Here is a 116,725-nt window from a genome sequence, read left to right as displayed (position 1 = left end):
GAGCAACTATACATGTACATAATTTAGGCAAGAGGCCGTGTATTTTCAGAAGATTATGCTCTACTTCTAAAAAAAAGTATGTAAAAGCCGACATTAATCCGAAACTCGTAAGTTACAGCGAACAAAAATGGATTACTTTAGTCAGCTCCACATTCGTTTTCTTTGACTGCGTTCTTCATATGTTCCCTGCATACAAAGAGGAAATCAAAAGAATAAATATTTGCTGCTTGAAGAAGCTCAGCATATGCAAAAGTTCACTTGAAATAATAACATCATGCGAAGTAAGCAGCGATTAAATAGACACTCATACCCCTTGATATATCACAAAATCTTTAGACAAGGTAGATTAAGATCTGCATTTAGCATGAATAATGGGGCCTAACTGCGACATGTCCATGCCTGTTGTTATTCCATTAGGCGCATTAAGGTATACAGCTACTCTACACATCCAATCCTCTGTTTCATCACTGTAAAACACATCCAAAGGTTCTCCACATAATGCACATGTATTTTGATCCTCGTCAGCAGGAACTGCCAAGTCTTCATCTTCTCTCTTTTCCTCAGTGGTCTCGGTTGGCAAAAAACCTGGAGCAGACTTAACTCCCAATGTCTCTGCACCTTTAAGCCACATCATCTCACTCACAAACCACATACGAGAGGGCTTCTGCTTACAGTTTTTAGACATACGGTTCTTAGTCACATGCCAATCCATGTGACTGCTGTGCTCATCTTTGGATTTGAGTCGGAGGCCACAAGTTGTGCACTATCTAGGAAAATCACCATATAAGGAACGGATTACAGATTCATGACGAACCTTGAGAATATCTGGATCAAACTCAAGGGCAATAAAATCATACAAACATAATATAATAAAAAAATTGGTGCGCAATCAAGCAAAAATGGAAGGAAAATGGGATATAAAAATTGAACTAAGGATTGATTTAGTTACCTCCGCAGGCGCAGGGGCTTGATTAGCCAATGAAATAACACCTTGGGCCACGAGTGAACTAATCAAATTAGAATATCCAACAGTTGGCTGTTGGCTAGACACATTAGGACCAGGATTCGGATGAGGTAGAATCTGGGGTAGAGCATGTGGGCCAGCTGGAGGTAAAGGTCGCATAGAGTTGTTTCCGATTCTTTGGTCTGGCATAGGAAGTGGCATAACAAGTCGTGCATTTGGCAGCGGGCCATGTCTTGGCAAAGTGGTCCTATGACTAAATTGTGACGATGTTGGATCCCAAGATGGAAAAAACTGGAATGGCGGTGTGTGTCCACTGTTTGGCGGGTTAGATGAAACCAGATCGGGTAGCTGATTTGGCAACTGATGCAGGTTTCTTTTACGGATACCATTATTCTCAACACCATGTCCGTGCACGGGAATAGGTCTATTAATTAGACCATGACTCACAGTGGTAGTATTAACATTTATTGATTCGATGGATATATAGGAGGTCGTGGAGCATGCAACTTTATGGAGGGCCTCGTTTCAAAAGTTGCTGGCAAAACTGGCGGATGGTACTCGGTATTAGAATTGAGACCAGGAGAAACCCTTGACACTGAAGAATTTGCACTGGCTGCAACAGTCGCAGGCTTTTCCGATGAGAAACCAACAGTTGGCGTTGGAATCATACCTTTCCAATCGAACTCCTCCTCTTCAGTATTCTTCCATGAAGTTTCACGGCTTTTCTCACAGCCATAGGCATCAATTAGAGCTCTTGGATTTTGACGAGGTTGTCAGTTGCTGAGATAGCTGAACTCATGAAAACATCTTTTTCACGGAAAGTGTGAGAAAACTGATGAAGAATTGGTTGGTATTTCTCTCATGGCAAGCATCTTCTTTCTTAATCAAAAACTATTCAAATTCTGAAATCATAAGAAATATAATAAGTTAAGAGAAAATTCAAACAATGTTCTTGATGTGCCATAATAAACTAATAGAGGGAAAACATGATTATCATAAATGTGCATATATAAACAGAAATCAAAAATCATCTAAATATCACAATTCAACTAAAATGGTACCACAACCTAATAGACACAAAATTGCATGATCAAAGATCAAATGTTTCAGGATCAAAAACAGAACAAAAAAAATCAAAGAAGACTAATCTAAAATACATCATTAAAGTATCGAGTATTGATTAACCATAGACCATACACAGCTAATTACATATTTTATAACTTTAAAAAAAAATAATAACAAATCAGCAACCCCTCCCTCAATTCCTCTACATTGATTGAACTCTCAAGGCTGTTAACAATTTATTCAGATTTGAAATCTTCCACTCAAAGATTTTTGGAATCATTGTCATTATTATTATTATTAGGGTTTTTCTATCATGTGCAAATTTACACATGTTAAAAAGTTTAAAATAGAAACTTTGCATTAGAACTTGTATATAACCCTTATTATTAATCAACATTCGAACAATCAAATTCATTAATTTAAATGATAAAAAAAAAACCTAGTTTATTCAGTTTAAATTAAGGTTAGTTTAGATTAAAGTTGTTATTATAATGAATTGATAACGATACACGCATTAGAAAAACGATGAATATTTCTTCAAAAAGAAAAACGATGAATTTATTAATAACTTGGAATAAAACAAAGGAAAATACTTAGGTAAAGTTCCCAAAGTACTGTTCATCCTGTTTTGAACGGGAATAGAAGAAAACTGCCAAATCCAATTTACCAACCGTTGCATAAACGACGCAGTTTAAATAAAATCATGTGAGGAACAGGATGAATTGTGTCTAAGGCACAATATGTAAGTATTTCCCTTTATATTATATATATTATAAGGTCCACAATCTTATTTTAGAGACATAATATATTGCCTATTTCTATTTCCACCCTACCATCTTCTCATGCGCCTTTCAATATTCTAAAAATACTTCCTTTTGAATTCTATAATCCGAACAATAATTTGAGTATTTTCGGATTGTATAATCAAAATATGACTAAAGCACAAATTTTTTTATTGTAATTCATACGAATACGACTAAAACACCGCCGTGATATCCCAACATAAACTGCAAAACAATTCTAGGATAGTATGTGTGAGATGAAATCATAACTGTCCTTCAATTAATTAAAATTGCAAACACATATCTTTATTAGCTAGCTAGTCACTTTGACCATTGAATACTATGAAATACTGACATAGGCATAGAAACCAAACACAATATTGATATTGACACATCGACTCTAGTAGTGAATTGAGAAAGTGAATTATTTGAACATAACTACTTTTGTCGGTGTCAGACACGGAACACACAATTGATCATTTTAATAAATGAAACACATTTATGGTAAGCCTTGATATATAGATTTAATATCCTACATGACATTTTTGTAATAGAAAAATATCACTTATAGTCGTATCCAAACAAATTAAAAATCAATTTTTAAAGTAATTTTGATTATGTTAAACAAACACAAAATAGCTTTTGGTTTTTTATAAAGAGTGTGTATGTTTCAACTTTTAAAAAAAATAGATTTTGGATTAAAAGAATGTAGAGGTTTTTGTTACAGATTTTTAAAAAAAAAATCAGAAACTATTTATGTTTGTTTAATATCATAGAAATCATTTTGTTAAGATTTGAAACACTTATACCTGAGTTTCTTGTTTTTAGAGAAAAAAATAGTTCTTGAAAAGGCTACTATGAACAACTTTTCATTTTGAGACTAGGATGCGTTTGATTTGCTAAAAAATGAAGGACATGACAAAACAACTCTAGTTGTCCAGTGTTTGATTTGTAAAACTGTTTCAGGTACAGGACAAACTGGAGGCAAGAGACAGGACAAAAACTCATATTTTTGTCCCTCACCAAACCACAACACAACTTTTTATCCCACGTACAAGTTGTCTAAAATACCAAAATAGCATTTTGTCCCTCAAAAATCGTATAAAACAAAAAATTACTCAATGCCATAAAAAATTTGTCATGTCATGTGTTGTTCTGCCTTGTGTTGTACTGTTCTATCTTGTACTGTTCTGTCCAATCCTTGCTGTTTTGCAAACCAAACACACCCTAAAAATGTTTTTTTTTTAAAATATAAAACAAACATTACAAAAATAAAAAATAAAAATATTTTTTTATTAGAAAATCAATTTTTTACAAAAAATAATCCAAACAAACGTGCCCAAAATCACTAGAAATAATCTCTAAAAGTCTGCATGTTACGTATTAAAAAAAGTACGTGATTTTGGAATTCAATAATTTATAGATAAATTTTTAAAGATTTTACAAAGAAGTAGAAAATGTTGTGTTTGTTTACCCTAATAGAAATGATGTTTTTTTTTAAACCTCAAAGTACCGCTTAGTTTGATACAAAACACTCACGTCATGGACGAAATTTGGGAAGTTGTGTGAGCAAGTTTTATATGTTGATATTCATGATGTCCACTTGACAATAGCTGATGTGATTCAAGAGAGATTGTGTTTTTCTAGTACAAATGCATTTAAAGGTCCTTTAAGTTTTTCGTTTTTTCCAAAGTGGTCCTTTAAGTTTCAAAAGTCTCAAACAAATACTTTAAGTTTCAAAAGTCTCAAACAAGTCCTTTTAGTTTTTGAATCGTTTCAAACAAGTCCTTTTAGAGAATGATGGTGATGATTCAGATGATAGCAACAAAGAGCGTTATCCACCATTTGTCATGCATAAAAAGATGACTAATTTTAAGTGGTGTTAGGAGCCAGATTTGGTACCAAAGATGAGTTCAAGGAAGCAATTACCAAACTATGGTATCTACAATAGAACTTGTTTGAAACGATTCAAAAACTAAAAAGACTTGTTTGGGACTTTTGAAACTTAAAGGACCACTTTGGAAAAAACGAAAAACTTAAAGGACCTTTATATGCATTTGACCTAACTTCTATTGGGAGCATTCTATAGTCACGTGGCTCAGACAAGGGGTGTTTAATGTGAATAATCATTTATTCTTTGTTGCTATTTGATGCATTTGGCGCGCACGAAACTCTCTTTGTATGGAGAATGATATAAATTTCTATTCTTAAACAACACTTGATTGAGGTGAAAGAATCACGTTTGTCACTTACAAATAAATTAATAGTAATAGTTATTTATATAAAAAAAAAAAAAAAAGATGGCTCAATTATCTTAAAATAAAACATAACAAAATGAGTCTAATGGATATACATCGATGGTGTAAAATAGTTTTACAATGTCGTTCGGTAAGAAACGATCATATTGTATGTATATTATCTTATAACTACTTTTAAAAATAACTATGAAATCCTCTTATACGCTGCTATGCGATTTTAGTATAAAAAGTTTGTGAAATTCACAAAGACCAATTACAACTATTGCTATCTGTCGTTTCTGTGTTTAACTAAAGCTATTCAAAAAAGTTGGTTTTGCGTGGAAAATTAAAGTAGCGGATTTAATTCAATAATAATAACAAGAGACCGGAATGTGCACATATATCATCCAGCACATTCTTTCTTTTGACAAATTTTAAACAAATTTTGTAATAATTATTGCAAGAAACTCATTTGAATATTACTAAATGAAGTGAGTTCCATTTTCTATACTACAAGATGAACGAAAATTAAAGTAAAGTGTAAATAGTCATTTTGGTGCAATCCATGAATTTATGGAAATTGTAAATAAACATAATAATCTTAGACGTATATTTACATTTACCTCTCTTTATGAACACTAACGGAAGATACAACAATTAGAGAAGACCTAAGGTAAAAGGTGATAAGTTGCTTATCAAAAAATGTGATAGTTTCAATTATACATAAAATTTCATTTTTTTTAAATTCATTCAATAATTAATATATCTAGTCTATAATAAAGAACAAATACATTAATTAGTTGTTGTATTTATATTATATATAAAGAAAATTACCATTTCAGCTCTTTTGGATCCAATCGGTTTGACTGCTTTGATGACAGGCCGGTCGGTAGGGTTGGGAATAGGCCAGGCCGGCCTATAGGGGCCTATGGCCTGGCCTGTTTAAGCCTGGCCTGGCCTGGCCTGTTTATTAAAAAGGCTAGGCTTAGGCTTTTTAAAAAGCCTATTTAAGTAAATAGGTCAGGCTTAGGCTATCAAAAAAGCCTATGAAGCCTAATAGGCCGGTCTGTTTATGCATGTTAGGCTTTATAGTGGATTTTTTAAATAGGCTTTAAAGCATTATAGTGAAATAGGCTTTTAAGGCCTTATAGTGATAGACAAGTCTTACACTCAAATAGGCTTTGAGGCCTATTAAACCTATTTAAAAGTAGATAAAATGGAATGTTTAGTGAGGCCTATTAAACCTATTTAAAAGTAGGCCTGTAAATAGGCTTTCAGGCCAGGCCAGACTTTTAAATAGGCCAAGCCAGGCCAAAAAAATAGGCCTATGAAAGGCCATAGGCCAGGCTCAGGCCTGCAAAAAATTTCGTAGGCCAGGCAAAGCCTGGCCTGGCCTGGCCTATTCCCAACCCTATCGGTCGGTTACGGACGGGTTGAATCCATTTGTCCAACCCTAATTGAGAGTGTGTAGAAATCCAATACGCATAGAAATCCAATCCAATCCAACATATAAAAAGATAAAAATGTTGACTAAAATTAAGCCAAGAAACAATAAGAATAATTTTAACTAACTCCCCTCAAAATATGCTTAGTTTAGATTTGATTGGAGTATTACTCGATATAAATCCATCACACACTTCATTAGGAATTTCGGATTCACCTCAAAACCAAATACAACCATTAGATGAAACTTAATCAACGGCTTAAATTAATGGTTTTGGTTTGAACTTAGTTTAAATCTATTTATAGTAACCCTAGTAAAGTAGTAGTAGAGCATAAAGTGATTAATCAAAGTTTTTCACTTCACGTAATAATTGTAGAAAAAGAAAACGACAACAACTCCGTTAAGGACACTCACTCACATAGACTAACAGCGTTTGTTGTAGGTTGTTCTTTTTAACTTTCTCTTTCTCAATTCCAATTCTTAAACCCTAACCCTAATTTTATCAATTGGAATTGGGTGTTTTGTATTAGGGAAATACTTACATACTGTGCCTTAGACACAATTCATCCTGTTCCTCACATAATTTTATCTAAACTGCGTCGTTTATGCAATCTAAGTTGGACAATTCAGAGAAAACAAGATAGGGTTTTTGCCTTGCCGATGAAGAAAAGAAGGGAAAAAGAGAGGCTTCTTTCGACTTCTTCTACAGCTGAGGTTAATTTCTGCATGTGTTACACTTTTGTTAGGTTTATTGCTTCTTCTGCGTTTTTTGTTTATGCGTATTTGTTTTTCTGTTTCTATTTCTGTTTTAGTGTGAATTAATTTTTCTAGGGTTTTCTAATTGTTTTGTTAAAACCAACATGCTTTAATAATTGGATGATTCACTTCAAACAACTAGGTATTTGTGATTTCTGCAGCTAATTTTTTTAAGTAAATTATAGCAGCGGTATCTAATGATCATAGGTTTTATTTATAGGAAACTAATAAAAAATATTATTAATATTTTATATTGTTGTTTTAGGTCTGCTATGATGATCTGACTTTGTGTCAGAGGTCTTCTGGTTCACAGCAGGCACTTAATAATGATGGAAACAGTTTGGTCGATAGAATCAGTGATTTACCGGATGAGTTATTGCAACACATTCTTTGTTTTCTCCCAACAAAACTCTCTTTCACTACAACAGTTCTTTCGAAACGGTGGAGCAAACTATGTTGTTCACTACCTGTTCTTTGCTTTGAAGATGAAACCACCAAAGATTATGACGCCTTCCTTCGCTTCTGTCGCATTGTTGATACTATCCTGCTCTCTCCTCGTGCAACAAATCAACCCCTCAAAATGTTTCGCCTCAAGTGTCGTTTTAAAGACCACAATCAAAAGGGTCCATTTAATGTGACAGAATGGCTAGAAGCCTCAAAACAGCGTAGTATTGAGGAAGTTCATCTCACTCTATATTACCACACCTTGAAGCCGAGTATTTTCATCTTCCAAACCCTTGTTGTTCTCAAACTTGAAAGGTTAAATGTTGGAGCGGACACTTCTTGTGTTGATCTTCCATCACTAAAAACCCTAACTTTGGAATATGTTTATTTTGAAAATTGGAATGATTATATAAATTTTCTCTATGCTTGTCCTATCCTAGAAGATTTGCATGCTCAGTATATCAATACATTTAGTTACAACGTACCAGAAGAAGGGTTTAAATCCTTGGCCTTGCCTAAATTGGTTAGAGCCAGTATTAGTGAAGTGGATGCTCAGTTTAATGGTATTGATAATGTCGAGTTTCTACGCATAAACTTTTGGTTTAAAGAGGCCTCTTTCAATGTCATTCTGATGTTTTCAAACTTAATTCATACTGAACTAGTGTTTTGTTATTTCACATTTCATAATTGGGATTGTGTAGTAGAACTTCTCCGCCATTCTCCCAATCTTCAAATTCTTTTTATTAAAAAGGTTTGTTGAGTAGTACATTTGTTTGTTTGTTTGTTCTTTTTTTCTTTTTTATAGATTTTGATAAATGTTATTTTTTATCCTTCTGACAGTGGATGGAGACCAGCTCGTCCAGGAAATGCAAATGCCCAATTTCTGTTCATGAATGTGTTTTGTCACACCTCACATCATGTACCATTTTAAACCTTGATGCCTCGGCAAATGATCTTCAATTTGCAAAATATATTTTGCAGAATGCGAGTCTTTTACAAGACATGAGAATCGGCGTTGCTATTGGCTCCTCAGATAGAATGCTTTTGAAAATAAATCATATTAGAGAAGAATTGTTCTCCACTCCAAGGATATCTCCAAAATGTAAAATTTCATTTGAATTTAAGTATGTTAACTAGAATTATCAGTGTTTTTATTTACTTTCTAGTCTAATATGCAAACTTTTAGTTTGATAGTTTGGACAACATATTCAAACTCTCTCCCTCTTCCTTTGTTTTGATTCTGTGTAGGCAAGATATTATTTAATAAACTTCATGGTGAAGATGTTTTTTCTTGAGGTTTTGATATTTTCCATAAGCATCCATTTTGAGTTGCCTTGTTCCTTCTGTTATTGTTAGTTCTTTCAGATTTTTATGTGATTCATTCTTTGTGTTTATCATTTAGTTGTGGTTTTGCTTTTTCCCTTCTATTTTTAAACATAATTGCTTCTGTTCAACTTCTCTGAAACTGTTTCTAGTGTTGGAGTTTTAGAGATGAGTTTTTTTTTAATCGGCAAATATTATTAAACGTCATCCCCGCAAGACGCAAGGTATGGACGAAACAAGATACAAATGGTGCCGTATATAGATAGTACACCATAGCCACCTAAAAACACCCCTGAAAATAAACCCACCAAAATACATCACCACCTAAAACAGACTCCAAAAAAACAAGCACCGTAAACACGGTAGTAATATGAATCAATTGCAATGTGCTGTTTCAAATTCACTAGCTTTCAAATTTAGAATTCATACAACTTGAATCTGATTATGTATTTTGTGGAACAGACAAAATGACTATTTATCCTTTAGTCAAATTAATGTTTTTTTTTTTTTTTATGAAAGAAAACTTGTTCATTTCATTAAAGAGAGAAGAATAAATACATGTAGCTTTAGCAAGATGATGAGCAACCACATTAGCTTCTCTCTTAGAGAATTCAGCATGAGTTATAAACACTAGACTCAAATATGTGACGACACTTCCTAATAACAAGACCATACTAGTATAATCATGCATGAACTACAATCTTGGAGTTTGTAGAGAAAATCACATTATCAAATCCAAGCTCTCTTGAGTCTTGACCCAATGAATCGCAGCAAGTAGCATGTTCGCTTTGCCTATGGGAACAGAAAAAAAAGGTTCTAGCCACATCGTTTTAGCTCAAACAAAAAACCCTATTTCATCTCTTATACGTTACACTATTAAAGCTTGTATAAAAGCGAAACATATACATTACACTTCATAAAATCTCGCGGAGGACGCAACTACTTTATTTTAGGATTTACCATACGCATCGATCCCAAGATATGTTTGTGATTCCATTTTACCCCAATACTCGGTTTCGTTCATACAGTGATTCAACCTTCATTCAGGTTTGATTAGGTTTCAACTGATTTGTGATTAAGGTTCTATTATGCATCAATTGATTCATGATTAAGTTTTATTGCAATAAAGATTCAAATTGATGGAATATAATGGAGAGATGTGTTGTGTGGTTCTGTTTGATGATGGAACCAAGAGTAAATAAATCTAGAGAAGAAGAAAATAATGAATGAAATTTGGGTTTTGGTTTGATGGAAAGAAGAAGGTGAGGCAGAAGAAGTTGAAGAAGAAATCTGGAAGCTGAAGGCTGGAAGTGGGTAAAGAAGAGAATAGGGAAATATTGGGATTAAGGGGTATTTTAGGAATTTCATAATTTACCATTAATTTTTTGGGCAAAGATCATTGAACAGAAAATTCTGACGTGTTTTTGTTTAAATAAATTTAAAAACTGACAAAATGTAGGGATTAAAAAGTGTGATTTTTTTAGGGATTAAAAACAAAACTTTTGAGTAATCGTGTTCCTGTATTGACTAAGTTTGTCTTGTTTTGTCAATATTGTATAGACTAGAGACTAATATAGTAAAAAACGAATTAATTAAATCTCTTTTTAAGGACAAAGTGTTAAGGATTAGTGCAACATAAACCACTGTTTTCCAAGTTGAAGATAAACTTTGAGAACTTGGAACAACAAAACAGAACATTGAGAACTTGGAACAACAAAACAATATAGCAAAAAGCAATTGAATAATTTATAGAAAAAGCCAATGACATTAAAATAAAATGTCTAGCAGAAATATTATTAGAAGGAAAAAAACATGAAATATCTGTAGTATTCTCATCCATTCATCAATGCACCATTTATATTCGGTACAGCAATTCAAACAGTAAATGCTCATGGATCCTTTGCCATGTCCCCAGTAACTACTGCTCCATCCCAGAAATAATGTAAAAGAAATGACAATTTTGAAAGCTTTTTTGGGGACAATAAAGGTAAGGAACTGAAAATTTGCAGGTTAAATGTAACCTTTTGACTGCAATAAACTATGGATGTTACACAGGAGCACCTATACATGTACATAATTTAGGCAAGAGGCCATGTATTTCAGAAGATTCTGCTCTACTTTTAAAAAAATGTAAAAGCATACATTAATCCGAAACTCATAAGTTACAGTGGACAAAAATGGACTAGTTTAGTCAGCTCCGCATTCGTTTTCTTTGACTGCCTTCTTCATAGGTACCCTGCATACAAAGAGGGAAACAAAAGAATAAATATTTGCTACTTGAAAAACATCAGCACATGAAAAAGTCCACTAGAAATCATAACATCATGCGAAGTTAGCAGCGATTAAATAGGAACGCATATTTACAATTTTTTCAACATTGAGGTGTTGTTCGAGCATAAATTACCACACCTAGTGTTGCAGTCTATTGTGAACCATGACATCCACATTTGCAAAACATGACAGAGAAGGCAGCGGAAAAAAAAAACATGGCATTGCATTTGCATTTCAGCCAAAATGTTCAATTTACGATATAAAGTTGCAAAGAAATTTAGTTCAATGTTTGTCAATGAGTTGAAGACTTTAAGTAAAAACATATAGTTGCGAAGAAATATAGTTCAATGCTGGTCAATGAGTTAAAGACTTAAAGTATAACAAAAACAAGACAAACGCATAAAAAAGTAATATGAGAACATATACCCCTTCGTCCATCACAAAATCTTCACACGGGGTAGATTCAGATCTGCATTTAGCATGAATAATGGAGCCTAACTGCGACCTGTCCATGCCTGTTGTTATTCCATTAGGCGCATTAAGGTATACAGCTCCTCTATACATCCACTCCTCCGTTTCATCACTGTAAAACTCTTCAAAAGGTTCTCCACATAATGCACATGTATTTTGGTCCTCGTCGGCCGGAACTGCCAACTCTTCATCTTCTTTCTTTTCCTCAGTGGTCTCGGTTGGCAAAAAACCTGGAGCTGATTCAGTTCCCAATGCCTCTGCACCACTAAGCCACATCGTCTCACTCACAAACCATTTACGAGAGGGCTTCTGCTTACGGTTTTTAGACATACGGTTCTTAGTCACATGCCAATCCATGTGACTGCTGTGCTCGTCTTGGGATTTGAATCGGAGGCCACAAGTTGTGCACTGTCTAGGAAGATTACCGTATAAGGCACTGATTGCAGATTCATGACGAACCTTCAGAGTATCTGGATCAAACTCAATGCCAACAAAATCCTACAAACATAATATAATTACAAAGTTGGTAAGCAAGCAAGTCAAAAATGGAAGGAAAACAGGAATTTAAAAGAAAAAGTTAAGATAGATTTAGTTACCTGTGAAGGGGCTTGATTAGTCAATGAGATTACACCTTGGGCCATGAGTGAATTAATCAAATTAGAATATCCAACAGTTGGCTGTTGGTTTGGTACAAATGGACTAGGATTGGGATGAGGTGGCATCTGGGATGGAGCATGTGGGCCAGGTGGAGGTAAAGGTCGCAAAGCTCCCCCCTGGAAATGAAAAGAGTTGTTTCCGATTCTTTGGCCTGGCAAAGGGAGTGGCATAACAGGTCGTACATTTGGCAGGGGGTTACTCATAGCAGGACCATGACCTGGCAAAGATGGCCTATAAGTAAATTGTGACGCTGCTGGATCCTGAGGTGGAAAAAACTGGAATGACGGTGTTTGTACACTGTTTGGCGGGTTAGATGAAATCAGACCAGGAAGCTGATTAGGTAGCTGATACAGGTTTCTTTTATTGATATCATTGTTCTCAACACCGTGCAACGATTGTTCATGCATAGGAAAAGGCCTATTGATTAGACCATGACTCACAATGGTACTATTGGCATTTATTGATTCGAAAGGATTCCTAACAGGATTCTTCGATGGAAATATAGGAGTTATGCTGGGAGGACGTGGAGCATGCACATTTACGGAGTGCCTTGTTTCAAAAGCTGCAGGCAAAACTGGTGGACGGTACTCAATATTTGAATTGAGACCAGGAAACACCCTTGACACTGAAGAAGTTGCATTGGCTGCAACAGTAACAGGCTTTTCTGATGAGAAACCGATAGTTGGTTGCAGGAAACCATTACTTCTACCATGGTCTACTACTGTCGGACTCATATCTTCCCAATCGAACTCCTCCTCTTCAGTATTCTGCCATGATGTTGTCATAACCTTATCCATACCATTTCTATCCAGCCGCTCAACTAACAAAGGCTTACTGCCAGAAGTTTCTTGGCTTTTGTCACTACCATAGGCATCAATTAGTGCTCTTGGATTTTGACGTGGTTGTCCGTTACTAAGGCTATATGTCATAGAAGTTTGAAATCTCTTCCGACTATCACCAGAAAACGGCTTTCGCGACCACTCACTCGACTCTTCTTCTCTACCTAATCCTTTAACTAGGCCATAATCAACAGCATGATGGGGAGATTCTCTCTCGACTGTCCTACCAGTAGAATTGTCAGCTAAATATTCATCCATATATGAGGGCATATGCCTATCAAGTCCAATTCTTGGTGGTGACGATGATCTTCCAACCCTACTTGGGACAAATTGATTAATCTTACTAGCAAGAAGACCGAAATTTGCATTTCCAGCAGTTCCTGTTGAGTCTAACCTTTCACCTGCAACCTGTGAGGATGAAACCAACACACTGTCAGAATACATCTTATAGTAGTATGCAGGAGTTATCTGTTGCTAGAGGGAACTAACAGATGCAACATAATCCAGTTTCACGTAGAACAAAGTCCTTACTGAATACAAGGAAATAGAAGTATCTAATATGTCATCTAAGACTGACTGCCTCAACAGAAATTAAAATATTTTAAGACATAAGATTCTAGAGAAAAAAAATCTGAGACACAAAGCATCTGCGCAAAATAAAGATATTTTCCACAAAAATCACATTGGCTTCTGGTTACATGCAATCAGTTTCTTTTTCTTTTTTTTCTGAATATATGCAAATTATTGATGCCAAACACATCCTTATTAAATCCGCAACTAAATGAGATGCAGTTCCATCCAAAATATTTTGTAAGGAGTACATATTTGAAGGGAAAAAAACTTACACTATCAATAACTGAAGTAGAGTGTTCTATTTGTCTTACGTATCTTGGGTTAACATGTATCCCATGAGTTGGTCGAGGAGATTCAGAAGCCCTAAGGGAATTAACGCCTGATGGTTGATTATTAACTGGTTTAGAAAATTGCAATTCCACGTCAATCTTCCGTAAGACAGAAGGAGGGAAGACTTTTGACCAGGTACCAAAGAGATGTCGCATAGCAGAATGTAAACTTGGATCAACTTGTCTGTATGCCACGCAGAAAACCTAGGCAGACAATAGAACTATAAGTTTCAATAACAGAATTAAATCATTTAAGAATTCAATCAAATTACAATAAACTCGAAATGACCTACTTCGGGTAGACGCTGCGAGAAGTATCGAACATATTCCTGGCCAACATTCTTCACAATACTGTCCAAGAGATAGAGTGAAGGTAGCTTTTGATCTGCAGACACCTGAAAAAAAATAAACAATTGGAGACGATACAAACAGCGGAGATTCGAATAATAATAGAGACGTTGATTTTACACTACAAACTATTAACTAGATAGTAAATGAAAAAATAGAAAAGAAAAAGGAATCACTCTCCAGTCTCCACACTAAACTTAGTGGCATGTCAGTGACAACATTTTGCATGATGAGTTATGTGTTCTGGACAACTATAAAATGATTTACTGCACAGTTATTTACCGAATTCTTTAACCAATTCTTACAAAGTTTCCATTTCAGAGAAGAGATTAGTGACAATTAATCTCAAAAATCAAAATTGATACGGGGTTAGGTTAAGAACCAATACTTCTGTAAGAGTCCCTGTATGATTTTTCCAACAAAGAATCAAACTTATTTCTCATTGGTACGAGCAAACTACGCCCATATAAACTTAGAAGAGGCATCAGTATCATAATTAAACAATTTTATTATTCTGCCTCTGAAATCACCAATGTTGACAAAGATAAAGCAAACTATGTACTAGTTACTTTGTATACTTTGTATGAAATGATAAAAGTGTGTGTTACGTAGTAAGAGGGTTGAAAATTGGCATTATAGGTATTCATAGAAAATGATAAGTGGTGATGAAGCTTGGGAGAGAACGCAAACTGGTAAGAATACGATAGGTTATTCTGAAATGCAAAAGTGATGAAATGAATATACACAGAATCAAGATATATAATAGATAGAATTCTATCAAATTGACCTAACTGTCAGGTAGATGACATGACACCAGCAACCCAACAATCTTCTAGCATAAGCTACTAGTAATACACAACCTTGGTTAATAGCTTGTCTAAAAACAATAACAGCAAATATACTACGCTATAAATATAGCTAAAAAATAACATATTAACATAGGCATGAAATATATATGAAGTAAGCTGGATTATCAATAGTCTAATATGTGTGATACATGACTGCAAGACTAACAATATACTTAACCTAATATTTACTCCAAGCAAGTATATGCTAATGTTCCAAAATCATTCAATTTAATCAGAAAATTGTTTAACATTCAATTGCAGCCATGTTCTTTCTCATATATTTCTACTACAAGCAACCTAAAACACAGGTAACTCAGATAACACGCACGCACGCACAAAAACTCACAGAAAAGAAAAGCTGTGAGGATTTGGAACACTGTATTCCAACTTGAGCAGGTCACCAAAAGACTTAATCATTTCAGCAAAAGCACAATAACGAATTCCCTTTTTTCAGATGAAATGCCTGCCTAAATCCTTTAAAAATTAAATATAGTATAGTATTTCCAGTGTTGTCAAATTGCCGCCATGGCAGTACGACATGGCAGATTTCGTGCAAGCCACTATCGTCCTCAATTCCTATTATATCCACCATAGGCCGTAAACCCCATTATTATTACACGAAATTATGTGCCCTGGCTTCTATAATCCACCATTGATACACTAAGTATTTCACTTTTATAGGTTCCGAAAATCGATTTTTAATTACTCAATTGTGTTAACGGTTAACTATACTTACTTGAATCTCTAAATTTTAGCATTTGTTAACAATGTTATCAATAACAAATCGCGGAAAACAGTGGTTTGTTCAAATTCCGCTATGCTACAGTGCTGCTATAGGACTAGTGCTGCTATTTGACAACACTTTAACTAAAAAGCTAATCGCAAAACGACGGTAGTTTGTTCAAATTCCGCTACACTACACCCGGTATTTGACAGCATCGTTCATTATTAGTTATAGTTATATAATAGTTATATACCATGTAATCCTTATTATTTTCAATTGCCCAGATGCTACTAATCGGTTTAACACAATCACAATTACATCAAAATCATTACTTTCAATTTCCAATTCCCAAATAAACAATTATTAATCAAATGAACAATTATTATAAATAAAAAAAAATCGCCAAAACTGTGAAACCCATCAAATGAAATGAACTAAAAATCGAAACTTTTTCCTATCGAATAGCAATAAACAAAATTCATAAAGTAAAAAACAAATAGAACAATGAAATAGACAACAATTGAATTAACAACAATGAAAACAACAATAACTCTTAATCTGAACAATGGTGTGGAATTTTACAAAAGGGGGTGTAAAAAACAAAAACCTCAACAATACGGTTGCAAATAGCAAAAGCGATTCCTTTAGCATGATTACGATGTTGTTCAGCAATGATAGTAAGATCAGTGATGATAGGTTTAACATTACACGTGAGTTCAGACAACAAAAGCTCGTAAATCTGAACAATTTCTTCTGTTGAAGGTTGCGAATTTCTCAACCTAGGATCTTCTTCACGACGTTGATTCAACAAAGCTTTGAATCGACCAACGAGGATTGATGGTGGAGGCTTTTGAACAATCTCATTGCTCATGGTGGGGTGTGAAATTGAGAAATTGGGAAAATTGAGAGAGAAATTAGGGTTAGGGTTTTGAATTTGGGGGAAAATGAAACATAAGGGTTTTGAAACGGTTTATATATGAGAAAGAGTTGTTGTTGTTTCAAAATGAATTCTTCAATTGTTCAAACGAAACGCAAAACGCAAAGAATGCATTTGATTGTGTATTTGTGAGTGATGAAGTAGATATATTTTCTTTAATATAAAAATTTAAATATTTTCTTACAAACTTTTACAAATTTCTTTTTCTTTTTTTTAAAGGTTTTGCAAAATTAAAAAAATGAAACTATTGTCATAGCATAGAATTAACATTTGTTTGTTAAATTAATATAATTAATTTTTGATAAAATGTTAACCGGTGCCCTTGGAGCACTGATTAAGGATACTAAAAAGGAAATTATACAGTAATTATTGCATTAAAAATTGTGTAATTAATCCACCAAAAATCAACATAGTTTTCTTTTTTTTGGTAATAATTCTCTTTTTTTTTTTAAGTTTAAGGGGCACCGGTTAGCATAACCCAAAAATAAAAAGTGTATGTGAGTCATTAGGATCACGAAGGATATCAAGAAATTTTCTCATTGATAACCAGAATCGAACACGGTCTTGTAAGTGAGTCAATTGTTTACCATTTAAATAAACTTTTTTTTTTGAAAGGATTTCAATAAACTTTTATTGGGTCAAAAAAAACTTATAATTAATAATATTCTTTCAGATTTAATTTGTATGCATCGTCAGTGTAAACTTATTTTACTCATATATTCAATGACGTATTGTCATATCAATTAATGAATATGAAAATACATGAATTATTATTTATATTCATTAATTGATGAAGTGGTAATGCATTGTTAAATACGTGTCTACATTTTTTTATTTTACTTTTGAATTTGGTCAAAACCAAATCTTTTGTATTTATTATTCTTCAATATTTTGTTTGAATTTGGTCAAATCTAAATCTTTAATATTTTATTTTTATTTTTGTAAATTATTCTTTAGTTTTTTTTATGAATAGAATATTTAGTTATCAAAAAAATTATATTCTTTAATACTTATGTTTTACTAATTTTCTTGTAGTCCAAAAATTTATAGTTTTTAATGTTTTGCTAATTTTCTTATCTTATCTTATAGAAAAGACTACTAGCTTTTCTATCTTTTTTGTCGGCGTCAACAATCGGAAGAAAAAAAAAACTTGTATTTTTTACACTAAAAATGAAAGAGAAGTATCATAAGTAGGCATGGCAACAAAACTTATATAAAGGGAAACTCAAACCTTAAATTATTTTACTCACACAGTCAGAGTATCAGTCTCGACACTCACTTATCATAGTTCTCTTTTTTTCTCTTTTCAAATCTCACACTTTCGGCCTCTCTCTTCTCAATCACCATAGTCATCTATCATCATCATCATCATCTCTTTGTTGGATTGTGATCGGGGCTGGAAAATATTTTATTTATATTATAAAAAAATATTATCCACTGCGGGGATGAGATGGGTCGAGGATACCCGAACCCGCGAGGATGGGGATGAGATTCGATTTCGCATCTCCGTTGGATATGGATAGGATAACAAGTAAGTATATGAGAGTAGGGTATGGGGACGTGGAAGATAAAACATGTCCCCACCCCCGCCCCATTGTCATGCCTAATCGTAAGTATAACTCAAACGCTAGTTGTAAAGATGTTTGGTATTACATAAGTGAATTTGAAATAGAATTCTTCACTTTTCAATATTTAGTATTTGTGTAAGTTTTGTCGTTAGAATCTTTAGAACAATAAAAATGAAGAAATAAGCTAAAGAGTAAATTACAACACACTATCCAGAGATACACTTGAATTACAGTTTTTTATCCTCTTTTGTTAAAATATGCATTGCTATCCCTTGAAAAGTAAATGTCTAGAACAAATTACAAATTATACTCTTTTTCTTTAAGAGATGCTTGTATGTTTATTTTTCTGTGTACCCGCGAGTTTGTTGTGCGCCTTGCATACTCTCGATGTGAATAATATTAGCCGTTTCAAAAAATAAGTAAACATGTTTTTTTGAGAGTTAAACATGCATTAAACTTTAGCCCATTTTTCTGGTAGATAAGTGAAACAATAAATAACCATGAAACTCTCATACATAAGTAGAGGGAGTTCGAACCTCAAATACAACGTCTAACTTGATACGGGGTTATGTTGAGAACCAATACTTTATAAGTCTTTATTATACTATATGACAAAAAAACCTTTGTTTTAATTAGAAGTCTTTATTATACTTTCTTTCCATGAGTTTTTATAAAATTGGAGTTAAAATGCGAACATTGGATGTTACTATGTGTACATTCCCATTCCTCTAAAAAAAAAATGCATATTTCATTCATATCTATTTTTAACTATGAAACTTAATTACCACCAAAAACTATATCTTGTCTCATTCTAATTATTTGATAATTCACCGATATTCTACCATTTTGTGTCTTTTTCCCTTTCAACTTCCCTCTGTTATCTCTATGTTTACAATTTGAATTTTCATAAAAAAAAAATGTCAATTAAAACAAATTTCCCCGTAATAGCTCAAATAACAAGACATTGTGTAAGTTACAAATCATTTCTTACTTTTAAGACATATAATCCTTGTAACTTAATGAATGGACATCTTTGTCACTTGATAATATTTTTCATCAGACACTTTTTTTGTCAGGTAGTTTAGTGGTTAGAATTCACCTTTTTTAAGGTGAATAAGTGTGATTTAAACCCTGACCTCTACATATAACAATATATTTCTCTGCCAACTGAGTTATGCCCACGTGGATTCATCATCCACTTTTTAATATTTAATAACAACTATTCTAATTTATCGGAGGAAAATATTTCCATGTTTTTATCATTAATGTCATATTTATCATTAAAAAAATTATGTTTTTTATTTCTCAATGCAACTAATATTGTTAATGTGTTTTGGCGCACAACTCGTTCTTCAAAGACTAATATTTGTTTGAAGAAGTTAAATTAGTCCACTCAAAGACTAATATGATATTAGTTGTTTTTAAAAGATTACATCAAACCAACATACAAAAAATAAGATTCTACCACTCCTTTTGTTTCCTTTCGGTGGTTAAAGGCGTGTAGGTCAACCTGTTCTTTTAGCTATCATGACTGGTGGAGACATCCTCTACTTTGCATGAGAGTTTTACAATAACTTTGTTGTTCTTCTTCTGTTTTTATTTTGGTCTATTTGCTTTTTGTTTTCTGTGGCAGCAGTGACCTGTCTTGTACAAACTTTACGTGGTTCTCTTTTGCATGCCTTGTACGAAATGAACCACTCCTTTTGATTTAATTAATTCCATTTTGGCTTGTTAAAAAAAAAGATTATTTCATTTTAAGTAAAAGAAACCTATGAAAAACTGAAAACAACAACAACACTCATATGATAAACTTCTTTATATGCATTATGTAAAACTTAAAAAATACGGTTTGAACAATTATTAAAATGAGACACGTTTGAATAAGAACAATCAGTCTCAACTTTGGTTTTTGATTTAAAACAATATTAACATTGATGGATGACTGATTTCGATGACAAGAAATTAATATTTGTAGTTTCGTTTAATTGATGTGGTTCTCTTTAAATAGGTTTATAAACCAAATTTGTTCTTTTTTTGTTTTCCAGGCAGCACCTCTATAATTCTAGGTTAACTATTTACACCTAAAACCCTCCATCTGCAATGGGTGAAGGAGGCAATTGCTTGTCTGTCTTATATTCGATAATGCATATAAATTATGAACATTTGTTTTTATGAAATTTTAATTAAAATTATGAGTATACAGAATAGATATTTCGTACTCTCAGATTGTAATAAATTATACCTATCTTTTTTAATGATGCCGACAACATAGAATTTTACGATCTTTTCTCATGAAATTTAGAGCAAACTCAATCGATCAACAAGTTGGTTTAGTTTGACTCAATCAAGATGACATCGGTAGAACTTTAAGAAACTTATGTTAAAAAATCTATAAAAAAAATAAAATTTAAACACTAGATTTTTTGTAGTATTTTTTTTTTGGTGGTCGGGATTTGAATCATGGACCTTGCATATATTATCCATTGTGCATACCAACTAAGTTAAGCTCACGATAACATTAGCTACAATGAAAAATTATATGATTAAAAAGATACATCAATGCATCATTTTTTAAGGTAAACCTCTTTATACGGTGTAAAATAAAAAATTAGTATTAGCAGATCAATAATTCACTTAATTATAGTCTCGATTCGACATTGGTTGATTTCTCATCTTAATACGACGTTGTTTGATTTTCAATCATAATGTGATGTTTGTTTGATTCATATTAACCTATCAATTTAAATTAACTAATATTGTTTCTTTTACCCAAAAAAAACACAATAATTTAAGGTTTATTAGTCTCTGGCCCAATCTATACTGGAAAACAAAACACTAATTTGTTTGACATCTTATTTTGGAAGCTCTAAGCCTGCAAAGTCATCTTATAATGTTTCCAATATTACTAATAGATCTATAGAATTTTTGGTAAGAATAGATCTAATCATCTATAGCATAATTTTCAAACATATTAAATGAAGACAACCATGTATGATCATGATTTCTAAGATTTTCTGCAGGCAAATTGGCATATTTCTTTCCATCTTAAGAATGAAAAACCAAGAAAAATATGAGACCTATTGGCAATGTCTCCTACCAAAACACATTTGAAAACGTGCTTCCAACCCATTTTTGTGAGAAATATGCCAACAAAGCAAAGGAATTTTGTCGTCACTAACATATTGGTGCATTTTTTCTTGTTACAAAAATAATGCTTACCAATAATAGAACTATTGATACAAAATGTCAACAATTATTATGTTTTGGTCAAACTAGTCATAATTTTTTTTTCTAGCAATTACAGCTATTTCTATCTCATCAATTTTGTCATTTTTAAAATATCGTTTATCTCATATGTATATTTTATAATATTAATTGCTTCTTTTTATAATACTCTTTATTATATATGGAAATAACAATGTAATATACCAGTGAGTTTGTTGGCTGGTCTTAAGAGTCGACTAAACGAGCAGCACAACTGCACAAGCAACACAAAAGAGAGATGAGACAAACTGAATTTCAAGTTCTCATATATTATATACAGGATTAATTAATAATTAATCCTCCTCATGCATTTTTTTACTTGGTGAAATTTCAATAGACTTTATTTTATTTTATTTTTATAGTAGACACTTAAAAACTTCAAGGGCTAATATATAATATCATAATCATAGTATTATAATTATTTTTATAAAAAAAGTTTAGGGGAGGACACAACCACCCTAAGTCACTCTTATAGTCTTACGTCTCCGCAACTGCATAGAGCAATATAGCAATTAAATATGACAAAAAAAAAATTAATCCGGCGAATTCAACCTAAAATTAAAGGAAAAACTTGATTTAATTGATGTAAGTGTGGGAAAGCCGAATTTAAAAAAACAGTGACAGAGTGAGTGGGGCGGGGGAAGGTTATACCCGTCCCACACCTGCCCTCACTCGACCTACTTACATTTACTATATTATCCTTATATTTATTAACTTTATTGTCTATTTTCCCTTTAAATGGTATAATATTACCCTTTAATTTTCTTAAATAAAAGTTGTGATTGATTTTAGTTAATCGGTACAATTTAATTATTAGTTTTTGATATTATGAAGAAATAAATGCGAAGATTTGTAGACACACTTTGTTTTGTTGAAAAAAATATAATTTCTAGGTTTAAGGGCGAGGCCAGGAAACCTATTCTTCGTTAGGGGGTGGATGTTCAATTATCACTCCGGATAAGGATTTTGGGTAGGTGCGTTACAAAGAGGTGGGACAAGGATGTTTAAAACTGTTTCCATCCCATTGTCATCCCTAATAAGAATGTTAAAAAATTTGAGATGAAAATTTATAGATGAACTTGGCCCAAGAAATTAATCTTCACATTTGATAGGAAGAATACCCAATTTATGTATATGAGTATACCCCAAAATTAGTCTCCAACTAATCTATTAAATTGTCAAGTCGATTCATATGTGTAACCATTTACCATGAATTAAGTCTCTATGTTTTATCAACTAACTATCAATTTTTTTTTTGGTCAAGACTAACTATCAATTTTATTCTTACGTTTATTCACGTATTATCTAATTAGTATCTAGAATACTTTTATAGTACTAGCATGAGTAAAATTTGACAGAATTAAATATCTTTTTGAAATACTCATAAAATCATAAATTTATTTGACAACATCCTACATAAAATCAGAAATTAATTCAGTTGTTTACTCATGTGTTTATTAAAAAAAAAAACTATATATCTACGCATTGGGAAAGTGCAGTACAAGTAACAAGATAAGGACCAACTTTTTTTTATGAAGAACAGATAAATACTGAGTTTACTATCGTAGTCGACCTTTCAGATATAACATGAACAGATAAAACACCACAACACCATGAATTGCTCAATTTAACTACATCATTTATGTAGTATGTATTCTTCATTTACAAAAAGAGATAGACACAATCATAGATTAGTGAGACCATTTTATAAGTAGATTTCACAAGGTGCAGAACTTGTTGGAGATTATGATATTCGTACAAAGTTTCCACAATCGTTGAACTAATTAATCTATGTCGGAGAACATATGGAACACACAATGTTTATTCTTTCCTTCTAACCGGATTTTTTTTCATACGAATGAGTCATGATCGAACACTAACAACATGCTTAAGAGACTCAAATCCATTACTACTTAGATCAATATATTGTTGGTGCAGACTTCACAAATTTATCACTTATATGTATCTCCTAAATGTACAATAAATAAATGAGATAATAAGTTGACTACCCTTCTCTCGACCTCTTAAGTTCAACAAAAAAGTTATTTTAACAACTAAAAACTTATCTCACATGTATTTTTGTACGAGTATCAGTTCAATTATATTATTTTTCTTTCTTTTAATGAAATTAACATTTATTTTTGTAGTATTTTTATACGGTTTCCCTAACGTTATCAAATTTTTGGTTTGTTTAAATATCACATTTTTTTGTAGTATTGTTAATTCAATTAAATTAATTAGTACCACACTTGGCATTCTAAATTGTCTTCTCTCTCTTCTCTCACCCTTTATTCAATAGTTTTTTCATATTTTCGTGGATCCCTTCAATTCTTTTCTCCCCCTCCTTCTCTCCTTAGAAACAAACCCTTCTCTTGTATTCTTTCATTCATTTTAGATTTTGCATTTGAAACTCAATTTCTTATGCCATTTTGATACTTCCCTATATGAAATTATAAGAAAAAAGGAAATTGAACAAAGGCTTTTGCATGTGTGATCAATAACATTCCCTATATCAAAAGAAGTTTCATAATGATGAGAAATGGATCCAAAATCAATGGCTTCTGGATTTGAAGGAATAACCATCTTCCTCATTTCAATGTTTTTATAGCTCCTTCAACGTCTTAATTCTCTTCAAAGGTACTCCTATTGTTTTATTTATTTTATCTCTGATCATGTTTACCCTTAACAATTTTCTTAATCTCCACATTAATATGACAACAAATTAATTAATCATCTTTGTATTCTTATAATCAAATACCAATCTTCAATCATTCATATTATAGACTAATATAGGAAAGGTTCCTCTTTTTTTTTTTTTTGACGGAGGAAAGGTTCCTCTTAAATCACATGCATTGAACTAATCCCTTTTATTGAATTCATAATTGTGTACAATATTTAATTATTCATTTTTTTATGACCAAAGTTTAATCATGCATATTCATATTGTGACAGGCAACAAAAGCATTAAAATTAGGATTTTTGCTTCTACATTTTGCCATTCTAATAGGCTACCATATTGAGCTTGGGTTTGTGATTCCACCATGACGATTAAAGGGATCTACAAAAGTTTTAAGTACATATCCCAAATTTTTGGTAATTTATCTATCCTTTGGTACACCTCCAATATACTATTAACTTTCCAATTTCTATTTTTTTTGACACATTTTTTTATTTATCTTTTCTATCACTAGAATATATTAAATTAAGGACAAAAATTTAAAGAAAAAATATGACATTTTTCATTAAATTTAGCAAAAATTTATATATTTATTATCTAATTTTTTAGAAATTTTATTTAATTTAGAATTTGTTGGGTGTTGTAGTTGTGAAGGAGAGGGAGATAGAAATTGGGCATCCAACAGATGTTAAGCATGTGGCTCACATTGGATGGGATGGTCCCAATGGAAATGGACCCAGTTGGGTATGTATTATTTTATTCATGTATATATTAAATTAGATAATAAATAGACTAAATATTTCATAATTTTGTTTATTCTTTTTGTTGAGTTTGCAGATGAATGGATTTAAAACGGCACCTGATTTTTCAACATCAATTGGTAGTTTGAGTGACCAAAAAGATCCTAATCAATTGACTGTCTCCACATCTGGGTTCAATCAAGGTATGCTTTATTTCTTGTAAACCAACGTTTAATCTAGATCATGTTTTTTGACTTTTTCCGCATGCAACTGTGGAGACTAATCCCTCGATTATTGTGGAACTTAAATGAACGGCAAGTTCCCCTAAGAGTTTTAACATTACTGAATGTTCAAGGCTGGATTCGAACCAAGGATCTTGGTTAAATTAGAAGAGACACATATCATCTCATCTAAACGAATTTATATAATTTTTTTTTTTAGTTTAAGAAATAACCTCTTTTAAACTCTTACATGTTTAATTTAAACTCATGGAGTAATATATTGAGTACTCTAAGCCATTAAAAATGTTTGTCCCATGATCGTAGCTCGTATGTTAATATGACGAGAAATTTGATGCGATAATAAGGATACGTATTCGAGTCTGGAATATATTTCTTCTACATATTTAGTGTAAGTGAGTTTTGTTAGACAAAAAAGACCGTTACAAGGGCTTAAACACTTGGAAACAATTTCAAAGACTAAGCATGAAAATTCTTTGATGTCATGTTTTCTTCATTCATGTGAAACGTTGTAGTCTCCCAAGCTTGAACAATATAACCTAGTAGTAAGGGAAAGTTTATTTGATTATTATTATTTTTAGAATTGTCACTTTTTTATTAGGTTATTATTGTCACTTTAATTTCAACGAGGTAAACTTGTGAGGCTTTCTAAAACAAAAGAACAGCATATAGATTCTTTGCCCCCATGGTAAGAGTTTGGCACTTCTGTCACGAGTAAACTTTCTCATTAGGAAGGGAATCTACTAGCTCATGTTTTACACTTTAATACCCTTTTTAGTGGACCAAGTAAGAGACTAAAACTTTTTTTAACCAACAAAGTGGATTTGACTATATTAAATTTAGGGGTTAGTTATTAGAAATTTAGAACCTTTTGGTTGGGGTGTTATAGTTGGATAGAATATTCCATTTTCTGAGAAATATTTTTTTTTATAGATAAACAAAATGATAATAATTATTGAAAATTCTCACACACACATAAACGAAGGAGTTTGAGTTCGAACTCTAATCACTATGTTTAACTTGAGAAAAGGTTTTTAGTACTATATAATTTTGGAGTAATGCATTAATCAATAATTTGCTTGTTTGGTGAGGAAAAAGCAATTAACGGTTAATATTATTAATTTTGGGCCTAAAACATGCAATTTACCATCGCTTATTAAATTTGGGCCTCAGAATTTTATTGCTACCTACACCACTTTATCCCATTTTTTATGTTTTCCTTCAATGTTTTCAAAGCCGGTTTGAGGGTCAAATTTGATTCAGACAGTTGAAGTCCACTGTTGAATTAGATGATTGATAAAAAATGTAAAATATTTAAAAAAGTTTTTTTTAATATTTGAACCTCATATCAATCTAGCTCTGGTTCTAAAAAAATTGATCAACACATTCTGTGTCATTAAAAGAAGTTCTCTGGTTGGTTAACTATATAGCGAGTGACTAATGAGACTTATAACTTAGTAGAATGTATCCGATTTTAATTTTGTCATTCAAGTGTTTAGCTCTTTGTTTAATTTTATTTCAAACTAGTTGAACTACTCAACTCCCGTCTCATTGCAAAAATTAATCTCACTCTAAGTTGTCTCGACTACATATCTGTTTATTGTTTGGTTTAATGTAGTAATTATAAACCTTTGATTAGATTTTGAAGATCCAGCAGGAAACCAACCAAAACCAGTCATGTACCAAGGCAATATTCCATCAGCTGGGGTTACTCATCATGTTCCTAAGAAGCCAAGAAGGAAGAAGCCAAAATCAACTTCATCTCCTAAATCTTCATCAAGACAATCAAGAGCATCAAGGTCAAAGGCTATGTATAGTGAGATAAATTCTGAGAGAGAAGAAACACCAATTGCTTAACATTAACCTAAGGCTCAATAATGTGAAATTTATGCAAGGAAAAATGGATTTTGGCATTAGTTTGGCAATGTTAATAGTAAAAACCATATGCATAGCCTCAATATTAAGGACCTAGGGAATGAAAGAAATCAAATAGAGCAAGGTGTTAAAATTTCCATGTTGTTTAGTATCATAGTTCATTTTGAGAAAAATCAAATTTGTTGCTAACAAGGTCAAGGTGGGAGAAAAACATTGAGAAGGGACACATAGAATTGCTTGTATAAGTGTGATTCAGATTTCAAAGTGAAGTTTTGAAGAAAATTCTTGAAGTCAAGAATTGGGTTCATCAACATAAGTTTTTTTTTGTTTTCCGGAAATTATTTCGACATATGTTGTTGATTCAATAAATTCAATTAGTTTTTTTAAAAAAAAAATATATATATGTATTGAAATTTTTACTTTTTGATGGAAAAATTTCAAGGTTAGACGATGGTGCCTCATTATAAAGTAGAGAAGACCTTTTGTTCAAGACTTACTTTTTTACCATTAAACCAAACTCTCAAAGATATTGAAAGAAAAATTAATTTTGTATTTTGTTTCTTCTCCACATAAGGTACTAACACATCAAGAATGTATTTTAATTAAACATTCATTTTTTAGTTCACCAAACTATATATAAAAAAATTCTTTATACCCTACCAATTAGTTTTGAAATTAATATATATTCATTATATATTTAATGTGGTTTCCGCTTTCGAAGGCGAGACTATGAGGACAAAAATTGTGTTTTGCAACTTCATAGTATGACGATTTGGTTGCCCAATATTTCAGTGAGTCTTTTACGCCTCTTAGGAGAATCAGGAGATGATGTGTTGGTTGCACAAGTCATGAGTGTTGATAGCACTATTGTTGTCAATATGTTTGAAGTTTTGCTGGTGTTTAAGTAAGTATGAACCAACAAGCAACCTTTCCTGTACTCTTTGGTCGATTTGGAAACAAAGAAAATGTTTGTATTTGGAACTATGTCACATATTTACTAACAAGATGGCAAAATGCTAGGATCAGCCACATGTAAGTAGAAGATGGAAAGAAAAAAAAAACCAAGTTACGAGTTTTATAAGTGTAATATTGACGCCTCTTTCTTGAATGCTCAAAATAGAGTAGGGCTAGGAACATGAATTCGTAATAATTAAGGTAGCTTTGTGCTGGCCAAGATGAAATGGGATTCACTATTTGTCAACGTCGTTGAAGGAGAAGCACGATGTCTTTTGTATGACATACAATCGGTTTAAGAGTTTCATAGTGAGAATAAAAATCACAGTGAAACTCTCGTTACAACCATGACAAAATGCCCATACGACCACAAAACTCCGTTACAAATGTGAAACACGATTATGAAAGCGAAAAACATAACTTCCTTCATAAGGAAAAAAATAATAGAGAATGACAGATAATGATGATCCAATCGTGTTTCATATTTCTTTGTCCCTTATTTTCAAGTTGTGCAATGTTGTGGAGTTGTAATTTTTTTTAACACTGTTGTGAAGTTCTAATTATTACATTTATTTTAACAATCTTATCCTATATGAATAAAGTGTTTAATTTAAGGAAGTTTGATTTAAGTTATTATACATTATATGATAGTATAATTTTAATAATATTTATGCAATGTTACAATTAACTTACATCGTGACAACCACAATCTATAACGCATCATCCGTAACAAAAAAAACTATGACAATTAACACAGCCACGATTGAGATTGTTATTTAAAACTTTGACCATATCTTTAGTTAGCTTTCTTATAAATGGTCCCTTAAAAAAAACTTGGGGCTCAAATAAATACTCATTTTCGTCCTCTACAAAAATAAATTGAGATATTTAAAAATGAGTTGTTTTGCTTATGTGGAACTTTTTTATCCACTATGCTGCCTACATGTCATGTGAAAAAATCAAGAGTCATTTTATTCCAAATAATTTTAAAGAGAAATTTTATTCCTTCTTGTGGTGAAAGTGACTCAAAATTGGAGAAATTGAGTTTGCTGAAGCTGTCAAAATCGGAGTCCGATTTTATGTTGTAGAATTGACACTTTCATTCGTAAAAAATCGGAGCACGATTTTGTGCAGAGTCAGAAAAACTAAACGTATTTTTGGGCCTGATTTTGTTCCAATTTATGAAGGATGCTTTTACTATAAATATAGACTTGTATCAGTGTAAACCTTAAGATAGAGGGGGCTGAAACAAGGATTTAGAAAGACAACAACAAAACTAAGGTTTGTATATAGTTTGTCTCTTTGGTAACAAACACTAGGGTTTGAGGGTTGATTCACCTTGGGAAACACTATTAGGATTGAGTCTCTTGGTTACGGGAAGAGATTGAGGCTTTGGGTAGAATTATGCGGGAGACTTATTCTTGTAACTCATTGACATCTCTTTTGTAACGTTACTCACCGTATAGTGAAACGGAGGGCTGCTCTCTCCCCCACACTAGGTCAATTTTGACCGAACTGAACTGGGTCAACAAATTCTTTTGTGTTCTCTCTTCCTTTTCTCTCGCTGTTGTTTTCTACTTTTGGTTTGTGTTTATAATTGTTTCATGCACTTTGATTTTGGTTGCCTGATTATCACTTACTCCACACATCAAATTTGTTATTGATGTGTTTTCTCATCGAATTCGCAACACTTCTATCTTATTTCAGTCTTATTTTATTTTTTAAAACAAAATGTCTTCTATAATGACAAAACATATTTTTATCTGAGAAAGGTGCATAAATTTTTGTTTGTTTATTTTCTTATTTACCATAGAAAACAACTGCTCACGATGGGATGTTTTCCTCACAATCAAAGCCTCAACAAGAGAATGTTTCAGACATATTTTCTTCTTACTGCATGTACCATCCATTTTACTGAGTATTTTATACTTTATTTTTAATGAACTTTTATGTTAGAACTTTGATTAAGTTACAGTTTATATCCATGTTAATTTATTTCTAATGTGTAACTTACTATTTTAATTTTTCAATATTTCTCTCATTGTCTTTGAACATTTACATGTAATGCATAAAAGTGTCGAAAGACAATTAACTTCCGTTTAATGAACTCATAAGAGCAATCACTGAATACCTAAAGAGCAATCATCTATCATGTGATCGATACCAAAAAAATATTTTCATTTGTGTGAGTATTTTGTGCATTGTGCATATTATAGAGACATCTTTGTTGCCTATAGAACTAACATCATGAGTTTTGAATTTTTGAATTTGAATTTATATATATATTTTTTTAAATAGAAAAGGATAATAATTATTTTTTGAGTTTTGAAAATAATAACTTAATCATCAATCATACAATGACACAAATATCCAGATTGTCATCTAGATAAGAATATAGTTATGCAACAAATCTTGTGTGTTCTTATGAGATCAATAAGATACATATTTTTTTTACGATCATTACTCGTGTCTTCTTATGAGATCAATAAAATATGTATTTTTAGCCTCTATCACCTAATATGTGTGTTCTTTTATCTATATATGCCATCCAATTCAAACGGTAATAGAATAAACAGACTAAACTCTATTATTCTTTTATCAATTTTAGTTATTTCTACTCATACTAAACTTTTCATCTATCAAACATTCAAATTATATTAAAATTATTCTTTCAACAAAAAAGTATTGATTTGTTAATTTGATTTGTCTTAGGATAAATTACATGACAAATCTCATGAAAGAATGTTCGATAACAAGAAAATATTTCATTTGTGTGAGCTAGATAGAGATGACTTTGTTGATCGATTATGTATGATATAATATCATGAGCTTTGCATTTTAAAAAATTGATTCGTTTTCTTATATATAAAAAAATAAAAACTTAATCACAAATCATGACACAAATATCCAAATTGTCATTTAGATGAAAATGTAGTTATGCATCAAAATTTGTGTGTTTGTATGAGATCAATAATATATGGCATCTAATTCAAACGGTAATATATTAAATGAACTAAATGTTAGTACTTTTTTTTAATTTTTTTAATCAATTTTAGTTATTTTTTCTTTTACCGAAATTTTCATCTCTCAAACATTTAAATTATCTCCAAATTTTAATTATGTTACTTGTATAATTTTTTTATAAACCATCTTTATAATAACTAGCGTTTAGACGGTACGATCTGTCCACTCTTCTTCTTGCGCTTATACGTATAAATTATGAACAATAGTTTTTATGAATTTTAATTAAAACTATAGGTATAGATAATAAATATTTTGTACTTTTTCCTTAAAAAAAATATTTTGTACTTTAATATTGTAACAAACTATACTTTTTTTATTTTAATAACAACAAACCATACTTTTATTTTTTAATGATACCAACAATATAAACAAATATAATTATTTATATTTGAGTTTATTTGAGTTTTTTTTAAGGTTAAATTACAGCACAAATCTCACTATTTATCGTTGGGTGCCTTCTTATAAAAGAAATAACTAAAAATTGATAATTGTGAAACCTAATTTTAAACGTTCACCATTTTTTAATCTTCTTTTTCATGACAACTAATTAGACGTTTTGCAATGTCGTCAAACAATTAAGTTTTGTATATAAAAAATTAAGTCATCAAAATTTCGTGTGCACAATCAAACAATTGAATTAAAGTGGTTAATTATTGGATGTAAATTACTAGGCTCTTTTCTCTAAGAATCAGAATTGGAAGTTAACACACAAAATATTTCGTGATCAATTCCAAAAAAATAAAAAATTAATTGTAATGCCAATGACAACAATCTCAACCCTTGAAATTTCACTAGTTGCAGCTTTAGCTACTGGTATCGACGGTACACCCACAACCTATTTATTAGGTTTGTTTTTTAAATGTGATTAATCATAGTTGAATGATCTTACAAGAAATCATTGTTGAATTTAATAATAAAAATATAACTGTTATGATTTAATTTGGTGTCATGTGAATCGTTTGTTTTCATCTAATATCGATGATTCTCTTTCTGTTTGTATCTCTAACACTAACATTTTATCATTAATTATTGCATAATTTTATTTTATTTTTAAATAATAATTAAGTGTAGTCTCCACAAAAAATTAATGAATAGTTTTATTTGTGTAAACATATGATGGTGTGAGAGATAAATCATTGAAAACTATTTAAAGGGTTAAACAAACAGTCTTCGTAAGCATAACCCAGTTGACATGAACAATGCATTGTTACATGCAGGAGTTGAAGTTCGAATTTCAGACACCCCATTTATTCACCTTAAAAGGTGAATTCCAACCACTAGACACTTCAAAAAAAGTGTGAAAAAATCAATTTTCAACTCTAGTTACATCGCTAAGTATTAATGATGTCAAATTCATTGATCAATTTCATTATTTTCCGAATATAATTTACGGGGTTATTTCAATTTTCTAGTAGTTTGTTTTTAATATGATTGTCGTTTATGATCTTGCCCCTACTATTTTAAAATCCTTGATCATTTCTTGATCTACAGTGAGTAACGTAGCATACTTGAAATGATTGATTACTAAACCATATTTTATTTGATTATAAAGAACTTAAGATATAAGCAACATCTAATCTATTTGATAGGAAGGTTGTCATTGTTATATCATATGTTGTAGGATGCTTCAATGGATTTTTTTGGTGGTTTTTATAAATAAATGAAAAATTGGTAAAAGTTTCATTAAAGGACAATAGTTGCTAGTTGCTACCTTACTTTCTTCAGATATTCAATAAAAAGGACAACTTCAGTAACTATAAAGGGTAACGTAATGTTTATAACTATAATGGGCAACATTATTTGAATATGAGAGCAACCCTTAAAAGAATTCGTGGATATATTATGTGTTTGTATGCATGGCATCATCGTACATTTATTGACTTTCAATTTGAAGCTTTGCAAATACCACGATCGTGAACATTGGGACGTGAGAATCCCACTCCTCCAACATAAGGTAAAAATCTTATGATATATGCTGGGTCCAACACAACTTTAAAAAATGGGTAAATATCCCATGTAATATTAGCGAATTCCGATTTTAGTCCCTGTAAAATAAAAGATTTAGATTTTGTCCATATAATTTCATATTCTTTCACTTTTGGTCATCTTTTCATCACGTCAACAGAATCTGCATAAATCACGTCCCTGTAATTTCATATTCCTCCCACTTTTGGTCCTTGTAATTTCATATTCCTCCACTTTTGGTCCCTCATTTTATGTTTCATGTATGCAGATTCTGCTAATATTACAGGGACAAAAAGAGATATTTACCCTTAAAAAATTGAGCTTGTGAGTTGAGTACGGTCCACACTTACACGGGTTTACAAAATCTTTAATTTAATATGAGACTCTTAAGACAACGTCTGTTACTTTTGAGTTTGATGTGTGAATATAAATGGTCATGGCGCGATAGCAAAAATTTGATAGTACGTAGATTGTCTAACATTTAGTTGGGCCTAACACAATGTCACGAAACCAACTCCCCAAGTTTGAGAAGATAACACCAACTATATTTCTACTAGAATACAAATAGTTGGTAAGGTACCAGTAAGAAAGATACCAACTCCAACTATATTTCTACTAAACAGGGCCGGCCCTAGGCATAGGCTGGCGTGCGACGACCTAGAGCCCATGCCGTTAGGGGGCTTTACAAATGTTTTTATGGAGAGGGGTGTATATGAAAATATTTGGTTTATGGGGGTTTATATAGCAAATGTTATTAAAAGGCCTGAATATTGACATGATGTAGGAATGGACCCAAGTCTATTAATGTTTTAAGCCCTTTTAGTGAGATTTGTTATATATACTCTCGTATAACACAAAGGTTTCTATACCCTCTCTATAAAATAAATTGGTTTTTCTTAATAATGTGCCAAAAAATTTATTATCGAAGAAATTAGCGATATTTTTTTGGGGTTTCCTAATAATGTCCTCACTAAAATTAAAAATATTGGTGATATTTATTATCCAAGAAATGTGGATAATTTTCATAACAAAACAAATTATTTCCTAGTTGAAAATTAGCCTACGAAATTAATCTTAATCGTGTCTTTCTAAGGTTCCAAAAAAATAAATTATATCAATATTGTAATGTCAAATTTCTTGAATTAATTGAAAGGATTGCAAAATTGAATTTGATATTGCAAGATCATGAAACCGATGTGAGACACATTCATGATCATTTCACAGGTTCTATTGTTCTCTTCTACGGTATTTTATTTTGTTTTGGTATTTATAATGTATTTGATTTATTTTCAAATGTTGGCAAAAAAAAATTATTTGGTAGTGAAAAGCGGGAAAAAAAACAAAATGAAGAGCTAATAAAATCACAACAATGAGTTAAAAAAAATTACGACATATTATATAATGAACCATTACTCATATTATATCTAAGACCCGTAAAACTCTAGGAACGGCCCTGTTACTAAATAAATACAAACACAAATCACATTTAGCAATAAACCAAAAAAAATATATATATATCCAAAAACACCAACAACTATATGGAAATGGAAAAGAAATCTGACTGAATGCAAAATATGTGAAGCAAATTTTCATTTATGAAATAAATAAATAAATAAATACAAGTTAACACATGCATATCTATGTGTTATTATTATCTTGAGTAAGGATCCCACTTAAAAATTATGTCTTGCTTCGTACCAATTTCCCATCCATCTCTATCAACCAATACTTTGAACCCTTCTATGCCATCTTTTGTGACATACTAGTCACAAAATAAAGGACACCTATTGTGACGATCCCTCTTTTGATTGTAGAAAACATTGTTTACTTCACCTCTTGTCGAAGATATATTACAAGAGAATAATGTTGTACCAAAAACATTAGGGTGAAATTCCCAACTAAAATCATCATCTTTGGATTTGCAATGAACACTAAAATCTTCACCCCCTAGATGATTGAAAATACCTACGGTACGTAGTTTTGGGATATAAACCGAAAAGTTCTACACCATTTTTGGGTGGTATAGTAGTGGTAGGAAATGTGAAAGGAATAATGACAACCAAGACAAATAGCAAGAACAAAACTTGTTTGCCACATGAAGCCATTGTTATTTTAGTGCCAATTCAGAGTACAATTCTTCAAACTTCTTCTTATCTTATACTTGACAAGTTTTTAGGTTATGTGTCATGATATTTTATTTTTCACCTATAGCATATGGCATGCAAAATTGGTGGTATGTCAAAAGGAGCTTATAATATTGTTTCATGTAAAATATGTGTATAAGAAAACTATTATTTTGAAATATTGTACAAAAGTATTCCTTCATAAGCATTTTTGGTGAACAATGAAAAAATTAGAAGATGAAAAATTATAAAGATCATGCGTATAGAAGTACAAGACAAAGACTATAATGCCTTAAAGACATGTTACATACATGATTTACTTTACAAGACTACGAGTAACTTTAAATAAACTTCTTGTTCTTCTTCATAAGAATTTATGAAGGAAAAAAATATTAAAAGACATGTTACATGATTTATCTTACAAGACTACGAGTAACCTTAAAGACATTTAACATGATTTATTTATTTTTTAATTGGTGTAACAAAAAGAAAATATATGCATTCTCCAAAATATTTTTCACGTGTTTCATAAATTGACACTAGTTTTGTCACAAACTTTTGTGCACTGTCAATGGCATCGTCCTATTAAACACAAAAGTAAAGTTGATTGTGTCTTGTCTTAAACAACAAAAGTAAAGTTGGTTGTGGTGTATTTTTAATATTGAGAAACTACATATACTAATTTTGTTTAAAAAATTGCCTCTTAAAAAAAAAAAAAATTGTTTAAAAAATTGTGTATTCAAATTCTTAAAATACAAAAATTACTCTTTTTAATGTCTAAGTTGTATTTTTAAGTTTTTTAACATGTATCTTTAAGACAGAAGTCAGTAAGACCCTTATAATGTGGACCAAAATAGGCAATATATAGAGGTGATCATGCTTTGGTAGATAGTGAAATAAGACCACATCGATGATCAATTCGATCAAATGAAGAAGAAAAAAACGAGTGTTACGATCTCTCAACTTGATCCACTTGTTCATACTAGATGTCAACCATTTTCGTTAGACACGACACACGAGATTTCCAAGTAATCTAATCATGATAGGTATCATTTATTTTTTTTAGAGGATGATAAGTAATTAAGCAGGGCTGGCCTAAGGGTAAGGCGACTCAAACCCTCGTTTTAGGCCTTCAAATTTGGAGTTAGAATAAAGGCCTTACAATAGACAAATTTGTGTATATATATACAAAAGAATAAAGGTCACATAACAAATGAATTATACAACTTTGTCATGAAGCAAAGATGGTAGACTCGAGACTTTATGGTGCTTACAGCATGGGTTCAACATTTTTCCATACAATTTCATAATACTTTAGGCCTCAAAATGTGTTGGGCCGGCATTGTAATTAAGTATCATTGATTTTGACCAAAATAGTATAATATACACATGATATACATCGACAAAGTCATGCTATAAAAAAAATTACAATTCATGCTAAATTAATAAGGCTTGAAAATTGCCAAAACACTTGGACAACGATGTAATAATAAGACTTTGTCCAAGTAAAAGGTTTAAGGATTGTCAATAATTTCATTTTTTTTTTCAAAATTCAAAGTCGATATTAACTCCCTTTAATTTAGACCTTTCATCTATTAATAGCCTAAAGTTTTGGTGGACACAATTATCCTTAAAAATACACAAAGGTTGTCCATCTTTTCCGTTGCTAAATTTAGAATCACTCTTCAAACTTTTAAGGACTGCCATTGATTCTTTAACCATTCCCAAATTTGTACTCCATAAAATGAACACAAACCAAGGATTATGCCAAGGTCCATACTTACTTGCTTTTGATTGGTATAAGCTTTACCAAGGTCTTGTGCATTAAGAGATTAAACTAATCTCAAGACCTTGGCATTTATAAGCAAAAAAGAAAAAAAAAATATAGATAAACACATACACAATATATAAAGGAAAAAAAACCAGTCTAAGGAGAAAATAAAACACAAAACATGGGCATGGAAAAAATAATGGTAGAAAGTTCTACCAAGATTGCTTTTATTCTCTTGGTTACTTTCGCCATTACTATTCCATGCCTTGAGGCTGCACATGTTTTATCTCCTGCTGAAATTGATGATTTTGTCAAAGCTCGAGCTGAAGAAGCCCATAAAGTTGCTGTTGAAACATATGTTCCAATTCCTGAAGGAGTTGCTCATGACCTTAATGTCGCCGTTCACATGTATGTATCACTATTCGTGCATGTTTGATATCACAATGGTTCTCCGTGCTTCTGGCAAACTCATGTGTTATCAAACACGTATCTTTTTCATCTTTTATTTTTCTTCTTTTCTATCTATTATTGCACCATGCTAATCACTTATCGATGATTCAAAAAATTGATGAGTATCGTTCATACGTTTTGGTATAAACATGTGTATTCTTGACTCCGGTCGTAAAGATCAATCCATGAGACATATTAGGTTATAGTTTGAACCCATTCCTAGAGAAGTTACACATGACCACAATGTCCATGTTTAATTACTCTAGTCTAAACTTATGTTAATTACACTTTGGTAAATTTACAGGTCAATGGAAGCAGAAGAAAACAACACAAGAAGGGAAATGAGGCAAAAAGGTAAAAAACATGATGGACCATGTGAAGCAACCAACCCAATTGATAGTTGTTGGAGGTGCAAAGCCGATTGGGCTGCGAATCGATTTCAATTAGCCAAGTGTAGTAAGGGCTTTGGAAGAAAGACAACTGGTGGGCTTGGAGGTCCAATCTATGTGGTCACTGATGAGTCTGATAATGACATGGTAAACCCTAAACCTGGAACCCTTAGATTTGGTGCTGTCCAAAAGGGACCATTATGGATCACTTTTGCACGTAGCATGGTCATTAGATTGAACCAAGAATTGATGGTTTCTTCTGACAAAACAATTGATGGTCGTGGAGCTAATGTTCAAATTAGGGATGGTGCTGGAATTACAATGCAATTTGTTAATAATGTTATCATTCATGGACTTCATATTCAAAATATTAAAGCTAAACCAGGTGGTTTGATTAGGGATTCTTTTGACCATACTGGACAAAGAACAAGAAGTGATGGTGATGCTATCTCTATTTATGGATCTTCCAATATTTGGATTGATCATCTTTCACTCTCTGAATGTGAGGATGGTCTTGTTGATATTATCCAAGGTTCTACTGGTATCACAATCTCAAATTGTCACATGACAAAACATAATGATGTAAGTAAAAAAATGGCTACTATTGCATGATATATTAATTAATATAAAATAAAAAAAATGAAATTTTATATGATATTTAATTTCTGCAAAATGTATATACATGGCCTACATTACTTAAAATTTATGGGTCCGTCTCTGATTGCAGGTTATGTTATTTGGAGCTAGTGATTCATACACTGGTGACAAGCTTATGCAAATAACAGTAGCATTCAACCACTTTGGACAAGGATTGATTCAAAGAATGCCAAGGTGCAGATATGGTTTTGTTCATGTTTTGAACAATGACTATACTCATTGGATAATGTATGCAATTGGTGGAAGCTCATCACCAACAATTCTTAGCCAAGGAAATCGTTTCATTGCTCCAGACAATGGTGCTGCAAAGGAAGTCACACATAGAGATTATGCTCCACCTGATGTATGGAAGAATTGGCAATGGAGTTCAGAATTGGATGTATTCATGAATGGTGCTAAATTTGTTCCATCTGGTGCACCTATTAATAGGAAACCATTCAAAAAAGCATATATGATGCAACCAAGAGATGGATCTCATGTTAGTAGACTAACAAGGAATGCTGGTGCCCTAAATTGTGTAGTAGGAAAGCCTTGTTAGAAGAAGAAAAAAATAATATATTTTTATAAATAAGTGTGAACAAAATCACATGCCTACACAAACACAAAATTATTAGAATCCTCTAGCTAGGGTTTATGTTTTGTTAAAACATTTATATTTTATAGCCTTGTTGTGTGAAAGGGATTTGAAGTCATTTCTTGGGTTTTAGATATCAATGAAATAAAGAAAAAAATTTACGATTTATTTGCAAGCTTTTTTTTTAACTCTATTAATGCTTTTTTTTATTAGTTTTATATGTTTTGTACTCATTCATGACACATACAAACAATGACTCAATGAGGCAATTACATTAGGATATCAAAACGTTCAAAAGAGAAAAAGTTAAAGACAAAATCAAGAGAAGTAAAACATAGTAGCAAAAAAGAAAAAGAAAAAAGATTCTTTCATTCAAAACGTGGGATGTGATAACGCTTTAACTCTTTTTTAGAGGAACATGAGCTTATAACATTTAATTAGATATCAAATCGGTAATACATGACACTACACTAATAAAGATATGAGAGTTAGTTAAAGATGTGATTCTCATTTTTTTACCTTCGAATAAACTCGACGTTAGAAATTTCAATAAAATTAATTACAAAAATATATACAAGACCCATCATGACATCAAATTATGTGATATCTTGTTACCTCTCTCAAAATAGTGAGTAACTTTCTTAGAATTATTTATTTTATGTGATGCATTTGGTGAGAAATTTTCTGTTGTCACTTCTCCAAATAGAATGTCCTTTTCTTTGATGCAAATTTTTTATTTTTTTTAACTATTTCGATGGAGGATTTGATCTTTGTGTTCTAAATTTTTTATAAAGGTAATTATAAGGATTTGATCTTTGGATTATGTTTTTTTTGTTCCATTGTTGTCATCTATAGAAAGAGTGGAGCTAGCTTCTTAAAAAAAAAAATTTTTTTAATGTAAGCAATGACCTAGGATAATAATTTTTGCATCGACAAGCTTTATTATCTCATTTTTTAGTATTTGTATCTCCTTGCTCAATTTTGTCTAATGGTGTAGAGAAGAATATAATTGTGATAAAATTAGAAGCAATGTGATGAAAAGGGCACAAGAGAAAATCATTCAATTTATTTTTACAAGAGAAAAACAATAGTAACATGTCTTGTATTTGTACCTTTTGCCAGATCAATATCATTTACTATTTAATTGCATGTAACATGATTCGAAGATAAATACCAATAATATTCAATATGATGTAAAACAAACAACTTAAATAAATATAACCCTTTCAAAAAAAACTAATATAATAACTTACTAACACACAACAAATGATTATTTAGAAATAATTTATATATACCGATCAACCCAAAAAAATATCTATTACACAAAAATGCATATACCAAATCAACATGCATGCAAATTATCTAGTTTTTGAACATCCATGTTGGTTTTAAGGCCACTTTTGACTTAATATATATCTTTTTAGAGAGGAATGATAGATAGACATCTTTAATGTGTACATTCATTTAACCCATTTGGGGTTGGCCTAGTGGTTGGCTTGGGATCTTGCAGTTTGCTCCTCAGAGGTCTCAGGTTCGATTCCCTCTGGTGCCAATTTCGGTGGGCTAAGTCCATACAGAGCTTGCTCTGTCTTTAAACGGGGCCCCGCAAGTGGGCGGTGGGATTGGTCCCCTCGGATTAGTCGATTCTTGGATCGGATACCGAGTTTTCAAAAAAAAAAAATGTGTACATTCGTTTGTATCACTCTAAAAAAGATTAGTTAATCAAATATATGGTCTGTGTGACCACATTTTTCTAGTTACGTGACCACTATATTTTCCAGAATTTATTTGGTTAACTAAGTGGAAAAATAGTGGTCACGTACATTTTAGTTGCGTGACCGCATTTTTCAGCATTTAAATAGTGGTCACGCAACTGAAAAAATGTGGTCACAGACACCATATATTTGGTTATTTGAAATTTTTAAGAGTAATACAAAGGGTGTACACATTAAGGGTGTCTATCAATCTTTATGGCATACAACTCCATTGGCAAAATCTTGTTTTAATATTTTATACCAAAATTCCAGTCACTTTTTTGTCAATAATGAAGTTAAAGACCGTTTCCTATAATAAAGTTATAGACTGTTTTTTGTCATTATATTCATCGTTAATCAAGTTAGTGATCAACTTTTATGCTTTAGCGACCGAAACTTTGGTCACTATTTTTTTTATAATAGTGTCCATCTTTTTTCAAAAAATTTCGGTGTTATTATAGTCACATCAATCCTTATGTAGGTCTGCCCCTATTTAAATCATATTTTCTCTATTTTAAAATGAATGAAATTTAGTAACAAAACAAATAGACTCAAAATGATGATCATTTACATTTTTCATTGTAAAATTAATTCATTTTTTTTCAATTTGACCCTCTAATTATCGAGCACACTACTTCCAAAATATTATTTTCAATTTGTATTTATGATGGTGAGAAAGACACAAATAGTAAATTTATCACTTTAATAATATTGTAATGTCATTTGACAATATCATTACTTTTTTAATTTATGTGAAAAACTTTACACAACAGTCATTTTAAAACGGAGAGAAATAATTAAACACGTAATTGTCACTCGCACACAAAAATAAGGCATGAAAATTGGCAATACATTTGGACAATAATATGGTCAAACAAAAAGTTATAATGATTAATGGTAACAATATGATCTTGTCCACATGGAAGGATTAATGATTATGATTACCTTTTCCAATGCTAAATTTAGAATCAAACCCATCAAACTTTCAAGGAATGCCATTGTTTATTTAACCATCCCTAAATTTATACTCTATCAAACAACACAAACCAAGGATTATTCTAAGGTCCAAATTAACTTGGGTTTGATTGGTATAGGGTTGCCAAATTAATCTCAAGACCTTGACATTTATAAGTATAAAAGCAAACAAAAGAATTAGATAAACACAAACAATAAATATATAAAGGGATCAACACACAAAAGATAGGCATGGGGAAAATAATGGCAGGAAGTTCTACTAAGATTGCATTTATTTTCTTGGTTACTTTCGCCATTACTATTCCATGCCTTGAGGCTGGACTTGTGCTTGATGATTTTCTCAAAGCTCAAGCTGAAGCAGCACGTAAACTTGCACTTTCTGCTTATATTCCACTTCCTCATGCACATCACTATCATGCTCATCCCCATTTTGACAGGTATGTACCACTATTTCATTATTAATTATTACATGTTTGATATTAAGGTGAATTGTCAGAATTACTGTAAACCACGGTAATGTTGAATAATCTACAGAGTGTAGTTTTAATAAATTATTGTAGTTCATTGTAATTCTGACAAAGTCACATTGATTGATCACAAATCTTAAATGCATGGTGAACTATAGACTTTTGAACTTGCATTTTGTAGAACTTTTATTTTAGGACAAACAAAGTATTATGTCGGGGAGAGTTCATAAGTGTCAAAAGTACTCATTATCACATATACCATTTAAGGCACTTGCTAACTTAATTGATAAGAAACTTAATGATAATAAGGGTCATGCTAACATGTATCATAAGGGCACAAGTTAGCATCTCCCTAATAATAACAATCCCTCAGTTCAATGTAAATCTTAAATAGTTAGATCTTGAGTATCATTTGATGTTCCATGACCTTTTTTCTAATGCATTTGTAGTGCCGAGACACCATCGGTGCAAAAACCATCGATGCAGCAACCATCGGTGCAAAAACCATCGATGCAGACACCATCGGTGCAAAAACCATTGATGCAGCAACCAGCGGTGCAAAAACCATCGATGAAGAAACCATTAGTGCAAAAACCATCGATGCAGCAACCATCGATGAAAAAACCATCGTTGCAAAAACCATCGATGCAGACACCATTAGTGCAAAAACCATTGATGCAGCAACCATCGGTGCAAAAACCATCGATGCAGAAACCGTCAGTGCAAAAACCAACGATGCAGAAACCATCAGTGCAAAAACCAGCGATGCAGAAACCATCGGTGCATAAACCATCAGTGCAAAAACCATCGATGCAGACACCATTGGTGCAAAAACCATTGATGCAAAAACCATCGGTGCAAAAACCATCGATGCATAAACCATTGGTGCAAAAACCATCGATGCATAAACCATCGATGCAAAGGAAAGCAAAGATTCCCAGAAAGCTTATTACAGGTGAATTCACTACGGAACCAGAAGTACTATAGTGCATTGAGCCAGAGATTGAAATCCAACTTACTATGAATTTTTGTAACTGACTGTACCACAAGATGGGATTATGCATAGTTAGTTATGATTTTGATGTAAGTACTTGATCCGGATATTTATATATAAATTTGTTTTGTCATATCGATGTTTATATTAACATACTTAATACTTTTCCGACATTAAACTCTGAAAGTGATCACTTGATTTAGAAAGTACTAAACATATAATTTTTATTTAAAAGACATGGAATATATATTTATAGATTCTAGTTGGAAGACATCATATTAGGTTTACAATTACACACCATTATCGAAATGTAATGTTATTTTATCGGTTATAATTAATTAAGTGAGACATCGAAAGTTAAAAGATAAAATAGATTTTTCATTATCTGCCATATATGGGAAGATATTGAACCAAGGTGGTTGCTCTTCTTTCCCCCTTTACATGCTTTAATGGCTTGATAACATTAAGAAGCAATAAAACTTTAATTTTGTATTTACATTCTGAAAAGCAAATTTCCAATGGAACACTTATTCTTAACACTTTTTTTATCAAAACTAGGAAATTATTCTTCCTCACGTTGTTCATAACCATGTCCTTCATTACTTCACTCGCAATTTACTTCTTTATTCTTCTTTCTCACCTTTGAAAAGTTTCAAAAAAATAAAAATAAAAAAGTAAAATTCAATAGGAAAGTAAATATTATATCACATTCAACTAATAGAAAATTAATTAAGTTAAAATTTTTGTGTTAACATTAGTGGCCAATGTTAACAAAATATTTATGGAAAATAGTGTATATATTTTAGAAATAATTTTGAGCTTGACTAAATCGAATTATTCCATGTTCCTGTGAGTTTAGCTCACTTGGTTAGGGATAATGCATTATGTATGTAGGGGTCGGGTCCGAACCTCGGAGTTTAGCCCACTATTTCACCTTTAAGATGAATTTCTCCCGCCGCTAAACTACTTGACCAAAAAAAAATTGAATTATTCCATTAAAACCTTAACCAAGTTCTTTTGCCACTTGCAAAAATAAAAAATTAAGCTATCATGATTCTCAAATCTACTAGGTTTTATGAACTTAAATGGTGTCAGACAGATAAATTCTCTATGGGGGTCTCCTTTGCTAAAGACATGTCAATATCTAAATCAGAATCTATATATTTTTATACCTCATGTGGACATAAATGCCCTCCATTTTATTTATTGTTTACTAATTAAATTCCATTTTGATCTTATAATTATCAGAATCTTGATATCCCCTAAAAGATTAGGTTAATCACCATACAAGAAGAAAAAAAAATGTATCCCGTCTTTCTTTCCGGTTACCATGATATAAGTTTCCACCACCGTTTACCAGTGACTAATCTTCGTCGAAGAACCTATGAGGCACACAAGATGGATCTCCCCTTCGAAGTGGATTTTTTCCATAAATTCACTCTTTAGGTGAATAAGTGAGAAGTTCGAGGTTCGAACCTCAACTCTGCATATATAATATGATGTCTTTATCAGCTGAGTTATATTCACGAGAACATGTAGTGAGTTTGATATTGCGAATTGCATATAACCAAGCAAAAGTAACTGAAAATTTTCAAATATAAAAATACAACTCACATAAATAAAAATAGGCAAAATTACACAATTAGTCCCTTAACTTTATTTTAGGTAACACTTTCGTCCTTTATCTTTTTTTTGTCACGATTTAGTCCTTTATGTTATAAAATGACAATATCTTATCATTTTTATGAGATTTTTTTCAAAGAAATTTGATTTTCTAGGCTTGTATGATGAAGATTTACGTTTGCCTATGAGTTTGATGATTTTTTTTTGATTATTTTTTTCATAAAAAAGGATAACTATGTTGTTATTTTATAACATAAAGGACTAAATCGTGACAAAAAAAAAATAAAGGACGAAAGTGTTACCTAAAATAAAGTTAAGGGACTAATTGTGTAATTTTGCTATAAAAATATCAAACCAAGTACCAAAATCAGAAGGACACTAGTATAAGAATAGAAGGAATAGTGAAAAGCCTGATAGGTCACTATGAAGAAGCATCTTCACAAACAAAATTATATTCCATCTTAATAATTATTGTACAATCCAACAAAGTAGCCTAAAAAGCATCATGCTACAAACCTTATCATGTTTGTAAAATGTCCTAAAACATTATTCAACACTTAAGACATAGCATCATCATGATTTCCTTAATTGATGTCTATCATGTAGTAACAGCCACTGTCCCATTATATGTAACTATGTTACTAGCATACATTTGTGTTAAATGGTGGAAACTTTTCACACCAGATCAATGTGCAGGCATAAACAAATTTGTAGCAAATTTTTCAGTTCCATTGTTATCATTTCAAGTGATATCTTCAAATAACATTTACAAAATGAGTCTTAAACTTATATATGCAGATTGTGTTCAAAAATTTCTTGCATTTTTAGTCTTGATTGTTATTATTAAGATTAGTGATATTAGAGGAGGTTTGAAATGGATTATAACTGGTCTTTCATTATCAACACTTCCTAATACTTTGATCCTTGGAATTCCACTCATGAAGGCTATGTATAAAGATGAATCTGATTTTCTACTACCTCAGATTATTTTCTTGCAAAGTATGATTTGGTATAATTTGCTTTTGTTTCTTCATGAGCTTGATGCTGCAATTCCTGCAAGGACTATGCCTGCTGCACAACCATCACATGAAACAGGTAAAGATTTAGACTCTGATTGGTTAAACAAATTTATTAAGTGCTTATAGTATAAGCGATTATCATATAAGTGCTTATGTATAAGCTATTTTTGTAAGAGAAGATAAAATAAAGTCAAATTATTTTCATATAAGATTTTAGTTTTTTTCATGATGCATCCTGGAAAACTTATGGAAATAAGCTGAAAACAACTTATCGACGTGTCATCAGTTGTTTTCATAAGCTATATTAAAAATCTTATGAAAATAAGTTGAAAACATTTTATGGACATATCAAAAGCTGTTTTCATAATTTTCATAAGCTCTATCAAATAGTTTCGCAAATGTTTATGCAAGTAGATAAGCTCAAATAAGTCAAAACTGATTTTGGTTTATTTAAAATTTGATTTGATGCACCCTTTCTTCATTTTTTTTTAATTATGTAAGAATATTTAACTTCTATAAATTATTCTTGTTTAGTCAACTGAATTAATCTGTGACAATCAAAGTGGGGCCAGAAGATTTTTTATTTTTTTTTATGTCATTTGTATTTTCTTGTTCATGCTTAAAGGAGATAGTGAGAGTTCTGTGGAAGTACAATCAAAAGAAGAAGATGAAGGAAGAGAAACAAGACCAGAAAGGAAAACTAGGATCTTGATTATTCTTATGAAAGTTGGGAAGAAATTGATCATGAATCCTAATACTTATGCAACTTTTATAGGCCTTATTTGGGCAAGCATACACTTCAGGTAAGCCCAATGTCACATTTGTTTAGTTCACTAGGGTTTTAAATAAAGGTCTGCAACCACAATATGCGCCGCAACATAATTTTGACATTGTCAAAACTGCAATGTGACCGCGATTACAGCCACATTTGACTATAATTTTTCCCTTATATCAAGGAATGTGACGCTACAACAACCGTTACTGTGACCTTTTTTTGAAAATTCAGTCATTCTTGGAGGCGATCATATTTCCTAATTATAAATAAGGACAATTGGATAAATATGTTTTTCAGGTGGGGAGTAGATATGCCAGATGTTGTTAATCAGTCAATAACAATATTGTCTAGTGGAGGCTTAGGTATGGCCACATTCAGCTTAGGTAAGAGAATCAATTCATCGGTCGATTTAATTAGTATACATCGTCAGTAAAGATAATTTGTACTGTCATTCAATTATAACCGACAAATTATTTGAACATATTTAACTTTAATTATAACTATTTTAAAGCGTTGCGAATCTTGAATGAAACTTTAACAGGTTTATTCATGGCATCAAACTCAAGCATCATTGCATGTGGACCAAAGATGACAATGGTGTCAATGGGACTTAAATTTCTTTTTGGTCCTGCCCTAATGGCTGTTGCCTCCATTGTGATTGGATTAAGAGATACAATGCTCAAAGTGGCAATTGTTCAAGTAATTTTTTATTATTACTTTTTAGATAATGGAATGTTATTTATACTACATATAATATTTATATATGATATGATTTTTATATGCATAGGCAGCTCTACCCCAAGGAATTGTTCCTTTTGTTTTTGCAAGAGAGTATAATGTCCATCCAGCAGTTTTAAGCACAGGGTAAGTAATGCTTTAAAGCATTTCTTTAATAATCTTTTTCTTAGAGCCTAAGATTGTATATATTTTTGTTGAATATGATTCATATTCACTGATAACTGCGAAGTCGCTCGATTGCGAAACGAAGTTAGTGGAATACTTTGTAACTTTAATAAGATTTGTATAATTGAAAAATTACATAAGTCACTCTATTCTCGTTTCAGAGATGTAGACATAATTGACTGAATTTCGTGATCAGTTGTTTATGTTTCTATGTGCGATTATTTATCTTATCTCTTTAGAACTGGATTTGTGGTTGTAACAATTGTTCTTGTTTTGGTCACAGGGTCTTACTAGGAATGCTAATTGCTTTGCCAGTGGCATTGATTTACTACCTCCTCTTATCCATTTGACACACTACGTTGAATACATACAAGGAACAATTTTGATTCCTAGTTTGAAAATCTATAACAAATTTTACAAGTAGATTACACAGATTTTGTAACTGGTTGATTCAACAGAAATAATAACACTTGTGAGTATATCAATATATACAAAGTTACACACTAATCACTTAGAAGTAAAACATAATATAGCTTGAGTCGTTGAGAATAAGAAACCTAAAACAATTACAAGGTAGATTCTTGTATTTGCAACCTTTGAAACAAACATCACTTGTGATGCAAAATAATTCCAGAATATTCATCTATTTTTATTTAATTTATTTTTATAAGTCTTGTTTTACTTTTTTATTTTAAAATATCTAGTTATAAAATTTGAGAATGTAAGGAGCGAATAGAGAAATTGCCTTATAAAATTTGCTTCAAGTCTCTAAATATATCGGACCGACTCTATTGAGTCGGATAAAACCACAATAGAATGTAAAATCTCCCTCAAGTAAAGTGTGAATGACATATTTTTTTGCGGTACACATTTTTTACACTCTTAAACACTTTTTTTTTTTTTTGTGGTAAAAAACACATTTTAAATGATTCATTTCCAAATAAGTTATTTTAGCTATCTAGTAGGGCATTTTAGGCACTATATTTTACCAAAAAAATACTTATCTGGTGAATTGTTTACTTTTCAAAAATTGTAGTGATTCATTTTTAAAATAAACCAATTTTAGAAAGTGTGTTGGAGAAGATGTCAAAAATATTATGTTCCATTGTATATGGGAATCGCATCTCATAAACCATTTTCATGTTCTGCCTTTATACTTGTTTCCTTGAAAGTGTGATATAGTGGCTCTTATCTTTGTTTGTTTGCCCTACTAAACATACCAATTATTCTTTGTTTGCCATTTCAAGTTAATAGGAATGTGAATGAAACTATAAAATCGATTGTCATTGAGTGATTTTATATTATACTCATTTTCAATTGAAATCACACCAATGATTTATAATATATGATTTAATTTGTATATATCAACAGTGTAAAACTTTTTTAATATAATTAAATTGCATCAATAGGTAGTTATAGGGATATTTTAGTAACTAATTTAAGATAAGGACGTTGTGTCTATACATGTATAAAAAATATATATTTCGTTGTGCATAAAAATTAATCATCATAAACATAAACTTTGATGCATAAAATCTAAGGGTGATGAGGTGTAGTCGGTGGCGAATTTTGACTAAAGATGTAGGGGGAGTCAAAAATTTGTAGAGCTTTCGGTTTCCACTGTGACACATATAAAATACCTAATATAGTATGCATAATATAGTATTAATAATATATCTGAGGGATCCATGGCTACCATGGCTCCCAAGAAGATCCGCATCTGGGTAGTGTCGCAATATAAGGTAGAGAATACTTTAAAATTCAAAGAACACTTTTAAAAATATTTACATTTATATGCTTTCACGAGTTTAGAATAGCTCAATCTCGTAATCTTCAAGTTTGAAACATGTCTTTTTTACAACTATATCAAACCATTCTAGTTTCTATAAACATTTAGTACATCATGACATTGCTAATTTCCTATACAATTTTTTGTCGTTGAACCAAGACTAATCTCATATATCATACACATTCATTTATGTTAACTTGTGCTCTTAAGGCATATGTTAAGCATTCTATTAATAGAAATTATATATGGAAAATTATGCTAATTTATTGCTCAAAATATTTAATATTATTTTCAATAATTTTTTACAATTAATGGAATGAAATTAATGTTTAACATGTGCCCTAAAGACACGAGTTAACATGACTATTTTAAATTTGTACCAAAAAAAAAAAAACATGAGTATTTTAAATAAGAGTGGTGATACATGTACCACCCCATGTGGCAATACACCCTTTACACCCACATAAAATTCTGACACGTGGCAATCTGGACCCCACATAAATAGAAGATAAAGTATGGTTGTGAAATGAATTTACCAAAATATCCTTAATACATGGGGTGTACAATGAGATGTATGAATAAAGGGTGTTTATGTAACATTTTCCTTTAAATAAAGGTTAGTTTTTGATAAAATACTTTGCACTTATGACGAGGTTGCAAAATCGTAGAAGTGTCGAGTCCTTTGAGCTTTTATGTGTTAAACTGCACAAAAAAAATACCTACCATCTCTGAAGCTCGGATACGAGATACGATACCGCACCGATACGTCGATACGGAAAAATTTCAAAAATCAAGATACGATACAGCTGAGATACGTTAATAAAAAAAATTATATAATTAAATGTACAATATAATTATAACCATTTTTTTTTGAAGAAGTTAAAATGAAATTATTAAAATCACAATTAATCCTAACCAGCACAAGGAATGCTAGACTTGGTGTCGTATTATAACAATTGTTTTAATATGCAAATATATTAACAAACAAAATAAATCAGTCATAGGCTCGTAACACATCAACATAAATATAAATAATATTGACGATTAAGAGAGTGGTGATTAGTCAATTACATACACAATATATACCAAAAAGAGCATCATCAGTGATATACTATATTCAAAAAGAACATTGTTAGTGTTATACTATATCGATCTAAAAAATAAGCACTATATCAAAAAAAGAACACATCAGTACTCAAGAGTTAAGTTATTTTAGTTAACATTAATCGTCTCAATCTCCTCTCCTCCATTTCCATCAACAAGATACAAACCAGCTTCCAAATCTGGTTCATCCAAAGACAACTCTACTAACTATAAAAAAAAAATAAAAACACACTTATCCGTGTGTATCGGAACAAATAGAAGTATCATTCACGTATTCGGGACGTATCGGATAATTATTTTATAAAAAAATAAAATTTAATATTTGGATACTCTCCGGATACGTATCGGGAAGTATCGGGCAGATATCGGTGCAGGATACACAAGGAATACGATACGTCATCCATTTTGAAGTATCGGGGCTTCACAGCCTACCATCTTATGTGAGTTTTTTTTCATAAAAAAAAACATATACAATACTCTACCTTAAAAAAAAGTTGAATAAATACTCTACTTTATACTCCCTCTGTTTCTAAATATAAATAAAATTAACATTTTAGGTTCGTTCAATTAATGATGTATGTGGTCCATAATATAAATCACATACATCATTAATTGAATGAACCTAAAAATTCAATTTTACTTATATTTAAAAACGGAGAGAACTTAATAAATGAAATGAAATGACAAATAAACTTTGAAACACACAACACAAAATAAGGTCGGCCCAACATGTATAAAGACTTAAAACAATTTTTATTATGTGGCATTTTACAATAAAATAATTACATTAGTTTCATGAGAATTTTTTTTTTGCTTGACTCACATTGCTCTTGGACCGGCATGACATGAATGGAGGATCGGAGTTCGAACTCCGATCACAATGTTGAACCTAATCGAATTTCAACATTTTTTTCACCAATTGAATTAAGAATTATGGACCATTTTGCTTATGTTTTTTTTTTTTTTGATGATCGGAGTTTGAACTTTAGATCTTATATATTATTTATTTGTCCCTATCAGCTGAGTTAAGTTTATGATCGCTTAGGTTTCTTTGATAAACCCAAACAACTCGTTTCCCATGCGTGCAATTTAACAACAAATCCAAATCCAATCATAGAGAAAAATATCAATCAAACGGTCACAACTTTTCCAACTTTCCCATCAAACGGTCCACATCCACTTAAAAAAAACCCAGAAAACAATAATATAAAACAAAATAATAATTTTTCCAAAAAAGGATTATATTTATACCCTTTTCTCCAAACACCGTTCACTTCAAAACCCTAATTCCTCTTCTTCTTCTTCTTCTTCTTCTTGATCTTCCAATTCTCTCTCAACAACCAACAATGTCAAAGGGTCCAGGTCTCTACTCTGACATCGGCAAAAAAGCCAGAGGTACCCTCTTTCTTACTCTCTCTCCGAATCCAATTTTAACTTCTTTTTTAATATATTTTTGAAGAAATTTGGACTAATATTGTGTTTTTTTGTTGTTATATTTCAGATCTTCTTTACAAGGATTACAACACTGACCAGAAGTTCACTCTCACTACTTATTCACCTACTGGAATTGTGAGTTTTTTTTAATTGCATTTTTTTTCTGTTCTTTGTGATTAATCTTTTTATTTTTGTTTTGATTTGTAATTTTTTGATTTGAGCTATTGGGTTTTAAGGATGATTGTTTTATTGGAAAAAATTGATCTTTTGGGTGGTGTTTAATGTATCATTGATTATTATTGTGGTAGCAATGTTGTGTTGTGGTGTTAGTTAGATTATGGGTCTGTTTGGATCGGCTTATTTTTTAGCTTGTGCAAAACAGCTTATGCAAATAAATAAGCTTTTATGTATTACTGATAAGCTTGTCAATGTAGTTTATGAAGAAAAAAAACAGCTTATGAAGATACAATTTTCATTAATGAGAGCTGAGAACTTATGAATTAACATAAAAGCTTATTTATTTGCATAAGCTATTTTGTAAGCTAAAAAAAAAGTCAATCCGAACAGGCCCAATATTCAATTTTGGTGTTAGTGATTAATCTTTTATTTTCCTTTCCAATTGTTGGATTTTTTTATCTGATTGGAGGATTTGTAGATGCATGGAAGGTTACTTGTGTTGTGATTTTTTGTGAAGTAGTATTGATTAATCGATTGTTTTCTTTTAATTTTTTTGTTGGGATTTGTTTATTGTTATTTGGGTGGTTGGGATGATTGGTGTATTGGAAGATTTGTAATTGTAGGCAGGATTTGTTATTGGGTATTTTTTATTATTATTGTGATAGCAATGTACTAGAGATTAATGAGTTGGATGGAAATATGAGTTATGATAGAACATTATGGTGTAATTTGATCCATGTAGCTGACCAGTTGTTGATAGCAATGTTGTGTTGTGGTGTGCGTGATTGTATTCAATTTGTGTGTGTTTATGGTTTGACCAGTTGGTTTGGTGATGAACTGATGATGCTTGATTGATAGAATGATTCTTATTTTCTGTTACTCTCTGTCTGATTACTGTGATAGCAATGCGGTGTTGTGGTATGAGTATTGAGATATGATATGATACTTTAGATTGAAGGTGTGTCTGCTGGTGATTGATACATGTATGTGTTTGACGCTGAGACGACGTTGACACATATTTGCATTCAATTACTTCCGTTTTCTCAAATTAACACAGGCTTTGACTCCTTTGAACCCTCTGTTTGTGGCTGTTTATGCAGGCTTTGACTGCTTCAAGTACCAAGAAAGGCGAGCTTTTTTTGGCTGATATTAACACACAGTTGAAGCACAAGAATGTCACTACTGATATCAAAGTGGACACAGATTCTAATGTAAGTTCATGATTCTTTCTTGTCTCGTAATTATTTTTATTCACTTTTCTGTTGGGTTCCTGTTTAACTTGTCATGCAAAAAAGTGTAAAACCACGGTTTATGTGGTTTTATATGTGTGCTTTATTACTATTGTTGCAAAGCGGGTTTTCGGCAGTTTTATGTTTTTGTTTGTCTTTGTTAGACTGTAGGCTTTAAAACTCTGGTTTGGTCCACTCCCTCAATTTTTATTAGTTTGCCTGAGCCATTTTAACTACTTAGTTTGAAATTTAAGCTAGAAGGTCCATATGGCAGATGAAAAATAGAATTGTTATCAATTTGCGAACATCATTTACTAATTGATGAAGGAAATTAGTATCTATTTCAAAATGAATTTGAAAGTATGTCACTGTGCAAAATTTGAATCGGAAGGCGTTAGTTACATGCAAACTGTGTTTCTACATGTTCCCTAACTTTTTTTAGGCTTGATTTAGATGCAAACAGTGGGGATAAGGGGCTATTTTAGGAATTTATTTCCATGCTTTGTGCTTCCGTGTGTATTATTTTTTATTTACAGCCAGTCTATGAAGCACAAACACTCCTCGGATTAGGCGTGTCCGGGTGTCGGACGCGTGTCGTGTTCGACACTGACACGACACCGACACCGACACTTGTAATAACACTAAATTATGTGATTTTTTTCAAATTATTAGCTGTGTCGGCGTGTCTGTGTCGTGTCGTGTCCGGTGTCCGTGTTTGTATCCGTGCTACATAGCAGCCAGTTAATAATTGGCAATGTACCCATTCTATTTGTATCTTTATTTTCTATACTTAATTGTTTAATTGTGCATATAAATTGCAGCTCTTCACAACGATCACTGTTACTGAGCCAGCTCCTGGTCTCAAGACTATTCTTAGCTTCAGGATTCCTGAACCTGAACTAAAGTCTGGAAAGGTGAGATAAGTCATTCATTTTTTATTAGATTCTTTCATCTCCAATGGAAAGCATAATCACTAATTTGATAAACAAATTACCGTATGAAACAGGCTGAAGTTCAGTACTTGCATGACTATGCTGGAATTTCTGCCAGCATTGGGTTGACAGCAAACCCAGTTGCCAACTTTTCTGGTGTTATTGGAAATAATGTAGTTGCTCTTGGTGGTGATCTTTCTTATGACACTAAAACTGGCGTGTTCACAAGGCTTAATGCTGGGCTGAACTTCACCAAAGACGATTTGATTGCTTCGTTGACTCTGTAAGTAATACTCGTCCCTTTCTAGCACAAGGTTTCTAATTGAAGTGTCACTTATTTCTATCTAATTTATGTAAGTTACGTGCACAACAGACACATGCATGTACCCTAACATTGATCACGACACTAACATTGACATGTTGACACCAATGCTATTTAAGAAAATAGAAGTTATTGAATATAAATACACAAGTCAATGTTGTGTCGGTGTTGGACAACAACACGTTGGATACTAGATGTGCATTTAATCTGAAATGTTGGTGCGTTGTGGTAACTTTGGAATTTTAAAATTAGTCTTTAGCTGATTTTTCTTACAATTACAAATGAATTGGAGATTATTGTATTTTCTAAGGCTTCAAAGCGCATTTTGTGAGCTTGAGAGGCAACATTCATTTAATAGTTTTCTGTTTCCTATTTTCTAAGTTGTCTGTTTACCTTTAGTCAACCTTGCCTAGTTAGTTGATGCATTACAGTTTTGTTGCAGTAGCTGCCTCTTTACATATAAGGGTCTGTTTGTCAGTGTTTTTTTTCAAATAAAACTTCAATTATAAAAATTATTCATCCTTTTTTACCTTGAAGGACGGATTGGCATAGATAAGTTGATACTTCTAATGTCAAAAGCTGCTTGAAATATGAAGTTGTTTTGAGTAGCTTCTCTTAAAATTATTTTCGATGATTTTTTTTTTTCAAAAGTGATTTTCATTTTGGAAAACTAACTCGAAATAACTTATTTTTTTCCTGTAGAATATCTAAAATTTAATCTCTAAGAACCTGTTTGTTACCAATTAGAAATAAGTGATTTTGTTTTATTAGTTGCATCAATAAAATTCTTTTGCTTAGTTCTGTTTCTGAACTGATTGAAATTTGTATATGGGGATATGGGATATTGTAAATGTATGCAGGAATGAAAAAGCTAATGCCCTGAATGCTTCATACTACCATGTCGTCAATCCCGTTACCAAAACAGCTGTTGGAGCTGAGGTATCACATCGATTCTCGACCAAAGAAAACACGCTCACACTTGGCACTCAGCATGCAATAGACTCATTGACCACAGCGAAGCTTCGATTCAACAACTTCGGACTAGCAAGCGGTCTCATCCAGCATGAGTGGCGTCCAAAATCATTCTTCACCATTTCTGGTGAGGTGGACACCAAGGCCATTGAGAAGAGTGCAAGAATTGGAATAGCTTTGGCTCTCAAACCTTGAGAGGAATTGAGTCAAATTTGTCGTGGTAGTCATTAGCAAAAGCAACAATTTTCTTTCAAGACTGAATTTGGTGTTTTTTGAGGTTGGTTCTATTATTGGACAAAAGTGTTCATGATGTTTTGATGATTGCATTTTAAGCGATTCAACGTTGTATAAATAAGTAACAAATTCTTTCTATAACTAAATGTTACTGTTTGATTGCTTTTTCTATTCTTTTCATACGTTGCATTTTATTGTTTTGTTATTGTTGTGCCCCATGAATATGGATCCAAGATTCAAGATGTGGCACCAGTTTGGGGCCATTATTCAATAATTTAGGATATCATTTTATTCTATAAAAAATTCTCATTATAGGTAAATTAATATGGTCATCCAGTGTCATGCAATGGTGGCTATGTCAAATGCTACTCCTCCTTTGTTGTGATATTAATGCATTTACTTGATTATGATGATTCAAATGTAGTAGATTTTTGTTGGTCAATTTTGTTTTAGATAGTCAAATGTTAGTGGGTTGGTGCTTATGTTGTTTTGTAAGGTTCAAACCCCGGTCCTCCTCGTCTAACTTAGGGCTATTTATACGCCCTAAGTTCACCAACCGAGCTACCTACTATGACGCACCATTGGTGTGTTATCATGAGACAAAACTACTCTAAAAAGGTTGTTTTCTTGGTTGTTTCCATTCTAAATATCGTTAGTTCTTTATATTATGATTATATAGTACAACTTCGAAATTAATCATTTTCATACTTTGAAGAGGCTAGTTCCATCTTTGGTTTTTTGCCCCATTGGTGGCAACAAAAGATTCGAGTCACTTTGTGTTTGCAACTGAGAATAATTGTAAATGCCAATTAAGATGTTGTTCACATTCAAATTGATTCAATCGAAAACTATAAAAACCAATTTAAGAATTGATAATGAACAACTAATTTCTATTGGACTTTGCATTTCTTTAGCATTGTCGCATATGGTGATGTAATTTAGCTTGTGTATTATGAAACATAATATAAATACATAATTATGCGTTGATGAAATCATATTTTTTTGGCTTTGAAGAGTTCAGTTAGAAAAGATTTAGAGGTCAATGAGTTGGATCCAAATATGGTTTTTAATAGAACACTATGGCGTCATTTGATCCATGTAGCCGACCCCACTTAGTGGGATAAGACTTGGTTATTGTTGTTGTTGGAGAGTTCAGTTGCAAAACTATATAACAGACTAAATGTTGAATAGTGGATAGTTGCATATTTGACCTTACGTCTCGGCATAACAAAAACAAATATTCAACTTTAGTCGTACTTACGAAATGAATTTTTTTTTTAATCTTTAGAATGAATAACTTATGAATTTAATTCATACGCATTGACAGTGTAGAGATATTTTATACTGTCAGTTAATTAAAACCATCAACTCGATAGAAAAGTTTGACTTTTATCTTAATCACTTTTAAAGTCTCGCACATAATTGATTGTGATGTGCTAATAGTGTAAACTTTTTAACACCGATGTGTGCATAAAAATTAAATTCATAACTTATATTGCCTCATAAACTATTCAGACCAATCCACAAATATCACAATCACAAGTACTTTCCACGACATGAGCACCTAAATCTCTCAACTAAGCAAAGCCATTCAATTGCAAAGAAATACAGCATTAGGAAACTACTCAGAAAAAATAACGAATATGTGTGAAGATTTCCTAGTTTCATTGAGATCACCAAGAATATCTTACTATGATTACAAAATAATTGACAAATTTAAGCAAAAATATATTATTTCTTGGTTTAAAGTGATGATCTTACACTTTATCTCTCATTTTTCATAAAATTGAGTTTAATTAATATACTTTATCGGTGTATATTATTTTACATATGCATAATGGATGTGTTGGCACACCAATTAATGAATATGACAACTCGTGTTTTCTTATTCATTAATTTACATGGCAACGCATGTCAGATCAAACTTCAAAGCCAATAGAACTAAATTAGTGTGCAGTAATTAACAAATATCAAGTAATAGACAATTAAGAATTTACACTTTCTTTTATAAAATAGGAACAATAGAAAATATTCTTGAAAAGTAATAATAATCCTCTAATAGTAGTGTATTAACAAATAAAGACTGAAAAATTGCAAATTACCACTCAGACTTTAAAACTAGAGTATTATATTCATCTCTAAAATATAAGTATAAAAATGCAAAGCATTCAAACATAAGAAGCATTACTATATAATATATGCTGTTTATAATAACTCCAATAAGCACTTATAAGTTTGCAGCATTTCCCTGAAGAAGACCATCTCTAATCTGCACAGCAATGTCCCTGACAGCACCAGGACCATGTGGAATGAACACAGATGACGATTTTGAGGATGCACCAATTTCCTTCATGGTGTCGAAGTATTGAGTCACCAACACCATGTCCATGACATCTTTAGCAGTTGTTCCGGGAACATTCTCTGAGAATGCAAGCACGCTGTCTCTCAGTCCGTCAACAATTGCTTGACGTTGGCGAGCTATACCGAGTCCTGACAGATATTTGGACTCAGCTTCTCCTTCAGCTTTCTTGATCTGCAATATCTTTTCTGCTTCAGCCTTCTCGTTCGCAGCCAACCTCATTCTTGCAGCTGTTGATTAAATCGTTGTAAACAATGATCAGAATATTAACTGCAATTACTATGGTCAATCAAAATTTACACAAAAAAATGACTAAAAAAGAACATGATGCAAGTCACAGAAGTTTGTTCCAATATAGCATTTGTTTGGATTTGCGATGAATAGTGTGAAAACTGACTTTACCTTCTGTCAAATGAGATTTTAGTTGTAAGTCTTTGTAAAAGTCTAGATGTTTAGTTAGTTTGAATCAAAGTTAATTATGTTTTCAAAGTTCGGTTTGCCTAGAGTCATGTTTGGATAAACAACTTAATCAAGCGCTTATAGTGTAAGTTTATATCATATAAGTGCTTACGAATAAACTACTTCTATAATAAAAGATAAAATAAAGTCGAACTGTTTTCATATAAGCTAGAAATTGTTTTCATAAGCCTCTGGAAAGCTTATGGAAATAAGCTGAAAATAGCAAATGGGCATGCCATAAGTTGATTTTGTAAACTCTCCAAAACAATCTCACAAGTGTTTATACCACCAGTATATAAGATCAAATAAGCAAATCCAGATGGATCCTAGAAGTGATAAAAAGCAGGTTTTATGTTATGTTGAAAAATGACATCAAACATGTTCTTTAGAGTTATAACATCTAAACACATGTAGGACCAGAAGACAGACTGTACCATGAAAGAAATTGAAAAACTGTAAATCCTAAATTGTTTTGTTCTTTTTGCCTAAAAGCTGAAATACATGCTTACAAAGTAATCATCACAGCATTGTGCAAACATGCTTATAGACACAGTCATCTATTCCATTCAAGACCAACACAAAAACAAAGTGTTGTCAATTGTGGATTGCGGAAAATATTGGTTTGTTAAAATTCCACAACACTATAACGCCACAAAAGCCGCTATTTGACAACACTTTACTGACAGTGTATCACAAAACAACAACTATTTGTTCAAATTATGCTAGAACGACTATAGCTGCTATTTGACAATGCTACCAAAATGTTTTTTTGTTGAGGAAGTAGAATATTTTACCTGCATTGATCTCGTTCATTGCTCTCTTGACATTAACATCAGGCTCAATATCAACAATGAGAGTCTGGACTATCTGATATCCGTACATTGACATCGCCTGAAACATTACAGTTGAACTAACTAGTTAATAAGGATGATTATAAACTTCAATGATCTACTTAAGAAACATTATACTTCCTCCAGTCACTATTATAAGCAAAAATCAACTTTTTAGGTTCATTTAATAAATGATGTATTTGGTCAAGAATATAGACTTGATACATCATTCATTGAATGAACCTAAAAAATTGATTTTTGCTTATAATAGTGACCGGAGGGAGTATATAAAGATGAAAACAGAGAAAAAAAATAAACACCTTCTCAAGCTCCTCTTCAACAGCCTTTGCAATATCATTCTTCTGCTCAAAGACAGCATCCAATTCCAACTTCGGCACACTGGCCCTTATAACTGAATAAATGCAGAATATCATAAGCTTTTAACGAAGCAAGCAACTAAATTATCAATTACGGTATAACGCAACAATTGTTGGTGTAAATATGTTTATGTGTGCATCCAAAATTATGTGTTAGCACATTGTTAATGAGTGTAACTTGTCATACTTAATAACGATGTGGTAACACATCAATGAATGCATGTTTAAAACAATTTTACACTGGCATTTCATATAATTTAATTTAAAAAGTGGAAATTCACTGCGCATACCATCAAAAACATATGATTGGATCTGTTCCCTTGTGTTGGTGAGCCGATAAAAGGCATCAGACGCTTTGTCAGCCACAGCACGGTATTGTACAGATGCAACCACATTCACAAAGACATTATCCTAATAAACAAGTTCACGAGAGTCAGATTCTAACAACAGGTCAAAATCAATCACATACGAAATATTCCACCACATTAAGTAAGCACAGGATGTAACAGTATGTTTTCTTCATCTTGAAGTAAAAGTAGTTTAACAGCATGCTTTCTTGAAGTGAAAACAGTTTGTTAGAGGTGAAAAAGGAAATTTCTAAAGCATAGATCCAAAGAATAAAAGCAATCAAGACAAAAGTTAAAGGTGTAGGGAAAAAAAAAGAAGGGTATCCAAAATTCAACTTCAAATTACGAATTACGTAGAACTTAAACTATTTCAATGATCAAAATAATAGCTGGTAACAAATATATCATCAATGTAATTCTTTCGGTAAGCTATAAAAATATGACAAAATTAGAGACACATTGATAAGCCTTGTTGGAAAACTGTTACTTTTGAAATCATCATTGAAAATATTTAGAACGGAATGTTCTCAAGATTTCAAACAAATTCATTAGAAAGCTTTTTAACAAAAGAACCAGAACACTTTCTTATCATACAACACCAACTGAATAATAATAGCATCACGAAGCAGAATAGGCGAAAAAATAGGAAGAATGAAACGACCTTAGTTTTCGTCTCGCATTTAACATCAAGTTGCTGAACACGAAGCGATAATCCACCAGCAATCTGGTAACCAAGACACCAAGGCAGACAATGACATCCAGGTTCCAAAACATCAGCGAATTTTCCAAAGTGCTCTTTGATAGCAACATTGGACTGATCAACTTGAACGCATCCTAATGCTTGACCCATCTTTCAATCCTGCAATGGAATATCACAACTCATTAATTAGATTATGCTTTATGATAATTTACATTTTGTGTCCACCAATCTGTTTAAACTTTTGTAATTTACATCAATGAGTATACCGATAAAACAATACCAGTGGTATAAAGATATATGTAAAGGACATGTTTGTGTAAACAACTTGATAAAGCACTTATTCAGTACAGATTCATCACATCAAAGTTTATGTCATAAATAAGCGAAAAACTGATTTTCACAAGTTTATCTTAAAAGCTTACTTAAATAAAATTAAAAGTTACTTATATGACATGCAGGTCACAATTCACAAGCTAAAAAGTTCATAAAGTACAAAAGTCTTGTATAAACTATAAGCTATGTTCATAAGCTATCTTGGATAACATATGGGAATAAGCTGAAAACAACTTATGCGCATGTCATAAGCTGTTTCGTGAGTTCTCTCAAACAATCATAAATTTTCATAAATTTTATGCCCGTAAAAAACTCAAAATAACCGATACAAACAAGCTCTAAATTAAAATTTTAATTTTCCAATGTATTCAACCTTATAGTTTATCCTCCAAATAAAGGGAAACAAATCAGAAAAGTATTTAACATTAAAATCACTCATCAAACAACATCAAAACAAAATTCAACTACCAACACCTAAAAAAACCAGTTTCAATAAACACAAACATTAAAATTTCACATATCTATGTAACCCTAACACTTCAGATTGAAGTTGCATCCGGTGTGAAAAACTGACGTAAGTGGTTACCTTCAAATACTTGTATTTTCTCAAATTATTACATGTGTTAGTGTCAGTATCGTGTTCGGTGTTTCATGTATGTATCAATTTACAAACCAAACACAAATCTATTTATTTTTATAATGAACACTTCATCTATTTTCATGAGAACTATACATAACAAAAACATCTTAAACAAAGAAACAGAAAAACAAGAATTACCAATCAAACATTCATAGCCACAAAACCACAAACAAAACAACATAAAAAACAAAAAAAGAAACACAAACTTTTAGTTTCAAAACTCACCAGAAAAACAAAAAGAAACAATTTTGAGTTGATCCCAGAAACCAAACACAAAAACAAAACAACCCCTTTTAATAAAAAACACTGAATTCAAGAAAGACAGTTGCTTCAATTTCTTAACAGCCAAACAAATAAAAATAGAGAGAGAAAATTTCACCTTTCAGTTGTAGCTAGAGAGAGAGAGAGATAAAGACTGCAACTTTGATTGAAATTGAAATTTTAATTAATTGACAAGTTGGTGTAAGCGATTAAGTGATTCCTATATATACACGAAAGAAGTAAGTATTGGAAACCCTTTCTACAAGCATTTCATTTGATATATGAAATATGAATATATTTTCGTGTGAATACCCAATTTCGTCCTTCACAATTTAGATAAATTTCGTTTGAATATTCAATTTCGTCCTTCATAATTTAGTCAGTGTACATTCTTATGCCGAAGATAAATTAGTTTGTCTGATATAATTACTAATTGACTAATTTGTCCTTTGTATAAAAATATATAATTAATTAATGATAATGTGTGCTTTAGATAAAAAAAATGTGTTTTATTTTATTGGAATTAAATTGGACCATAATTTTTTTTTGAATGATTAAATTAAATCTCTAATAGAAGAATAAAACTCAAATAGTTGATGAATTTTTGTATTTCAGATAAATTTGTGCTTATGTTATAATGAATCAGACTAATTTATCATTATTATAAAATGTGAAGAATAATTTGAATTTTATTTTTGTCAAAACTAAATTGAACCACGAAAAAATTGTGAAGACTAAATTCATCTTCACTTTTTTTATGACTTTTTTAAATAAAAAATATATCTTTTTATGAATACGATGTTTTTAACTTTTTATAGAAAAATTCCTTTAAAAAAAACTTTTTTATAGAAAAAGGGTAAAAAAAGACAACAAAATTAATTGTTATTTATCTAATTGCTTTTTAATTAGAATCTAAATATGGATTATAATTAATTTGATGAATATGGATCATAGGGGACCACGTTATTATTTAGTGCATTCGCACAACTTGACGCGTTGTTTCAAAATATCACCTTCTAGGTAGTTTCTCATATGTATATTTTTGGTAGATAGCTTCTCAAAATATTATAGATTTGTTTTTTTGCTTGATACATAAGCAAAAGATATGTCTCCATGAGCTTAACTTATTTGGTAAGGAATAATGCACAATATGTATATGGATTGAAGTTCGAACTTCGGACAGCCAATTTATTCATCTTTAAGGTGAATTTCTCTAGCCAATAGGCTACTTGACAAGGATTATCACATCTTTGGTATTGGTATACAAAAATATTGATTACGATGGCACGCGGTTAAAAATGCCGAAATTGTTAGGACAAACGTTAAAATTGGGGTTCGAACTCCGATAGCTCCACTTTGTAAGTGTGAGTTTACGATGACTTTGCTATTCCGTCTATCTAAAATAATACAAAATATTTATTATAACATTTACACATTTTGATCTCTATTATAAGCAAAAACTTACATTTTATATTCATTCAATTAATAGTGTATATGATCTTTATTATAAACCACATACAACATTTAATGAATGAATTTAAAATATTGATTTTTTTGTTTATAATATTTAAATTGATTAGCACATCTTTCCTATTTTTTTTAGGGATCTTTCTTGTTGTTATACAAAAAATTGATTGTCACTTTGTCAAAGAAAAACAATTGATTGTCACATTTATAATTTAAATATGGTTTAAATATGTCTTTAGTCCTTACACTTTTATCAGATTTTGGCATTGGTCCCTACATTTTTTTTTTTGAATTGGTCCCTGCACTTTGTGAAAATATTGGTATTGGTTCGTGCACTTTGTAAAAATATTGATATTGGTGCCACGTGGCGTGAAATGATTGGGTCACGTGGCACTCCGTTGGTTTTGTGTTTTTTTTAACAGAAAGTTAACAGAGGGACTAATACCAATATTTTTACAAAGTGTAGGGACCAATGCCAAAATCTGATGAAAGTGCAGGGACCAATGACACATTTAAACCTTTAAATATTTGAAAATTATTAATAAGTTGGTATGAGTGTGTGAAAAGAATTTTGTCAAAATAAAATATGTGAAAAGAAACATTTAAAAAAAAATGGGGCAATCAATGATCCTCTACGGTGATGTTGGTATGAATATGAGTGAAAAGAATCCTGATAAAATAAAGATGAGTGTTATTTGAACAACTAATTTGATGATAATTTATTTGACAATCATAATTTATAAAGAAAAAGTAGTATTGACACGGAAACCATAGCAATATAGAGATAAAATGAAAAATAATGTGAGTATGAGAGAGAAAGTTGTCATAAAAATTATCACCAAATGAATGTTCAAATATCATTTCTCTAAAATAAAATATGTGAAAAGAAACATTCTATAAAAAAATAATAATAATAATAAAGGGGGCAATGATTGATCCTCTATGGTTATATAGTGAAAGAAAAAAAATCAAAGGTGGTCCTTAAATTAAATACGTGTAAATTGAAAAAATTAAAAGGTATGATCGTAACAAACTTATGATTTATTATGATGTATTTACAATATTTACCTTTAATTTTTTGATTAAGGGTTGTTATTGTAATAAAATCATGATTTGCTATAATATACCCATAATGTAGGTGAAAAGAAACTTCTAAGAATTTGTTGTGTTATTTATGATATACCTCCTCCAATGCACATGAAAAGAAAATTTTAAGAATTTGCTTTGTTAGAGCCCTTTGGTTATAAACTTTTTTTAGAAAAGTTCGTTTTTAAAATAACCTATAATGTATGTGAAGAGAAACTTGCAAGAATTTGCTTAGAGCCCTTTGGTTATAACTTTTTTTTTTTAGAAAAGTTCATTTTTTAAATAAAATATGTATGCTAAAAGTTGTTTTTGACACAAATTTTAAAAAGATTTTGAAAAATAATATAAATATGGTTTCAAATTAAAAGTTGTTTTGAGTATTTTTATTTAAAAATAATAGTTTATTTTTTTATCTCTAAAAACTAATTTCTAAATTATTGAATATTAAAATATCTCTTTTTTATAATTTATATAAAAAGTCCCTCAAAACCAAATCATATCTTTATCTTGAAAGTATTTTGGTTATTATCTTTTTTAATTAGATAATTCTTTATCTTTTTAAAAAAATAATACTTTATCTTTATTTTCTTTTCTGGAATTCAACAGAGCCGAATCCAAAAGAGAAGAAGAAAAATAAGAGAAACAAATACCCACATAAACCCCCTCACTTCTGAGACATATGTCGTCATAGTACCTAAATTTTTTTCAAACCCTATTATTCAAACACCATTGGCATGTCTCAATAATCCACGATATCCCGTCGAGGCACCACCGTCTATACGTGGTCTACAATAAAGAGGTTGTGGAAATTAGATGGTTGACTCATTCTCAAGGTTGGCTTGACCCCACACTTATGAAACCAAGCCAATCTTAAGAGGAGATAACCATCTAATTTCCACAACCTCTTTACTTTTAGGAAACCTATTCCATAAGTGTGGAACAATAAATGTAGATACTTCTCCTAGTTAAAACTCGAAATTTAGTTTGTAGAAGTCTAATTTATTAATTCTTCTCTCCTTCAATTTTTTTTTTATTAATTCTTCTCTTCTCCAAACAAAAATTGTTCGCTTCCAACCAAACTTCTGAAAATACTCATGCGTGAGTTAACTCGCGCTACCTGAATTAACTCACGCTGGGTATAACACTCGCTTGAGTTAAACATGAAAATACCCCTGCGTGAGTTAACTCACGTAGGTGTTAAATATGAAAAAAACACTCCGCTTGAGTTAACTCACACTGCGTGAGTTAAGTCAAACATAATTAACACTAGCGCGAGTTAACTCACACATGTGCATTTTAAAAAGTTTGATTGAGAATGAGCAAAAGGTGTTGGAAGAAGAGCATTTTTCTTCAAGTTGGGATGCCAATGAGGAGGGAGTGTTTTCTTGTTCCCACCCCAACAACTCAAATGGTCTTTCATCTCGTTATCATTTCCCCACCACAAAGTTTTTTCTACACATTTATTTCTGTGAAACCCCCATCAACATAATAAAAAAAAAAAAAAAAAACTAGAATTCTTATTTTTAATTAATTAGTTGGTATAAAAAATTAAAATTTAACCGTAAAACAAATATAAAATGTTAAGATATTATTTAAACACTACATATAAAATAAATATCTACACGTACGGTGTGAAAAAACAAATAAATATTAACATATCTGTATATGCAAATATAAACTATATCTTTTTTGAGTACGATATTTTGTAGAAAATGGGGTAAAAAGACAAAACTTGATTCTTACTTATTCAATTAGTGTCTAATGGTTGTACCAAAAAAATAGTTTTCAAAATATGGATGAGATTCCTCCCCAAAAAAGTGGAGATAATTATTAATTCGTGAATCTCCCTTAAAAAAATAATTAATTCATGAATCTTTTTCTAGGTAGTTTTTGGTACATTTATTTTTGGTATACGTTCTCAAATATTATGAATTTATTTCATGTGTGATGGAGAAGTAAAAGGTATTAATTGATTATCACATCTCTTTTTTTTTTTTTTTTTGTCAAATAGGCTAGAGCTCACACAATTTAATTGTGGAGAAGTGGAGTATCCGGGGTTCGAACCCCAACTCCTGCATATATAATATGTAATATCCCTACCAACTGAGCTAAGCTCACGGGAATTATCACATCTTTTCTATTATTATACAAAAATAACAATAAAAAAAATGTGATTGAGTTGAAATGGTTAATAAACTTTACCAAAGAACGAATCAGGAGAACCTGAACTTGATTCTTCGGTGAAACAATATTTGACCAGATTTTACTTAATTCGGATTAAACTCCAAATTATTAGAGTCTTTCCACTATGAATTGAAAGGCTAACACTATAAAGTTTCCTCTATGTGAGATAATCTATTTGAGACGTGTGAAACAATATACATGAATATTTCTTTAAGTCAAGACTCGAACATTAGTTTGACACGTTGTGGAAGTCTGATGCAAGACCCGACCTTTGTTGGCAAATATATTTTATATATTTTTATTTATTTATTTATCATACTTATTTAATTATGAGATTAATTTATATATATTAGACATCATTTTTTGAAGGGTTATCTTAGACATCATGTGACGCTCCTAGTATATAGGATTCCTTTCAACTTTTTAACTTCATTACTTATTTTTATACCAAGCTATATTTAGGTATGAAAGGGAGTAATGTTATTACACTCCATTTATATACTATCTCAATACCCTAGTTATTACTTATTGGCTTAATTGCACTTTTGGATCCTTATCTTTTCAAAAGTTGTGGTTATGGACCCTTAACTAATTTAAATATAAAACAGCCCCTATGTTTTGATTCTTTGGCAGTTTTGGACCCCCAGTCCATTGTTGACTCGGTCAACGCTGACGTGGCACCCTAAGTGACGTGGCATGTGTCAAATTTTTTTTTTTTTGCCTTGGGGGTCCAAAACTGCCAAAGAATCAAAACATAGAGGACTGTTTTGTATTTAAATTAATTAGGGATCCATAACCGCAACTTTTGAAAAGATAGGGGTCCAAAAGTGCAATTAAGTCTTACTTATTAGTGAGAGATTTGCCATCTTTGGGTAGTTAGTTGGATGTTGAAATTATCATTAAAGGACATCTAGATTGGATCATAGGATGGTGGCCCGATTACTCTGAGGAGAGAAAGATACGATATTTGTTTCATAAATCTTAATTCCACATATAAAAATGTTGAAATTGTTAAGTAAGATATCGTGATTTAAGTTAAACTCAGACACCTCCGCTTCATATGTGTGAGTGTATGACGATTTTATCATTTCCTCTATCTAAAATAATGGTAAGATATTTTTTTTTTTGAAAGAGTGGTATGATATTTTGAAATATATAATATAGTCAAATAGTCATACTAGGAGAAAACAGCGACACGATAGAATATATAAAAAAATGAGAGACTTATTACGTGGAATTTTTAAGATTAAGAGAACATGTATCTATTGCCAATAGCTTTCTTGGAATTAATCACTAAATTGAAAAGTCTCATAGAAAAAAGGGAATAAATATAAATAATAAGAATATACAGTTGGAGTATTTTTAGATAATGTCAAAAAGACTTTGTGGCATTGAGCATGATGATACCCCACTATGTAGAAATGCATCAAGATACCATAAGCTATATCGATGCCAACGAAACATCCCTTTCTTTATCTCATTCCGGCGGAGACTTTTAAACAAAGGGAGGCCTCATCTACAAGTCTTCCAATTGGATTAAGTAAACATGATTCAAAAACAAATGGGAAGAAGATTCAACATACATTATTCAGCACTCATCTGGTGAGAGATAATTTTTTTTTGTTTTTGTCTTTCTCTTGCCTCTAGTTTGTCATGTCTTATAAACAGTTTTATAAATCAAACAATAACTGAAATTGTTGTGTCATGTCCTTCATTTTTAGCAGATCAAGCACACCATAAGAATAAAATGTGTAGAATATGTTTTAAAAATTATTGTCAGCACTCATCTAAACTTCATTTATAGTAGGCTTAATTGCACTTTTGGACTCATATCTTTCTAAAAGTTGCGGTTATGGATCTCTAACTAATTTAAATACAAAACAGCCCCCTATGTTTTGATTCTTTGGCAGTTTTGGATCCCCAGTCCATTGTTGACTCGGTCAACGCTGACGTGACACCTTAAGTGAGGTGCCACGTGTCAAATATTTTATACTACCAAATTTTTTATACTACCATTGTGGAAGCTCTTATACTACTAGTATTAATCATTTTATCAATAGTTGATGAATATAATAGAGATTAATTTTTATGCAATTTAAAGTTTTTTCATGACTATTGCAATTTTGTCTTTCTTTAAAAAAGAATTTTCCTTTTCAAAACAATTTATCCTTGTCATCCTTTCATTACTCTGTTAAACCATTTTTCCCAAAACCTGTGACTTAAGTACGAGTCTATGAACTAATCATAAAATAGTTAGTGACTTTATCTTTTAGTACGTAGGTGTAAGTTGGATTGGAAACAGTTGTATTCTTTGAGACGACGAAATTTTGATTCTCCTCTCTTATTTTTCTATATTCATTCATATACTTTATTAGAGCCATATACTTCTTTATATTGTTGTTGACATAGTAAGGAGAGCTCCACTCTCACACCGCCCATTTGCCATTATTATAGAGGTTATAACTATAAGTAGTTAAACTAGACTTTCCACCCGTGCGGTATAGTTCATAACATCACTTGCAACATATTTTAAACAGTATTTGTGGTATATTATGGACACAACTTGCCTAAAAGTGTTTATAAATTCACATGGTCTATTAAAAAACGTATTCTCTGTATATGAGTTTGCTCGTCAATTATTTGTCCGAAACGCATATCAATTGGAATGAAAGTGAAATTAATTGGATAAAAATGTTGAAGTTCATTAGGATTGATATACAGCAGCAAATTATACAGCAATAGTGAATCGAATTCATATTACCATGAAAATTGTGCATAGTGTACAAACATACTGATACACTGCCTTTGTATTCAGTCTGTTTTCAGCTTTTATATAATTCTGCAATGGAATGGCAACGTATCAGAAGTCCTTTCACACACTACTAATATAGAAGAAAACACAAAACAGTTGCATCTGCAAAAGTATGCCTTGGTAGCACGGCATATTGAACGTTAAATAAACTGCAAACAATCAAGGTTCAGTACACAAAACAGGATAATAGACATAAAAGTAAAAAGTCTAAATGTTCTAAAAATCTCTCGATATACAACATTTCAGGAAATGTGCCTCAAATTTACATAGAACTGAATGCATAAAATTAACAAACTTAGGTGACATACCATATGCATTGTCAGGTGTATATCGAGATTTGAGCTACATCAATGTCAGTTCTGCTAAATTCTAAGCAATACAAATCTGCCCACCAGCCACAACCCACAACCAATCTTGAAATGCGAATCTAAATCACAAAGAAATTGAGTGTTCAATCCCAATTGTGTTCACAATCATTCAACTTGGGACTAACCAAAGGAACTAAAGATATAATTGAAATAAAATAATAAGCAAGAAGTAAAAGGAAAATAAAATAAAAAGAGGAAAGAACTAAAGAATAAACGGGACAATGCTCTATTAAGCTTGCCTAATTAGCATACATAAACCCCCAAACCTCTTTGCAAATTTAGTGAGGAAAAAAACTGATCAAAATTGGACAGTAAATTCAAGTTATACAATAGTAGTTTCTCATCCAAATCTTCACATTTCAAACTTCAAATTTAAAACGATCTCTTGGGATAGAAAGACGCATGCTGACATAAGACACTAATCAATAACCAAATGAACATGTTATTGCGAGCACATAATAAACTAAATATAGGTTCTAAAAGTGGCTTAAATAAATCATACAAAAGGAGAGTTCCAGCCTATTGGTTGGCAATATCGCTACAAATGCAAAGTAGCACCAAGCACTATCAATCTCAAAATCATCTCACACATTCTCAACCACCAAGTCAATTTCAAAAACATCACACTCATGCTCAAGCACCAAGATAATCCTATATAGTTGTTATTATCACTAAATATAGTGTTGAAAACAATAACAATAAAAATTCAAAACATATAAAATAGGGCTCAATTCACGGGGTACAATACATTTTTTTTATAGAGGAAAGAATAAGCAAAGACTTCTTAATAAAAAAGATAAAAGCTTTCATTGAGCAATTTATTTGATTGATTGTAAGAATTTTAGGCTTGTTCTTCTACAAATATCTTATGTAATTTATATATGATCTCAATACTGTCATCAAAATTTGTATGAAACCAATATCGGTGATTATGGTCTTATTTTTGGTTCAATTGAAGAAGCCATAAGAATGTGGTCTTAGTAAACGATATTCATTGACTAATTATTCAAGTTTAGTGTAGTTTCATTTCCCATTCTTTTTTACTATAGAAGTATGTATCAGAAAAGTAAAGTGCATTAGATGTTACCAGGAACAAAGGGATGAGTTTAACACCGTATCGAGCGGCTATTACCCACGTGGCTATCTGAACAATGAAAATAATACAAACACAAAACATTTTAAACTTGACAAACCTCAGCTGTTTTAATGCTTTATAGTCTAGGAAAAAATTTAATGTTTGGTGGAAAACTGAACATATAACTTACCTCAGAAACTCCAAGAATAGATAAGAAACCACCAAATAGAGGCACAACATTAGCAAGATAATCATCAAGTGTAGCAACAGGTTTAAGTGAAGAATCCACTCATCAAAGCAACCGTTCCAAAAGTAGTAACAGCAAATGCAACTGCACTTAAGTATTGCTCATATTTGTTGACTGAAATTGGAGATCCATTTCTGCTTTTGGTTGCATCATACAAACCTGAATGTACAAAGCACGCAATTAACTGAAAGCCTTAATTGTATTTTTGTCCTTTAGCTTAAGTATTGTGTGATTTTAGTCTTCATAATCTTAATTTTTTAAATCAAATCCTCATACTTTTCAAATGAAACATATTTGTTTTAACATTAACATTTCTTACAATTGCTAATAAAAAGTAGCCCTAAATAGAGAACAAACATAAACCTTATAATCTTATATCACTCTCCATTCTAGTTGTTAGATTTCTTTACAACTACCAAAGGATTTCCACAAAAAAAAAAAAAAAAAAAACTTGATTCAATCAAAATTAGAAAACCAATAAATAACAGAGAAAATTATCAAAGAGACTGGATCTACGGCGACAGCAATTGAGATTACTTCGGCAGAGAAAGTACTTCTGAGCATGACTTGCAACCTGCGAAGGCGTTCTTGTTTTCACATAGTTCCTTGAGATTCCTCTCCAATCACCTTTGTCAACTTTCTGCAATCCAACCGAAAACAACTTGTGCTCTTCCTCCGTCCACGGAATCCTTGATCCATTCAAAGAAAATCAATAACAATAATCACTTTTCAATTTCAATCAATTCAAACGAAAGAAACAAAAAAATTCTCAAGTTAATTTCAAGTTTTAGTTAATTTATAGAATCTCTATTAAACAATAGCCAAAAACCATGTAAATATGAGACATGTAGCCATTGTTTGCTCAGAGAGAATGCAGTCAAATAGCTACTTAAAATCCTGAGGTAAGCAACCTTTAATGCTCAACCTAAGTGAAAGTAGCTGCAACTTAAGATGTAGTTATTACAATTAAAGTTTGTGTTAACTCCAATGGCAGTCTCCTCATTCTCAGCCCCTAAATGAATAAAGCACACCAAAAATTGGACATCCTTGTAAGTAATAAACCTGCTGCCTTACAAACCAGAAGCAAATTCGCAAAAAACACACAGGACAGGGGGCACACAAAAAACAGCTCTCAAAAACTCAGCACCAAACATTTTTTGGTTTTGAATCTTCATAATAGACATTGCCTGCTACAGATGAAAGATTCAACTTATATAAAGAAAAGCTTGCATACATATATATGCTTTCACACAAATTTGCAATCGCTACAAAACCAACATGAACCTGTCAAGATAAAATTCTGCAGCAATGGCATTATCGGCACCAAAAACAATTTAAATCACCGTTGGTTATTTCTGTTCATACTAACACACATTACCTGATTTATATTAAATAATGACACTAATGAAAAATAAAAACCAACATCAACCATGAAACCTGAAAATATGAAGCAAATATATTCTAAAACATTTCAATTAACACAATTTAACTCAACTCCTCACAAACCAAATCCAAATCAAAATTTAAACAGTTATGTTAAATCAAAGCCAAACTTAAATTAGTGAATGCCAATTATAACAATCATATGTACAAAGTATCGTAGGGCATCAACTCCTCCGAACTCTCTAGTACCCACTTGCTTAATAATGGTATGATGTGGGATGTTTTGTATTTGTCGTGCTTTTAATTTCACTTGACTATCAAAAATTAGCAGCAAATCATCAAAATATTCAAGTTAACAATAAAAGGCAATTGAAGATAAAAGCAAAATTCCAGGAAAGAACTCATTTTTAAGTTTCAGGAATCAATTTAGCATCCACGTTTGGAATATTATGTCTAGCAAAACAACCAAAAGCAAAATTAAAGATAAGGGTATTCTGTTCAACAGATATGTTCACATCTTCCTTACCAAGTCCAGGCATATCCAAACGAAGAAGCAAAGAATTTCACCGGATCCCAACCACGTCGAACTCCACCGGATCCAATTCCACGGGAAGCAGAAAGGAATGGATTGTCCATTAATTGATCCACCATGTTAACATCTAAAAACACAACAATTCAGTATTTATTTAGTATTAGTTAATCAAAACAATTAAATAAAATAGTGAAAGTGAGTAAAGAGTGATAACAACCACCTGAGAGGAAATCGTCGCGGCCAGTGCAAGAGAAAGAGCGATAAGCGTGACGACGATCGGCAACATTGGACTTATCAGAGTGTTCGTCGTACTGGCGCATGGCGTTGGTGTTGAATGAACGGGAAGCGGAAGAGGCAACGGGACAGAGAGACCTAGAGAGGAGGCCGGAGGAGAAACGCGTGTTTTTTTTAGAGAAAGAAACGCGTGTGTTGTGTAGTGTGCATAGTAATTGTGATGAATTTCCAAGGATTCAAATTTCAAATTTGAACTGATTGTTGTGATGTGTGCAAGTCAACATATAAGATCAATGGCTGATATAATAGTGGCACCCAAAGATAGAGATCCAACGGCCAGAATGATTTGGAGCCAAAAAATTAGGATTAGGGTTTGACAAATAGGATTTTAAACTTGACAAACCTCAGCTGTTTTAATGCTTTATAGTCTAGGAAAAAATTTAATGTTTGGTGGAAAACTGAACATATAACTTACTTCAGAAACTCCAAGAATAGATAAGAAACCACCAAATAGAGGCACAACATTAGCAAGATAATCATCAAGTGTAGCAACAGGTTTAAGGAAGAATCCACTCATCAAAGCAACCGTTCCAAAAGTAGTAACAGCAAATGCAACTGCACTTAAGTATTGCTCATATTTGTTGACTGAAATTGGAGATCCATTTCTGCTTTTGGTTGCATCATACAAACCTGAATTAAAACAAAGATAATGAACTCATCTCTCATGTGTAACACCCAAGTGACACAAAGGAGTAAATCAAAATGACTGGTAGAAATTTACAGAGAATTAATGAGATGAAAACAATTCACAACCAAGAAGAGTGTATCAAAATAAACCTGATCGCTTGATGCTCAATTTAGTCTGATAATCATGTAGTTTCACAAAACATTACTCAGCGCCATCTTAAGAGAAAATTCACAAATGAACTTGAGGCTTCATGCTATGAAAAAATGTTATTAATTATGTCGTATGCCTCTTCCATGATATCACTATAAAAAAGAAGACAGATAATGGAAAGGAGGACGAAGGGAGGATATAAGAGAAGTGCGAGACAATGGATAATGGTGAAAATTCATAAAGTGTAACTCGAGGTAAAAGTGATCTGGTACAAAATTGATGATTAGAGCATCATAAACAAAAAACAGAATTTGCTTAGTTATGTCCCTTACCATGTTCAATTTATACTCTAGTTAACACTAGCAAGCAGGTCATACAATCAATAGATAACTTTCAAAGCATAAAATACATATACATATAAATAGAACAATGACCAGTTGTGTACCAAGTCTAGTGGCTATGATAATTTTGACCACAACTTTCACAACACATTAAACATTCCATTAATAAGCAAGAAGCAGGCTTGACTTATGCACTAAGTAGAAACAATAGACTCTGCACACTTGGTTAAGCAAAGAGATATATTCCATTAATAGTAAGAAAATGGCTGGTTTTGTCCAAAAGCTGAATGGACAGTCTATCATCATCATGTTCCACACAAGCATTTCACAATCCACCTACATTTGCAATGGCCGGGAAAAAATACAAAGAACCAATCCAAGCAGAAAGCACAAAGGATGTATAACCAAGTAGAAATCACCTTGAAGCCGGTGCACTCAGAAAAATCCACTTAGGAGAACGGATTTATTCTTATGCACATCATCAGGACAATAAGTGACCACCCTAAATAATGTCCAAAACAGATTACAGATGGCAGACTTGCTCCAAATTATTATCAAATTCATCCTTGGTATTACTCACCTGCAACTTCGAAAATGAAATTGGGTATTTAATCATGAAAATAGTTTCCAGGGTCTATCAAGTATTGTCATCAATCAACTTTACAAAACAAAAAACTGAACGGACTAATTGAGGATAAGTGTTATCTACAGAAGTGTATGCTTACAATAAATTGAATCTCATATCCAGACATTTTACACTTTCCGGAAGTGCAAGTGAATAAATGTCAATATAATGATATGTTATATGAAATAGTGTCAGGCCTGTGCTTTTAAGACCTCTTAATCTGCAGACCTATCCCAAATCAACAGGTAACAATATTCTAAAGAATTTCCAATAGCATATATTAGAAAGCACTAAATGAAATTCAAAAGATGTAGAGTATGATAGCAACAGCAAATATTCCATCAGTAAACAAGTTATTAATAATCTGGTCTGAAAAACTTTAGGCATAAACATAAAACATTACAAAGGAAAAGGAGCAAAAAAAAAAGTGATCATCATCTCAGGAACACCAATCTCGAGCATTCTGGAACATGCGCAACCAAGGACTTGGCCCCTTCTTATCAACATTCCACAACTTTGGATACCAAGGAAACTGCCACATTAAGAAGCAACGCTCTGGATGAGGCATCATTGCAAGATGTCTTCCGTCGGGAGAACAAATAGCTGCTACTCCTAAAGGAGAGCCATTCACATTGAAAGGATATGTCTCTGTTGGATTACCAGCATCATCACAATATCTTACAGGAGCTAAATCTGAATGAACAACACGTTCCAACACACCTTCGTCCGGGAAATAAGCTCTTCCCTCACCATGAGCAGTCCATATCCCCATTGTACTACCAGCCATACCTTTGAACATCATAGCCGGTGAGTCCTTTATTGTCACATTTGTAAAGCGGCATTCAAATCTTCCGGACTCGTTGTGAATGAACCTAGGCTGCGATAGGTCGCCGCCGGCACCATGCACACCGCCAACTTGAGGTCCTGGTACCCATCCCAACAAAGCCATGAGTTGACAACCATTGCATACACCTAGACTGAAAGTGTCGGGACGCTTGTAAAACTCTTGAAACTGCTTTAAAACAGACTCATTAAATCTTATGGAAGCGGACCAACCCTTTGCAGAGTCAAGCACATCGGCATAGCTAAACCCACCAACAAACACAATTCCACGGAACTCTTGCAAAGAGACCACACCATTAAGAAGATCTGACATAGTAACATCCCACGGTTCAAAACCGGCAGCATAAAACGCTGCAGCCATTTCTCTGTCTCCGTTGCTCCCTTCTTCTCTTATCACGGCTACTTTAGGTTTTAAAGCAGCAGACATGTACTTATCATCAGTGAAGGAAGGAGTGTATGTCAGTTCCCATGAGGGCTCGTAACGATGTTTAAGCCCTTCTCTCTCCATATCCACACAAGAAGCCAATCTTTGGAATTTTTCCAGCTGAAAACTAGTATCTTCCCACATGTCTCTAAGAATACTAGTTTTTTCTTCCAAACAAGTCACCCCATCAACCTTAACTTCAATTGATGGAGTGATAGTAACTTGACCGATGATCTCAGCCAAAACTCCCGCACTGTTCAATTTCTCCATCACATTAGTCAAATTTTTCTTGCTTACCTCAAGAACTAACCCAAGCTCTTCTGCATATAGTGTTTGGAAAAGGCTCTTGCCTTGTGAATTCAAGTCCAAAACAAATCCACGATTACCAGCAAATGCCATCTCTAACGCACAAACTAGTAGCCCACCATCACTGATATCATGACCGGCAGAGATCAGTTCGTCAGTAAGAAGCTCTTGAACACCTTCAAAGACCTTTTTAAGGTAAGGTATATCATCAACATCAGGACACTCATCTCCAACTTGGTCAAATGCTTGTGCAAGAGCAGATCCACCTAATCGACGCTTACCCTTTGACAAATCAATATGAAGCAAAACACCATCGTCTTCAAGTTTTAAATCTGGAGTCACGGTTTTTGTAATATCAGGACAAGTAACATAAACACTAATTACAAGATTTCCAGGAGCTCTGACAACTTCGCTTCCGGAATGGGCAGCCATAGAAAGACTGTCTTTTCCTCCATCAATAGCAATACCAAGTTCAATCATTGCTTCCGACAAAGATATGGCAGCATCATACATGGCAGCCCCTTCCCCATCAAGCTTGGCAGCATACATCCAATTTCCACTCGCCTTGACATCAGAAAGTGAAGTCACCTTTGCCCATACAAGATTGGTGAGTGCTTCTCCAACGGCTAACCGAGCCATCGCCGTTGGGTCTAACAGGCCTTTGATGGGTTGTTCCCCAATGGCACATGCACCTCCAGTCACGTCGGTAAAAGTCTGAGCGGTAACAGCAACATCAGCAAGGGGAATTTGCAAAGGGCCAACAGTTTGCTGCTGTGCCACTAAACCGGTAACACACCTATCAACTTTTGTTGTTAAGAAGCGTTTTGAACAGACAGATGGTAAACTCAATACCCTCTTCAGAGAATCCATTACTGTAATCCCGGGGGCAATATCAAGTGGCTCCCGCTCATAAACAATTCGATTAAATTCAAAAGATTTCTGCGGCATGTCACCGAGGACCTTCTTAAGTTCAAGATCCACAGCAGGGGGAGGTGGAGGAAGTCCATTTGAGAGACACTTCTGAGTTGCTAAACTATCAACTAACACAACTCGTCCATCACCACTAATAGTTCCAATCACAGCCATTGAAACTCTTTCCCTTTTACAAATTGATTTTAGGAGCTCATGACTTTCTGGCTTCACCAAGATCGCATCTTGCTCCTGATACTCTGCACCCCAAATCTCTAGAACAGACATTGTATGATCACCAACCACAATTGCTCTGACATCTATCTCAGCACCCTTTGGATATATAATTTCCTTCACAACATTGCAGTTCCCACCAGCACCTTGATCATGAATGCTAACAATTGGATTTTTATCCCCCAACTCAATACAAGCACGAACAAGACGATAAAGTTTCTGTGCCATCTCAGCATCCCCACGTTGCACAGCATTGAAATCAAGCTCAGCATCATTCTGTCCACTAACCATACTTGAGGCTGCCCCGCCTCCCATCCCAATACGATAAGCTGGACCACCAATTTTAACAACCAGCATTCCAATGTCAGGCTCTCCTTTTGATATATGAAGATGGTCAATCTGGCCAATTCCTGCACTAAACATGATCGGCTTCAACCATTCCCGCCTATCCCCACTTGGAAGTCTCATTCCAAAAGTTCTACAGAAGCCTTGGATCAACGGCTCCCCAAATTTGTTCCCGTAGTCAGAAGCACCATTACTTGCATCAATAAGAATCTGCAAAGGCGAGGCCAAATTTGACGGATAAGTAAAGGACGGATCTTCCCATGGAGCATAGAGCACTGCGGTGTTGAGATTCCCAACACAATAACCAGCTGTAGCTGCTTGCACAAACGAACCCCTTCCTGCTGCATGTGTATCCCTAATGCGACCTCCTGCACCTGTCTCTGCACCGGGATGAGGTGCCACTGCACATGGAAAATTATGTGTTTCAGCTGTAAATAAGATATGCATGATGCGTTCTATCAAGTTTAACGGACTTGTTGAACCGGGCTGAACTGGTCGTAATGGCTTTACTTGGAAACCCCTAATTGCACTCGAGTTATCCTTAAAGCCAATAACTGAGTTGTTTGGATTTGCCTGTAAAGTGCTTTTCACAATTTGCATCAGAGTCTTATTCATAGGTTGTCCGTCAATAAAAATCTTTCCGGTAAAAAACCAATGCCTGCTATGCTCACTGTTGGACTGAGCAATATCAAACAATTCCACATTCGTTGGATTACGCTTAATATCTTCTCTGAAAAGTTTGGTGTAGTATTCCAAATCCTGGTCATCAAATGCGAAACCCATCTTCAGATTAATCTCTTCCAATGCCTTCCTCCCCTTCTCCGTGACAGGTATATAATAAAATTCCTCCGGAACTACACTGGTTTCAAAGGATGTTAGCTTCTGGGTATAAACGCATTCAGTCATCCTATCATGCACCATAGCTGCAAATTCATTAATTTGATGTTCTTGTAATTCACCATTTGTATACAACAAATACCTCCTTGACCGTTCCAAACGATTCACTTCTGTCAAACCACATGATTGGCAAATTGACACAGCATTGGCAGACCATGCTGTGGTAAATGATAACCTGGGACCAACCTCAACTATAACTTTCTCCAGACCCTCCTTCCTCTTTTTCTCAAGAAAGCTCTCAGTTCCTAAATTCTCAGGCTCAAATGTTTCTGAAAGAAGCCATCTAAGAACCGAAAGCTTTCCGCTTGAAAGGTGTGAACCAAGGCCAACATTAAAGCATTGTTCAGTCTTTAAGTCCACTATCTGATTAGAGATCTTTGCTTGAGCTTTCTTTAAAAGCTCGGCAGCTGCACTTTCTTGGATAAACGGTACACGGTAAAAATGAATAACTTGAGCAGAAGGCTTCTCGACCAAACCAGAATGTTGTTCTACTGAACTTGCAGCAGTCCCAGAAACCACAACTCTTGGATTTACTTGAGCTTGACATCTCAAACTCAACGATTTTCGAGATGAACTTGAAACACGACCCCTGTTACAAAGGGTACCCCAAAGCAATTGACTTGTAGGTTTATGAGGTTTCTTTAGAAAAAACAATGTTTGTCTGCATGTACCCTGTAACCAAAATCATAAACCCCATCAACACAATTGAAAAAAAGAGTATTTTTTTAAGCTAGTTGAAACAAAGTAATGTCGAACCTGAAGGAATTCAGATACCCCAATTTCTCCAGCAGCTGCCATATACTCGATCAAAGTATTGGGAAGCTCTGAAATAGAGAGAGAGAAAACTTAGAGAACTAAAAGAAAAGTCGAAGTGAAAAGAAGTGTAGAATGGTGTGTGTAAGTATATTTTGGTGAGAATGAATGAATAAAGTTTATACCTTTTGAACTAAGGGTGGGTGCAGAGTAGAGTAACAGAGATGATGGTTGCACTTGCACAGTGATTTTCTGTAGAAGAGAAAAAAAATGATCAGAAATCAAAGGAATAGAATCTCATATTAAAAAAATACAAGAACAGGAATCTTATCTTTTTTACACAAATCAATTACTTACTTCTCTTCCTGCTTGCGATTTGCGATTCTGGTGTTGCCGTTTCTTGCTTCACTCTCTTTCTTCAGGTTTGCGATTCTGGTTTTTTTTTTTTTTTTTTTGAGTGAATACACACACATATGCGCAGCTTCACTCTTCATTCAATAATAATAAAAATTAATAATTAATAATTAGTTTTAGATGGTTTATTTGTTTATTCATATATTTATTTATTAAACTAAAAAAAAAAGTGTTCATTCATCTCTTATTTGAGTTATAAGGTAATTTTAAATTGACACTCTTAATTCAACCACTTAATTTGAGTATTTAGATAACAAATATTAGATGAAATTTTAGAGAAAAATTGAGACTTTGATGTTAGAACTTTGAACTTTGATTGTATTTGCTGGTGATTAAAAGAAAAATAAAATGATAGAGGAGTTAGTATTTTTAAAGATAGGCTTAATTGCACTTTTGGTCCCCTATCTTTTCAAAAGTTGCGGTTATGGACCCCTAACTAATTTAAATACAAAACAGCCCCCTATGTTTTGATTCTCTCACGTGGCACCTCACTAATGAACTGGGGTCCAAAACTGCCAAAAAATCAAAAGATAGGGGGCTGTTTTGTATTTAAATTAGTTAGGGGGTCATAACCTCAACTTTTGGAAAGATAGGGGTCCTAAAGTGCAATTTAACCTTATTTTTTTTGCAAAATAATATTTATTCAGAAATTTCTAAAAAATAAATATATATTTTTTTTAAATTTAAATTTTCGTAAAAGAACAAGAAATTAGAATTTTTTTTAAAATTATAATTAATTTTCAAAAATTTTAAATTTATAACTTTTGAAAATATAATTGTCATTATTTTTGAAAAAATATATAATTTTCAAATTAAAAAAATCTATTTTTCGAAAATTTAATTTTCACATTTGTTTTCAAATTTTTTAAATTTAATAGCTTTTATGTCAAAAAATTTAATTTTCAAAGTTTTTTTCAGATTTTTTTCTTTCGGAAAAGTATTTTTAGATTTTTTAAATTAAAAAAAAAAAATTAGAATTTTATTTTTATTTATTTTAATTACGTGGACTGCCACGTGGCGAATAACATGCCAAGTCAGACATGAAGTGGGGTCAGAGACCTTTTTCAAACAATTTTTTTTTATAGGGATGTATTTCAAATTTTTTTTTACAGGGACGAAAATCAAAACTTGTCCAAATTACAGGGACGATTATCATATACTAAGTATCTTGGTGTATTTGTTTATCTTTAATACACTAAGTTTTTGTAGGAGCAATATGAAATCATCATCTAAATTATGAATACCCATGTGCTATCCCTAAATTATATAGCTACTGGTTTCAAGCATAAGTGGGGTCAACAGCCCCCAATCACCATCCGTGCCTGGTTGAGCTCTGTTAAGGTCATGAAGCTTTGTCTCATTGTCTGAGTTTTCCTTAATCCATATCTTTATTTTACAATATTAAAATTTAGAATACTTTTTTTTTTTGTTGATGAATTAAAGATTGGAGTTCTTGTATATGATATGAGACCTCCCCTTGTTTGAAAGTATTCTGAAATGATATATTGTGGGCATCGGTATATATCACGACATATTTCTACATGGTTGGAAACCATGCACAATGCCATGATTTTGTATGACTTTTAATACCAAAACACCTATGTTCCTCAAACATCGTCGCATCTACATCGCATTTCACGAAATCATCGTCCGGTGGCTGCCAAACTACCATTTGTTGTTTTAACTTTTATTAAAGGAATGAATGATATATTGTTGACATATTTTTCTTGTGTGTTTTATTTTGTATGACCTTTAATTTTTTATTGAAGGAAGGGATGATTTGTAACTTAACTAACTACGCATGATTTTTCCAAAACCATAGGTTTTTTTTTTTTTTTTTTTTTTTAATGTTTGTTATAACCACAAAAAGTGTATTTTAATTTAAAAATCATACGAAAAACATACATGAAAAAACACTTAAAAATCCAGCCACATAAGAAATGGGGCATCCACATAAAAGTTTAGGATCCTCTACCTTTCACTTTTATACCTTTATCTACCTTTCTTTACATCTCTCTTCTCTCACTTTTTTTTTCTTCATTTAAAAATTATATTTCTCTTATTTTCTTCAATTTTTGTCCATGGATCACGTTAACTAGTATCCTTAGAGCACAAATTAAGGAGTTAAAAATAAAATGAAAAGACAAACTTGATATTTAAGACATGATTTTTGACACTTTTAAGATATTAAATGCACAACTTTCAATAAAAAAATACTATATTTAATTTTTTAACTTGTGCCCTTCAAGACAGAAGATAACATTTTCCTTTACCTAATGACACTTTATACATTTCCCTCTTATTATCCCTACATAAATAAAATAAGTGCTAGTATGACAAAATGAGCTGAACTCGTTGTAGACTTGTCTTATTCGCTATTTTTTAAGCGATAATATGAAAATTTAATATTTAAACGCCTATTTGATTTTATTTTTAAAAACTATTTTCATTTACACTTTTTGAAAGAAAAAAAAAATTGGAACAGGATAGATGTTTTGATTTTTCGAAAATAATAAAGAGTAGAAGCGATATGGTCTTTCGAAAGCCATTTATATAGTATTTATTTTTTTCATTCAAAAAAGTGTATTTAGAACCAATCATTACAGATCTATCTATTTGATTTTTAACCACTCTTTGTGCTGATTTGATCGAACCTTTAAATCGAAATATAAGAAATTGGATGGCTCTTAAATACGTTAAATTAGATTCATTAATTGGGCCAATTCATTTCAATTATTAATATGTAGAATTAAATTAAAATACGTAAAAATATACTATATTTTATTAATTTATTCAATATCTATATTATTTTATTTTGTTTTAAATTTCACTTTCGATATTCAACTTAGTTATTTTTAAATTTGAATTTGAAAAAAATTTAGAATTAACTAGCATCAAGATGACCACTCAATATTCAACTTAATTATTTTTAAATTTGAATTTGAAAAAAATTAGAATAAACTAGCGTCAAGATGACCACTAATATGTTCATTTTTTTGCTTTTGTTGGTAAAAAAGAATAAAATGGTAAAAGATGATTAAGTGAATGGTAAAATTGAAAGAAAAAAATCTTAAACTAATACATTTTTATACTTAAGCTCAAAATAAAGTTTTTCATAGGGTTCAATATTATTCCTATTGTTGTTATGAAATGTTCATCATATCATTGTGAATTGTTCCTATTTTAATATGATATAACTATTTTTTTAATTAATAATTTAAATAAAAATGATAAAATATCAACGGTTGAGATGTGAATGTACGATTTCACACGATTACAAAAGATTCCTCCATAGTTTTGGGGTGAAAAATGAATTTTTGAAGTAAAAAAATAATTGAATCTCCAATTTAGTTTTGGACAATAAAATAATCCTCAAATTACTGCAGACATTTAAGGACAAATTTGGACAGGTTTCAGTCAATTTTTGTTTTTATATGTCTGGATTGTTTATGTCTGAATCCAACAGAATCACTTGCGTTTCACTCTCTTCGTTCCGATTTAGAACCTAACCCTAACCTTTCTCTGGCGAAACCAAAATCGCATCCATCGATTCATTCGTTCCACTCTGTTTCTTAAGTTTTTTAGATTGGGTCGATACCGTCTCAAGCGGACCTTAACCGTCAAATCGAGCACCCTCATGGAGTGCAAATCAAAATGCTATTCTCTGATGGCAGGCCCATCACCGTTTGCAACCCAAGTCACAATTGTTTATCTCTTTTTCGAGCCATTCATCGCATTTATACTCTTATAAAACTGTTATAATGTTGTATTCGTATTCAAACAAAAAATAAATGGAAATGTTTTTTCTTTTTCTATTTGTTAAAATCCATTTGTTAAATCTTGTTGTCACTATCACTTCCATCACTTTTCGTCTATTTTGGGGATTGGATTTGGTGTTGTAACTGTGTGGACACAATTAATACTGATGTGTGGTCTGAACCGTTCAATCACAAATATGCGACCAAAAATTGTGTGTACTTATACCTCAGCAAATCCAAATCCGTATAGTTTGTGTTGCTAGGATATTAATATCAATAATACTATTTTCCTTTCCAAAAAAAAAACTTATTCACATCCCCTTTTCTCATGTTGTTTGTTGTAAAGTATCACCCACACCTCAAATTTAATTTAAGGCGTGTTCGACATTGACACACCTTAAATTTAATTTAAGGAGTATTAGATTTTAAATCTTGCTTGTAATAAGTGAGAGGTAGAACATAGAGTTCATGCGGTCATCGATAAGTCCGCAGAACGCAGGTTGCAGTCTTTTACTGTAGCCTAGCCTACTCAAATTGGCATCAATAGAATCAGACTAAAACCTTAAAGAGGAGCATGTTCCAAACACCCAAACCAACACCACCGGGTCAATCCATACATTGGATGAACTACATGTATCATTATATACTATTTCTCAGGAAGTTCATGGTGGAAGGAAATAAAGCCAAGGAAGGCCTTGGAAATTTATCGAGCTCATGCCTTTATTTGATCCACCTCTACATGATAGTGTGGAGATGATACGTAGGGCGTTAAATCATGGAGTAAATGTTAAAAAGATAATAGGTTCATGTCCTTTGCATGATATTGAGTATGTTTGAATAAACAACTTAATTAAGCGCTTATAGCACAAACATTTATCATATAAGGGGTAATGTATAAACTATCTTTATTATTACAAAAGATAAAATAAAGTCAAACCGTTTTCATATAAACCATAAACTGTTTTCATAAGTTATCTTGGAGAGCTATTGAAATAAGCCGGAAATAACTTATAAACATTTCATAAGTTGTTTACATTAGCTCTTTCAAATAGTCTCACAAGTGCTTATGTCTGTAGATAAGTTCAAATAAGTCAACCAAAATAAGAAAATTATATTAAAAAGGTATACATTAATATATCATGTTGATTGCATCATAGTGACATAATTATCTTGACATACTGCAAACTGTGAATTGGTACTTGTGTACCAGCTTGTGGTACCTTTGCGAATTGGTTTACACAAATTCTTTTGTAATTCATGGAAACCGGCCAATCGAGACAAATGAGTGAAGATCGAAGAAAGAGGATGAAGAAATCAAGTATGAGATAAAAAGAGAAAGGAAAACCTTCGATGGAGAAAATAAATTTTGCAAAAAACCTCTTTGAATCTTGGAGAAAGAGAACTCTCTTGCAGTATAACACGATAAAAAAGAAAGTAAAAGAAAAGTGAATATAAAAAAAGTTTTTGAGAAATGATCACTAATTTGTCTACTATAATCATTCTATTTTTTGCACTATTAATGAATTAATTTAATTAAATATTTAGAGGTTTGGAATATGAGAGATAGTGTGGCTAGCAGTTGGAAAGATCACATTGGGATGTAAATATTTAGTGATTACTACTAAATTTTAAGTTTAATTTAAATATTCTAATGAAAAAAAAAACTTTTTCTAAATTTTTTATTGAATAACATAATATACTTAATTTGGTAGCAATAGTATTACGAACTGACCCGTACTAAGCTTTGTAATTGTATACGTACTGAATTCTTCTCATGTCACATACTGCGAACCCATATCCGTACCGCGTATCAAAGCAAATTGTGAATTTATAACTATGCTTTGCACTCAAAAAATGTTGTATGTTCTGCATTTTCTATTAAGGTTGATCCTAATGCCTTTAAATTTTAATATTGAATCATGACATGGAAGAATGTAATGAGTAATGATATTGGTAAACTAAAAAATAAACTGTTGGTTAAATAACGAAGTTAAGCAAAACTGTACCAAATAGCAATGTTTGTCAAAGAGAAATGATATTTGTACAATCATTTTTTGACAACTTTATCTCTTATATTCACATTATCATTTTATTCTCTCTCTTCCTTTTTCTCTCTCCATTGCTTTTAACCAATAAAAAGAGAAAAAAATAAATTGTCACAAAAAATTATATAAAATGATTATTCAAATATCACTCTTTGTCAAATTCAAGAGTCTATGTAAACTTGGGAAACTAGGTAGACACCACTCTAAAACTCTACTCAAGAGTCTATGTAAACTTGGGAAACTAGGTAGACACCACTCTAAAACTCTACTCATAATCACAAAATGTGCTTTTCCACTTATTGGGGGTGAACTGTTCATCATCCTACGTGGACCTCTCTTGGTTTGTCTCACATATTTTAATCTTTTCTTGTTTTTAATAGGGGGTGACCCGGTTAAGGTCTAAGCATGGCTAAAAGACTAGATCTTAATAAAAAAAATTAAGAAAGTACATCTCATAGAAGGATGTCTTAAATGTTGATTTGCCTTTTTTTGCTCAGGTGAGATGTATCTTAGATTAGAACTTAGAAGTACAACCCCAATGCATTCTTCTAATATTAAAAGCCCATTTAATGCAGTTTCGATTTTTAATAATTTCATGGGTTTAAGAAAGTGAAAAAGTCTATTAGGCTACACAAACAATAATATAAACAATAGAGCTTATAGAGGCGCCACCCTATAAAGCAAAACTAAATAAATAATTTATACACTATAAAGACAAGTTGAAAGTCTTGTCTTATTTGATTTTATTTTTCCATATTTTGCTTTGTCATTGAAATCTTCATTTTGCCCATAATCTAATTGTTCTACTGCACGTTCAATCTCCCATATCCTTCCCCACCTATTTATGTTTAGGTCCAGATTTTGCTGGTTCAATCATATTGAATTTTTTCCTTATATTCTCCAATGACATCTCATAATTTGTTTCCTTTTCTTTTGTATTCCCTGCAGAATTATTTGAAGATGGATAAAATTATTAGAAAAGCTATTGCATGAGAAAGGTGATGAAATAGAAACAACAAATTGTGTATTACTGCAAACCAGTGTTTAACCTCCTCATATTTTGCTTTTCATTTATACAAAGGTATTTCTTATTATATTTCTAACATTATATGGCAATATATCCTCCTTGATTTTAAAGAAACAAAAAGCAACATAAAGACATATATAACTGAAGAACACAAGAACGGAAACAAAAAGAAATATATAATACCGCAACATATTTCTAAACCAGAAGGCGGGATAGAGGGTGAGTCACAGGTGCAGTACGTATCACTTAGAAACTGAAGAAGGCATTCCTTCACACCACTCAACTAGATGTAGATACAAGCTGAAGCTTTGACCCAATATTCCCACCTTATAATACTTGAGGAGCTAGACCTTTCTTAAGCATGTACGTACCAAGGCATTAATTGCTATGGACTTCTATGTGCCGATTCCAACTCCTTTTGAATGTTTTCTGCAGACAAATAAAATGTAAGGTGAATGCACAAGAAATTACAAACAATAATCAATGCGAAGAAAAAGGAAGCACACTAAAAAATATAAAATCCTAGACATATAGAACGATGCATATTATATATCAAGAGTAAATCTAATAATATAATCCATTTCAATAACATGCAATTAGAAACATATCGGGAAGATCAAGAAACTGTATTATAGACAGACTTGGTATTTTATATCTTTAAATGGGTGATTTTTATTTTTTATTAGAAATTAGCAAAGTGGGAAGAAATGGGTGAATGTTGAAAAATAAACATTATTTTTTCTTTCTTTTTAATTTTTTTTGTCGAAACCAGTCTTTTTGTTTTCTTTTAAAAAAAAAAATTGTTTAGTTTTAGTCTTGCAAATAAATCAGAAAATTGTTGTTGACACATTTAGTTTGGTTGAGAAACACATGTAAAAGACAAAAATGCTCCTTGACGGTTAACCGTCGAATACCGAGGAAACTTCAAACTTTTTTTTTTTTTTTTTTACAAAATCCATTATTTTGGTACGTTTCAAATAATTGTAATATTATACTTATGTGTGTGTATATATATATTAATAAGAATATCATTTAAATCTTGACCAAAAAATAAAGAGCATTTAAGACCTAAAAAAAATATTTCAATGAGTGTAAAAATTAAGTATTTGAATATTGTTTTGCAAATTGCTTAAATAAAAAAAATCGTTGTGCACAATTATTTTAACGATTTATTTTTTTATTTTTATTTAAGTAATGTGCAAAACAATATTCAAATGTTTAATTTTTACACTGATTTAAATGCTATTCTTATTAAGATATATATGCATAAGTATAATACTGCAATTGTTTGAAATGTACCAAAATAATGATTGAAACATTCAAAATCAATAAATATTAATAATGACAATATCTGGTTTTTGTCAAAAAAAAAAAAACAGGTTTGAAGTTTCCTCGGCACTTAACTGCCGAAGTTTTCCTCGGGAGTTAACTATAGTCGGTTCCATAATTCAGCAGTTAACTGCCGCGAGATATTTTTGTTTTTTACATGTGTTTCTCAGCCAAACCAAATGTGTCAACAACAATTTCCAATAAATCATAACACCTTACCTCTGTCCCTATATATAAAACTCTTTTGCTAAAATTACGGGAATTAAGAAAGTGGATATTTGCATTAAAGTTGTTTGTAACCACTATTTTTTTTACAATTTTATCCTTAAGAGAGAGTTAGTTCATATTTTCCATATGATATTTATTGCTGATTGAAGAAAAAGATGTATAATAAATAGGGGCATGTACGTAAAGAAATAATTAATGTAATTGAAAATAGCAAAGGGATCTTATAAAAAAAGGACAAAAAAATTCTCAAAAGAATCTTATAATTAAAGTGATCATATAATTCTCAAAAGGACAAAAAAAAATGGATCTTATTAAAGTTGATTATAATAGTTTAAAAAAAAAAAATAGTGAAGAGACACAATTATTCTGGTGAAGATCCTCTCCATTTGATAAAATAAATGTAAGATGTAATTTGAAGATAGATTGATACAAAAAATAGATGGTGACTCATATCATTAAGTAGGTGCTGCCATAATTAATTACTTTATACTTTTTCAATTTTTGTTTTGTCTATGTCTCTTCAAATGAAAGAAATGAAGAGAAACATAAATGAAAAGAATCTTAACCCGAGCCAATCTTTGCTCCATTTATATTTCCTCAATTTATTAAAAGGTTTGAAAAAAACAATTCTTTAATGAAAAAAAAGCCTCCGCGCTCTACAATACGCACTCACCCTCTTCCTTCTCACAATCTCCTTATCATTGAAATATCCATAAATGATGTATATTAATATCCTTTTTTTTTTTTCAATTCATTTCCTTAAAGTATAATAATTTTATCAGGGTTAAAATCCACTATTATCATTATCACTTTAAAATATTATTTTTTTTAAGTCCTTTAAAAAAATAATAATTTTAAAGTGGTAATGATAATATTTACTGTTCTTAAAAAATAGATGTTTTTTTGTGCAAAAAAAATATGTCGATAATATTGATTAGAGGAAATAAATTATTGTTCGAAATTAAAAGTGATTTTTTATACATATATTTTTTGGAATCGTGATAGGCTGCATGAATAATGGAGTGTTCATTTATTAGGGGTCATTTAAAAATTGGTCACTGTAATCGTTAATTCTGTCAAATTACCGTTAATCATTTAAAATTTCGTCTTGCCACGTCATCAAATTACCAAAATAGTATGAGAATGGACAAAAATACCTTCATCCTTCTTCTTTTTCCAGATGCATGAAACAGTGATAAATTCATCCAGATTTTCCTTTTTCTTTTTTATTATCATTTTTGGATTTTTGCACATTCATCATTGATCTCTTGATCATTTGAGAAATGAATTGCTCCCAAATCAAAAATCCATTAATATCAAAATCCAGTAACATTCATAAAACAAACTTCAAAATCACATAAAAGCAAAATCAACAATTACATCAACGATTTTATTTCATTACTTGCGAGTGTTACGATTTTGATGAACAACAACAACGTTCTCTGTTCCCTTCTCTATGAATACCAAAACTAGAAATGTTCAAGTTGTTGATATTAATTAGTTATTACGTGTTCTTCCATTTTTCTTATACTAAATTGATGAACAATTGGAATGAAGAGATGTTCAAGTTGTGCGAATTTGATTCAATACAACAAAACTAGAAACACTTGTTATTATTGGTCAAGACCTCCATGTGCAACGGACCTACAACGAATACCTCTCAAATGAACCTGTGAGATATTGTTCTAAAATTTGAGTTTTAAGTGTGATGTTTGATTATGTGTTCTTCCATTTTTTCAATTGAGTTATTCATGCTGTGATATCGTGTTCTGAGTTTGATGGATGACCGTAGATTTGAAGGAGTTTGGCCAAGGCAGATTGCTATATGGCTCCATAACAAAAGGACTAGGTTAAAGACCAAGCGGTTGGAGAAAGGGTGATAATGGATTGTGTGGCAGTGATTAATTGGGATGAGAGACTAAATTTTAGATGATTAAATTTTGTGAGTGTAGTTTGTAGGATCAACGATTACAGTGACCAATTTTTAAATGAATTGGACGAAACACATATTAAAACTTAACTTTAACTATATTATTATAGATATGCTTATTTATATATTTATAAGCACGTTGTATCGTCTCTTTGAACAAAAAAAAAAAAGCACGCTATATTTTTATCTCAATCTCAAGTTCGTTGCATTGTATCTTTGATATTTCATCTATGTTTGCATATGGATTTCAATCTTCCATTTTTTTTAAGAAGAAGAATTCACCGATATTGCATTGTTGCTAACTAGTATCCCAACCCGTGCAACGCACGGTTTGTGAAGATAAAATTAAAATTTAATTAAAGTTGAAGACGACAATAACAAATTAATTGTACACTGCAGTATAAATTATATCATAATTAGGTTTATTTATCGTTGTCGTCGATTCAAGATAAATAACATCAATTAACAATAGTTGCATGAAAATAAATACCACAACAACACACAAACACATTAAACTCACCAAAGTCGTAAAAGATATGTCGCAACATCCAATTAAAAGAACAAAGGAAATATTCACCCAATTCTATTTGTAATGCATAATACATATAATTCATAAAGTATGCATAAAAACAATAGACAGACATCCACTCAAATACGTAATATTTTAATTTTCTTCTAGCTTTACGAAGGTCCTCTAGCTATCACAACAAACAAGCTATTCAAAGCAAACTCAAGACTGCATCAAATTTGTCTCCCCTACACAAAGTGTTATCGAATGCAAATTGAATCCAACCATCATAGATGCATTTCTTCTTTTCAATTTCCATAGTGACACGATCCACTAAAATAATTGACGTCTTTTTCCATTTCTCAAATTGAACCGAAATCTCTTCCGGAAAAACTACAATCAAAACAAAAATCAGTAATACACAATCATAAAAAATATCTAATAAATGTTTATGACTTTTACGACTTTTACTGACCATACTTTACGACTTTACGACTAGGTTGATACTTTATTTTTCAATTTGGTCTTTGAAATTGTAGGACCATATCAACCTAATCCTCATATTATCAATATTTCAAAATGAACCCAAGAATTAAAAAACATTATCAAATTCATCTCTTCTAGATCTAACACGAGGAACAATTTTATAATTAAAATAATGTAGTGGCCATAGTAGGCCCCTGCAATTTGTACAAAGAAATAAATATCTTATGTGTTTTTTTTTTGTCAAAAACATAAATAAATCTTATCTTGATGATTGAAATGGTAGGTGTATCTATTTAGTGCTCCAAGTTATTAATATTTCAAAATGATATATGAAATGTTAATAAAGTTTGGTACGTATACCTTATATGAGTGTATACATCTTAAAATAAATAGAAAAGGATAATGATAATGATATTATAGCTGTAATATGTTGTTAATCTGATAAAAAGGAAATACTGTGAGTTTGTTCGCAGATTCATCCTTTACGTTCTTAGCGGTGTTGAATGATGTAATTTTTCGATTTGAATGAACGAATATTATTTTGTTTTTGTCAAAAAAAAATGTTGTTAATCTGATAAAAAGGAAAAAAGTGATCCGATGAGATGTCGAATTGATGTGTGAAATTTAGATGCATCTATATATCATTGTTGACAATAATACGAGGATTAGAGAACAAAGAAAGAATTGAAGGATTTATAAATATTATTATTATTATTTTTTTTTTTACCAATTTTCCTATTTTAAAATTTGTAATATAGAACATAATTATGATTTAAATTTAAAATAAATGTTATTATTTACTATAAGTGATTTAGAAGATTATGTTCATAAAATCTGTCCAATTTATACAATATTTTACTATTTCATTTGAAATAATAATTATGAGGTGAGATATGGTTATTATATTTATATATAGACAATAGTGACTTTAACATTGCATTAGAAAAATATCAAAGATGAGTAACTTTGCAAAGAGAAAACCACATGCAGTGTTAACTCCATATCCAGTTCAAGGCCATATCAATGCATTGTTGAAACTAGCAAAACTACTTCACTTTAGAGGCTTTCACATAACCTTTGTAAACACTGAATACAATCACAAACGGTTGCTCAAATCAAAGGGTCCAAATGCCTTTGATGGTTTCAATGATTTTAACTTTGAGACTATACCAGATGGTTTAACTTCAATGGAAGGTGATGGTGATGTTAGTCAAGACTTACGCGCTCTTTGTCGATCAATCATCAAGAACTTTCATCGCTTTTTTCGTGAACTTTTTGCTAAACTTCACGATTCTGCAACTGCTGGTCTTATACCTCCAGTTACTTGCTTTGTTTCCGATTGCTATATGCCATTTACAGTAGATGTTGCTGAAGAACATGCTCTCCCAATTGTTCTATTTTCGCCGTGTAGTGCATGTTTCTTCTTGGCTGGTTTTCATATTCCTAAATTGTTTCAGAATGGTCTACTACCACTCAAAGGTAATATCATTTATAATCCCTTTTTCTTCCAAAGAGATGTGTGTATGTATGTGTGTGTGCGCGTATCAAGGTTCTTTAAAAAGGTCCGCGAACGCAATATGGACCGAACATTTATAATCGCATTTGAAGTTGCATCAGCCACATTTGGTTGCGATTATACACAACAATAATACGATGATACAACAACAAATGTTATTGAGAATGTGATTTTATAAACCCACTTGAGTTAGCCCGATGATATTGACTTGGGACCTGGGAGTATGCTCCTCATCGAGGTCTCAGATTCGATTTTCTTTAGTGTTAATTTGGGTGGGCTAATTTAGCTTAAAAAAAAGAAAGAAAGTGATTTTATACTTCAAGGTATTTACTTGTTGAATTATGATATGCAGATGAGAGTTATGAAACAAATGGATATTTGGACACTATAGTTGACTGGATTCCAGGTTTGAAAAACTTTAGATTGAAGCATCTTCCTACTTTAATTAGGATAAAAGATCCTAATGATTTGATGATAGAATTTATGATTGAAGTAGGAGATAAATGTCACAAAGCTTCTGCTATTGTTTTCAACACTTCTAATGAACTTGAGAGTGATGTTATGAATACTCTTAGTTCTATATTCCCTTCTCTATACACAATTGGTCCGTTCGCTTCGTTTTTAAGTCAAAGTCCGCAAAATCACTTGGCATCTTTAGATTCTAATCTTTGGAAAGAAGATACTAAATGTCTTGAATGGCTTGAAACAAAAGAATCAAAATCTGTTGTTTATGTAAATTTTGGCAGCATCATAGTTATGTCTCAAGAGAAATTATTAGAGTTTGCTTGGGGTTTAGCCAACAGCAAGAAACCCTTTTTGTGGATTATTAGGCCTGATCTTGTCATTGGTGGCTCGGTTGTTTTGTCATCGGAGTTTGTGAATGAAATTTCAGATAGAGGCCTAATAGCAAGTTGGTGTCCGCAAGAGAAAGTGTTGAACCATCCTTCAATTGGCGGATTCTTGACTCACTGCGGATGGAACTCAACCACGGAAAGTGTATGTGCTGGAATGCCAATGTTGTGTAGGCCATTTTTTGCTGATCAACCACCTAACAGTAGAATTATTTGCCAAGAATGGAAGATTGGGATGGAAATTGATACCAATGTAAAGAGAGGGGAGGTAGAGAAACTGATCAACGAATTGATGGTGGGAGAGAAAGGAAAGAAGATGAGGCAAAGGGCCATGGAGTTGAAGAAGAAGGCAGAGGAGGATACAAGATTTGGTGGTTGTTCATACATGAACTTGGATAAAGTGATTAAGGAGGTCTTGCTTAAACAATATTAGATTAATGTGATCTTTTCTTATTGGATTTATTTCTTTTGCAAGCACAAATAATGCATAATTTAGAAGTTCTAATTATATCTAAATGACAAAAATTATCATAGATGTCATTTTTGTTGTATGCACGGAAGAAATGACAAACACTTATTTTTGTTGTAAGCAGTTTTAGCATAAGCGCTTATGCATAAGCTATTTTTATAACAAAAGATAAAATTAAGTCGAACTGTTTTAATATAAATTACAATCCTTTTGCATATGTTACCATGGAGAGCTTATGTCAATAAGCTGTTTTTATAAACTCTCTTAAACAATCTCACAAGTAATTATGTCAACATATAAACTTAAATAAGTCGATCCAAACAAACCACTTCAAAAGCCTCAAGAAAAGAAAATAACCTACACTTCATAAGTTGTTTCAAACTCTACCATGTTTCTCAAACAAGTATAGCTCTCTAGTTACATTAATAAGTACATACATTTACTGAAATGTATATATTGTTGAATCATCATATAAAAGTCTATCACTTACATGAATTAACACCACCTTTTTCTTCTTTACAAAAATACATTATGAAAGGAAGAATTATAAGGTGGAAAAGTAATGAGTTCAGTGAATAACATTTCTCCATATGTATGACAGTTAGTTCTTCCCATTCTGTCAATCTAGTCCCTACTATATAATACCTATGAAACACCGACAAAGATACCAGACACGACACTGACACGAAGACGTCAATAACAATTTAAGAAAATGAAAGAAACTGAATGTAACTAACTACATGTGGAGGTGTCTGACACAATTGATATGAAGTGTCGGCGGTGCTACATATTATAATATCGAATTATCTTGTGGCCTTGTCCAATTTGAGATTAAACAGTGAACAAGCTTTTGTCTTTAATGAGTCCATCAGGTTTCTGAGAAACTCTCAAGATAAAAAGAAACAGTTGATGTTGAAATGACGAGGATAGCGAAGTAAAGTTACTAAAGAGTCATTCTTACACAATAGGTTTCGGAGACTTGCCATGACGAGGATAAGGAGAACCATGTCCATAATTTGAACTCGACATGGTCCTTTTCGGCTGACCCTTTGGTAAAGATGCTAAATCAGTTCTAATACCGTTTTTAGAATTAGGCATGGACATGGTACGATCAACGCGTGCAATCTTGAATTGATGAGATGATATGGCCATATCCTTAAGGTTTGGCAAAGGCTTTAAAGCATGGACAATTTCACTCATCAAAGGTCTAGATTTTGGATCGCGACTAAGGCACTGAGCAGCTAGTTGTGCTGCTTTCTGTGCTCCTTTAACCGAAAAGTGACCTTCGAGGCGGGGATCGATGATTCGATAGAACAACCTCCTGTCTCCAAGTACAGGTCTTGCCCATTCCACCAGATTGTGCTCTCCATTTGGTCTTTTCTTATCAATGGATCGTCGACCGGTGAGCATTTCAAGCAGCACAACTCCGAAGCTGTAGACATCACTTTTTGATGACAGATGACCTAAACAGAATTAGTAGTTTCAAGTTAATATCAAAAGTATAAGCATATAGAATCATGTTTAATTTCTTCCAACTATTTCAACAAGGTTCTGAGTGTAATTAACATTAAACAATCTAATAGGTGAAAGAAAATAAAAAGTATTAAGCAATTGACAAAAATTGCATTTATTAGTTCAAATTTTATACATGAATAAAAGCATGATGAGACAGCTTACTGAGCTTAGACAAAGCAAGACTTTAGTTTAAAATTCAATGAGCAAATTCCAAGAAATACAGAAACTTAAAAGAATGAGGAAGACTTGAACTTACCAGTCATCACATATTCCGGAGCAGCATAACCATATGTTCCCATAACTCTTGTTGATACATGTGTTTTTTCACCCTCAGGAGCATCTTTCGCAAGTCCAAAATCAGAAAGCTTCGAATTATATTCCTAGAAACAATTTTGTAGCTCTGAGTTTTTGTGTTGGATGATGAATAAGAAATAATTAAAATTTTATTGCTTATTTATTTCACTTACATACCGCATCTAATAGAATATTAGATGTCTTAAAATCACGATATATCACAGGTCTCTGAGCTCCTTCATGGAGAAAAGCGAGACCTTTTGCAGCACCGAGTGCAATTTTCATTCTGATAGACCATGGTAGAGGCAAGGGTCCTTCAACATGGAACATGGTTGTTACTTGACAAATAATTAATCAATTATGCATGAATTTTTTTTAAGATAATAAACCAAATGCAACATTGGAAGACGAACATTTTACTATATTTTTGGACTCTAACAATTAGTAAGGAATCCATTTCTGCATTAACAGACTGCTTGGATAAACGGTTTAATGAAACACTTATCATATAAGTGCTTATGTGTAACCTATTTCTATAACAAAAGATGAAATAAATTCGAACTGTTTTCACATAAGCTATACGCTATTTGCATAAGATATCAGGAACAAAAATCAGCCAAATTTCAACTCGAGAATATATTTATCAGGTGCAAAGACATGATGGAGTTATAAGGTATTACACACCGATAAATAAGTAGCAGTGAAGACATAAAATAGAAATAAAAAGGTTAGTAGCGTACTTCTGAAGAGGTGATTCTCCAAACTTCCTCGCGGCATAAACTCATAAACCAATAATCTTTGATCATCTTCAATACAGAAGCCTATCAATTTAACAAGATTAGGATGAACAAGATCGCCCAGATAGTTTAATTCAGCCTGAAAAAGTAGTAAAGAAAAACAATTAGAATTGCAAAAAACAAAATCATTCGAAAGGAAATTTTGATGAGGATATATAAGTTTCATACAAGCCATTCTTTGTGACCTTGATGTCCATTGTGATTAAGGATCTTAACCGCAACCGTAAGTCCGGTACCCGGTTTCACAGGCGCAGTTCCATTCTCTTCAATCCAACCTTTGAAGACACAACCAAAACCTCCTTCACCTAGAAGACTTTCTGGTCTGAAATTCCTAGTTGCTACCTTAAGTCCATTGAATGTGAATTTTCTTAAACAAGAAGCAACCTTCAACTCCTCGCTGAATTTCGAAGTGGAGGAGATACTCTCCCCATTGCTAGTTGTTGTAGAGGAATCTACAAGACCAATTGATTCCTTTGTGTTTGTTTCAGATGTAGATTTGTTTTCTTCTGATTGAATTATTACTGACTTGGTATTATCGCCTAAAAACAAGTAGGAAAACGACCACTATTACATTATTTGACAATAGCATGCTTGATTTTACGCAACTTCATTACAAGATCAATTTACCTGTATAATAAGGCTCCGTTTGGATAAATAGTTTAATTACGTGTTAATAGCTTAAACACTTAACATATACAGGTACTTAGGTATAAACTATTTCTACAACAAGAGAGATAATAATGACAAACTGATCTCATATAAGCTATAAACTGTTTTCTTAAGCTATCCTGGAGAGCTTAAGGAAATAAGCTGAAAACAGCCGATGGACATGTCATAAGCTAAGCTCTTCTAAATAGTCTCGCATGTTTTTATGTCGGTAGAAATAAGCTCAATAAAACCAATCCAAACAGATTAGGGTCATGTCCAGATTATAGCCAGCCTAAGCATAAATTTTTTGTCAAAGACAACTCAGAAATATAAAATCTTGGCCAAACAACTTTTACACTTTCTTATATGATTTAGTTTGTGTGGGGCTGACGACGAGTTTAATAAAATCAGGGTAGCACTGTGATTTTGCTGAAGCTCAAAAGTGTAATTTTTGAAAAAATCACAGTGACACACTGTGATTCCGCAAAACTCATCTCAAATCCAAACATCCACTTAACAAGGAATCGTATGAACAAAAACATATATAATTTTTGTCTTAATTATCCAATTCTCAGGGAAAGTGGATCGCACTCTAGAATTTAGCCAAGAGGCGTAGTTAGGTTCGGCTAGAAATTCTTCGAACTCGGATTCTCCAAAATGATTTCAATAAATCTAAACATGCACTTACTAATGAATCTTATGAACAAAACTATACATCTTAATTAATTGATGTCAAATGGAACATAATTTCTGAATCTAAAAAACAAAATTACCATTTTGTGTACTAGTATTGCCATTGCAACAAATTGACCTATCCAATTTTGATCTTGAAGGTATACAGCATCCAACACAACTGAATCTAAACCAACATCTTCTCTCTTTCTTTACAACATCAACCTTTGACTTGTCAACTTCCAAACTTCCTGCTTTAATTACATTCTTATTCCCAAACCCCATCTTCTAAAAATTCTTATAAACAATTTTTCATACCATAAAGTCTCAAACTTCAATTAAAAACAATAATTCAATTCATGTCTCAAAAAAAAAAAAACATCATCATTGACTATACAAAAAAACAAGGACAATAACATAGTATTGAAACATGGTATTATTAAGGATCATGTAACACAATCTAAAACAAAATCTAAAAGAAACCAAACAAAACCAAACCCATTTGTGAAATGAGACCAAACTACAAAGCAAAGTGGAATTTTGAGGAGAGAGAGAAAGCGGGAGAGGGTGCTTGTAACAGAGGGAAAGTTGTTTTTCTTTATACGGGCAGTTTGGGCAGGCTTGAAATATGAAAAAGTGGGCAGTTGGGCAGCATGGGCAAGAGAGAGAAAAGGACAAAAATATCATTTTTTTTGTCTTTGGAAATAGTAGTGTCACTTCGCGTGCACCGAATATCCTCTACGCACAACTACAAAAGTTAATAGCTCGAGCCGAGTACGACAATGAATAAAAAAAATAAATGCTCTTTTAACAAATTTGACATTGCTACATTTTCAAAATAAAAATATAAATCTTTTGGTCTTTGAAAACGGTATTACCACTTATTTGGTGTCAATTAAATATCAAATGTGCACAACTGTATGGATTAATTCATCAAGTCAGATATAATGATAATAAATAACAAAACTCTTTTAAATAATTAAATATTATTATATTTATAAAGTTGGATTCAAATTCAGAATAATATTTTTGGTCTTTGGAAACAGTGATGCCACTTAGTTAATTGGAACTCATAATATAAGGCTTTGATTTTGCTCTTTGAATTATTCCACTAACAATGTTCTTGTTTCCATGTGGAAAAACTGTTCATGATTAAGAAACCAATCAATAAATTAAGCAGATTAGTTAATGATTACATCCGGCTAATACTGCTATGTAGATGAAAATATATTACATATTAATTTATTTAATTTAATAAATGTTTATGATATTTCTATTTATCCTATTATACTTTCTTTTGTTCTTTTTATTTGTCTCACTTGCAAGAAAATTTTATCCCTATTTATTTGTTGCTTGTATTAAAAAAGAGAAGTAAAAAAGAAAGAAGGGAGTATTGATGGGAAAAATTAAACATTTTTCTAAAACACAATTTTGTAGATAATGATAGTATAAAAACTACTCCCTCCGTTCCGTAATAACTGAACCATTTGTAAAAAATATTGTCCCAAGAATCTTGATCCATTTCAATTTTCAATACAACATTAATTACTTTTTTCCAATTATAACTCTAATTAATACTACTTTCACCAATCCTCATTCAATATATTCTACTTTACATTTATGATAAAGAAAAATACATCAATACTTGTTAAAGACACTCAAAACTATTTTTCTCTCTCTTTCATTTATACACTTTTTTTAATCTGTGTAAAAAACTAAACTATCTCGGTTAAATTGGAACGGAGGACATAAGATATGTATTAAATCAAAACATAAAAAAGAGCACGCAACAAGTTCTTAATTATAAACAAGGATTCAAAATTATTAGGTGAAAACAGTTTCATATATTGACATTAGAACTCATTAGTAGGTAACCTTTTTGAATGTTATGTAATCCAATCCACAAAGGAAGAGACATTGGAATCAATCATTCTAATGTTGCCCTTCATCAAAGGATGCCTTTAAAAGGTTGGCTAAAGTCATTATATGGCCATAAATGTCATTGAAACCAATGTGTTTTTTTAGGATATACAAAAATTTATTTATATTTTATTGGATAAAATATTTTTTTAATTAAGAATTTATATGCATCAATAGGCTAGTTCTATAGTTGTAACAAAAAAGGTTGAATTTTACGAGTTATGCCTAGAACCATGGCTGCCAAGAATCAAGACGGTGTTGTACATGTTTGGATTAGTGATTTGTATGTCGGAATCACCGATTTCGACAAAATTTCACTTTTGAGCTTTAACAAAATCACGGTGTCATCATGATTTTGTCAAACTCGTCGTGTATTCAGACATGCACATACATATCAATCAGTCTTTTCAAACCAACCAACATGAGATTATAAAATACATTAACAAACTCATTGCACATAACATAACTGATCACTCCAATGCAACAACAAACAGCTTTTCGATTGAATATACACAAATGCAGAGAAGTTCTTAACTTGAGTTATAAGGAACACATCAACAAAGTGCATAACGAGATAGAACCAAAATATGTTTTCAGTAAAACAAAATTCTCACTACAAAAAGAAAACTTACTTTTGAAGCCAATATGCAGTCAAGGTTTAAATCAATTACTGTTTTCCTACAATAGAGTGTCAAACATATCGAAAACAACACAATTGCTTGAAAATGAAATTGGCAGAGAAAACAAAAACTTATAGCTCAATCTAAAGAGAAATTATCTATACAGAAATCTTCCTAGTTATAAAAAGAATGGGATTGCCAAACTAGCAATTCGACTGTTATCACGCTCTTTGCTCTGAGCAATTTCTTTTAAACTAGTCCAAGATTTTTTTCGTCTTTTGCTTGATGTACTAGTTTTTGCTACTTCTACTCTTGCAGACATGCTTGGAGTTTCAATTGCGTTCTTCGAAGTGGAACTATTTCTCCTTCGCTTCTTTCCTTCTAACAAGGGTGGTGTACTTTTATTTGGTGGAGTTTCCGAGCCATTCAAACTGGCGACCTCCTTAACTACAGCTTTTGAAGCAGATACATCTTTTTCACCGGTTTCATCTTTGTTTACGACGTGTTTCTCTAATTTTGGCGATTCATGCCTGAACGGTTTTGTAGCAGGTGTTGATTCTAAGGATGATTTGTCTTTTGCCGGGCATATTTTTTTTAAATGTCCCTTAGCGGTACCTCTCTTGAGATTCTGATGCGAACAAAAATGACACTTGTACACGACATTGTTTTGGGCGATGCTGCCAAACTTCTTGTGCCTATGTCTGACCTTTGATCTATTCTTCTCAATTCGTACAGTTGAATTAAAACCGGGATGAAGAACAGTTTCGCACCTGCAGAAAAATCAAAGAATGATAAACACATTTCATGAACCATAAAATTTCCAAGTATCAAATGCTAAAAGAGAACCTATGAAGAGAATTTGATAAAATGTTCGAACAAATCAACAAATATTACTAATAATAATACTAAAACATTTTTAAGCTGTTGGAGTTGTCCATGGTTATGAAATCGAGATTCAAATTATGAATCAAAAGACCAATTTTCCTGTCTTCAAAAAAAAAAAAGACCAATTTTCCATATTGTGAGTCAAATCATATTATGAATCATAGCATCATAATCAATAAAAAGTATGCATTTTTAAGTAAAAAACAAGTGATATGCGCTCACCTAAAAAAAAAAAAAAGTGATATATATATCAGCGGCAATCTCCATCATGCTCCGCATCAATTTCGGATATTGATGACTGCACTTTTTGTGATTGGTTTCATGACTGCAATTCAGATCTTATAGTATTTTAACTAAATCGGGCCATTTGTTTTAAAATTAGAGAAATAAATTTCGCTAAGTTTTGTATTGTTAGTTGATGCCATTGAATTTCACCATTGGCCTGGCCGTACCGATTGATTTTGATTTTAAGATTTCTATTTCTTAATGATTTGAAGATTTCAACTGAATTTTCATTGGCAATAATACCTTGAGACAAATAACAGTGACGACGATTTGCAAGGACGAAGCAGCGGCAGACAGTGAATGTTGTGACAGCGAGTCTGATGATCAGTTGTGTGGAACAAAAGGGTAGAACGATGCCGGTGGATGGAGGGAGAGGGGTTGGCGGTGATGATGATGATAATGAGAGAAGAAGAGGCGTGAGCTACAGAAAAGAGGAAACTGTGTTTTTTTTCATTAAACAAATACTTTTCGTAACCTTTTGATCCTAACCCTTGGTTTTATTTTTGACACATGTCGCACATCTATAAACTGAAAAGGGGTAAATGGAGGATAGCTAAATGGAGTGAAGTTGCACTCGTGATTGGATACACAAAGATCATGGGCAAGCTGAGATTCATCAGAATGAATCGGAATTCATGATTCGTGTCTAAAATAGACACCACATAGAGTCATATCAATAAGGTTAATTTCTTTTTTTTTTTAAAATGAAATACAACAGATAACTATGGAACTATCACATATATGCTCTTTGATTCTATCAAATTACACTCTTAACCAATGATTCAACAATACAGGTATCGAAAATTCATATTAATTGGGTTCAATTTTGCTTCTAATCACACAACTCGCATATATTGTATGATCCAGATAACGATGGAGCTATCACATACACACAATTTGATTCTATCAACTTACACTGTTAACAAAGGATTCTATTAACACTTCAAAATATATGGTAAATAAGTTAAACAAGTATATTTCACTGATACTTTAGAGTAGAGGCATGTGTGTCCACTGTCCAACACAACAACGATACATCTGGTTTCAATTACTTTCACTAATAAATATATTATCAATATCAACGTGTCCGTGTCGTGTACGGTGTTCGTGTCAGTGCAATAAAGTGACCACTAAAACTTAACAATGCATTGCAATACAGATGGGTATAATTAACTAAGCATAGAGAAAGCAAAAAAGAAAAACATTAAAGAATAAACACAAACCTTTGACAAGTGATTAAAGAAGGATCAGGAGGTACTCCAGCGGCCTCTGAAATGGTGGCCAAATGGTGACCATAGAAGGCAGCCAAAGACAGTATGTGAGGGTCAGTGGTGGCCCATACTGCAAGCTTTTTCAAGTGTTCAATTCTCAAATGTGACTTTGTGTTAGTGATTGGCTTTGTTTTTATTTTTCCGGTTGCTTCTTCTCTTAAAGTAATTGGATTTCGAAAGCCAGATTCTGATTTTGGGAGATTTTTTGTGTTACCTTTCTTCCCCATGGATCCAGCAATCAATCAATCAAGCAGAACTGGTTTGGTGAGACTTTCAAACTGGGTGAATATGGTGAAGTAGAAGGATCGCTAGTAAGGGATGAGAACCACCGTGAGTACCAGCTTTTGAACGACACAAGGTTGAGCTGCAGCGATGAGTGACCGGAGATTTGGAATGTCAAAGACAGAGGATCACAGAGGTGGCCTATGACACACTCAGCAGTCAGCAACCCTTTATTGGGATAAAAAACTCAACTTTACCTCCAAGCAAGTCCTAAAAATAAATTGATAGATAAACAAATAAATAACAATTTTATTTTATTTTTTTTACCCAAAAGTAGTTCAAATTTACTATTATAACCAGATTAATTCATTATTAGTCATATCATGTTTTTGTACAGAAGTTATGTTTATCAAACAGAATATGAATTTAGTTACAGTTAGTTCAGTGAGCTTGAGCCTCTTATATCAAACACAGTGTACTTAATTAGTTAAATCAATCGAATATTTTCAGAGTTTTCAAAGATCAAAGAGCTTTCGCTTTGTGGTTAATCAATCATCGACAGTTTCCCTTTATTGCTTCAATTTCAATTCATACATACAATCAAACCAAACCAGAAACATAGCATCATAATTCAGAAATGATGAAAATATTCATAACTTATGAAAACAGCTTTCACCTTATACATAAACAATTTAAACTGGTTATGTTCGAATCAATTAAAATGTATAAGCCTTGTATATGATAAGCACTTATAGTAAAATAAAATGCAGAAGATTAACAAACTCACCAGAACGGCGGTTGTGGGAGACGCCGACGGTGGAAGAAAGTGAGAGTCGAGAGACAGAGAAAAGGGCTGATGATATACGTTTTCAATTTTCAATATTTTTTTGCTTAAAAAGAAACTCTATCCAATATTCCAATTTTATTTTTTTAATAATATTCCAATTTGTTCCCGAATATAACTCCGTCGGCGGAGAGACAATGCATTATTATATGCTGAGGTCGGGTTCAAATCTCGGACACTCAATTTATTCACTTCAAATGTAAATTCTAGCCACTATGCTACTTGATAAAAAGAAATAAAAAATAATATTTCAATTTCATTTATTTCACCGATGATAATCCAATTTTCTATAAATTTCATTTTACGTAACTCAGTTGGCATAAAAAATAATATTGTAAAGTCTCGTAAACATAATTATTTTAAAGCTCCGTGAACATAGCTCACTGATTTTGGAAGAATTGAAGTTCGATTTCTTATCATAATATTTGTTCTAATAATTATTTCATCATTTATTGTGAGGAGATGTGGAAAGGAGCAAAATCATTTTTTAAATGACTTTGTTTTTTGAAAGGGACTAAAATGACTTTTAAATTCTTTCAAAAATAAATAATAAATCATCTATCTTTCAAAAATAAATAATAATAAATCATCCTTGTGTTTGGAAGGAAGATCTTGAATGACTTCGGTTTTTTTTCTCCATGAATTTGAGAATCCAAAGTTAAAAACTTAATTTCTTTTAAATTTCATGTAGGACACACTCACTTTTCCAAAGTCTAAAGTAAAAATGAACCTTCTTAGAAATTCCACATGGTATATAAACACTCATAGTCTTTTTCTCACAGGAAATTTAGTTTTCCAACATAGCAATTTCTTTGATGTTTCTAGGGACAACAACATCATGAAAAAGAAAAAGAACGAAACATCTTACAAATTTCCAAGAAAGTAACTTGTGTGTTCCCTTCTCATGTCCACTACCACATTTAAGCAAACTCAACACCTTAATCTTCTCATCACAATCTTATTCACAAATTCACAACCATTCTTCTATACTACCTTCAATTTCATCATTCACAAATTTCATTTTGCCAACATATTACGTACCACATTTCCATTTAACCGCACAATCTGGTCCTATCTGACTCGAGAAACTAGTATATGCAATTACGCGTGGAGGGTATCCAGTTTACACAAAAATATTTGATGAACACTCAGAAAGAAGCTATTAATGTGTATCCATCGCAACTATTACTTTCTAATATGCATCATCCCAACAAAATGGTTCAAAGTATGTTACCATTTTTATGTTCCCTCAACTTGACAATAAGTTGTGGAACAACAATCTACCGTGCATACAACAAAAATGATATACCTATGATAATTTTTGTCATTTTTGTTTACCTTGGTTCCATTTTATTGGATTATTGGACTAACTTGTATCACAAATTATCTCTACCTGACCAATATTCTTCTAAGGGACGTAACATTAAAATTGGAATATGGGTTTTGTTAAGTAGTATCATGTTGGGATTTGCTTGTGAGTTTTCAACTTTTATGAGTTTCAATGAATCTTTGTGCATTTTTGGGATTATGATTTTAGGCAATAGTTTAGTTTTCTATGTTTATTTTATTTGGGAGGGTTGCAAGAGTTGTTGTAGTAAAGGTTGTTCCATTCATTATAGTTGTTGCATTGGTAAGAATGCACAATATAATGAATATGAATCATTGTTAGGGTTGAAGAGTTTGGATATTGTGTGAATGCCAAAAAATGAGAACTAGTTTCTTCTCATATTAAAACTTTAATTAAGCCCTTGAGTCCGGCTTATGGGGTGTTCGGTTTGAATTTGAGACATGTTATTTACAAATTACAATTAAGGATCATTGTCTGTGTAAAACTATTTTACGCTACTAAACATCCAACAAAAATATATTATTATTCTACATTCTTTCGCTTTGTTTTATGTTGTGTCCATGTCTATTAAACTCTACTTTTAATTATAAAAAAAAAGTTGGTCTTTTATCAACTTTATTACTTTGGGAAATGTTAACTTGTACCCTTACTGCACAAGTTTAGAAGTCAAATGTAGAAATAATGTATTGGAATGCGTACATTAAATTTAATCTTTAATGTTTTAATGAATTGAATGCACAAAGTTTAAGAGAATATTTCTTTTTTTAAATTTCTTAACATGTGCCCTAAGGGCACAAGTTAGCACCACCCTTATTATTACTATTATTATTATTATTACACAATCCTCCAAAATTGCAAGAAACAAGCATATAGATTGCAAGGTGAAGCATAAGTTGTCCCATGAAGCATTAACATAGACACTACACACACGACGACACCATTAATAATTTGAGATGGAAGTAACTCGGTGTTATTGTAACAAGATATGTTGGTGGTGTCAAACACCTCAGACACGCCTTCAATCTAAAATGTCGGTGCGATTTTATGCCCTATATATACTCATCACACCACTAACAGAAGCATAGAGATACATTTTATACAGTGTATGCTTGTTGTATTGTGTCAATGTCAAGACCCTTCAGTCTAACCACTGACTCAACATGGCCCTTGAGTGTGTGCAACTCTCTAATTCTGCAAAAATCAACAAAGATGATAAAATAGGTTAGAAGCCATTATTCACTCTTTGGTAGTAGAAACAAATAAGCACTTAATGAAGTTGACTATCCATATGCCATATAAAGGTTTTAGAAAATGATGATTGCAAAATTGGTTGGAAACAATTTATACATAGATTCTGGGAGCATGCTTGTATACCTTGCAATTTCCGCTCGTCTTTTAGCTTCTTCAGCCATCTGATTAAGCTCTGTATAATTTGTGCGTTCGCTGAACATCTTGGTCTCTGGCGGGTGAAGACCATGAAGTGTTCTCTGCGCATGCGCCCATTTAAGTTCGCGCTCTTCCTTTCCAAAATCTTTCTTCCTTGTAAAGGCAATCTGAAAATGATTTCATTCTACTAGTTAAGTACCGGACCATGTTTGAATAAACAACTTAATTGAGCGTTATGCTATAAATGCTTATGTATAAACTATTACTATAACAACTTATAACATGTCATAAGCTATTTCCATAAACTTTCTCAATTAGTCTCACAAGTGCTTAATATCAATAAAAAAGCTCAAATAACCTAATTCAACAAGCCCTTACTCTAATTTAACAGATAGAGAAGAAAACACGTACCCTTTGTTCAAAAACAAGATCCCAAGCCCGGCCGCTCAATATGTATCGAATTATGAACTTGATAAAATCAAGTGGAATATAAAAGATGAGATTATAAAGCCAAACAATACCAGCCCAACCCCATCCAATCCCTTCAATTGCAGCAAAACTCCAATTTGCATAAACTGCAATCAATGTAGCTATCTGCAAACCAAATAAGATATTATAATATTGTTATATTCATGATTTATATCATGAATATGAACCACTTTCTGAATCCATAATCGAACCTTATTATGAATCGTAGAATACATTTACCAATAAAAATGTGATATTTTCAAGTAAAAACAAGTGATATAGATAAATTATTTTTTGGTTACTGATATAGCTAAATTATGAGTTGATATATTATATAGGAATCACATAATAACTTTCAAAACAAATCAAATGAAAGAATAAAAGAAGCTGATTATACAAAGTTGACAAAAAAAGTTAATGAATACACTAAGTTTATGTATTAGTTTATTGAAATTGATCGGAATTCATCATAGTGAATTGAGATTCAACATAACTAGTGGATATTTAGTATGAGATTCATGCTCAAAATAGATATCTCGTATCGATTGAGTTCTATTTGTATAGAATCGAGATACAACTTTTCTTGTATCGCAAGATACTGATAAACATTTACATGGTTATATACACAAGTCACAATGAACACATGCAAATAGTAGTATTGATTGCACTCACCAGTTGAGCAATAACAAAAGCTGCTACAAGTAACAAACCCGGTCGCTCAACAAAAGACCAACTCCGCGACCGCGTTACAAATATAAGGGCCTGACTAATAGTACTAACTTGTAGATATATTGCTGAGGCAAGCTTTCTAATGTCATCCCTATCCTTTTTCTGAAGACTTGAGACCCCAAATGTGCTCTGATAATTACATAATGAGTATAACTATTAAACTGAAAGTAAGAAATAGACATCATAGAATATACAGACTTACACTTTAGATATGAATATAACTGTCAAACAAAAGTTAATCAGTTTAATTTCTATACACCGTCGGTGTAAAAATATTTGACATATGAATCTAATCATGTGTTACCACATCATCATTTAATTAGTAGTATAAAAACATGATACTGAGGATACAATTAATTTTATTTATTTAAAAAAATGAAAAAGTTTCTTACAGGGAAAAAATCTGTTTTATATGCTGCCCAAAAGAAAATAACTGTCATCATAGCCAAATAACCACCAAGAATTATTCCAGTGGTAAATATCTCTGCCAGCTTCCAGCTATCTGGATATGGAGATGGCTTTACCCTATCCTTGGATATTGTCATAATAGTACCTGACATAATCAACAAATCATTAAAAGTTTATGGACAAAAAATAGAGTAAGAAATATGGTTTTTTTGACATTAATTAGTCTGTAACGGTGACCTAAATATCCATGACTTTAAGTAAATACCAAATTTGGTCTTTGAAATTGTCGGACAGTATCAACCTAATTCTCTATATTCAAAATGATCTATGAAATTGCAAAACATTAATCCAACTCTTCTTTACGCTGGTATTTTAAGAGACTATATTAATGACATTAAGTTGATAATATTGGTGATAATAAGTTAAATGAATCATATCAAAGATGCATTCGATAACGGATCCAGATAGATGGACAAACTTGATTAACATTTGATTAACATTTTGGAATACTGATAATGTGGGGGACTAAGTTGATATATATATGTCTACAATTTCAGGGACCAACTTGAGTTGTTACTCCTAGGACTTTACTAGGAATCAAATTTAGCATAGAAAAATAAGGCACTGACCATCATTAAGAACAGCAATAATCAGCACCATGAATGGTGGAAAATCAAATTGCCATATGAGTGCCAGTAACATAAAACCAAGCTGTCACATAAATATTTCTCAAGTCAGCAATAACGATAGAAAATTCTCTAAGAATAATGTCTCATATTCAAGCTAAAACTTTGAAACTTACCACAATACGGATTGTGATCGAAACTGCATAAATCTGCGCAAAACAAAATAAATAAATAAAAAGTAAAACTTCAAAACAGAATTCCATTTGATGTTACAACTGAATTTAGGCTTACTGTGTAATTCTTCATTCTTTGGAATATAGCTCGACTTGTCAGCACGGCACTAATGATAACACTGAGACCTGGTTCAGTTAGAACAATGTCGGAAGCGCTACGAGCTGCATCAGTTGCATCGTCAACAGCTATTCCAATATCTGCTTTCTTAAGAGCAGGAGCATCATTAACGCCGTCACCGGTCATTCCACATATGTGTTTCCTAGCTTGCAAGCGTTTCACGATCTCATATTTGTGTTCTGGAATAAATAAACTTATCATGTAACAAGCGGAAAAAAAATACTTGAACAATTTTATCATATGAAAATAAATAGAAATTGCTATGCTATTAATCTCCTTGTAAACATAAATTGTATTTATTATTTAGAAGATCAGTTGAGTGCAAATCACTTGATCAGACTCAGAAAAATTCTCACTTGTTTTTTCACAATGTTTTATATGGATTCTAGTTTGTTGCTGCTATTATATTGATGTGTGGAGATACTAAGAATTTACAGAGAAAGGAAAAATATTATACCAGGAAAAACACCGGCAAATCCATCAGCTTTTTCGATCAAATCATCAACTGGTAAGAGGCCAATTCCTTCATCCTTGTTCTGGCCTAGTAAAGCTGATGAAGGGTACATGTTAGTTCCCATTCCTAGACGGCGTCCTGTTTCTTTCGCTATTGATAGTTGATCACCTAGAAGAAATTTAAGCACATGAAATTATCATTCACATTAGAAAACCTGAATAATTTAAGTCTTCCTATCTTTAGGTCATGACATTAGTTCAAAAATTCAACTCTACACTAACACCAAACTTTTTTCTTTTTGCACATTATCTCATAAATACATATGATCTTCCTTTTAGTTGAAATACCAAACAAAATAAGAAACAACTCTCTGTTGCTAATTACGAGTATAGTTTTAGACTGGTGTCTACGTAGTTTCACAAGTTTACCTAGACTCTCAAGTTTGCCAACCGATGTTTCTTTTGGTATAGTTTTGCTTAACTTCGTTACTTAACCAACAGTTAATTTATTAGTTTATCAATGTCATTCTAGACGTTACTCATTAAATTCTTCCATGTCATGAAAGAACATAGAACATTTTCAGGAGTGCAATCATCATGGTGTAATTTATGCCTTTTTAATATAATTTACTTCTTTTGATTGACTAATTTGAGCTTATCTACAGACATAATCACTTGAGAGACCATTTGAAAGAGCTTATATACACAACTTATGACATGTCTATAAGCTGTTTTCAGCTTATTTCCATAGCTCTCCAGGATATCTTATGAAAATAGCTTATAGGTTATATGGAAACAGTTTGACTTTGTTTTATCTTTTGTAAAAGAGATAGCTTATACATAACCATTTATATGATAAACGCTTATGCTATAAGCGCTTAAATAAGTTGTTTATCCAAACATACCCAATATCATGCAAAGGACACAAACCTGTTATCATTTTAACATTTACACCAAGATTTAATGCCCTACTTATCGTCTCTGCACTATCATGTCTAGGTGGATCGAATAAAGGCATGAGCCCGGTAAATTGCCAAGGCCTTCCTTGGCTTTCTTTCTTTCCATCAGGAACTTCCTGAGAAATAGGATATAATGATAAATGCAGTCAGTAACAACATTCAATGTAACTTGAATTTGCTCAATGCAAGTTTCATCAAGAGCATATACCTGGTAGGCTACAGCAAGAGACCGCAACCCTCGCTCGGCAAATTTATCAATGACAGCATGAACTCTACGTTCTATCTCTGACTTATTATGTGCAAGATTCAAAATCTAATAGAAAAGAAATGTATGAATCACTTTCATTGTCATGTCATAATACTAACACAATCAGTTACTTGGATGATAAGAAAGATACCTGCTCCGGCGCACCTTTGCTGACACGATGCATTTTACCTTCGCTGTCTATATAAGTTAGAGCCGTCCGCTTGTCAGTAGGATTGAAGGGAAGAAAGTGAACCTCCTGAATACCAGCCCTTGCCTAATTTTTGGACAAATACAAGCTTAAAGTGATATATTTTAAGTGAAAAGTGAATATAATGGACTGAGTAATTCTGTAAAACAAGATATACATCTAATTACACTTTTCTGAAAAATAATCTCAAAGTAATAAATGATCTATAAAGCAAAGTAATTAACCAATATGTTATTACATATTTACAATGAGAGTATTACAAGCACTGACACATAGACACTAATAATAATTTAAGAAGTGTTCGAATGCAATCACATGTGTCGTGTCAGACAACAGACACACCTTAAATATGAAGTGTCGGTGGTGCTTTACAACAAACCAAATGAGGAAAGGGAAGGCTGGAGTAGGTACTTTTTTTGAGATAGAAAAATAATATTACTGATATCCTATCGACACAACAATATAGCAGCATTTAATTTGAATAGCAAGTTTTATGTGATGATTAGGAAGCATGAAAAGAGATAAAAGTATACCTCTTTTGGATCACCTAGCATCCCGACAATAGCAGCATCTATAGCATCTTGGTTTTCCACTCTGGAAGCCCGAGCAGCCATGAGAACAACGGTATCTGCGTCAACTCCTTTAGTAAAAATCTATAAAATAAAATAAAAAATTAAAAACACTTTCTGTAGGACTACGAAAAAATAATCAGAAACCACCACAGTACAAAAACTTACTATTACTAACCTCAATAAGATTCTTGTCAACAGATAGTTTATTCAAAGTCAAAGTTCCAGTTTTGTCGCTGCACAATACGTCCATACCCGCCATCTCTTCTATTGCTGTCATTCTTTTAGTTATAGCGCCCTGCAATAATCACAAAAGGTGTAACTGATAGAGGACCTGTTTGCATTGACTTATTTGAGTTTATCTATAGATATAAGTACTTGTGAGACTCCTCGGGAGAGCTTATGAAAACGACTTATAATATGGATATAAGCTGTTTTTCAGCTTATTTTCATAAGCTCTCCAATATTATCGTCTAATTGATGAAAAATGAAAACTTGAAGCAACTACATCTAAAGAAGAACTAACGTCTACCTGCTGAGCTAAGCGGTGTGATCCAATTGCCATTGTGACTGACAAAACAGTAGGCATGGCAATAGGAATTCCACCAATGAGAAGCACAAGTAGATTGTCGATTCCAGGACGATATTTCCTGTGTTGAATTGGATACATGACAATGATCTCAACAATCATTCCAATAGCAATTGAACATATGCAAAAGTTCCCAATTGAAGTTAGGACCTGTTTAAGGAACACATCGTAATGCTAAGTATCAATCTGAAACATATTATATATAATTATTCATATAAGTACACATGAATCCAGATTTATTGCAGTAAAGATACCACGCAATTTCACGCAGTAATCAATCTCGTTAATGATTTGAGATCATATATTACAGCTCAAAAACCTGATAGCCAACTAATGTTAAGCATATATCTCTGCATGTGTTCTTAAATTCTCCATATTAATTTTGTTTACTCTAGTATGTTGTTCATTTCCTTCTTGATTTTGATAAACTATATATGTTTGGATCTGAAGGCTTAAAATTGATTTTGAAAATTGATTTTGGCATGTTAGGGGGATTATGATTAGAATTGATTCTAAATTAAAGTGAGGATTTGTTGCTTTTACCTTCAAACATGATTTTGAACATTCAAATTTACTGTTAACTTACTTTCACGTGAATGTATCCGAACATATATTATTTTACCTTAAAACAATTTTTGACTAGCATCGATTTTACAAAATCAATTTTTGCCATATCAGAACCAAAATATTTGCTCAATTTACCTGCTGAAAATGCCCGACTTGATTTGTGGAGTCAACTAAATGAGCAGCCTTGCCAAAGAAGGTATGAACTCCAGTCGCAATAACAACAGCTTCTATCTCTCCTTGCTTGCATGTAGAGCCTGAATAAACACTATCACCAGGTCCTTTTGTAACCGGAAGAGACTCGCCTGTAAGTGCAGACTAAGACCGTCCGAAAATCGGAAACTTAGCGATCAACAAACTAAAGAAGATGACAAACAAATATATAAAATAAGATAGCTAAGGCTGCAAGATTCACCTGATCAATCTTCAATGGATCACCTTCAAGCAAACGAGCATCCGCAGGGATAATATCACCTAGCTTAACACTAATTATATCACCTGGAACAAGAATGCTAGCATCTTCCTCCACCCATCTCCCATCTCGAAGGACCTGCATATATAGATAAGGGTATTATTGACAAAACAATAATCAATATTGTACTGAATTTTTAAAACCATGAATAAATAGAAACAAATCTTTTCTAAAAAAGCGACAGTTAAAAAGAAACTGAGAGAGTAATATACCTTAGCTTTTGGCGCTAGGCGAGCCATGAGAGCTGCAGCAGCATTACCAGCATTATTCTCCTCGATGAAACTTATTGTGGAATTGATTATAAGGAGTGTGATGATACCAACGAAGTCTTGCCAATCGGGTGGTTTATTCTAAAGAATAAGATAAAAAATAATCAAGAAATTTTAATACAATGCCAAAAAAGAACCTTCTACAACTATTTCTTGAAGTTTTTGTCCTATTATGTGCATCGCACACACTTCAAAATCAAAATCATTGTTTTAAATTGCACAACCACAATTGTGGTAGCAATATAAAGCATTTCGAGGTTTCAGTAACAACATCGCAATTGCATTGGCCGTATTTCATCGCAATGTAAAGATTCGCAGCCGCAACTACAATTTAAAACCATGATGAATATTAATTTTCTCAACAAAAAGAAATGAGTAAGAGTGTTCTGCAGCGTACTCCTCCATTGGCCAAAGCAATAGCCATGATTGCTGCAGCTTCCATCACCCATGAAAGAGGATTCCACATAAATCCCAAAAACTTCAAAAACTTGCTTTCCTGCAAAAGCCACAATAGAAGTAATAAAGCAAAACAAAATACTAAAAAGGTGAAAACAAAAAGACAATTTTATCAATCAAAGTTTATAGAATCATAATGAGCATTGACAAAAATACCGGACATGACACTGACACAGACAAAGACACTAACACTAGTAATTTGAGAAAATGGAATTGTTGAATGTAATCACATGTGTTAGTGCCAAAACGAGTCGGACACCAGACACACTTTCAAATATTGAAGGGAAAACAAAACAAAACAAAAAACAAAAACAAATATTGAAGGAAAAAAACCTGCTTCTCCTCAAGTTTGTTGTGACCAAAGATAGCCAATCTCTCCTCAGCAGCCTTTGTTGTGAGTCCATTTGAATCACACCTCAAAGTTTGAAACACTTCCTCAATTGGCACATTTTCCTGCAAAGAAATTCAAGTAATCTTAACAAAAAAACAAAAACAAAATACAAAGACAAAGCCATAATCAAACAAAAACTAGACAAAATTGAAACAATAACATTAAAACACTAAAATATCAACAACAAAAAAAATATCTTTTTTTATGACACAAACATTTCAACCTTCAAAGTTCAAACAATTCTATAATCAAGGGTAAAAAAAAGGTTAATAAACATGGAAAACAAAGAAATGGAAGTACCAAATCAACAGCTTCTGTCAAAACAGCATGCATGGCTTCTTCTTTATCAGCCATAATAGCCAAAACCCAAGATTTTGATGCTGCAAAGTTGTAGGCTTTATGTGAATATCTCTTATATCATACAAAAAAACAGAGAAAACAGAGCACTTCCTCTGTTTTTCTTTTCTTTTTCCAAAATATATAGATATACAAAGACACATGTATATGTATATGTGACGTGCCTTTTCCACTGCTTTTATAATTTTGTCTTGACTCTTAAAGTGGCGGCTTTTGAAGGACAACATGGTAAGCATTTCTAGGAAGATTTTATGTACTTGAAGGTACACTCTGTTTTTCTACAATATTCCACTCAATTGCTATTATTATATAGTAGTACATTTTTTAATACTACATTAATATATAATAAAGTTTGTTGAAATATTTAGCACTAGTTAATAGTGATGTGAAACATGTGATATAGGTTGGTCCATTTATTTTTTTTGGGTATGGGATTCTTTTTTGTTATGAAGATTTTTTGTAATATTATTTATTTATTTTATTCGGTCTTAATATTATTATTTGAGAAATGTTAGAACATATTTTTAACACATATTTTTCAACGCAATTTTTTTGATTGGTTAAAATTTAGTACATGATCCTCACCAAATTTATATGGAATCCACATGATTTGGTGGGACCCATGTGAATTTTAACCAATTAAAAATTGTCTGTTGAAAAATATGTGTTGCTAGCATTCCTCTGTTTATTTTAGTTCTGCTTATTTTGTTTTAATTTAGGCAATATACTCTTGTCATAATATCTTAGTAACATTCCTTAAAAAAAAAAATATATGTTAGTAACATAGTTAATTTTCAGGAATTGAATTCAGCACTTTCATCTTCAAACTCATTCAACGTCCCTTAACTCGCCTATAAGCTAACAACGCAAGATTTATATTTAATCTAGGAATTAAAAATAGTCCAAGATCATTAAATTATTATTTTAGACCCTTAAATAATGCCCTTAGAGCACCCGTTATCATTTTCTATAATAAAATTATAAAAAGCGAAAGTGTATTACTCTCATCCCATATAAATATGACTATATTCAAGTGTCAATAATACTATGCATTTAGATATGAAACGTTAACGACATCAAAGTTATTGATTGAATCTGCAATGAATTGAAACTAACAATTTGATATATATATAAAATATATATATAT

General features: G+C 32.0%; 14 protein-coding genes across 21 annotated transcripts; 6 read left to right on the top strand and 8 right to left on the bottom strand.

Moving 5' to 3' along the window:
• Window positions 1-7,152: 7,152 nt before the first annotated feature.
• Window positions 7,153-8,585, top strand: LOC25495280 (putative FBD-associated F-box protein At5g53635). The gene is made up of 3 exons (XM_024786002.1): window positions 7,153-7,206; window positions 7,514-8,255; window positions 8,533-8,585. The coding sequence occupies exons 1-3, from the start codon at window positions 7,153-7,155 to the stop codon at window positions 8,583-8,585; spliced, it is 849 nt and encodes a 282-aa protein (XP_024641770.1).
• Window positions 8,586-10,828: 2,243 nt separating this feature from the next.
• On the bottom strand, window positions 10,829-17,156 carry LOC25495279 (polyadenylation and cleavage factor homolog 4). The gene is made up of 6 exons (XM_013595485.2): window positions 16,683-17,156; window positions 14,449-14,550; window positions 14,099-14,359; window positions 12,354-13,661; window positions 11,713-12,255; window positions 10,829-11,251 (listed from the first exon to the last, which is right to left on the bottom strand). Exons 1-6 carry the CDS (start codon window positions 16,944-16,946, stop codon window positions 11,207-11,209), a joined length of 2,523 nt encoding a protein of 840 aa, XP_013450939.1. The 5' UTR covers window positions 16,947-17,156; the 3' UTR covers window positions 10,829-11,206.
• A 6,937-nt stretch (window positions 17,157-24,093) lies between these two features.
• Window positions 24,094-27,673, top strand: LOC25495278 (CRIB domain-containing protein RIC11). Of its 2 annotated transcripts, none has more exons than XM_013595482.3 (5): window positions 24,094-24,481; window positions 24,797-24,937; window positions 25,168-25,265; window positions 25,359-25,464; window positions 27,158-27,673. In XM_013595482.3, exons 2-5 carry the CDS (start codon window positions 24,886-24,888, stop codon window positions 27,355-27,357), a joined length of 456 nt encoding a protein of 151 aa, XP_013450936.1. In that variant the 5' UTR covers window positions 24,094-24,481; window positions 24,797-24,885; the 3' UTR covers window positions 27,358-27,673. The 2 variants fall into 2 exon arrangements, with proteins under 2 accessions (XP_013450936.1, XP_013450937.1); XM_013595483.3 differs by having other exon boundaries at window positions 27,140-27,673.
• A 9,726-nt stretch (window positions 27,674-37,399) lies between these two features.
• On the top strand, window positions 37,400-39,303 carry LOC25495277 (pectate lyase). Its single transcript, XM_013595481.3, has 3 exons — window positions 37,400-37,620; window positions 37,967-38,633; window positions 38,779-39,303. Exons 1-3 carry the CDS (start codon window positions 37,400-37,402, stop codon window positions 39,244-39,246), a joined length of 1,356 nt encoding a protein of 451 aa, XP_013450935.2. The 3' UTR covers window positions 39,247-39,303.
• Window positions 39,304-42,054: 2,751 nt separating this feature from the next.
• On the bottom strand, window positions 42,055-43,391 carry LOC112422449 (uncharacterized). Its single transcript, XM_024785338.2, has 2 exons — window positions 42,928-43,391; window positions 42,055-42,448 (listed from the first exon to the last, which is right to left on the bottom strand). Exons 1-2 carry the CDS (start codon window positions 43,389-43,391, stop codon window positions 42,352-42,354), a joined length of 561 nt encoding a protein of 186 aa, XP_024641106.2. The 3' UTR covers window positions 42,055-42,351.
• A 2,098-nt stretch (window positions 43,392-45,489) lies between these two features.
• LOC25495275 (auxin efflux carrier component 8) lies at window positions 45,490-48,299 on the top strand. Its single transcript, XM_013595479.3, has 6 exons — window positions 45,490-46,190; window positions 46,740-46,917; window positions 47,187-47,272; window positions 47,431-47,588; window positions 47,677-47,753; window positions 48,076-48,299. The coding sequence occupies exons 1-6, from the start codon at window positions 45,671-45,673 to the stop codon at window positions 48,140-48,142; spliced, it is 1,086 nt and encodes a 361-aa protein (XP_013450933.1). The 5' UTR covers window positions 45,490-45,670; the 3' UTR covers window positions 48,143-48,299.
• Window positions 48,300-51,920: 3,621 nt separating this feature from the next.
• LOC25495274 (outer plastidial membrane protein porin) lies at window positions 51,921-56,163 on the top strand. The gene is made up of 6 exons (XM_013595478.3): window positions 51,921-52,080; window positions 52,187-52,254; window positions 53,397-53,507; window positions 54,347-54,439; window positions 54,532-54,740; window positions 55,640-56,163. Exons 1-6 carry the CDS (start codon window positions 52,032-52,034, stop codon window positions 55,944-55,946), a joined length of 837 nt encoding a protein of 278 aa, XP_013450932.1. The 5' UTR covers window positions 51,921-52,031; the 3' UTR covers window positions 55,947-56,163.
• Window positions 56,164-57,962: 1,799 nt separating this feature from the next.
• Window positions 57,963-62,565, bottom strand: LOC25495273 (hypersensitive-induced response protein 1). Of its 2 annotated transcripts, none has more exons than XM_024786075.2 (6): window positions 62,410-62,565; window positions 61,019-61,216; window positions 60,301-60,421; window positions 59,954-60,045; window positions 59,598-59,694; window positions 57,963-58,574 (listed from the first exon to the last, which is right to left on the bottom strand). In XM_024786075.2, exons 2-6 carry the CDS (start codon window positions 61,205-61,207, stop codon window positions 58,213-58,215), a joined length of 861 nt encoding a protein of 286 aa, XP_024641843.1. In that variant the 5' UTR covers window positions 61,208-61,216; window positions 62,410-62,565; the 3' UTR covers window positions 57,963-58,212. The 2 variants fall into 2 exon arrangements, with proteins under 2 accessions (XP_024641843.1, XP_013450931.1); XM_013595477.3 differs by lacking the exon at window positions 62,410-62,565 and adding an exon at window positions 62,256-62,333 and having other exon boundaries at window positions 57,964-58,574.
• A 7,123-nt stretch (window positions 62,566-69,688) lies between these two features.
• Window positions 69,689-75,646, bottom strand: LOC25495272 (transcription factor MYBS1). Of its 4 annotated transcripts, none has more exons than XM_039835199.1 (7): window positions 74,517-75,646; window positions 73,666-74,369; window positions 73,440-73,572; window positions 72,068-72,219; window positions 71,474-71,689; window positions 70,149-70,267; window positions 69,689-69,867 (listed from the first exon to the last, which is right to left on the bottom strand). In XM_039835199.1, the coding sequence occupies exons 2-5, from the start codon at window positions 73,763-73,765 to the stop codon at window positions 71,556-71,558; spliced, it is 519 nt and encodes a 172-aa protein (XP_039691133.1). In that variant the 5' UTR covers window positions 73,766-74,369; window positions 74,517-75,646; the 3' UTR covers window positions 69,689-69,867; window positions 70,149-70,267; window positions 71,474-71,555. The 4 variants fall into 4 exon arrangements, with proteins under 4 accessions (XP_039691133.1, XP_039691134.1, XP_039691135.1 ...); XM_039835200.1 differs by lacking the exon at window positions 69,689-69,867 and adding an exon at window positions 69,874-69,989; XM_039835201.1 differs by lacking the exon at window positions 69,689-69,867 and adding an exon at window positions 71,296-71,352 and having other exon boundaries at window positions 69,996-70,267.
• Window positions 75,647-75,778: 132 nt separating this feature from the next.
• On the bottom strand, window positions 75,779-80,687 carry LOC25495271 (probable phosphoribosylformylglycinamidine synthase, chloroplastic/mitochondrial). Its single transcript, XM_013595475.3, has 4 exons — window positions 80,552-80,687; window positions 80,380-80,446; window positions 80,198-80,265; window positions 75,779-80,113 (listed from the first exon to the last, which is right to left on the bottom strand). Exons 3-4 carry the CDS (start codon window positions 80,237-80,239, stop codon window positions 75,923-75,925), a joined length of 4,233 nt encoding a protein of 1,410 aa, XP_013450929.1. The 5' UTR covers window positions 80,240-80,265; window positions 80,380-80,446; window positions 80,552-80,687; the 3' UTR covers window positions 75,779-75,922.
• Window positions 80,688-92,859: 12,172 nt separating this feature from the next.
• LOC25495270 (7-deoxyloganetin glucosyltransferase) lies at window positions 92,860-94,933 on the top strand. Its single transcript, XM_013595474.3, has 2 exons — window positions 92,860-93,398; window positions 93,788-94,933. Exons 1-2 carry the CDS (start codon window positions 92,876-92,878, stop codon window positions 94,717-94,719), a joined length of 1,455 nt encoding a protein of 484 aa, XP_013450928.1. The 5' UTR covers window positions 92,860-92,875; the 3' UTR covers window positions 94,720-94,933.
• Window positions 94,934-95,098: 165 nt separating this feature from the next.
• LOC25495269 (probable serine/threonine-protein kinase PIX7) lies at window positions 95,099-99,258 on the bottom strand. The gene is made up of 6 exons (XM_013595473.3): window positions 98,783-99,258; window positions 97,530-97,900; window positions 97,305-97,440; window positions 96,742-96,878; window positions 96,527-96,650; window positions 95,099-96,218 (listed from the first exon to the last, which is right to left on the bottom strand). Exons 1-6 carry the CDS (start codon window positions 98,964-98,966, stop codon window positions 95,713-95,715), a joined length of 1,458 nt encoding a protein of 485 aa, XP_013450927.1. The 5' UTR covers window positions 98,967-99,258; the 3' UTR covers window positions 95,099-95,712.
• A 1,950-nt stretch (window positions 99,259-101,208) lies between these two features.
• On the bottom strand, window positions 101,209-104,770 carry LOC25495268 (uncharacterized). The gene is made up of 3 exons (XM_013595472.3): window positions 104,672-104,770; window positions 103,615-104,154; window positions 101,209-101,991 (listed from the first exon to the last, which is right to left on the bottom strand). Exons 2-3 carry the CDS (start codon window positions 103,887-103,889, stop codon window positions 101,400-101,402), a joined length of 867 nt encoding a protein of 288 aa, XP_013450926.1. The 5' UTR covers window positions 103,890-104,154; window positions 104,672-104,770; the 3' UTR covers window positions 101,209-101,399.
• A 2,158-nt stretch (window positions 104,771-106,928) lies between these two features.
• On the bottom strand, window positions 106,929-115,737 carry LOC25495267 (ATPase 11, plasma membrane-type). 3 transcript variants are annotated; one of them, XM_013595471.2, is made up of 21 exons: window positions 115,522-115,728; window positions 115,164-115,283; window positions 114,772-114,870; window positions 114,318-114,455; window positions 114,049-114,183; window positions 113,772-113,951; window positions 113,013-113,219; window positions 112,659-112,778; window positions 112,445-112,564; window positions 111,855-111,977; window positions 111,665-111,769; window positions 111,428-111,572; window positions 110,502-110,666; window positions 109,985-110,223; window positions 109,870-109,902; window positions 109,697-109,778; window positions 109,052-109,212; window positions 108,603-108,788; window positions 107,874-108,056; window positions 107,451-107,629; window positions 106,929-107,267 (listed from the first exon to the last, which is right to left on the bottom strand). In XM_013595471.2, the coding sequence occupies exons 1-21, from the start codon at window positions 115,573-115,575 to the stop codon at window positions 107,171-107,173; spliced, it is 2,871 nt and encodes a 956-aa protein (XP_013450925.1). In that variant the 5' UTR covers window positions 115,576-115,728; the 3' UTR covers window positions 106,929-107,170. The 3 variants fall into 3 exon arrangements, 2 of the variants coding, with proteins under 2 accessions (XP_013450925.1, XP_039691108.1); XM_039835174.1 differs by lacking the exon at window positions 106,929-107,267 and having other exon boundaries at window positions 107,487-107,629; window positions 107,841-108,056; window positions 115,522-115,737; XR_005646678.1 differs by lacking the exon at window positions 106,929-107,267 and having other exon boundaries at window positions 107,541-107,673; window positions 107,774-108,056; window positions 115,522-115,737.
• Between the last annotated feature and the right edge of the window lie 988 nt (window positions 115,738-116,725).

The sequence above is a fragment of the Medicago truncatula genome, chromosome 6 (assembly GCF_003473485.1).
Source record: "Medicago truncatula cultivar Jemalong A17 chromosome 6, MtrunA17r5.0-ANR, whole genome shotgun sequence".
NCBI lineage: Eukaryota > Viridiplantae > Streptophyta > Magnoliopsida > Fabales > Fabaceae > Medicago > Medicago truncatula.
This window is presented reverse-complemented; position numbering and strand designations above follow the sequence as displayed.

Coding starts and splice junctions, on each gene's coding strand:
- LOC25495280 (XM_024786002.1), top strand. CDS start 7,153: ATGAAGAAAAGAAGGGAAAAAGAGAGGCTTCTTTCGACTTCTTCTACA. Junction 7,207..7,513: donor CGACTTCTTCTACAGCTGAG/GTTAATTTCTGC, acceptor TTGTTGTTTTAG/GTCTGCTATGATGATCTGAC. Junction 8,256..8,532: donor AGTGGATGCTCAGTTTAATG/GTATTGATAATG, acceptor TCCTTCTGACAG/TGGATGGAGACCAGCTCGTC.
- LOC25495279 (XM_013595485.2), bottom strand. CDS start 16,946: ATGAGCAATGAGATTGTTCAAAAGCCTCCACCATCAATCCTCGTTGGT. Junction 14,551..16,682: donor TTTGCAACCGTATTGTTGAG/GTTTTTGTTTTT, acceptor ATTTTTTTTCAG/GTGTCTGCAGATCAAAAGCT. Junction 11,252..11,712: donor ATTTTGTGATGGACGAAGGG/GTATATGTTCTC, acceptor CTTTGTATGCAG/GGTACCTATGAAGAAGGCAG.
- LOC25495268 (XM_013595472.3), bottom strand. CDS start 103,889: ATGGGGAAGAAAGGTAACACAAAAAATCTCCCAAAATCAGAATCTGGC. Junction 101,992..103,614: donor TCTTTAATCACTTGTCAAAG/GTTTGTGTTTAT, acceptor ATTTTTCTGCAG/GTGCGAAACTGTTCTTCATC.
- LOC25495274 (XM_013595478.3), top strand. CDS start 52,032: ATGTCAAAGGGTCCAGGTCTCTACTCTGACATCGGCAAAAAAGCCAGA. Junction 52,255..53,396: donor CTTATTCACCTACTGGAATT/GTGAGTTTTTTT, acceptor CTGTTTATGCAG/GCTTTGACTGCTTCAAGTAC. Junction 53,508..54,346: donor AAGTGGACACAGATTCTAAT/GTAAGTTCATGA, acceptor TATAAATTGCAG/CTCTTCACAACGATCACTGT.
- LOC25495275 (XM_013595479.3), top strand. CDS start 45,671: ATGATTTCCTTAATTGATGTCTATCATGTAGTAACAGCCACTGTCCCA. Junction 46,191..46,739: donor ACAACCATCACATGAAACAG/GTAAAGATTTAG, acceptor TCATGCTTAAAG/GAGATAGTGAGAGTTCTGTG. Junction 47,273..47,430: donor TATGGCCACATTCAGCTTAG/GTAAGAGAATCA, acceptor AAACTTTAACAG/GTTTATTCATGGCATCAAAC.
- LOC25495270 (XM_013595474.3), top strand. CDS start 92,876: ATGAGTAACTTTGCAAAGAGAAAACCACATGCAGTGTTAACTCCATAT. Junction 93,399..93,787: donor TGGTCTACTACCACTCAAAG/GTAATATCATTT, acceptor TATGATATGCAG/ATGAGAGTTATGAAACAAAT.
- LOC25495272 (XM_039835199.1), bottom strand. CDS start 73,765: ATGCGCCAGTACGACGAACACTCTGATAAGTCCAATGTTGCCGATCGT. Junction 73,573..73,665: donor CCGCGACGATTTCCTCTCAG/GTGGTTGTTATC, acceptor TTGTGTTTTTAG/ATGTTAACATGGTGGATCAA. Junction 72,220..73,439: donor TTTGGATATGCCTGGACTTG/GTAAGGAAGATG, acceptor GAATGGATCAAG/GATTCCGTGGACGGAGGAAG.
- LOC25495271 (XM_013595475.3), bottom strand. CDS start 80,239: ATGGCAGCTGCTGGAGAAATTGGGGTATCTGAATTCCTTCAG. Junction 80,114..80,197: donor GGGTATCTGAATTCCTTCAG/GTTCGACATTAC, acceptor TTTTGGTTACAG/GGTACATGCAGACAAACATT.
- LOC112422449 (XM_024785338.2), bottom strand. CDS start 43,391: ATGGTTTATGCATCGATGGTTTTTGCACCAATGGTTTATGCATCGATG. Junction 42,449..42,927: donor GCACCGATGGTGTCTCGGCA/CTACAAATGCAT, acceptor AGTGGTACATAC/CTGTCAAAATGGGGATGAGC.
- LOC25495277 (XM_013595481.3), top strand. CDS start 37,400: ATGGAAAAAATAATGGTAGAAAGTTCTACCAAGATTGCTTTTATTCTC. Junction 37,621..37,966: donor CTTAATGTCGCCGTTCACAT/GTATGTATCACT, acceptor GTAAATTTACAG/GTCAATGGAAGCAGAAGAAA. Junction 38,634..38,778: donor ACATGACAAAACATAATGAT/GTAAGTAAAAAA, acceptor CTCTGATTGCAG/GTTATGTTATTTGGAGCTAG.
- LOC25495273 (XM_024786075.2), bottom strand. CDS start 61,207: ATGGGTCAAGCATTAGGATGCGTTCAAGTTGATCAGTCCAATGTTGCT. Junction 60,422..61,018: donor AATGCGAGACGAAAACTAAG/GTCGTTTCATTC, acceptor CTTGTTTATTAG/GATAATGTCTTTGTGAATGT. Junction 58,575..59,597: donor AATGAACGAGATCAATGCAG/GTAAAATATTCT, acceptor TTTAATCAACAG/CTGCAAGAATGAGGTTGGCT.
- LOC25495269 (XM_013595473.3), bottom strand. CDS start 98,966: ATGGGGTTTGGGAATAAGAATGTAATTAAAGCAGGAAGTTTGGAAGTT. Junction 97,901..98,782: donor CAATACTAGTACACAAAATG/GTAATTTTGTTT, acceptor ACTTGTTTTTAG/GCGATAATACCAAGTCAGTA. Junction 96,879..97,304: donor GGAGAATCACCTCTTCAGAA/GTACGCTACTAA, acceptor TCCATGTTGAAG/GACCCTTGCCTCTACCATGG.
- LOC25495278 (XM_013595483.3), top strand. CDS start 24,886: ATGACGATTAAAGGGATCTACAAAAGTTTTAAGTACATATCCCAAATT. Junction 24,938..25,167: donor GTACATATCCCAAATTTTTG/GTAATTTATCTA, acceptor TGGGTGTTGTAG/TTGTGAAGGAGAGGGAGATA. Junction 25,465..27,139: donor CACATCTGGGTTCAATCAAG/GTATGCTTTATT, acceptor ACCTTTGATTAG/ATTTTGAAGATCCAGCAGGA.
- LOC25495267 (XM_013595471.2), bottom strand. CDS start 115,575: ATGGCTGATAAAGAAGAAGCCATGCATGCTGTTTTGACAGAAGCTGTT. Junction 112,565..112,658: donor TTGACAAGAATCTTATTGAG/GTTAGTAATAGT, acceptor TTTATTTTATAG/ATTTTTACTAAAGGAGTTGA. Junction 108,789..109,051: donor ATAAAACAGATTTTTTCCCT/GTAAGAAACTTT, acceptor TGTAATTATCAG/AGCACATTTGGGGTCTCAAG.